At 40.4% G+C, this 121,896-nt stretch overlaps 3 protein-coding genes across 4 annotated transcripts; 1 reads left to right on the plus strand and 2 right to left on the minus strand.

The window, feature by feature from the left end:
* Positions 1–44,261: 44,261 nt before the first annotated feature.
* kcnj3a (potassium inwardly rectifying channel subfamily J member 3a) lies at positions 44,262–64,841 on the minus strand. Its single transcript, XM_041950391.1, has 3 exons — positions 64,164–64,841; positions 62,420–62,636; positions 44,262–44,857 (listed from the first exon to the last, which is right to left on the minus strand). Exons 1-3 carry the CDS (start codon positions 64,839–64,841, stop codon positions 44,262–44,264), a joined length of 1,491 nt encoding a protein of 496 aa, XP_041806325.1.
* An 11,917-nt stretch (positions 64,842–76,758) lies between these two features.
* Positions 76,759–113,873, minus strand: galnt13 (UDP-N-acetyl-alpha-D-galactosamine:polypeptide N-acetylgalactosaminyltransferase 13). 2 transcript variants are annotated; one of them, XM_041950915.1, is made up of 12 exons: positions 113,732–113,873; positions 103,793–103,961; positions 100,771–100,937; positions 99,751–99,958; positions 97,322–97,492; positions 96,506–96,623; positions 95,511–95,691; positions 93,615–93,754; positions 89,782–89,880; positions 88,951–89,085; positions 84,205–84,415; positions 76,840–76,950 (listed from the first exon to the last, which is right to left on the minus strand). In XM_041950915.1, the coding sequence occupies exons 1-11, from the start codon at positions 113,871–113,873 to the stop codon at positions 84,230–84,232; spliced, it is 1,716 nt and encodes a 571-aa protein (XP_041806849.1). In that variant the 3' UTR covers positions 76,840–76,950; positions 84,205–84,229. The 2 variants fall into 2 exon arrangements, with proteins under 2 accessions (XP_041806850.1, XP_041806849.1); XM_041950916.1 differs by lacking the exon at positions 84,205–84,415 and having other exon boundaries at positions 76,759–76,950.
* Positions 113,874–120,560: 6,687 nt separating this feature from the next.
* Positions 120,561–121,664, plus strand: rprma (reprimo, TP53 dependent G2 arrest mediator candidate a). The gene has a single exon (XM_041951369.1). It carries the CDS (start codon positions 120,792–120,794, stop codon positions 121,098–121,100), a length of 309 nt encoding a protein of 102 aa, XP_041807303.1. The 5' UTR covers positions 120,561–120,791; the 3' UTR covers positions 121,101–121,664.
* The last annotated feature ends 232 nt before the right edge of the window (positions 121,665–121,896 follow it).

Genomic DNA, 121,896 nt, shown 5'->3' on the forward strand with positions numbered 1-121,896 from the left:
AATACTTTAAAGACATGACATAGCCACTAATGAACTACTTAAATGGCTCTCTGGAGTGCAAAACAATTGCAGTGTTTACTCAAAGCAAAGAGTGAAAACAGTTTTATTACACTGCAAAGTTGTAAAGTTTGACTTTAACAGATACACTGTCACTGACCACTCTTCATGATATGCAAATCTGCAAGCACTAACATCACGGTCAATATTATTGCTTGTTCTCTTGAAGCAGAAAGTTCAAACATTTTTCCGTAACATCTCTGGCAGAGTTTATTGCAGACAAGCAACATTTGGCTGTGAGTAAGAGTATAATTAGTTGCATGATATGCTTGTATTTAACTTTCCATTGCCACACCTTTAGTTGAGAAAAAAGCCTTGGTACAACTATGGCAATGTGACAATTGTACTGGTTCTCCTATGAAGCCACTGTCCCCAAGTGCTCCATAACAACTGCTTTCTGTTTGAAGTTTGAGCAACTACATGCGTAGGCTACCCTATATGATTACTGTGACTGTGGGAACATGGACTATGATATGGAAGCATCGTATTTCAACAATTGGCTATGTTTTGTCACTATCGAACTTTACTACCATCTACTGGGTTTTAAGATGTATGGCATTTATTCCCCCAGGGCCAACTTCTGTATCTTGCGATGTTAACCAAAGTGAAAAATAATTTGTGTATTGTAAAATTTTATGACTTTGACCTTGATCCATGCCACTACATTCTGTCAGGTTTCATGACAATCAAGCCTGTAGTTTTTCAGCAATACTGCTGTCAAACAGACAAACAAACTAACAAACCAGGTCGAAAACGTAACCTCCTTGACGAAGGAAACAATTAATGCAAAAATATTATGACACCTGGTATTAAATTGTTATACGAATCCACATATTGAGTGACCTGAAAGTGATAGGCCCACAACCTGATAGGACAAAAAAGGTGGGATTAGTTCGTGGGCTGCTCTGGTAGAGTGGATTAGACTGTAAAAGTGTACCTAATAAACTGATAACTCAGTGAATTATCCAAAAAATAAACAATGTAATTCCCTAAAATAGTCCAGTACAGTTATCTGTTGTAAATTAAGAGGCCCTTGTTCATTCTCCCTCTAACAAAGTGACAAATTAGCCTAACAATAGTGTTTGAATTCTTATTAAAGTTGATTAATTCATATCATTAGTTGATCGCATAACAGCTCATAAAATATACTAAATTAATTTCTTTACTGTGATTAATACATGAAACACTTGAATTAACACCAATAAATCAATTTGTGAATCAATTACATTATCATGTTTAAATACAGAGCTAATAGTGTACATTAACTAGCAGTGTAGAAGCGATCATATATCATTTGGCATTCCAAAGAGGAAGAGCACAGGACCATCCTAAAATGATCAACGATGAAAGAGCTCCAACTCTGACCTTAATAGGTCCCAATACATTTTGCAAGATGTTGTTACCGCGAGGGTAAGTTATCTACCACAAGGATTCAATGCAAGCCATGCTTCCTTTAATGTCAGATTTATTATATAGGACTGATTACACTGTTCCTATCAAATAAGTTACAATTAGCTGCTGAAACATGGAAGTGATGTGAACTATGACAGCAAAGCCTTTGCAAATGACTTATGTCAAATACAATGCAATGTCAAATAGAATCCTTATATGGCAGGATTTAGGTCAGATTATTATTTTATTTGAATTGTTCACAGAAAATTGACACATAACGGGTTTTCCTATATACTACATTTTAATGTAAAATGAACTTGTTTTTTTTCCATATATGTTAAGTATACTGTAAGTGAAGTGAAGACACTTCATCCAATTTAGCACTAGGAACTGCCTTGTATAAGTGACAGCCTGCCCCAGTGTGAGCAAGCCAGCTATGAAAAGCATGTCAAGACTTCTTTCTGGTTGCACTGCAGAGCGCTACAGACATCGCTGTTCCCTTACAGGGCTGCTGCAGGTGTGAGAGGTCCTCTCAACCAGCTGTTGTGTGGATCAGTCAATAGAGTTAACGTGACACACTTTGTAGAGAATTACACCTCTACCACAGTGAGCTTTGGGCCTATATGTCTCGCTAATAAACCTGGACCTTGTAATGGCTGTCTGATCACTCAAACGTAGGAGCAGCAGCAACGGGAGGACAAGGAAATGTCATCCAACATGGATAGAAAATGTACCTCCACCTTTGTTTAAGGTTCATGTGGGCTGAGTTGGATTGGTTTCTGTGTTTGTGCCAGAGACTGGCGTGTTACATCTTATCTGTTTTTTTTAAACTGCTTAGGAACCTGGCTCTCTTATACAGATTGAGTTTATGAATGAAGGTATACTAAACCTTAAGAGGCTGCACTGTACCCGAGCTGAGCACAAGAATAGTACACGGAGTTGCACAGGACTGACTCATAATAACTCAATAGCGTGCAACAACATTTAAGTTCATTGCTGTAATGCAAAAAATACAGACAAAAATGGATCAAAAGTTTAACTTGAAGGCAGGTGATATGTTTTTGTCGTTATAAACAAATCTCATGAAGCAACCAAAAGCAATACTGCATTAGTCCATCGCTCAATACTTTATCTAGCCTTTCCGTGACAATCAGACCCAAGCGTACTCCCTACTGAAGACGTGAATCTTCAAAACCTGATTACAAATGTATACACTTTCATTTATGAAATAGGCTATGTAATCTAAAACAATTGCAACAAGTATTTTTTTTTTTTTTTAGCAAACGTTAAAGAGGAGTAAATTAAGTATTTGTCTGGGACTATTTTCAATCAAGGATTTGGTGTGCTAATGAATATTTATGCCACCAGGACAGTGTATGTAGGATGAACTCAAAATAAACTACAATGAAGGATCATGTCAGCCGGTGCAACAGTGTGGCTCATTCATGATGCATTTTTAATTATCTGGACAACAATGGACCTTATGGCATATATTTCAGGCTTTGGCTACACAGGCAATACTTGTTATTAGGATAAATACATTGTTGGATTTGGTCTTCTCATAGGATTTGTTGACAGAAAGATAAATACTGAACATCACCAGATTTATCCTTTAAATGGCCTCATGGTTAGTCTGTGGTTAGTACACGTGATTTGGAGCATGATATCGTGTACTGGTCACGTATATATGACAGTGAGACGCACCATCATGACGTATGATCAATAATGTAACAGTCTATTATTTGCACATTACTAGAATAAGTTACACATGTCAATTAATGCTAATTTTAGGCAATGATGTGTCTAAATGTTCCTTTCTGTTTAGGTGGACTCTTAAGATCATCTAATAATAAGCATCTTAAAATCTCCAGGGCCAATTCAAATGCTACTTAATAAAAGGACTGTCTTTGCTACAGACGTAACTGCCAGTGGCCTCCTCTATCTTCTTCCATAGCTATTCTCATGGACTCCACTGATGTATCTTATTATATTATTATCAAGACATACTTACAAATGCATAGCTGAATCAAAATGCTTACCAGCTTGAAACAATCCATTATTATAGAGGAGGCTGAATTAATTCCATCTCTTGCACCAAGAATTGCTGGATGCCTCAGAAGATAATTTGCCATGTAATTCTTTTCACCTACACAGATGCACCGACATACAGTACATGCCTTTTTTTTTCCAACTCTGACAACTACCGTTAATTCATCAAGAGTAAATAAAATGTTTAGTTGGGAAGGGACATTAATTATCACATTCATCTGCTTGCTGTTTCCAAACTAGGCTATAATGAAATGTGCTGTAATAGAGATTGCTCTTGGGGAGGCAAGCCGTTTATGAATCGCTAGAGGTGCAGCAGCTGCCTTCCCCCTTGAGAGATAGAAATTTATGCCGTATACCCCGCTGATTGTTGAGAAGGTAAAGAACCAATAGCAGCATGTTCAGAGGTTTAATTTAAAGTGTGTTTCTCACTAGGCTGCTCACAACACTTAATTAAACTCTGCTGTTTTGGCAATGACAAATGCTGTGGTGCAGGAGGAAGCTGGGCTGCTGTGACTGAGAGGCTTTTGTAATTTCTTTCATGTGCAGCGATGGCCAGATCCAGGTCAGAAACTGTAGAATTAAAGAACTAAACAAGATTTAGACATGGGGAATGGGAGGGCAAGGGGGTGGGCGGTTACAGTCATTTCTTTCACAGGAATACATCTATTTTTCTCTTTTTTTGTATGTCCTCTTTCTCATTTTTGGAAAGTTTTGTCATAGATTTATGAGGGTTGAGGGTTGTGCCTGGCTTTCTGTGCTTATTGCCTTTCACACTCCAGTTTCCTAAGGCTTGTGTCTGCTTGATGGAGACTTCAACATTTTACTGAAAGGTATGACGAATAAAATGAATAGTAGGTTCCTGCCCAGCACATTGTTCCTATTATTTCATAACGCGCTGATCTTTCTTAGCAGTCTCTTAGCATGACTCTTGATTTGCCAAACCATTTTTTCACCTAAAGAAGCATTAAGTTTAAAATATGCAAGTAAGTGTGAAATAACTTCAGAGGTCTAGCACACAAAAACGTCAAAGTCCAAGCAGTCAACAAACTGACAGGGAGTGACTAATAGCTTTTTTCTGGGTAGAAATCCAATTCATGCCAAACAGAAATCTTATTTTGTTTCTATAATGGTATGACTGTATTACTGTGCATTTCATGAGATCCATTTAAAAGGTGGAGCCAGTCTAGCACATAGCCACTGCAAAGCCCTGCTTGCTGCTGTGTTATGAAGTCGCAGAACTCTGCCTATACTACCAGGAAATAACCACAAAGATGCCTGCGAGGCACAAACAGGAGCTGGAGCATTTCATTCAATAATGTAATCCATACTCTTAAGTAAAAGACCTCAATTCTTATGTCCTTTTTATTACTTGAGTGAAAGGTACGACACATTATTTTTTTCTGTCACATGCCAATCTTTTTGCAGAGCTTTGTCACAACTGTATAAATAAGTAGCTGTTTTACTGGATGTGTGGCCAAGAAAATACAAAGTCACTGTGTTTAGCTTGAAAAGGTGTTTGCCACAACACAATGAGTGACACCATTTAAACATATTTTAAGGCTGATGTACATTTGATTTTATTTAATGTTGACCAAATAAAAACACCTACTATTAAACTTTCATAAGCTACATATCAACAAATCTGTATCTTATTAACAAATCCACTTCCTATCATAGGATTGTGCTATTTGTAACTTAATGAAAGGGGGCACAGCTGGTTGTTTGTGCTAAGCCAAACTGTCAACACTGACCAGTGCAATATATTAATATACATGGACAGACAATTACAACGGTCTTCATTGTCATGTAAAAATTATATTCACCAGTTCATTTTGAAATCTAGTCATTCTATTAGAGGTGAAAGATGTTTTGGCTAATCCAGAGCATTATATAACAAAAAAACAGGAGTATATGCACATATAATAAAAACATAGTATTTATCCTGTTTTATATAGGGGATGCAAACAGCTTCATATGTATTTTGGTGTTCTGTAAATGCCAGGGAGACACAGCAGCATCCGTTGGAGTTAACGGTGCAGCACTTTTGTGTTCAGTAGCACAAATCATTAATCATGAGGCCGGCCATATTCTTGTAGTGCCTGTGCTTTCATTACTGGGCCTAATTAAACAGTTCTGTGAACTGGAATCTCAGATTCCTCTGTTACAGATTATCATTAATTATGGTGAAAGTGCTCAGAGATGTTGGACTCAATTATATTCTGCTCAACCCTGGCAGCGGGGTGATTCATTGTTCTGAGCACTCCACAGCCGTACTGTCTCTGCTTATCACCAACCTCCACTTTTGTAAATTGGGCTCTGCCAGCCAACAAACTAAGAATTATGTGCTGCTTTTTCATTACAAACATGTTGGAGGAGCACAGACCAATTAAGGGTGGGATATTTTGTGTGGAGTGATGAGGCAGGCATTGGTGCAGGGAGATGGGGGTTGGATGGGGGGTACTATGGGAATGAGCTCACCATGCTGAAGTTGTGGCTTTATTACCATGTGTGGTGCTGCCCTCCACCAGTTCTACTGACTGATAATGCTCAGCACATTTCCTCAATATCTCAAAGCCATCAGGAATGTAACAGTAAAATTAGAATTTGGACTGAATATTATATTGATATTTCTGTGCAAGTACTGTATATACACACTGATTTCCATTGTCCTGGAGGAGGGTTTAAATGGAGATTTCTACTGGCAGCAGTGTGTCTAGCTTGGAGGGAAGTGTTAACTTTTCATAATATTTGTGTATGACATACAACTTTTTATGCAGCTGAACAATGTCAATATTACTTCTACAGTCTTATGTTGCGTACGTGGGGGTCTATGATGGAAACAGCGTATGAATGAGATTATTGGCCACCTTTTTTGGGGGTCAGAGATTCGAGGGGAAAATCTGAATCAAAGAGAAGCAGAAGTTTCAATGGTAAGCTTAGGCCTTAGCGGTTTGCACAATTTCATATGCCACAGTAGGTAGTGATTTTAATATATATGAAAATCAGCTGGAGCTGTGTGCATGTGTATCTTATAATATCACCGGTGGGAGATTTTCACTGCCTTACAAAGCAGCACGGTTTTTCCCTCACTACAGTGTTCTCCCAGTACAACTCACAATAACATATCTGACTATGTTCCATTGCTTTCAAGAATTAACGCAGTGATGCAGCTTGCAGTAAAAAGGATACATGTGAGAGGGAAGCAAAGCAAAATCTGAGATGTCAAAATTAAATTTTACAATAGCTTTGTTTCTCTCATAGTTCCTTAAACTGTGGTTGGTCTAATCCCATAATTCCCCTGGCAGAGGAGCAAGAAATAGGATTTTTCCTTCTAGTGACATAGCGGCAGCTCATTGAAAATGTAATACACTACTTCCAAGTCACAGGTCAGCTGGCAATCTGAATTTTAAAAGGACTGTGAATAATATTCTGTTTTATTTTGAAAATGAACTTTGTGGCCTCCATCATGAATCCAATATATGTCTTAATCTTCTAGGCTCTTGAAGCCCACAGCTCTGGAAGAAGGCCTTTGACTCCTGAACCTAATAAGGAAATCACTTGTTTTCTCATCCGTCTTCCCATTTTATAGAGGCCGACACAAAACAGTCCTTTATTTCAAAAGTAATTGATGAAGCATAAAATATATGTTATATAACATTAAGGCTTTTGCTCACCTTCTCTACATACATGAAATAATTGTGTTTTCAGGCAAGAGACCTGAAGCAATAACACAACAGAAACACACAAAAAACATTAGTATTATTACTATTAGCATCATTATTATTATTATTGTTATTATTAGAAATAGAATTTCTTCTATGTTAGTGTGCTCAGTGTATCCTAAAGATGAAAAGATGAACATCTGAGCATCTATTGTTATTCTGAACTGAACATGGCTGACAGTGGCAGTGAATTTAAGCGTTAATTACGCACTAACCTTTTCAGAATGGATATTTAGACACGCTGTGTCCTGCAACTCTGAATGTTCAGGAAATGAAAACATCCAACGACCAATCAGTATCTACTCACATTAGCATAGTCTTTTAAAGCCCAATGCCCCAAAACATGCCACGGAAATCCTCTCCTATTTATCTTAAAATAGCCACTTAACTTTGACTGACACTAATTCTTACTACACGAAACTGTACAAACCCCTTCATTTCCCCCTTCTGTCTCTGTCAGAAAATTACAAAAGACAGAGTTTGTGATGTCCCCAGTGTGCGAATCCCTTTATTCTGTCAGATTACAGCATTTGATATGACGTAGTGCGGCATTCTGGCCTCACATGCCTGCCAGAGAGAAGGGACCTGTCAGCAGCAGAGGAGAGTAGTGCAGATCATCACTTTGACTGATCCACAGACCCGGAGACTGTCATCTCCTCCGACTGTACAAGTCAACACAAATAAAAGTGAGGAAGCAAAAGCCATAATGGCTGGGAGAGATCCAGGCTCATTGTGGCCATTACTTTTATTCAAACCTTACAGATGACATGATGTGAAAAATGAGCCTGTGTCTAGTCGGGTGCCCATTAGTGAGTGAGCACATTATCTCCCCTTTTTCACATTGAATCTCCTCCCTGCATGCAGTGGCAGATGCTCCCGAGGAGTCACTCACTTTTATGGGCTTTTGACTGCCGTACTCTTTTAAATACAGGGGCCTGCACCAGGCAGAGATGACGTATGGCTGTCAGCGCTCTTTACCTCACTGACAGATGCCTTCAGTGGATCCCTCCTTAAACCTTCTGTCTAAAACTAAGGGGGACAGCTAACCTCTTCCCTCACAGAGCAGACAAGCATGCATCAGATTGATTATTTCAGCAAAGGGGGTGATTTTTAAAAATCTCTATTACCAGACAATTACAGGGCAATTTACTTAAGTACAGTCTAAAGGCAATCATGAAATACAATTCACCAAAATCCCTTAAAAGAGTGATACTACACATGACATAAAACTTCGTAAACACGAAAATGATACAGAGCATGTCCATATAAGCATAAGGTTGTCTATAGCATAAGGTTGTCAAAAGTATTGATACTTTTTTTGATACTGTGTATTTAAAATGATATGACCTAATTAAATATACATTCTGTAGTATCAAAAGTACCAAAGAGATCTATCTATAACAAATGTGTGCAGGTTGTTATTAAAAATAAGGAAAAAAATATATAAATAAATAAATATTATATTATAAATATTTTGTGTGCCTTGGAGTTTGTTTTTTTTTTTCCCTTTTTTGCTGTTGTATTGTGACATTACTACAATACACATGAGGAAAAGTTCATTTTTGGAAGATTTGACAAACATCAAGTCCAGGGCCCTTTTTCTTCACACTTAATAGTGGTTAAAACACCTCCCCCAGCTGATGAAAGAAAATCAATTACTTGGTCAAATCACTGTGTTCCTGTCACATTGTTGTGGCTGGAATTGACAAGACAAACAACTGCTTCTTCTGTCTAGACTGTGAGAAGTTCACGTCACGTAAAGTTTAAAAAAAAAAAAAAAAAAAAGATACACAAGATCTGCTTGTATGGAGGCATTTGAACATTCAGGCTTACTTCCTGACACGATCTCCAATGAATGAAGCAAAACTAACCACTTTAACTTAAGTTTGTCTTCGCTTTCTCTAAAACGTTTGCTGAGTGAATATCTGATATACATCATACATCTGATCTTTTCAATGGATGCTGGGATCATAGTTTGAAATCACAAAGATGACTGACTGGAAATTTGTGAAGTAAGAAAACATCTGAAGGAGTGGGAGATCAACACTGACATTAAAAAAAAAAAAAAAAACCCTAGAAAACTTGAGAGACATGTATATATAGCCTTTTATTTATTCCCAATGGACAGAAATCCACCGGTGTAGAGTGTGCCACAGTTGACAAATATTCAACAGTATGGAAACCGCCCCAAGGACGGTTGAGCCGATTTCAAAATAACATATTTTATTCTACAATGGGAAATAAATCTGGTTGCAGTAATACAGAGCAAAGCTCAGAGGTTGTGGTCAGTGACAGGGAGTCCTGGCTTCTCAGGCATGAGTATGAACCAGAGCCGCTTGGTTCAATCTAATCTCTGACAAGAAACAACAAGCCTTTGGGACACCCTTGCAGTCCACCTCTACACTGCACAACATCATAAGCAACTCAACTCAGGGGGTTAGATCTACTGTAGCTGTCAGGAGAGAAATACGTTTCCATTTTACAACTTCAGTGCCAGAGAAGACCATACAAATGCTCCTCCATTTCCCTCACTATTGCTCGCTTCTTTGAATCTCTCTCCTCTCTCTCCTGCTCCTGTCAGTTTTCCCTCAGTACACACATTCAAGGGGTTCCCTAGTGACTGCGTCCCATTACATCCTGAGACTTCTGCACAACAGAACTGCACCGCCAATGTCCCCCATGATACCACTCAGATTCCCACATTGCCAAGACAAGCAGTGTGCAAGGCAAACAGGATTTGCTACCAAGCACAGTTTTAACTCAATTCTCACTTTTGTTTATTAAAAAGAGACATGTACCATATGCACCATAAGTGACTGACTACTGGAAGGTTTGGCTTAGTTATTTTCAGTGGGCAGGTTCAACACTGGTCCTAGACCAGACATAGAGATAGTGATTCAACTAGAAAGCTTTCAATTCCTTAACGAAGCAAATTACTGGGGACAAAACACCCTCACAATTATGATTAAAAAGTCATACCAGTTTCATTTCAGCAGTAATTCCACAATGTTCTTGTAGAGCAAAGATTACTAAAATGCCAAGACATTTTTAAAAAAATCCAAATTACAGGTTAAGTATATTAAGTTATAAAAATGTCATAATTATATTTTTGACGCTGTTTGAGTTCCGTGGTTCAACAGCAGTTTCTGTATTTATCAGTTCAGCATACCCGAACATATAGGCAAGGGCAATGATAATATCACCTTATGAAGGGATTTGTCCTTACAGGCATGCTTACAGTATATGTCGACGACTAAGTAACAATAGACTGCAGGAGAAAAATATCAAAGATATGTTTGAGGTAATTCAGAGACAGTGTCTCCATTACATCTACCAGAGAGCATTGCAATTTTTCAACTGCTTTTCAAAGAATATCTGACTGCACCACAAGTTACTGTGATTCCACAAGGATCCCAGGCATGATTGTGCTAATCACCTGACACACCTGATTTCCCGATTCATTTTCTCCATTCATCCTGAGCAAATGTAGCAACAGCTTGCAATCTGTTTGTTTTGAGTTGTCAAAAATGAACCAAAGGCATGTATCAACATGGAATAAATGCTACTGCAAGATGTCACCAGCTGCACATGATATGATGAATTACAATCATATGTTAATCAGCCAGAGTTGCAGTAATGGGTTGTTTACATGGCGCTCCATCACAAACCTTCTTGAATGTTTTCTCATATACTGATATGGTTTCTTGAACAGACAGGAGTACAGTACCGTTTACAATACTAATGAACAGATTTAAGTTTTACTTTCCATTCTTTTCATTTTGTTTGTTTTCTAGCAGCATAGGAATAACTAAAAATGCATTTATGAAATAAAATGTGTCTTCAATTAAAAATTAACTGAGTTTGCTCATGCATTTATAATTACTTTGTTTAAATCTGCTTGCCTGATTTTGTTGTTGTTATGCATCTTATGTTAGACAACTGCTACCAGCCCTGCCCGACAATGGTGGAAACCCAATACTGTTTTCATCCATCATCACTGTGTTTCTCTCTGACATGCATGCAAAATCATAGTGTGTGTGTGTGTGTGTGTGTGTGTGTGTGTGTGTGTGTGTGTGTGTGTGTGTGTGTGTCTGTTGTGGAAGGCTGGCCACAGAGCAAACAGCAGTAGGTCCAGCAACAAGGTCAATACTAGCGTAAGTACCTTTTTATTTCCCTAGCCACCCATGGTGTTAGATCCGGCAGTTTGTCCAGCAAACTTACTAATGACTGGAAAAGCTTCACTGCTTCACTATTGTTTTCCTTATCCATAGGTGGGTGAATGAGGAGGATCTAGCAGGCATTTACAGTGATTAATTGACACTGATTTTTGAATTCACACAAGATATGAAGCCTATTATTTAGATAAAAGGGATTTAGATTTTTTTAAATCAATATTTAGGTTTAAAGAAACTTAAAAGCTGTGACATTTGCCTATCCCAGGCCTGGTCTTATTAATAAAAATTAAAGAATTAACTGTATTTCTTTCATTCAAGAAGTTCTCAGTTCTAAGGCATTAAAATCTTTGGAGAAAATGTTACTGGGGAGAAGTGCTGGTATCTTACAGTAGATTCATTAGATAATAATTAAATTACTTAAATTCTTTAAATACAAATGTGGATGGTGAATATTAATTACCAGCAAACACTTAGGAATGTACATTCACAATGACATGGATCTGGTAAATTGTACATCATGATATTAATACAAATATTAGAGATAGATATTAAGATCATGTAAATCAGTTGAACTGGTGCTGAATGACCTATGCTTCACTACTTGCATTCCTTCAGAAAAAAGCCTTTTGTTACGTTTTAATGGACAATTTGTCTGGAGTTAGTTTGAACAGAATTTAGTAAAAGATAACGTAATATAATCACACCATCATGACATAATTCGACGGAAAAACTATACGATAACACTGAAGTTTTGTCCAGACCAAAGGCAAATGTCCTGACAGCTTAAACAAAAACATTATCCATCCAGTCATATCCCAAAAAGTGGTTAAGTCTGTTGATTCAGAGTTCTCCACAAAAGAAACAACACACCACCTGAGGACACTGTTGGCGGTGCTTGTACAAAGCAACCTTCCTCAGTCATCTAAAAAATGAAGCATATTGAACATCAAGTATAATGGTAAAGGCAAAGTTAAGGTAAAGTTTTCAAGTCTTAGCTGACTAAGTGACTTTGAGGACTTGATCAACGCTGCTCAACAAAAATAGCCGTATTCTGATAGGGATTTTTAAAATAAGTGGAATTGCAAAAAAAGGTAATATTTTTAGGAAATTAGAAACAACAATATAACTAATAATTATTACAGTATATGAAATATGTGCAGGGAGGCTACTCTGTGTAAATAAATGAGAATGAAGAGTAAATAGAAACATCACAAGCACAGACACACTTATAAACTACGCTACAACTAAATTGCTTCCACACTCCACAGGCTCAATATGCGATTTAAAAGAGGCTGGCGGTGGCAATATTCCTCTGATATGGTGTTTAGTTTTAATAGGAACCCTCAGCTCAAATATGAGCTGACAAACACAGCAAGACAAACACAGTCTCTCTCCGGCAATGAAATATACACTATCAAATAGACCTGTACCTTTTTGAATCCACTGTGTGGGTGAAACTAAAGCGCAGAACAAACAGCATTCTGATATGGCTTTGAGGGTGATAACACGTCTGACAGGGTGGAGAGAGCAGGCTTTGGGCTCGGTGCGAAAACACAACCTGTGATTGACATGATTCCCTGGCCTTAGAGAAGTTTACCTTTTAATAAGAGCTCAGAGAGGCCCTCTCAAAAACCTGGTCCAGGATCTCACCGACAGCAGGTGATGGCTGGGGAGGTGCAAGTGCATGTATTTGTGTGTATGTGGGGGTTGTTTGTGTGTGTGTGCGTGCATGTCGGTGTGTGTGTGCGCATCGATGCACATGTGCAGATGTGCACGTGTATCTGTGCCCACTTGTAGAAGATTTCAATCAAGGATTTCAGCCATGCCCAAATATCTCTTCTCTTTTGGGCCTGGTTGTTTGAAGAAAATGAGTGGATTCAGGATCAAGAGCCTTTCTGGAGGAATTTAAGTCTGTTTGAGGATTACGACTTCTTCATCCTGTACAAAGCCTGCAGAGAGAGCTATATGCTAGCCCTTGGAGGCCTGGCTTACCAATGCATTCCAGATGGCGATATAGAGGTGATAAAACCCGGGAAAGACATCATAGTTTTGGGCAAAGATCTTCAAAATAAATAGGGGAGTTGAAAACTTTGCAGTTTTACTCTAGAAGAGCAATTCTTTTAAGGTGTAAGAATACATATGCATGATCAAAAAATATTCTGGATTTGCAGTAATGAGAGGTACATAAGACATGATGAAAAACGTCTTTCCTCCTACTCCCACATATTGCTTGTGAAAATGATGCCCTTAAACATAACTGCAAGCCTGCTTACTGCCTTTGTGGAATTCTGCAAAGCTTCCTCTGTACTTCCAACTCTTTACTGTTTCCGGTTCCTTCAAGGGCTTGTTTCTCTGAATTTAACAAACCGCTACAAAAGCCACACCTCTGTTCATCTGACTTATGAATTACAATTAGCAAACTAACACATCCCCTGTCAGCTCAGATCAGCATCTTCAGGTTTGAACCAGACTCTCTGCAGCATCGACAACATGCCTGGTCTGTTTCTGGGAGATGTCACCACTGACCTAGCCTTCACTGAAAGGCCGAAATGACTGTGATTGCCACTCTACAGAGCTTTCATTAGTCATACAGCTGATGAGTGAACTATGTCAGCAGCACAGCCAGCTAAGTGTGGATCATCTCTAAAGGGAGTTCTGATGAAATCTGTCATTATTTACCCTGTTTACAGCATAACCTGAAAGCAAAACAAGAAATCAATAGAAAATGGGGACAAATTACTGTAAGTGTCAATATTTCAGACAGCTGAGATAAAGGGCTCTCAGCCTATAATAGATCCCTTCCATTTACCTTAAGCTTATCGAGCAGAGGGTTCGTCAATTGCTGATAAGACCATTAGCTAGTTGCTGATAAAACAATTTAGTATCATTATAACACTAAACATAACAAATGAAGGTTGTTCAACAGATAAGATAAACATCCAGCAATTACACTGCCTGTTATTTCACAGTTATTTTTTCTTTCCTTCCTGTTGAGATAAACTTCAGTGTAATTCCTGAAGCTTACCATCAGAAAGATTTAAGCATTAATGGTGAATGATATACAGCCAAATCCACAATGTATGTGCATCTGTGAGCGCATCGTGCATGAAACAATCAGCCTTGAGACAGAACTTATCGAAGACCCTTAGTATAAGAGACTAAGAGCATTTAGCCTTTTCTTAACAAGTCTGAAATCTGATATCAACATCAACTTCATTATACTGTTAAGCCCATGAAAGTATTATTTAAATGACTAATGCCTATTCTGGGCTAAAGGGTTGTTATGCAACATGCGATGACACACATTTATTTAATTCAAACACTTTAAATAAGATGCATACATACTGATCCCAGCTAACTCCCAACAGTACGAGTATCAAGAGCACCGGCTTTGTTGAGAAGGTTAAAGGACTTTGTTTGACCCAAGAGCAGTGTAACTCTTGCAACTGTGGCCCCACTGTACTTCACACTTATATCTTTTGTTCTTGATCAAGTGCCCCCACTCCCATACAAAATGCAGCCAACGAGACTGAATGAAGCCATCGTCCCAGGCAAAGGAAGGCACGAATGAGCCGGAGAGAGGAAGTAGCATCTCCTACAGACAGTCTCAGCAGGGGATGGACTAACTATAGCCACATCAATGACTAACTCTCACAGCAAGGACACCTCCCTTCACTTTGAAAAGAAAATAAATTAAACAACAAAGGGGGACACTGACATTCACTGCCTTTCAGTTTATTGCACCAAATAACTGCTCGTCGTACGTCCAGCACAGGATCATTGTTGAGTGCTGAGGCCAGTGAGACAACAGTAAAATGAAAAATCATTTTAAGAACAAAGTTTCCTTCCCAGCAGGAATGATGATTGCTATATGGATTCGTAGATGAGGCAGAAAAAGTTCCCTCATCTCCTGGCCTAATATGGTCATTCCAACACAGGAGGAGACCCATCTTTGTACTTCTTCATGCATTACGTACACAATCAATAATGGAAAAATATACACTGCGAAAGGCCTTAGTCGCACTGCCTGCAAGCGGCATTGATAAATGATTTTGTGCCAGTTATGACAGCAAGGTGCATGCAGTGAAGAGAGTAGAAGGCCTTTTTAATAGTGCAAGGAGAGAATTAAATCAAACCCAGGAGGGCCTCCACTGGAAAGGAGAGATGCTGCATCTCTCTGCTCTAAATCACAGCTCTACTTAAGCCCAGCCCTCTCTTTCCCCATTTTTCTACATTATCAGAGGAAACCTGTCACTGCTGTCTATGGGTAAGTTTACAAATCATGATTTATCAGAGAGAGGATTTCTAAACACCTGTGTGAGAAAATAAGCATCCCCTGCATTATTATTTATAGGCCAAAAAGTTTTTTTATTCTACCTTTAAGTTAAGAAAGTATCTGAAACTGTGCATACATTTTTACAATGCATTTAGATTTTTTTTATCCAGTGCACACATTTGATGAATAACTTAAATGTAAGATTATAGAAAAAAATGTTGATGATGTGCAATATAATTGCCATTTTCACCATGGCCTCTGTGTACCTATGTAATTCATGTGCAAACAATGTACTTCTTTGAAGCCCTCAGTGTAAAAACCTTGTGAAACACAGCTCCTTATTATCCCAGGGTGGGAAAATATAAAAGGAGGCTCAAAAAGGAGTGAAAAGTTTCCAAAGGTCAAAAATTAATCAAACTCATTACCTGTGGAGGAGAAGGATCCTGGTTGCTGCTAACTCATTTAGCAGTTTTTTAACCTCTATTCTCTTTTCAAAAGGGGTGGAGATTCCCAAAGGAGCAGATGTCCATGATTTCCCATTTACAACTGGATAAGTGAATCACAATGATCCTCCCAGTCCTGCTTCTGGAGACACAAACATCACAGTTTTTAAGAACAGAAGCTGCCCACAGCTAAGTCAAACATATCTAAAGAAACATCATTTTATCATTCAGTTAAATACTGCATTGCTCAAAACAAGACTTAATGCCTCGAGAACTCTAAACCACAACCCAGAGTTTCGAGCCACTCTCTGCAGTACAAGCAGGCAAAGCCACACCAGCTGGGGAGAGAAAATCCTTCTTACTGGCCACCAAGGCCAGTTGCTACCACTTTATCCAGTAAATACTGCAGAAGAAAGCGACAGAGTGAAAGCCGTATGAGGGGAAGAAGTGAACCCAGGGTGGTGGGCACTCCAGACACCGCTGTCTCTGTTCCAAATGCTGAACTTTCTCCAGGCAGGAGCTTCTTATCGAGGAAACCCACAACGACAGACAGAAGCAGATGGTTGGATACGTAAGCCTGAATAAGCACAGAGCTTTTATGTATTGGAAATACATTGGGAAATCGCTACTACAAATATCTTAAATTTTTAGCTGTCAGTGGAGAGCAGTGTGTAAATACATGAGTGACTGATGGTCATATAATAAAACCAAGTACATAATTAATGTTAACTGTAAGAATATGTGATTGAACAAAAAGAGAAAATAGATGCACATGTTCAGTGAATGTGTATTAAACATTACCAAGGTTTAGCATGTTAACATAATTTGTGGGAAAATGCTCAATATTAATTCATTTTTATTATACATTTTTTCCTTATCACATTTCAGTTTCATATTTCACATTTCTGTACAAACTGTACTAATCTGAAATAGGAAGTTGAAATTAATTTATTCTAAAATCAGGATCAATGTAAATTGTTTTCTCACAGGGAAAAAGATACGAGACAGCATTTAGGGTAATTCCTCACGCATAAATAGCTATGAGCCTAATTTGAGTTGATTTGGGTTGTTAGGTTTATGGCCTAAACGTGCCGAATGTTTGATGGTAAAATTTGGACTGGCCACAGAAATGTAAAGACACCATTCAGTTGATAGAAGTCCCCATATGGCAACACTATGAACTGGTTTTGGATTTGATGAATCAATTAACCTCTTACTCCATCCCCCTCCCCATTATAAAGTACATGTTTTTATCATATGAATGTTTTTATCTAACAATTAGAATAAATCTTGTATGCAAAATTATTTGTTTTAACAGTTACAACAGTAAACTGCATTTTAACATTTTAGGCTTACACATAAAAAATAATTTGCATTAATTGTAGTAGTATTACAAAATGACTTTAACTTGAGTCTTATTTTACCCACAAGAGGGAAAAAAAAACAAGAAAACCGTTAACGCTCTAAGGGAAGTCCAGGCTGTAAATGTGCACAATATTCCACATTATATACATGTCATTTCAGAGTGCACTCCAAGTGACGCAGTGTCAAATCTGTGTGACAGATTTAGGTGAACGCTGGTGAAGGGAGCCCTGCGTGGGGAGAGCGGCTTAGGGCTGACTCAAGCAGCCAGTACAAGATCTCCAGCAGGCAGAAAGGAGCCTTGTTCACCGCGGAGCCGCTGCCTGTCCAGCCCACCAACACTGACAGCCAAGCAACAACCTGACACCATTGCCATCTTCTGACTACGGTCACACATGACTCTTTGTGTCATTTTCATAAACATGAACTTCAAATTAAGTTGGGAGGCATTTGCTAAGATATTGACAAGAACATGAAGCAAAGGCAAAATTTTAGAATGCTACACGGGCCAGGGTCAAATGTACTTCCCAAATTTAAAAAACATATTAGCATCTGCACACTGATTTGGCCTATAAACTTAATGGTATATGGAGTTTGAAGTGATGAGAACTGAGACACTGCATGAGACACAAACAGTATGTGGAGGTTTCATACGTGGAGCTAATGTTTTTCTTTATTCTTAATGTAATGTCTCCCTCTTTTGGTGGCTGCTGTAGATAGAAAGCAGGTGACAGCTACTCCTGGTGGCAAATAACAATCACCTTCACCTTGATCAGAAATTCGAAACAGGAAGATTTTGATCGTAGCGGCCCTTTAATAATTATAAGTAAGCAAATAAATTAAGTAAAGTAATTTGATTGAAATCCCTTCACCTGAGTTTTGTAACTCTCATCTATTTTTATGTATTATTCAAACTGTGCACAATGAAAATTGTATTTAAATATGCTATTGTTTCCTAAAATCATTGAGGCATGGGGCAGTTGAATTTAACACTAATGACATGGCATAGCTTTCTTTGGATGACGATATTGGGTTACAGTAAAGTTGAAAGGTATGATTCCACTGAGGGCTGAATGCTGGTAAATTCTTTCTCAAATCTGGGCGCTTTCTGACATCTAGTGGACAAAATATAGAATGCTTCAGGAGTAGCACAGGCCAGCTGCACTGCAAGTGTTTAAATGGCCACTGTGCAGTCTGGATAAATGCATGTTTGAATGGGATTCAAATAAAAAGTATTATGGTCTGCAACATCCAAAAAGTACCACTCATATACTTACTGTAGATTATGGATTTACTACTGTATATGAACAAACTTCTGGACCAGCCTTCAAACACAGAAAATTGTGCTTTGCTCTAAACAACCATAAGAGCCTTAAAGGCAAACATTATATCGTCATAGCATCATAGTATATCATTTGGGTAAAACATTACATAAGTAACAACACAGCTCTTTTGCAGGGTTGGGGGAACTGAACTGACTACTGGACTTGATCCAGTGTTGTGAACTTGTGTCCCCAAAGGTTCAATACCAACATGGGTACCTGTCTGTTTGGGTTCTGTGGTGCCACCAACTGACAAACCACTCCACATTAAAATAACACTAACAATTTACAGCATTGGTTTGTTGTTTCCAATGTTTACATCAAAAAACAGAGGAAAAAAAAGTGTTGACTTTGCTGTGTCATCCTTGAAATTGTGTAGCTCGTGCATGTGTATGTGTGAGTGTGTGTGTGTGCTTATGAGTGAGCTTTGTCCTTACCACAATGCCTAATAAACTATCCTAAACCAAACTAAATCAAGCTATAGCAAGCAATCACAAACATATCACTGAAACCTTACCACTGAGTTGACAGAAAATAAAATTTCACAATACATGTTGTACATACTGTACTGTTTTTACTGCTGAGATATTCAACTGAATTGGATTATATTTATATTGTGCAGATTTTGCCACTATTCTGTTCACATGCTTTGTTGACATAAGCGCCTTTAGGACAGTGCCAGAAAGTCCAAATCATTTTCCAATCTGTTTAGCAATATTCTCAGTCAACAATGTTGCATATAGTGTTAAAGCTAGTTCCAGCAGACCTAGAACTGAACATTTGCCAGAATCAATACAAGAGACTTTTGTAGGGACAAATTCAAGACTGGAAATTGTGAAACTAATTGAGGCCAATAAGTAGCTAAATAGAGATAGGTTTACACAGTATAAGCCAATAATTGTTAATTACGGAGACATCCAGGTTATAGGCTTAATAAATGTAGTTTTCACAACCTTTGGGAAATAAAAGGAAGAAAAGGGAGCAGCGCTGTCGGCTGCCAAGCAATTAAAAAAATATTTTTAAAGCTCAAAGGCAAAGTATCAAGACAATAGGTGAATGTCTTGACAACATTTAAGGAGTTTAAGTGTCATATTTACCTAACCAGTTCAAGTTGAACATTCAGGTGAAAAGCCTTTTTTATGCAATATGGAAATACTGATGACAAATTAAGACAGTCAAGTCAAACATGATTTATTATTGCAATCAGTGCAGAGGAAGTGGCAAATAAGGTGCCTCCATCTTATTGTTTTTCATCAGGAATACGATCAGATACTTTTCAAATGTATTTTAACACTCATGTGCCAATATGTACATGGATAGAGTTATTGATCATCATTCCTCCTGTTCTTACTGTCCATAAAGAGAACCCTTCCAAGCATTACTCCAGTGCAGGAAAAAGGACAAAATGCATAGGCCTTCTTTCATGCTAAAATGCATTCTTAAGGTCATCTGAAGTTAATTTGATGCATCAGCAGTCTGAATTAAACAAATCAAGAGGGGTATCCTCCAAAATTACAGTTACTTTAGTATGAAATTCCTTGTTTGTGTTTTTCTGGACAATGCTTTTCTTGTTGACAACCAGTGAAGGGATAGTAATACAGAAACAAATTTCTCTCTAAAAAGACTGTAAAAACCAACTTGATTTAAGTCAAGAAGTTCTAAAAATAGAAATTTGTCCACTATTCAGACAAGCTCCATCTGCTGAGGAAGATGGTGTGATGACTGAAAGCTCCACAACATCTACAACATGGATTGTTGTGGAGAGACTGTTGAAATACTGTTGTAAATGCAAAGTATAGTATACAGATATCATGGTATATCTGGAGTTATTTTTGCAATTAGAGTTTTGCTTCTTAATATGCTTTCTTTTCTTTCTTTTTTTTTTAAACAGCGTAGCACAGCATTTCTTCAGTGTGGTTTACCATACAAGAAAATATGTAAACCTTATCATTAGTTAAATCAATAATGTATACAATTGAATTTCTCTACACTGAAGCAAAGGTTGGTGTCCAGGATAAAATACAGAAATAGTGTTCTCACTGGTTTTCCATTTTTTAATAATATCTGATCAAATAAGGACATCTGCAGTGGTAATCCAAAGAAAACATAGAAATGCTCTATTAAAGTATTGGCCACCACACCCTTACTAGAGCTAATCCAATTCAAGATATGCCTTTGCTGTTGACAGGATTAGTTAACTTTATTAATCCCAGAGGGGAAACTGGTCGCTCATCCACAGAGAGAGTAACAAAAGAGACACAAATCAGACAGGCCACAGCAGACAACAAAAAAAGACACACGTACCAACACATATATTAAGAGGACACTGGTGTAGTCCAATAGCACACATAGCTACTGCATTAAAAAAAACAATGTATTTCATACAACCAATCAATAAACAAAAGGCCTGCCATAATTGATAAAAGCAGGACCAATAAAACAGGTAATAGTTGAGACGAAACATTAAAACACCAACAATTGCAAAAACAATACATATCAAACAAAATCCTCAAGATGCTCATCTGTGGAGCATCTTCTCATTCATAACAAGATATTTAACTCAGGCCACAGCAATTCATCAGTTAGTCGATCAACAGGAAATTGATTGGCATTTGATTTATAGATTTAGTCATTTCTTTTAACAAAAACATCAACATTCCATGCTTCCAGGTTTAAAAATGTGAGGATTACAGATCACCATCCATGATCATGCAAATGAGGCATTGCATTAAATATGCAATAATTTGCACAGATTTACAAAACATAAATCTGAACAATGGATAAAGCCAGGTTCAAAATTATTTTGTCTTTCTGATGACAATTTCGAGTAAAAGGTTTTTACAAAGGGGATGCTGAATATCTCTTTATCAGTCTGAAAATCTGAAAATACTGTTAATAGCCATAGGAAAAAAAAATACATTTTGTTTGTTAAATTTAGCTTTGCCATGTTTTTAGGAATAAAAAGTTATGTAAATCAGGCTATTAATGTCATATGAACAAACTGCTCTGTGAAACCCATCAGAATATAGATAGGTGTATAAGTGCCACTGAAGTGGAGCGTATGAGAAAATGGCCTTTAAAAGATATGCACTGAAAAAGTAGATACATGGTTAGAGAGAAAAATAAGACACTACAGGTGGACAGGATAAAATGTTGACTAACTTTCTCCCCCTCATCCAAAAGAAGACATGTTATGGAAGCAAAATTTCCCAAAATCTCAAGATTGACCAGTGCCTAACAAAAACTATGTTTTTATTTGTGGTTTCTCTCCTTAAGAGACTAAACAATTAATGTTAATGTTTATAATTGCTGATCGCAACCTTGATGTACACTCAGCACACCGTGACTGACCGTCAAACTTAAGCACAGTTTAAACTCTTCCCTGGCTCCTTTCGCCAAAACCTTTTCTAATGTATCAGGGGCAAACCAAATACAGAACCAGATGTTTCTGTAAGATACTGTATTACTGCCAATTCTCAAACACACAACTGCATAAAACAAGGCCACAAAAATGATCATAGGAAACGTCTAAAAGCTTCCTGCTGGTTTCAAATGACTTAGGTTTTCTGATGAAAACTGCACCATAACATCAACATTTTCTAAGTAGTTCAATTTTATTCACATTCTGAGAAAAATGCCAGATTTCCTAGAATGGAATATTGTACTGGACTGAACGGTTACAAAACTACTGGAAATACCAAATAGCCACCCAACTCCCCCTTCACCTAACTACCTAAGCTAACATTTGAATTCAGCTAACATAAAGCTAACATGTTAGCTAACTATAACTAACTGAAACGTTAGTCCGTCTTGAGACATTGAATTCGGTCACAAGAGTCCAACACAAAACCTCAGCTAACTTTGAAAAACAAAGCAACACTTACCGCTGTTTTTAACACACTCCAGCCTCCTCAGGTACTCTTCTGCTCTGCCCAGGTCTTGGCCAGGTGGGTAAAACTATTCCTAACATTGATTTTGACCGACTGTGACCCGTTGCGACCCATCCATTCAAATACAACAACTGGAAGTGACATACATCGTTGCTAATCTTGTGAAATGCGTCAACGAAATAGAAATTGAATTATCATGTTAATTTACGACATCATACTATAATCTTTTTCATTACATAACATGTTCATATTTTTCATGCATAATTGAATTCAGTGAAGATATCTCTTCCTGCTGCTATCTCCAAACATGTTTCTATAGAAATAGTATATACAGTTGTATGGGTTTGGGACACTTATTTGGAATTGGAATTTGCCACTTATCTTTGTTTTTGTTTTTTTTGTTTTTTTTGCTTGTTTGTTTCAGATATAAGAAACTTTGAATGTTGTGCAGGTTTAAAGTTGGCTCTACCTTAAACTGTGAGTATATAAGTAAGATTCTTTTATTTCAGAGCATTTTCAATTAAAGGAAAGAAATTTATCAGACTCTTTCTGTGTGTGTGTGTGTGTGTGTGTGCGTGTGTGTGTGTGTGTGTGTGTGCGTGTGCATGTGTGTGTGTTATATATTTTTTATTTACTAACTAAAATTGATTTATTGCAATAATTTGTGTGTCTGCTTTGCTTTGTGGCTTTTGAATTGTCACAGTTGGCGATGCAAATGACCTTCTCCGGTCCTTGTTAAGATAAGATAAGATAAGATAAGACAAGATAAGATAACACTAACTTGTTATCCAGCCGGGGAAATTTGGGTATTACAAGCAACAGGTAATGGCAGTTGGCGAAAAAAATAGCAACAGAAGTAGAGAAATACAAAACACAAAATAAAAGCTGACGATATATATGTACATTTTAAACAAAGGGCTATATAAGAGTAGAAATATGTAAATATGTATATATATATGGCTGCAAAGAACTATAAGAAAAATTACCATAAAAATATACTGCCAAAAATAATGTAGAATTTCACTTCACTTTTACTTACACAAATTGCACATGGTGGATAAAGTGACTACAGCATTAATGCTAGAAATAAATATGTATATGTCACAGTAGAATACTATAATGTACTGTGAGGGAGAGTACTCAATGAGAGTGGAAAAGAGCAGTATTGCAAGGTAATAGGTGTATGATAAGTCACACATCAGTGCAAAAAAGCAGTCTGAATATGGAAACCAGTGCTAAATTATGCAACGCTGGAGTTGAACACTCTGACAGCTGCTGGTATGAAGGACGTGCGGTAGCATTCCTTCTTACAGGGTAGATGCAGCAGTCTGCTACTGAAGGAGCTACTAAGGGCCCCCACTGTGTCATGTAGGGGGTCTTCAAAGTATCAGGGGAGGCATTCAACTGTCACAGAAACTGACACTTCAGCTGAAAATTCTCACCACTTTCACATTAACTGACCCCTCAACTACTTTCATGACTTATATTTCAAATGACATTTCACCAGCTTTCAGCATGCATTCAACATACACTTTAACTGCAGTCAGAGCTTCCACTTGAGCTGACAACTGGTTTAGCCACTTTTACTCTCATCTCTTTCTCTTGAACTGAGAGTTCAACTGCTTTAGCGCATAGAACTGACACGTCAACTGATCTTTACCCTTGGACTTGCAGTTTAACTACTTTCAGTTCCAACATTTACACTGACATTACAGCTTCTCTCAGTGCTTAAATAACAAATTAAAATTCAACTGCTTACAACCCTGTTTCCAAAAATGATGCTTTAAAATAAATAAAACAGATTGTGATCATTTGCTAATCCTATTTGACATATACTCAATTGAAAACTGTACAAAGAGCAGTTCAAGAGCAGTACAAAGTCCAGCACTTTCAGTTCACCACAAGTTTCAGCCTCTTTCACTACTAGATACTAGTCAAGTGATAATTCTATTGCTATTTCAGCTGACAGTTCAACTGCTTTCAGCACTTGCACTGCTGACATTTAAAACACTTTAAGCTCTTACTCCAACTACTAATTGGAGTTGGAGTTAAAGCTAGTAACTACTTGCAGCACTTACACATTGACAATTAAATCCATCCAGAGCTTACACTTGAAAATTAAATTCCAGATGCTTTCAGTGATTACACTTAAACTTATTACACTTAAACTGACACTTGGAACCCCTTCAGCGCTTCAACTTCAACTCACTCTTCAAAGTAAACACACTCAAGTTTTATTTAAAAATGCTTGCATTTTCTGTTTTATCTATTCATTTCAATTGGATAATAGTCCTGCAATTTTGATTTGCACTCCACATTGATGACATTTTCATTGGGGCTAAAACAGGCTCATTATTTATATTGTTATCACTTTTGAAATATGCCTAAAATGTCTGATATTGCCTATTTCATGTAGAAAAAATGGTTTTGAGGTTAAGGATTGGACCACACAGTACTATTTGGAAACCTGTGCAGTAGAGGGAGGGTATGGGTAGCATCAAAGTAAAAAGGTAACTGGTACTGAGACTTCAATAGCAATTGAGAATAGCATGACAAACCTTATAGCCAAAGTGTTAAATTTGCCGTTTGAATTTAGGTTGGCCCTAGACAGAAAATAACAGCGTGACCAATTACATCAGGTATGTTCAAACATACTGTACATGCATCTATACAAAATACAATACAATAATAAATATATACAAATGTGGATTTCACCCTGTTGGTGGCACTGCATTAAAGGCCTAACTTTCACCTACATCAAAAGGATTCTTAGAGCATGAATTTGTTCAGGAAGTTTCATGCAGTCTATTCTATTGGCATACGTTGTGTGAGGTTATCAAACCCAGTAGGATTCATTCGATGAGGACCATGACTATTCAGTGCAGTTTTATGGAAATCATGCGTTAACTTTTTCACTTCATCTTATCAGGAATCATCATATTGGAAAAACAGAAATTGTTACCACATGGTGGCACTAGAGGAACAGTCAGGGCATTTGAATTCATCAGTTGAAAAAAGGGTCCACACCACATGTCAACACAAAAGTATGATTGCATAATCCTCACTGCATGTAAAGTAAATGAATTTGTCGTGTTATAGTCACCACAATGCTGAGATATAGTCCAGTGGTAAACCAACTCTCCTCTGGATTCTCTTGCTCCCCACAGGCTGAGGTCTGAGTCAAACAAGGACTTTTCTTGCCTGTGTCTCTCTTACAGTAATTGCTTGGCTCAATTTGTCGTACAAAAATCACACAGTCCTATAAATACTGTCAGCTAACACACCAAATCCCATGGCAGTTTCAGTGGTGCCAAAACATCTGGATAAGCTATGTTATCAGACATCACGGTATAAGGATGCTGCTACAGCAAAGAGGGGAAGAATGATATGTATAAAGGGACAGGTTGCATACAGTATATATAGCCTACTCCTCAAATCAAGACAGGTGCCATGGCAGACAAATGAGCTGGGGCTGTGAACAGGAAAATAGGAGTCCAGAGTAAAACAAGTTGTACAGTAGGAGGATAATGCCTAAGACTGTGACTGTCACATACCACCTACTGGTTTATAAAAATGATTCAGGAGGGCCTACATGCTGATGACTGTTGTATGTCCAGTGAGCTGTCAGAGTAACACTTCAACAAGATAATGAAAAATGTAATGATTGTTAACAGCCTTAACGTACACAGCCCTGCTGATCTACAAAACAAAATTAGCATTTTAAAATCGTATCATTCGTGTTGCCTGTCTCTTTAAGCTGTACTAAAGTATGCTATCCTCTCAATATGGCAGAGTTCAACATTTCAGAAAAGTTGAGGCAAGTCCATTTTTTCTGAAAAACATTCTGAAGTTCTGCACTGCTATATATAGAGAACCTGACAACCTTTACGTGCACAGGGGAGTGCTGTCAGTCATACTACTGCCTATCTGGACTGATGGAGGCACATAATGAGGAGTGACATATGGTCTGAAGCTAACACGGACTGCATTCAGTCGACTACACCATCCCGCCTCGTCTTCAACATGAAAGTGGATGGGGAGAGTGAGATTTGAGGAGAGACTCTGGAGGACAGCAGGGAACATCATGCTGAGGTCATCAGCTGAGCATCTCCACCGGATATGCCTCAAGCCCAGAGGGAGATGAGAAAAGGCAGACAGATGCAAAAACAGGTGTGTCTGTTGACTGGTCTCTACTAATATTGCAATATATATACAGTATTGTCTATAATGAAATACATGGCAATTCAGACAGCAGGTAATGACACCACCAACTTACCAACAAAGAACCACATTGTAGATGTGGTAAAGAAAGAGAAGTGCTGCTGCCAGTAATGGTTATATCATTAATATTTCCTAGAAGAAACTGAAAAGAATAATACTTCAATACAGCTGTTCACTTTGACATGAGCAAAGATGTTGACAATTCTCTTCTGTTGCATTAGATGGCACTATTGTCCTTATAATGTGCTTGTTACCCTGAGCTCTAAACGTTCTTAAGTCAGCATTACTGAGACAAGCAACCAGCATAACTGATATCAACAGGTTGAGGATGGTTTCTATTTTCATCTAAAACATTCTGCATGCCCCGATGAGGAATGATATGGTTACAGTTTTGTTGTCTTAAATGCCAGTTTCAATAGTGATGGAGGATATAATGACTGCAGAGCGAGAGTGAAACGCTAACACCACAAGGAACCACTGAATACAGTTGGAACATGGTTGTCACAGATTGCTGCAAAAAAAAAATAGCATATGATTATTGCTCTAATTAAAACAGTAAAACCAAAATTATGTTGTTCATGGTCATAATTTACCCAGTGGCACCTACTGTAAGTTGCACAACGTAATATTTGGTGATGTATAGAATTTGAAGTGTCTTGAATATTCTTGTGATACCTCCTGACTCTGTTTGCTTGGTTGCCTGGTTGCTTCTTGTACCTGGAGTTAATATTGCACAACCCCCCATGTTGTCATTTTAAATGAAGATGCATGGTGCTAACAGGCTTACATCCTGCAGCCACTTTGCCTTCATGTGTTCCTGGTGTACTAAAGGATTACCTTGCATTCCCCATCTTATTATACATGCTATAGGTTTCCAGTTTTATGAAGAGTAGCAATCGTAAACACTCCGATTGTACTGATTGTGCGTGATTTGATATTATTTGATCACAGAGGAACAGACTTTGAAAAGACAGATTGTGGGAATCCTATTCCCTGTGTAGGTAAATGAGTGTCAAGACAGCCTCATTATAAATGATTCAGAAAGCAGGAGAAGATGTATTTTTATACAGAGTGCTGTAGGTATATGGTGTACAAAACAGAAACATACATTATACCTAACAGAAGCATAGAAACATATTAAATCTCTTTGATGTCCCTAATGATTTAAAGAAACGTTTATCATATTTTATTCAGTATTTCTTGTGAAGACATCCAGTTAGATTTCCAGTTGTATGTGGAATTTAAATTCTTTGCAATAATATTAAGCACATAGAAAACATTGACTTCAGTGCTGAGAATTTGTCCCTTTGCTTGGCTGATTGTAAACCTATATTTAGATTTGAACAATTTAGAATGGTTTTTCACTTGCATTGAAAACAGTGATAATATTTTATGTATTAGGTAACACTTCTGACCCAAGGTCCTAAATAATCTATGCCAAACACACTGCATTAAGTCTGTATACACACACACATAAACATAAGCCTGTCCAAAATGGCAAAAACATACGTTCTTCCTACAGGCTGTATAATTGCAATGCCTTCTGCTGTTGAGCCTACTGTATAAAGGTAAAAGGTTCTGAAAAGTCACAAATGCACAACATTGATGTCGTCTTGGGGCCACGCATTCTGAATTATTTCTCCACATATCTGTGATCAGTTCCAGGTGTACTGTATGAACAGCAGGGGGTATTGTGCAGGAGAGTGAAAAACGTTTTCTCACAACCCCTACAGAGCAAGGTGGCCTGCTCTCCACATCAAAATGAAAAATCTTCTACACCTGACAGAGCTTGTCTGACAGGAGAACTGTGTCTCATTATAGGTGACTCATTATCTGATTTTCTTGATGTGTGTGTGTGTGTGTGTGTCCGTGTGTGTGCGTGCGTGTGTGTGTGTGTGTGTGTGTGTTTTGTTTACCTGTGCATTAGCATGTGTGTGCTCATCTGTGTGATATGACATTTTCCCTTTGAGCATACTGTACACGACAATTACGATGGCACAATGTTTTATCCAAACACAGTGTGACCATTGAAGGGGAGAGAAGTTTTTTAAATTGGCCATAAAGTGGCAACAAAAGAGAATTGGAAGTCAGTGTTTTACTAAATGTGACAATTCTCTGACCTTTACTGCATGTTCATTGTTGTAACATCGTCACATTTTCTCTAAAAATGTGACAGCCTCTCTTTTTCTCTTCCCGTCTCTTCTATATGTTCAGGGGCGTATAACCCTATCAGCTCTAATCTGCCTCCCTGCAGAACCTGCTCGGAGCCCCCAGTATTCTGATTTAAATGGGTGGCGTGGGTATGTGAGCAAAATACCACGTTTTTCATTGGAGTGGCTGTAAGGATGATATTAATTAGCATAATTGCTATGACCATGTGGACTGAGATTATTGTGTGGCTGCTGGGCTGTCTGTTCTATTGTAGCTCCTCTTAGAGCCTGTGGATTGCTCATTGACTCACCCAGCAGTAGCGTTTCCTAGCAACGCCTCTTGAATGTACTGTACAGTACTTCCCCATCTCATGGGCGCCTTTAATAATCTGCTTTGCTATTTCCATGTAAGCTTTGTTAAATGATTTATGGCGCATTTGAAACTGTGCTGTTTTGCTGCTGTTCTTCTGGTGTATGGCAGTAAACCATGTATATTCCGAGGATAAAATGTAGTTTACAGCAGGGCTTTTCCATGCATGCCTCTCTATGACAAGAGAATTAGCATGATGCAAGAATGTGAGGACTCCAGTTCACACAATGAAGGGGAAAATGCTGACTAGTGTTCCTAGCTTTGAATGAATTGCCCCAGAATGATAGCAGTGTTCTCCAGAAGAATGGCTTTGACCTGGGCAATTTCATTAACTGTACAGCACTCCTGATAGACAGTTTTAATAAGTGAAGATAATTTCACTGAGGGGACCTCGTTGTCATGACAAAGATGGCTGAATGCATACATCATGTGCATGTTACACAATGCAGCCATGCTTTGGCCTCAATTAGGTATGTTCTGGTAGAGAAATGCTGCACATTTTAACTAATAATTAAATGTAATAGTCCAGGTTCACAGGTTCACAATTGCAGTCTATTAAAGGCAGGAGTGCATGTGAAAGCTGTGAGCTGAGGGCAGTAGGAACTGAGAAAGGTTATCTGTTTGCAGGTGATGAATCCTGGCATTACATGTATTGTTGTTTGCCTGAGTCTGGCTGTGAAATTTATGGCCCATATAAAGGCTCCTCATCATGTGGCTGACAGACAGTATATATTCTCCAGGACAGGAGATCATGACTCCTGACGCCTTGTGAAATTGTGACTGAGATCTCTCTCTGAATCACCACGCAGGGAATCTTTCTGCATGTGGGTTGGTATGTAGACTTCAAAGCTTTGGTCTTGGCGTGGAATTGCAATATGCATGCCCTTGTGTTTTTGTATTTTTATATTCCAACCTCTCACCTCCATCACCTCACCTTAATCCTGGGTGATATATCTGGAGTCCCACCACATTGATTCAGAATAGCCTGACCCGGCCCTCCGTACACAAACATATTTTTCAGGCTTTTGCCGAATCAGCAGCTACAGTCTCTAACTAACTTGACATGTATAAATATTAGGGTGTCAGCGTGCAGCAGGAAGCCTCTCAGGAGTGCATCATGTTTCCCCGCATCGTGTTCACCTCTTCACATTGTTTTGTTTTATTCATGTCTCACATTTGAAGTTCCTCTCCCGTCATCCATAGCTAACCTAGACCCGTGATTGCCGCTTGACTGCAGCATCCTACATCCTTGTGTCAGCCCCAGAGTTAGCTCCTCTAATTCTGTTTCAGTTCTTTCCCTCGTTCTCCCTCTCTCTTTCTCTTCACCTGTTTCCGTCCAGTGCTTTTCCCTGAGGTGAAGAAGATGTTGTCTCCCATCTGGCTGACTTCACAGCAGACTGACAGTCTGTTGCAGTCCTCTTGTGACTCCCTGCTGCATAGTGTTCAGCCCACTGCCAGAAGCCCCACTGAATTAATCCAGGCATATTTCTTTTAATGCAACCACAGACAGAGTCCTGGTAAAAATCTTATTTTGTTGTAAAAGAGAAAAAAATCCTTTTTATAGGTAACACACAGCACATTAATTGCTGTCTGTATGTGAATGGACCTTTTTATTAAGTGTCTGGGATAATAAAGGATGTTAACTGAGTGTGCAGTGCAGTTTTTTTCTCCTTTGAATCGACAGTCATCTTGCATGCTTAATCGCTCTTTAGCGTCAGTGACTGCGGGGAAAAAATGTGACACTGATATTACCCCACTGAGATAAGATTCTCTTCAAATCTGTGCCTATATTTAATTTGTTTAGCCCCCCTCGACATCACATTTGGAGCCACAGTTTTACAAGGGTTTCTGAAATCCTGTGACTAATGGCAGAGCATATGGCTTCAAGCATTAGTAAATGTTTTCCCTCAAATATTCTCAAAACACATTTTCTTTTTAATTCATGTTCAAAATGCAACAACTAGATGTTGTTTGTTGTGTTTTTGCCATGATCTGATTAAGAGAATTGTAAAATCAGATATTGTTTGTTTGAGGGTAGAATACGTTTCTCACATATAAACTGCTGTAACAGATCAAAGTGTTACTGTAGATGTGCAGCCTGACACTTGCACTGCAACCCAGCTGTATGTCTTTATTAAGCCATTAGGAGGCACATTTCCTGGACCTGGACATGTCTAGTGTTAATGAGCCACCTCAGCTGTCCATTGTGGTTACTTTCAAGGCCGTGTGGTTCTCTTTGGGCGAGGATAAAATGAAATGAGGAAGCGTGAGTCAGCAGCGAGAATTTGCAGCGAGGTGATTAAAGGTAGCAGTGAAGGCCCTTTCTGGGAGCAAAAGATTAAGACGATGCTACTTTCTCATCTTCCTCAAAGCCAGAGCCATTTGATGTGGCCTCTACAGGCTGCTCGTCCAGAGCCAACATTTCTCTGCAGCAGATCACAAATGAAAATCCTCATATTCAAATATGTTTTGATGAGAGTGGCTATCATTAGACGATAAATTGAAAGATTTGGCTTGGCACATCACAGAGTGCATTTGAAATTCCTCCTGCTGAGGAGCTGCCGACAGAGTAGACTTTACATGTCTGGAGCCAAACATTTGCAGATATATAAAGTACTATAACTCCTCTGACACTGTGTATCAGGTATATACATGCATTACTCCAAAAACAGCAGAAGAGATATAATTAGAGCTGAAACGATTAGTCAAAAAGTCAATTAGAAGACAGACAGAAAATTACTTAGCAACAATTTGGCTAATCAATCAATTAGGTCATTTAGCAAACAATAATAACATTCTTTCTGACTCTTAAATAAGAGGATTTTGTGTTTTAAGGACTTTTTTCATGCATTTTAGGCTTAATATTAGTTTTTTGTTTTGCAAAAGTTAATACGACTAACAGTGTCCTGTCAACATGATTCTTATACCCCGGGAGCATTGCCACTCCCTCTGTCCTTCATATACAGCTGCCCTTTGTTGAAAATCTGTGGACATACAAGCAGAGAACAGTGTTCAATTGTCCTGCAACACGACTGACATGCAAACTGATGGCATTTCAGATCAATCCAACTTATTCTGAAAATAACAATATGCGGGGCCGAGACATGAAGTGACCCTGCCAAAAGGCTGTTAATAAAGGATGTGAAAAAAAAAAAAAAGCTGAGGGTAATTAAGTGTAAGTAGAGACAGACAGGACAGGGGGTGACATGCAACAAAGGTCCATGGCAGGAGTTAAACCAGGGGCATTGCAATTACATGATATGTCTATTAGCCGCTTGGCCAACAAGACACGCCCACTTTTTTCTGTTTTATATCTTGTTTACTAAATGTCTTTGGTTAAACCACTGCTTGGACAATACAAGCAATTCTCAGACCTCTCAGCTCTGGAAACTTGTGCATTTTTCACTATTTTCTGTCATTTTATTGTCAAACAATAATGAATGATCAAAATAATCAGACGTTAAGGACTTATGATTCATAATCCTTCTGTTGAAAGCCTTTTCCCCCTACAGTATGGTCATAATTTGTACCTTATTAGAGCAAGGTCAGAGCCCGTTCAGAAACCTACACAAGCCGCTTCTTGAGACAGCTTGTTTGTGAAATTCTCTTCATCTTCTTCTCATCATAAAATGTGTATGTGAACATGTACTTTGTGTGTTCAGTGCAGTATGTGCGTGGGTGTATGTGTTGATGCGCATGTTTTATGTTGTATGAGCGTGAGCAAATGTGCCTGAAAGGCCTATTATATATTCCACTTCCATATGTCCCTCATATATTTCTCAGGGGGATAATCATATTAGAGTGAGTCACACTTGACCTCCCTTCCAGAGGATTTAAATAGATCATAAATACTGCTGCAGTGTGGTCACATTACTGATATGTTACTAATATGTACGTTTGATAATGTGCCATTTGGATGGCAAAGTGGTGAAACCATAATGGCCTTTAATCTACGTAATATATTTTGGAAGGGCGATTATTTGTGTCATTGTTGAGTTTAGAGGCAATGAAGCAAATGATTCAGATAAAAGGTTGTTTTGAAGGCATTCATACAACCAAGGTCTCCCTCCTTCACTGCTTTCACTGATTTCCTGATGTAGAGATGGCCATTGTACTGTACGTAGATGATGCCATTAGCACAGATACATTAAACATGAGCCATGAGCCGGGCGCTGGAATAAAATGGAACAGATGGTAAGCATATTTTGAGCTGAGCCAGAATGAATAATTCCCCAACTGATGACACAGCAACGCCAGCAACAGCTTTGAAAACTCCCAACTTGTTGTGAGCAAAGTTTTAGTTTGTGTATTCAAGTCATCTTTTTTTTGCCTCTGTGTCACAAACCTTGGAATAACACATTTTAATGGATGTTTTTTGACAGATCCCAGAATGCAAAAACATGTCAAAGTGTGAAAATGAAAAAAAGAAAAAAACTGCACAAATCACAACACCCACAAGCCCGTCCTTAAATTTAATCCCTTTAGTTTGCACTCCCCTCGCCGTGATGATCTTTGGTTTACCTTTGTAAACAAGCTGTTGCTGTGTGTGACATTCTGCTTTTACAGCAGCTTAGCTTTCCAGGTTCAGATGCTGGATGTTTGTCCTTGAGGGGACAGTTGCCCTCAGACCTACCTGTCAGTTTAAATAAGAGGTGGCAGAGCATTTTTGCGGTACATTTCCTAGAAGTGCTCCGGGTATAATCCATTGCAAAAAAACGGTACTATGCCTTAATAGAATTTTTTCCTGCAAAGTGAGGTTAATGTTTTCATGCAATTTTCACGTAAAACCCTTATATATTTTTAAACGAATGCTCTGACGAATCGCTTCCTCATGGAGTCTGTGACATGGTCAAGCACATTATGTGTTGGGTCCTATTTTTTCCACATCAGCTCACATGCTCAGGAAAGGCCCCGGTTTTTGTCACTCCACTGGCCACTGACAAATCAGGGGGTGACCTTGTACTGTCAGCCATTTGCTTTAAATATCCTCACCACTGTCCATAAATTACAGTTCAGTTCCTGGCGCTGACGAGCATCAACATTAACTCAGCCCATTGTTAAAGTCTTATTTTGTTTGGGTAGCTGACTGTTTACTTTTTTTTCTCTTTCTCAGTGATGATGGGCTTTGACATTTGATGATAAGGCAACCCCACCAAACCGCCATGGTCATTATTTCTCCAGCGTGGGAATATTTTTCACAGTAAAGTTTTGTTTGACTGCATTATGCATTACAGTTGCTGAATGATTTATTCCGTCTGACAAGTAGCCCATAATTGAATGTAGCCTTCAAACGCGATGCTGTGAAAGCTATCACACTCACCCACGTTCGACTTCATCGCCTCCAGGAAGCTACTCCCTATTCTACCCCAATTAAAATTGTTTCTCCGTGTTATTACTTTCAGTATAACTCTCTAATAATGAAATATGGTGAAGATGGGAAGAGGAAAGACGGGTCAAATGTGAGTTTGAGCAAACCAATTAGGTGGTGTTTTTCTACAGCAACTCTTCTTGTAATTTTTTTTGCTTTTAATAGGTGGGCAGGCCAGTCATTCAGTTGTCTTTAACAGATGAAGTGCTTGTTCCGCTTCTGTATGCATGGAGATTAGAAACAACTAGCTATTGATGTGCAGAAGTAATACATTGATGTTTAAAGTTAAATTAAAGCCCTTTGGTGAGGCAAGTTTCTCTTTGATATACCTCACACGTACAGAAACCTTGTGTCAAAAGTGACCTTCCTTCCCTCAGCTTATCTTCATTTTGATTGTCCTAGCGCCTGTCACCTATTGATCTCTCTGGTCCTTCAGAATAGCAGCAGGGGAAGAACATTAAGCTCTTTTGTGCTTACATGACCCCGACAAGAAAGTAAGACAGAGAGGGAAAGAAAACAGTGCTTCATTCTGCAACATTTAGTCCAATCAGCTCCCTGAGGCTGAACGCCGATGGGAGGCTTGGCTCCCGTGGTGAAGGAAAGTGGAGGCTGTAAGCTTGCTCTATTTTTCTATAGCATCAAAAATGTATGTGGGTGAAGTGCATTATGAATTACATGCAGGTCTACATTTAACGAGTCCATATAGCCTATAAGCACATCACACTCTACTGACTGACTGGAGTCTTCATCATGAAGCATCCAGCATGGATTATTAATGGTCTGAGGAGGCTGTTTTGAAAAGTTCAGCTGAAAAGAAACAAAAATCCGACTTTCATTGTCACATATATGTTTGGTTGCTCAAAGAAATTTCTGTACAAGCAGTGCAGATTCTTCAGTCGTGATTTTACATGGTTGTTATCTGTTCTGACTACTGTAATGACTGCACAGCAGGTGAAAGAAACGGGTAGAGGTGGCAATATTCTGTTGTAACTGCATATTAGCTAACAGCCAAGTGTTTGTGTGCAGTGAGTTTTTTGGCAGCATGTAAACACCTGACTACCTGGGGAAGAGTCCAACACTGTTTACAACCAAGGTACATTTACAAATGGAGCACAGCGCAGACTTCTGAAATATTCATCCCACTGCAACAGCAGCCAGTGAAACGGCAGTGGAGGAGACAATGATGAAGGGAATGACCAGCTGCGGGAGAGAGACTTTGCCCAGCCGAGTGAAACCAGCCTTGAATCTACTGTAGGTTTCACTCCCGCTGCTTGAAATACAGAAAGATGGCATGAATCACAACCTCCCTCCTGTACAAAACATGCAAGAGACAAAGTAGATCTACACTTAAATTAAAACATGTTGAGGCCTGACAACATGCAGATACAATGTATTCTGGTTGCAGTTGCTAGGTAACAAGTGCTTCAGGGGGAAACCCTCATTATGAAGTATTTTCAAAGCGTCATTAATTGCTAATTTGCAGATAGGAGTATTTGAATACTCATCTTAAATACTATTACCCACATCAGTAAGAGCTTGTGTGCATTTAAGTCGATCTCGTCACGTAGTTTGGATCTTTGTCTGCACAAGCATTGCTCGCGAATCGCCTCTGTGAACATTAGTCCTTTATTTCCCCATGTAGGATGTGCACAAATGGCTGGATGGGGCGCCGTATTGTACTGCAGCCAGATCAAAAACATTCATGGACTGTATGTCACACTTGCAGATGAACGGAGGCACACGGTTACGTACAATCTCTTCCACATAGCTCCACACTTATCACACAGTTGCCTCCACAGCCAGAGCTGAGGATGCATCCGAGAATCCACCACCCTCGTCTGAACAGGCTTATTTTTAGCAGGCATGGATTGTGAGAGAGCACTTGTTTTATTTCAGTCCTACTGGCTCTGCCTGAAGCACCACAATTATTTGGTGCCCTTCGAGTATGCAGAGTCATTTTCCTCAAGCGTACATCCACCACATGGATGAACAAAACGTGGTAGGATTTATGAAGGTTCACTGCAGCTCACAGACACGTTCCTCATGGCCGTGGATAAGACTGGTTTTTGCTCATTCTGTAGCATCCCTTCAGTGAGTTAATGATGGGGTAATTTGCCATAACGACAACTGAACTATTTCACAAATGCACATACATTAAAATCTTTTTTAATCCTGCTTTTTTAAAATGCACAAAGAAGCAAAAGGCACAAAATCAATACACACCAGACACAAACGAGAAAAGCATAAATCATTCTTCAGTGCCAAATTACGACACTAATGAGTTTCAAATCATTTTCTGCTGAGGATCACAACTGCATGACATGCAGTGGCAGGAAAAAAAAATAGATTCATCATGCTGCCCGTGCTCTCAAAGCAATATTTTTGGCAAAGGAGGGCGACAGTTGCTTACTGATCTTAAAGCAAACATGAAAAAGGGAGCAGATAAAGCGAGCATCAGGCAAAGAGACTCGGTTTTCTACAGAGAGAGTGGGCTCGGCGTGATGTGTCCTCCTCAGCTCCTTTTTCCATGCGCTGTTGGCGACTAAAGCAGAGATAGATTTTGACTCAGGTGCAAACTGAGCTGTTTTGCAGACGCCCACACCAGCCCGTTATCTTACAAATACAATACACCAGAGACAAGGCATCTGTTGTGGCTGTGTGTGTGTGTGTGGGTGTGGGTGTGAGGATGCAGAAGTATGCAGGGATGTGGTTGTGTTTCCGTGAGTATGTGGATGTTTAAACCGATGGAAGGCAAACAGATGACGTATTTTTCTAGCATCTCTTGTCCTTTCCACCTTTCTGTTACCACATATCCAAACTTCTGACAATCCACTGTGCAAAGATATATGTAAAAAGGGGCGGATTGATTGCTGTGCAAACGTCAGAGTGTGAAAACACAGCAGTGTGCTGTCTTGATAGCGGCCGCATTACGCTGTGGCAGCTGTTTCCACAGTGAATTATCAAACCTATTTGTATTGCCAGGATAGAAGCTAAGGGATAAAGAGGGAAAGTGTAAATGTAAAACAAGTCATGACAGAATCTGACAAGAGACAGAAATATCCTCTCTCCCCCTCTGGTGTTCTCTTTTACACTCTCTCAACCAGTTTAATCTCCCCCTTAATACCATCCCTTCCAGACTCAACTTTGATCACTGTCATTTCGCAAACTTACAGGATTGGAAGGATTGAGACAAATGCATTATTCATCCCACACACCAATTTGGGTCTCCTCTGCTGCCTGTAATGCACTTCTCTCATCTCCCTGTCAGTTTTGTCTTTTGTTCAGTTTGCTCTGTCGTAGGACGGCACTGATCTTTGGGGATCTGTCATGGACTGAGAAGTTTAAAGGAAAATATCAGAGAATCACACAATTTAAACACATTAGAAAGAATATAAGTAATAAATATATCACCATATTGTAATATTATACTGAAATGCATTGACATGCTAATTTTAAAGAGTACATCTGTTGCGTGTTACTGGTAAATACTTAATTTAGCAAATACGTCCATGCACACTGATAGTTTCTTCATTTCATTCCCAGAAGTAGTGCCCGTCTCTAGCAATGTGGCTTCAGTTGATGTTCAGTGCCAAAAGGCATGTTGAACAACAAACGGTTATACCACCCTCGTGTTTGTTTCATGGTGCAGATATTGTCTAACCAACATCCTGATCGCCTGGAGCTGGAGTGAGCACCAAGCTTCCCACCCCAACCTGCACCCAGTAAATCACACCCAGAGCTCATGAGTCAGGAGCCGCTGCCATAAAAATGAATTGGAAATCACTACAGAGGCCTTGAAAAGTTGATTCACCCTCTAGTCAGATGGACTAAAGACTAATCTGACGCTTGACGGATGTATGTAAAAGCACTTGTTACTTGTAAGTATGTGACGGTGACAAAATCTGACTGTCAGTCCAGCAAGGTTACATTTATACTCAAGAGCTGGGCTAGTGACAGATAATATCACTTGACTTCAATATGTGATAAAACACAATAACTAGAGTGTTCATATATATAGTCCCATACACCCACGGGTGATGTGGGAGGGGGAAGGGTTTTTAAAGGAAAAAAACAAGCCTTCATCCATGGGTAGGGTGTAGCATGTAGAAAACAAAAGAATAAACCAAAGCAAAACAACTCTGTTAGCTAAGTCCCACCACCCACTGTTGCTACGCCTGTTAATCTTTCCGTTCTCACATGGCATATACGAGTTAATAATGACGATGGGGGCAGCTTAGCTACTCTTACTAGATTTTGAAACAATGGGTCCTTGATTACAGGTGGAAGTAGACAAAAGCAGGCCAATGACCATCAATGGTCATTGGCCTGCTTCTCGTCAACTGAAATGACAGTTGTCGTTAGCAGACAGCTAGCTTGCTAATGAAGCTGGCGTTATCTTCATCTTCAAAATTTAATGCTGCTTGCTCATTCTTTATAAACCTTGTAACAAGATCTTAAACATGCTCTTGATATCATGATATTATGCTAAGAGGCTAAGTATGCTCGAAAATGGCCTAAGAGTTTCAGAAACCTCCTTCCCCCACACCTTTCAGACGTCAGCTAGCTTACACACTAAACTGCTTGACAAGCCAGTTCCCCGAACCCAGTAAAGCCGGGACAGAGCTGCTGACGTTAGATAGTCACGGGGATGGATAAAGAGAAGGAACCCACATCCAATCTCAATATATACAGGGTGTAGCTCTTACTACACCCCGATGAACACTGCTTGAATGCAGAATGTCGTGAGTCAACCAATAGATCCAAACACTGACTAGCTCCAGCGTTCCCAAGCACGCTAGCTGGCAAGATGGTGAAATTACTGCATTTTTTGCCATTCTAACACATTGTAACACTAATTTCTCATAAATCCAGTCAATAGTGGTATTTTAGGTAGCTAGTTTTAATTAATGTTTATTATATAAGACAATAGCTAGTTAGGTTCTAACTGCAGTTAGCTAGCATAAGCTACCATAAGCATATGTCAGTTGGCTTATAACTCAAATTAATTGCAGTTATTGGTGCACAGAGTAACCATGGATTGGGGAACAGACTGGACATGATGCTCGGCTGGGGGTTGAGGTTTAAATACCTCATCCATGACCACATATTAACCATGGTCTCGCTCCATAGCATAATACTATGTTCTATGAAAAGGGGACTTGCCGCAGCTGGAGGAAAAATATAATGACTATTTTAAACATGTGTTACCTTGTATGCATTTCCTCGTCTGCTTTCTGACATCTTTCTCTCCCTGTAGGAGGTCAAATTAGTTTCTTTGAAGACTGAACATTCAAGGAACAACATATCTACCCTCTCCCTCGACAATGTTGGTTATCTTGTATATTTTGTATATTTTTCTTGGCTTAAATTGAGCAGTTGCTGGCATTCACTCATATTTATTTGTCGTGCATGTTTATGTGAATGTCTGAACATAAGACAACATTAGGATGTGAGGTAAGAAAAAAACTGATTAATTCTGTCTCTCTGCCAATCCCCAGACAAACTGCTATTATACATATTAAATATTAGTGTAGACAACATAGTAATCAATGCAAATTATGCTCTAATATTTACGGAAATAACTGCAAATATAGTCTGTGTCTGTCCTGCTGGAAACCATTGAAGCAGGTTGAGACAGTATTTGTTTGGAACTGTTGACTGTGTCCCAATTCTCTTTGGGGTTTCCATACATAGTTATGGTTGCTATGATTGGACAATCACAAGTCAAGGGGAGGGGCTTAGCAGACAGTCATTTGGATAGAATTTAAAAAATTAAAAAGCTAAGAGATTAAAAATACACATCAAAGTGGAATTGGCATACTTGACTTACTCACAAGTGTAGCAGCACATATCTGGCTTCTTATTTGTTACCACTCACTGGAATTGGATTCTTCATGCAACTCCCTGCCCATGGAAGAAGACATTTTTTTCCTTTTTAAAATCACATGATGAGACACATTCACGTGTTGCATCTGAAATGGTAGAGCAGGCTTGTTACATTAAAAGAGAAACTCTGGAAACCACTGTGAAACAAGTGAACACACTTGTTTCACAGTGACTCATGCAGTGCAAAGTCACCAACAGTTCGGTCTTATGTTGCACCATTCTTCCGTTGTGATCCATCATGTATCATCCCGTCTCGAGAAGTGAGAGAAGCAAGTTCAAACAGCCAGTCAGCGTGCCATATTTAATTTTGAATGTTCAATGAAGTTTCACTCTAATTTCCTTTTTTTAACAGAACAGTAGAGTTATATTTGCAAATTTCTAACTTTCAACACTGTTCCTCTGGTGGAGGCACGTAAAATTGATTTGATTTGGCAGTATTGAGGGGAACCATTTGAATTCAATAGTTTTGAGGGGAAATAGAAAATCCTGCCATTTCAGTGCAAAATTGTGTTTCATTTGTCCTCAGCAAGCAGGGCCAGCTGTTTTCGTTGCCATAGACTGAGTCTGTGCCAGATATTTTTGTCAAGAAACCTGAAAATGGAAATGATCAAAACATCTCCCCAAAGAATTAAATTTTTTTCTGGAATGCTAACAAGATTTTAAACTCTGAATAACCCTTTTCTTGCCTCCTACTACAATCCTCCCACATTTTCCAGATTCACTTGAGCCAATTATTTTAGTATTGAAATGCTATTTCTGTGGAGAGGCATTAATGGCTCTGCTGGAGAGACTTCATATGATAAAAGACAAATAAACAAAAAAACAAAAAACAAAGTGACACCTAGAGCAAAGATCCCCTTGGTGATAAAGGGCAATAGTTTTCTGGCAGAGCAGGTGCTGATTTAAGGTGGTCTATAGGGATTTGCACCCCCTTTCCAAGGAGTCAGTGGATAATGCCATCAGCAGTTTTGCTATTCTGATCCATCCCATGGGTTTATTTAAAAGATTCAGAAGAAAGGTCTATCTCTGGATAAGGACAGAATTAACCCAGCTGTCTGTGATACCTACAGTTATGGCACTGACTTTATCTCCAGAAGTCATTTAAGGTATCTCTTGAAATACAGTTATTATTTACACAGCGTATATGACAGCAACAAAGAGTGTACTGTGAAATATGAACAGCAGCAGCGATTACACGGGGTATGATCAAAACAATGAAAGCACCAGAAGAAAAGACTTCTGGCAGTGACACTGGCTCTGTGTCGATGTGGGATCCTTTATCTGACACAGTTGTGGTCCAGATTTAGAAATAGATCACATCAATTTGCAGCCCCGCATGTGTTGTCAATAAGGCAAGATAAATGTGCAAAAATAGCACGGGCCATCCATTGTGAATGTTGCATCTTTGGTGTTTTCTGCAGACTGTACCACTGACTCTTAAAAGATACATGGTCTGCGTCTCTGCCCTTGATATTTTTGACAGGGTTTTGGTCCACTTATCTACTAAAGCACATGCTCAGTAGCAGTCGGTATAGAAATTTGGAGTAATCATCCAAGTATATAATTTTAATGGGGTTTGCTCATGAAATGTATACAAGCACATCTGGTTTGGGAAAAACAACAAAACAACAAAATTGTATCGGAGGAGATCTCATACCACTCTCACATCTGTACCGTAAACATTAAGCTACAGCCAGCAGCTGGTTAGCTTAGCTTAGCATAAACACTGGAAACAGGGGAAACAGCTACTTTGGATCTGTCCAAGGTAGCGAAATATGCATATCAGCATCCTTAAAGCTCACTAATTAACATGTCATATGTTATAAAATGTGCCTTTTTACATGGGGTTATGTGTTGCTTTTACACTTTATAGACAGTTTATAATCAAACAATAGAAATTGGTGAGCTTTAAAGGTACTGGTATGTGGACTTTTTTTTTTACATTTGGACAGAGCCAGGCTAGTGGCTGGCTCCAGCCTTTATGCTAAGCTAAGCTAACTGGCTGCTGGCTGTAGCTACATATTTTTCCCGTACAGACATGCAAGAAAATGAATATGTGTGTTTGCCACATGTCAAACTATTCCTTTAAGCTGAACAGTCAAAATCGTTATATGCACAGTGATTTGAATATGTTTAGCTTTGGGCAATGATTACACTTAGTCCTATTATCTGGTGGTAGATGCATCCCCACAGGCCAGCTCTTTGCAGTGACTACTGTTCGCCTTCCATCATTCTGACCACCCCCTGTAATAACTAAATAAATGACATTTTTTTGATTTGAATGGGTAAAGCATGCATTACATCTAATCAAAGTATCAAGATGTTAAACAGTTATGTTAGATCTTTATTCCTGAAGAGATTGGGTATCATACAATGTTTTTGATGCATTTAGAGAAAACCAGATTTCATGGCATGTATTCAGGAAACAGAATGAATATGGGGCTGTGGTAGACCCTGTGGCTATATAAAGATTATAGTCATTATAATATTATTGCTTTCATCACAGAGGAGGGAGATTATGGGCCCTTAAGACAAAGGTTATGGTTTCCTTACAGGCCCACCTCTAAATCTAACCAGTAACACCTAAGTTGAAACTCTAATGGAGTGTTTTGTATGACCACATAGGCCTAGATTAAGTTGATTTTGTTATATAATCAAAGTCATTGCACAGTACTGAACTACTGCTCTAAGCAGTTAATTAATGACAAAATGCCCATAAATGCTTCCTAATATCATTGGGTATTATATAATGATTGCATTGTGCTCATCAAGTACAAATATTGACTCTTTCAACTTAAGTGTTACCTTAATAAGCAAGTGAAAATTGTGTAACATTGTGCCCAGTTCAGACGGGTCATAAGAGGCCAGTGATGCATTTTCAAATGTAAAATGCACCCTCTAGCAACATGTTTTGTATTTGATAAACCAACAAATTCATAAAATCGCACATGGTAAAATAGTCTATATATGAAATACCAAAAATCCAGCTGTGAACAAACATGAAAATGGAAACAAGGTAATATAGTTAAGGCTAAACATCTTCGTCTATTACCTTTGTATAGCTAAGTCAATAAGAGGAGCATGCAATCAACATAACATTGCCACAATTTTACATTAAACAACAAAAGCAATCAACTCAAAACAAATGTATGTGCCTTTCGTCACCACAAATTAGAACCATGTAATGTAGGTTTTCCATGTGGTAAATCATATGGCTTTGTGCAATTTTTCACTGTCAGTAAATTCACTAATGAAATTGTGTTTGTAAAATAATATATCAATAAATGTCATGCCAGAAATTATTGAAATTCTGTTCTACATGCGCTGTTTCTTACATGCCAGATTGTGCTAATTGTACATCATCCTAAAAAAAAATATTCTTCCGTCATAGCATGTACACTTACACCCAGGAACAAATGTGCTCAATTCCATCACCCTACTTTATATAAGGTATTTGTGCACATATTCTACATTTCTTTAAATATAAGAATATTGTCCATTAATAAATTAGGAATAGTACAAGGACTTCGGGTAGGGAAATAAAGGTGGATGGCATAAGTTAAAATATGTTGCCTGCTTTATGTAAAGCGATCTGAATTCATCTTTCTGAGTTTGGGCGGCAGATGTCCGTCCATCCTGCCCCCTCCTCCCCCAGCCAGCCGCTGCAGCTTGGGAGGTAAGTCTGCCACTGACTTACTCATGGGCTCTGTGTTGATCTTGGAGGCCTTACCAGCCTGCTTATCATCAGAGACACCGGGAACAGAGCTGATTCGCTGCAGCTTCATGGGCAGGTCTCCAAAGCTGTAAGTCATCTCTGAAGTGGTGGAGCTCATCCTCAGTAGCTTCTTGGGCAGGCCGTCCCGCCCTGTGATCTTCTGGAGCTTGGTGGGCAGCTTGGTGGTGCTGTCATTGTCCTCCAGGGTCTCCAGGCAGTCCAACGAGCTGTTCTTCTCCCCGCTGTTGCACAGGGATGGAGCCATGAGGGGCGAGGAGAGGAGCAGGGCCTCCTCTTGCTCCTTCACGCTGTATGGAGGGGTGGGCACCTCGAATGTGGCGTGGAACTGAGAGTAGTCCACCTTAAAGAAGCCTTCCTCCAAGGATATAACCGGGAAGAAGCGGTGTCCCCACAGAACCTCGTCCTCGGTGTATGACGTCCTCGCTTGGCAGGTCATCCCTATCAAAGAGGGAAAACACACAGAAAAGACTGTCAGATTTGTTTCTGGGAACCAGTGTTGAGGCTTCACAAATTAGGGATGCCACAGCCCGACACAGCAGAGCCGAACATTTTGGGATGAAATGTTCCATGAGTCTAGTATCAAACAAACAGAGCCATGTTTTAATTATATGCTTGGCATTGTTCCATAAGAATCAATATGGTATTCACCAGGACTCCTGTCATTTTAAGATCACAAAGCTAACAACAAAAAGTGCCTCAATAAACAAGTACTGACTATATTACAGAGACAGCTGCCTAAATAAAAGCTTAATTGATTTTTCTGTTTCCAAATGTGATGTTTACAGGCAATTCCCTGGCTAACTTGAAAAATAATTAAACACACAGCCGAGTTATTTGCTGTTTGTGTTTTACAGGGGCTAATTATTTAGTTTTATACAACTGGTAACACACAAGCCTCCATACTTTCATTCAATTTTCACCGGCATGCAGCTAATCTCACATCTGAAAATGCACTAATGCAACCAAAACTCTTCATAAACATCTCAGGACCAACTCTTCTGCCAAAACATTTGCCTGCCAACAGTAACACTTTGTCACTGCTTACACAATGACCTGAAAATAACTGACAACAGGTAACATCACAGTATGTGTCACTATTGTCTTTGGAGTATCTTTTATTGGCTCATTTATGCATTTATCATAAACCAAGATTCAAATATAACAAAAAGTTCATTTTTCTGTGGATTGGGCTACCTCACAGCATACGTCACAAAAATTAATCAGAACTGCTGGAATATGCTTCAGTAGACTTTTTTTTTCCATTGTTGCAGAGAATAATTCCAGTTGCACGAAATGAAACTAGTAATTCCAGTAATACAATACAAAACTATATACATTTACTATATATACTGCGCATATGGAGGATAGCTACAGATATAGAAATAACAGTGCCAGTCAACCCTGTCTTTTGCATTTGCATTATGTCCTCTCCTGTAATCCACCTGGGAGAGAATCTAGCCTGATCCATCCCTGCTAATCTTCTGCAGATATGTCCAAACATCCAGTGTTCATTTCATCCAAAAGGGACATCTGATCATGCGGCTGACGCTCATGAACTTTCCACATGCATGAGGAGATGAGTGTCTCTGTGGGGTTGAGGGAGAGGGGAGAGTAAGGTGGAAGGAAAAGTGATCATCCTGGCATCGGCTGTAAACCGTTCACTGTTCATAATCTGATGTCAATATATACTGTATGTTTCTTCTGTATCATATTTAGTTATTTTCTGTTTTGTTTACCAGAGTCTCCACATCAGTGCATACAAAACAGGTTAAGGGTGACCAACATTCAATGCATTTAATGGAGGAGGAAGCGATGCTTGTTTCAGTTAGTAGAAAAAATAACACAGGTCTTCCCCACACCACCTCTTATGCTACTTAATAGTTCAGTCCACACCTTAAGCTTGGCTACTAGCTACAAAAGATACAGGATTAAGATAATCAAATTGCTGGAGAGGCAAAGCCACAGGAGTAACAGCTGCAGGCTGCAGGCTTCAGAAGGTCTAGCTCACACTAACATTTAGCTCTCTGTAATAAAGGGAATTGAGTTTAATCCAAACTAAAAAAAAAAAGTAACACGAAGAATCTGTTACATAACATTGTTCAGCTTGAGAAAAGCCTAAATGGGTGTGACAATTCAGTTAAAAGCATTTAATTCTGTCATTTGGAGATTACAAATTAAAACAAAATATCCTATTTCGCATGTTCTATGTTTGTGTGTGTACCCGTAACCGTGCTCGGCAAATTCGGCACCAGATAACAGATTATGATGCGCTTTGAATACATTTTCGCTCACAGGGGACTCTGAATTAAATCCCCGCTTAAAAATTCCCCTCACGTCCTCAGACACAAATTAATGCAATTAGCAAAATCATGAGGTTTGAATTAATGATCAACAATATTTTTTTTCATGCAAAGTTATTGGATGCTTATTAGTGATTACTCATCACCATTATTCAACAGCTGTTATCATGGCTGCCTGTATCTGTATCACTGCTTACACCAAAGCTCGATCCATCTTAGAATAGTTATCATTCTGCTGAAAAAACAACTTTCATTTCTTACTGAATGCGAGCAGAGAAAGTCTATAATTAGGTTTACATCTAAAACAAAACACAAAATTGTCCATATCAGTCCAGAAAGCCCTTATTTTAGCACAGAGGAATGGCTGGAGGCACTCATGTTCAAGCTTGTTGAAATCCATTAGGAAATCAGCGACTGCAGTAGGTTATTATCACATGTTTTAATTACCAGCTTAATATTGTTCTAGCAGCGACAGTTGGGTCCAAACTAAGACGAAGTGCTTATTCACAGGGAGACGCTGCTGCTGATTGCGAGGATGTGATCACTGAAACTGGAGGCATCTGTGATTCCGCCCGATTCCCAAGGTCATAAAATAATTCACTGATAACAGCTCTGTACACAATCGCAGATGTGCAAGAGACTGAACATCAAGTGCGTTTGGGGTATTCAAAACATTACTTCTGCACTATTGCTTCAGAGTCCCAGAGCCTTCAGGCATATGGAAGTGAGCTGCAGTGAATAAAGTGGGCAGAGCTAATGAGAACTTTAGGGCCAAAGCGATTGAGAGTTAAGTGTGAATGGAAATCTTATTGCAATGTGAGCCTTTTAAGCTGCCTCCGGTCAAAACATAGTCACCATTTGATCGAGCAGGCTTACGCATACTGAATGTGAGAAAACCGTGGTGTAAAATGCTTTCTCTTTTGGCCTAACAACCGCTAATCAGCACCAGAAGTCAGCTGTACCTGCATTATTGAATAGCACAGTCGATGCAGCTGCGTTAACTGGACACCCATACCGTAAATACAGGGCTAAAACATCAATAGCAACTTTATTGGTGCATGATAGAAAAAAAAAGGTTGGAACAAGTGAAATGAAATTGTGCCTGAGGCAAAAGGTTGCTACAGTAATACACAAGACCCAAATAGCTCCATCTTACATCTATTAATAATGCTCTGTTGTTCCTGCAGATGGTGTATGAGTTACTGTAAAACCTCTGTCTCTGTAAACCCATGAACCCTGCAGGCCTGGGGCTGAACCTGTTTCCCCTTGTCCAGAGCCACTCAACACACACACACACACACACACACACACAGACACTCACACACACACACACACACACACACAAGTCTCACTTATGTGGATAGTCTAATCAGCTGTACCCCTCTTCAAAACTAAACAACGCTATCTGTGCACTACACTTAATCACGGCCATTAATATACATTTAATTTCCATACATTATTCAAGGGTGGATGCCTGAGCCATGCATAATTATAGACACGGTTGCATCACACATGTACAATTGTGTTGCTACAGACCAGCTGTTCTGCGACACCCACATTCATATGGCACATGGTATTAACAGGCATCGCAATGGCAATGACCTGTGTGCCTCAACTGTGACTGAGGCCGTGACACAGTTTGAGTTATGACAGAAATGTACACATTATGTAGAGGAAGACGTTAGACAGAGACCTTAAGATGATCTGAACAGAGTCCAGTTAAACAGCTTAAAGTAGCACCAGTATGAAATAATAAAACCAGATTTTGACATTTTCTACAGTTATTGAAAATAATTTCTAAAAATAGGAAACCCAGTCATATGAGAGTACCCATGTCGGTGTGTATTTCGTATTGCTGGTAAAGGCTTATGTAACTCTAAAATACACGCCTGCCCGGGACTCAGTGTTTCTATGGAAACAAAACTGTAGGAATGTGTGCATGCGACAGCCATAAACCTTTTCACTGCTGAGTTTGGTCAAAAGTAACAGTGACAACACAAAAGTGTCTCTCTTGGATCACGACGGTAAAAAAAAGAAACATCCAAACTGCTCAAAATGGATTTTCCACTGAGGGCAGGTTCAAATCATCCATACGGCTCCAGAGTCAGAGCAAAATGGCTTTACTGTCACTGAAATGTGACCTTTTACAACACAAAACCCCAGCTCAGAGTGTCTTTGCTTTGGCGGAGTGGGTAAATCATATATTTTGGTGACTTCTCATCAGTGAAGGCCGGACCTCATCTTACAAATGTCATCTTTATAACAGCACAGAGCAATTTTCTCTTCCTCTATCATCTGTCACTCGTGTAGTACATTGCAGTGTTTTATATCCGTGGCACCACGTTCTGTATCATACGAGCGCTGTGTCATAAACACACACACTGCCGGGGATAAAAAAAACAAAAAAACCTTTACTATCTCTGCAACTGTTTGCTGCTGGGAAGATGCAGCTATCACATCACATCAGTGGGAAAGAAACACCTCAGATGTGTGGTGTGCAGTGTTGTCACAGGCATTTAGGGTGTTGGTACCATCAACGTACAGTATATTAAAAAGTGAAACCAAACAAGCTTAAACTCTGTAGTAGGTACATCTGTCTTCTTATTTTAACATGTTTTATGGGGCTTTTTCCTTTATTTGATATGATATAAAGAGGTGTCATGTGGCAAATGTTGCTAAATCTTACCAGGAGCATAGTGGTAACACTGTGTGCCTCTCGACCACCAGGATGCGCCACATCTAGTCTCTATCTACTACCAACAAAAACACTAATATACATGGCCTGAGTCAAAAACACAAAGAATGCATTTTTGCATTTTTAAAATGTGATATAATGGAGCAACACCTAAAAGATTTAGTCAGTTAATCGACAGTCATTTGAGATAAAATTCATCTGCAACCATTTTGAAAACTGCTTAAATGTTCTTTCAGCAAAAATGCTGAAAGATTTTCTGCTTTGCTTTGTGTTAACCTGAGCTCTGCATGTTAGTGGTGCCCATTTTTGTTTTTACAGAGAGAGTAAAATTGTCAGATTAGTCGATAAAATGATCTTTTGCTGCAGCCCTAACTACATAAAATCAGTAACATTAAAAACAAATCAACTTAGGCGTAATCAGATTCATTCAGTCTTCAACTCACAAACAAAAAAGCACACACACTAACTCTGCTGGAGCAAAGAGGGGGCAGAAGAAACCAGGAGGAACAAAGCATCACTGGAATCGATGAGGAGACAATTCCTCATTCAGCCCATGAGGAGAGAAATTTGTAACTCTGTGGATCCATTACACTTCTAATTTCTGTAAATAGCTATCTGTTCCCCTCTGTGACTCAGTATAAACCAAAACCAATGCACTTTAAATCCTGAGTGGAGTGGCCCTTCAAAATAACGTGCAGCGCGGTGAGAGATCCTGTACCACCCCGCCGGCAATATTACTTACGTTTCACATAAAGAGTCTGTGCATCGACTTGCAGGTTCTTATATTTCACACCAGGTGTACAATGAAAAAATCTTTGTGCAGATGATGATGTTGCAAATTACCAAATGACTACTCTGTCTCTTATCCCAGCAGTCTTATCAATATGTGAGGGTATTTGAAGGCTCAGTTCAAATTATGATCTGTGTTTCAAAATGATCAACGATCTTAAGTGGTGAAAGAAGGCAGCTCTTCCACCATGGATAAGTAAATACAGGTGGAAGTCTTGCATTCAAAATTGCTTAAAACTGCACTAACCAATAATCATATATTACAAATGACTAAAAATGTGTAATTGGGAAGGGGTCAAACAGCAGACGGACAAAGTTAGACCTTAACAGAGCTGAAAGGAGCGTGATCAGTGGATTCCCAGGTGGCCAGAAACATGACTTTGAATGACCGTTAATGTTCCTCTGTGTCTGCTGGAGGTATAATCAGCCAACTGTTTGCTAACACGTTTGCGATAACTTCATGAGGCATAAATATGCCACTGTTGTATTACCATCTCGTTCCGCTGCTCCCAAATAGTCCAAAACATCAATTAATATCTACATTAGGAAGGAAAACAAGTATAAGAGTAAAATGTACTTACATATCAAATACAAAACAATTAAAATCTATTGATGGATTGCTGTAACACGTAAGAAACATTTTGCACTTCTTACTTTTTCATTTGAGATTAAACTCTCTGTTTAAACAATTTTGGTGGATTTTCATGTTTTCAGATGGATTTCTTATTCAACATCATTTGTTTTGGATTGAATACAAATGAATGAAACCTAAAAGTCGAGGTATGAATTACAAATTATGCATAAATAACATACTGTTTGTAAAAAAGGAAATTATGCGACATCTTAAGACAAATGTCTTAAATGCAGCATAACACAGCTGTATATTCAAGTAGAAAATAAAATATGATTAGGCACATTGCAATTAATGGCAACTTGTTAGAGCCATTCCATGACATCTCCAACAATGAATACGGTATACAGGTTGTGGGATATATGATCTTTTCTGACTGGCCAATCCTACACAAGTGTGAAATCCCTTCAGAAGTCCCTCATCGCTTAAGTTCACCAGGCAGTTTACTGCTCTCATGCTGTATGCGATATCCATGTGACAGCATGAGCGGCATTAGAATAATCCTCTGCTGAATCCACAATTTCAAGACAGATATATGAAAAAAATGTATCTCATTAAAGGTGCATTTCGGAGGGGATAGAAGACACGTTTTTTCGCTTCGATGTGTGCAGGTGCATGTGTGCATCTCAGCAACAATTATGTTTTTTAAAACACGAAATCCCCGAGAATAATCCAATATGGAAATAGAATAGGAATTTTTTTTTAAAATGAAGTGGACTTTGGAAATGAGAACGCAGCACTGAGATGGGATGCCTGTCTGGAGATTATAGGTGCTGTATCTCCACTGTACAGTCTCTGCAATATTGCACACACTGCCATCTGATTCTATTATGGGCAGACAAAAAGCAAAGAGGCAGGAAGTGTTGAGAATAAACTTTGAGATTTCGATGCCCAAAAGCCATCTCAGCTTGAGACTCTAAACAAATGCACTTGTCCTTGATAACACAGAGCTGGTTGCTTCTCTGGTCTAACAAAGTGAAGCAGCCACAGACTCAGCGGAGTGACAGCACAGATAAAATGGGTTCTTTGGGGGCTGGAATAGAAAAGCACTGTAAACTCGGAGGCAGCCTGCCAGTGTTTCTTGATAGTAGCTGAGAAAAAAAAAAAAAAAACCTAAGTGGTATTCACAGACTGGCTCGTCTAAAAGAAGCTCATCCAGGTTGTAGGAGCTGGAGGATCATATCCGTTTGGTGCCGGGCTCAGTCAGATTCTCAGCTGCAGATCTGCACTTGACACTGTGAGGACAGAGCAAAGACCTGAGAGCAGAGGTCTATTTACTGCAGATCTGTCAAACCAGACAGAGCCTCAATCTAGAGGTTTGTTTTTGTTTCGGGGGGGCAGCACCATTATATGATTCAACAACCCACCGGCACCAAGCAAATGACACCCAAAATTGACTGCTATGAAAATGAAGATTTATTCAAATGACTTCCCTAGATGAACTCTAACAATGCGAGTCACTGAAAAAGGAAGGTGGGCGTCAAAGAGTTCTTCACAAACCTCCGATTTAGTGACAAAATCACAAATAACCCCCCTCTCTCACTCTCTCTCTTTATGTCTTTCCTTTTCACTCAAATGACCACACACACACACACACACACACATATAAACTCACTCACCAGTGCTGTGCTGTCAGCAAAGTCCCCTGACAGTCTATCACGGCTGTGGAAACAGCTCAAGTGTTATGTATGAGAAAAATGCTAGCAAAAACAAGCATGAGACTCTGGACACTGCATGCACAGAGCACCGCCACGCAACACCGGCCAAGATTCATCCTGATCTCATTGTCGGGCACTCGCCGCGGCCAAGGCTATCCACAAAATGCCTTTGTAACATCGCCGGATTGTGAGGAACAATAATTAATGCAATTAATTATCCGGTTCCTCTCTCTTCTTTTGCAAAACAGGAAGCAGAATTTCCCTTTGTCTTGTTTTTGGATCTGTGGTAAAACATACGAAGCTGCTGCGCTAAATGTGCTGGTGGAGAAGAAGAGGAGAATATAATGATGCAGGGCAGCGTGTTTGCTGAAGAGACGAAAGTTCAATTCACATGTCTGAATAATGTGGTTCTTAGTAGTTTGGCTTTTCACTAAGAAATGTTGCAAAGGATGGAACAAATTGTACCTATAAAAGAATTTAAAAAAAAAATCTCATTGTGATACAGACACTGCTATTGTGGCCACAAGTCCTGTCTGATCATCTGTTTCTATGGTGACCACCATCAAGTGGTAAAGTGTAGAAAAATGCACAAGCATTTAGTGACCTGTTTTCCACAGTTTGACTCTTCAAAGACAGAAATAAGTCCCCTTCCTCAGTTAAATACTGTTTTAGAAGGTAGGTTCCAGTTGTTTATTCCACCCATACAGCATCGGCTGAGCAATGAGAACAAGGAGGACACTGATGGAGGGAAAAGGCAGGAGAAGTGCACTGCTGTGGGGGAGGGGAGAGCCTGGATGCTGAGGCAATTGCTTGAGTGTGGAGGCTGTTGGAAAGGGAAGGAAGGAAAGGGAATAGGAGCAGGAGCTGCCAACCATCTCCACACAAGGTGGGGTGTCATGCAGGCGAGAGGAACATATGGCTGTAGGCCATTAACACAGCCAGGAGAGCGCATATTACCAAGTAAAGGCAATTCAGAATACTGCTGTAAAGGGAATCAGTTGAGCAAAACGGCGATTGATGGATTCCCCTCAGGGCAAACAACCACTGTTGGTCATATAGGAAAAATCACACTGGGGACGTGTCCAAACCAACCAGGGCTATGAATGATGTTCTCTTTATTATATATTGAGTGCAGAAATGATCAGAAAACCATTTTCCCTCCATAAAACAGAGTGAGTGAGAGCTGTAATCTCATATTGATCTCAGCTATTAAATCTACTTAAGACGTGAAGAGGAGTAACAGCTGAAAGCAGCGGGACAAAAGAGGAGTTTTTTAAGCTTTGAGAGATCTCAGACTTAGATGGTGCGGAAGAGCGGTAACTCACTGTTGAGACACTGTCCCGACTGTTTTTTTTTTTTTCGTCTGTCACTTGAGCTCGAGAGAAGAATATTCCAGTAAACTGGAGCATGTCTGAGTAAAAAAATAACATGAGCGACAACATGCATTGTGTTTAGGCCACAGAGCTGATTCACCTGCACCTCAGGGAATAAATGTTGCCGGGGACAGATGCTGCAAGTGCATCACAGCCATCCTCATAACCTCTTAAACAAGTGGAGCTACATCTCAATAATGGACCCATAACACTTGGCCCTGGGTGTCCATCCTCCATCTTGACAGGGGTTAATACTGAGGTCTACAGCTTGTGTTGTTAATTACTGAAAAAGTGACCTTCTCACAACAACATGGCACACACGTCTGCAATGACAAGACTGGGCAGCAATACTTCCAACTCTTTGTGGCATGACGAGAAGACGAAGGCACTGTGTGGGAATACAGCTCTGGTGCTTTCGGCGCACAAGTTCATCCCAGGTCTGCCGCCACACCTCCTCTACCAGTGATTTATTGCCATCCAACAGGGACTTGACAAATCCCTAAAGACACAATTACCGTGCTCCCCCTCGGGAAGCCTGCACAGTTCATCTAAAAGGGATAATGAATCCAGGATGACATAGCTGGTTCGCTGCAGTGCCCATTATGTGGGGTTCATCCCCAGTGCAATTATTGTATGTACAGTAGCCATAAGAGGTAAATCTCACTGAATCCTCTTGTTTGTTTATCTAAAATTAGTTAAGCTAATTTCAGTTATTTAATCCAACATGCAAGTTAAAGCAGGCTGCCTCCGTGCAGATCAGAATGGGTAGCTGTTCAGCAGATGCCAATATACAGGGGGTGGACAAAATATCACCGACGCCTTTATAATGTAATCAAATTACTTGCAACAAATATTTGTGAAGCTTTTATAGTTCGGTTAATTTTTAGACTGTGTGAGGTGTTGACTCATCTCTATGGTGATTTTGAGGGTGCAATTTTTCTTCTCATTGTAATGAACTGAATTAGAATGAATGTATTACTCCTATGTGCAGTATATGCAATACACGATATATTACAATCCAGTACGTACTCAAATCCTTTTCTCAAGTAAAAGTAGCAATATCACAACATAAAAATACTCCATTACAAGTAAAAGACCTGCATCCAGACTCTTACTTGAGTAGGAGCAGATGTATTTTCAGCAAAATGTACTTTAAGTTTAAAAAGTTAAAGTTAAAGAAAAGCTGAAGCTGAAGGTGAAGCTAACTGATGCATTATGTTTTGTTTTGTTTTTTTGTAATGAACACCAAAGTTACAGTCGCAGCAAAGTTTATTTACACTCCAGCACAAACAAAAACTTTGGAATTTAGTTGAATGTAATAAATCGGAATAAAATGCTGTGTTGAATGTTTGAATAAAGTGTATGATTATATCATTTCTTTGATATAAAAACTTGTACCACAACACCTCTTCATGACAAATGTAAACATTACCAATATTTGTCATGCTGAAATATTCAAGGCTGGAAAACGTCACTAAAGTCAAATGAACCTATAGAAAACATTTTAAGAGAGAGCTGTAAGGTATCCAAGCATGTGGCTTATCGCAGCTGGAGCTCAGCAGGGACCGCCACTCCTCTCCCGAGTCCTCACCCTGAGCACATTAGATTTAATTGGAAACTCCCGCTCTCGCCTGATCTGCAGCCTTAGCCTACCCACTGAAGCCACTTTAACCCTTTGACCCTGCAGGGCTGTGGCAGGGAGCGCGACACCAGGAAGAGAGGACTACGCTGTCAGCGTAATGATTCAGAATGAATTATGGTCAGTTTATCCGGAGGACGGCGCAGGCCCTCACAGCTGGCTCATATCCGGGGTTCACTTGCGCCAGCGTTTACCGAAGCTCTGAAGCGCCTGACGTCAGGCGACCCCAGACCTCCGGGGCTACGGCCTCTTGCTCATATGATTGAAACTATTAGGCCTCAGGCGCAAGAGAAAGCTCTCCACTTTCATTTCAATTACTGCTGGTGATGATAAAACACAGATCGGGCCATGACATTGGCTGCTTGGCTAATCAGTGGCAATAGATGTGTCCAGTTAATTATGCTGGCTGGCACTGCTGGACAGAGTCTGCATCAAAGTAATTATTACCCTTAGTTTCATTTTATAAATATACCCTTTATGTATATTTGTTGCACAACAGCAATAACTTAATTGAAGTTGTGATGATAGTATCATATAACAAAAAATCTTTTCACAGCACAGGTCAGGTATTTGACTTTTTATTTACCCACACAGAGGCAAGAGTGTGTTTAAAGCCTTTTCATTAAGAATTTGCTCATAAATATTAATTCTGCTTCTTTTCCTAAAACTTTAATACCACACAGGTCCAAACACGGACTTCATTTAAAAAAAAAAACAGTTGCACAATTTCAAATATTGAGCATACAGGTAGGTGATTCATTATTCAAAGCTGTTCCAGTCACATAATGCATTTATGCACACAAAAACACATGAATAAACATTACCAGTTGATCCAGTCTATATGCAACCAACCCCCTGCCACCCACACCCACTTTAAAACGAGCAGATAGCTGGGATATTCTATTTTTTATTCTATAGCAGTGAATCATAGGAAAGCCTTGTAGCAGCATGAAAAAGAGGGGGCTGACAGAGATCTCTGAAAACAATCAAAATCAAGGCACGACTTCATCGCAGAGATAACCAAACGTAACAAGATATGAAATGTGACGCTGTGTTTCACGTGCAACAAACACATCCAGCGGAGAATCATTAACAAACATGGAGATTATTAGTTAGTTATTAGAGAGTGCCTGCCTGCGCTGTTTGAGAGTGTCATAAAGTCTAACTGTAAAAATTAAAAGTACCAGTAGTACCAGCATCTAAATAAACACCAAGTTTATCATGACGCAAACATTATGTGTAAAAATCCTTAAAAAACACACTGCAGTTCTACTAAGAAACATGCTAAATATGACTTATTTTCAGCATTTGATCAATTGCAGTGATCACACGCCACACATCTGCATGAAAGTCACATCACTCTGCGAAGAAAAAAGGGTTTATGCTGAAGATACAGTTTATGAATCATTGCTTTTCATGGCTGATGAGTGAATTTAAAAACACGTTGCAGAGCTTGTGAGGATCCCAACGCTGTGTTTTGCCACCATGTCAGACCGCAAACACCACACAAAGTGTCATGGAGAGACTAATGTGCTGACAGGCTTCTTTCTCTTCAGTAGTGAAAACGAAATCATCAGCCCGATTTGCTTTGTCAGTTATTATTTCTCTAATCTGAAAAACTGCCTCGTCTTAAGTGACATAACTACACACCCTCATCATGCACGGATGCTGTGGTCTAACTGCATCCCGTCCGAATCCAACACTGGAAATCATAAAATGAATTTAGCTGCAATACACTGATTGGCTTCATGCTTGGAGGAACCTGAACGTCTGTTACTGGCAGCTACAGTTTATTTTGGGTTCTTAAGAATCAGCTCCACTAATGAACAGCTTGCCTCTGGCTTGGTATTTAAGCCTCTGTAATGTCGAACAGTGTTGCTGGTGTTAATGGGACACTTATCTAAACTTCTGATGTATTTTAAGACCGCGTGCAGTAGTTCTGAATCAGACGAGGAGCCAAAGCCAGGCCATCATCAGCTCTGGAGCGGTACGCTAAAAATGACCCTGCAATGCTAATAATGCTGTTTATCTTCACTTGTTCATACAGATTTCATATTTTTAGAAGACACCTGACATGTCACAGGTGTAAATAATGAAATTAATGATGGCTGAATTCCATTTAGCTGCTTCAGTTGCAGGGTCCTGCTGTGGCGCATGCTGGCTCACCGCGACATTAAGTACATTTCCATCCACCGGCGGAAACAAGACAACTAAAACAAACAACTTTTCACTCTCGGCTGAGGTGGAACAGTTGGCGTACGGATAAAAACAAAAAGCGACGTGTGACGGAAACAGACTAAGCAGATAACTCAAGACGTGCATGAAGTGTGTGACTTGAACATCCATCGCAGCTTCCAGCTTCTACTGAAGAGACAAGAAGTGGCAATAGAGTCTGCTGTGAAAATCACACAGGTGTTCTCAATCACTCCTTCTGATTAGACCACCAGACTGTCTGAAGCCAGGCGGAGCTTTGCTGGAAATCACCAATAAGAACGAGAACAGGATAAGTTGTCCCGCCCTAAACAGGAGAGTCCGGGAGCTGTCAGTCAAACACAGTCCTGAGATGACGTCTAATTCGGCAACGTGAGTTAACACCTGTGTGAAGGCCACACGTGTGTAAAAGCTTTTATAGGGTGACACTATTAGCTGATAGTAGATTATCACAGATCCACAATGTGTCCTCAAACAGTACATACAACTAATTTGTTTCTAGGGTAATGAGCACTGACGCTGGGGTGGATGGTGGGCGTACAGAGTGCAGGACTGTAACACCAGAGACCAGAGTTTCCTTGTGTGGTCATGGTGAGGCAACAAAAGCACTTTGATTAATGATGGGAAAAGGTTTGGCTTAAATTACATGTAAATAAAGTAAACATGTCATGTATTTCAATTCTTTTTTGGCTTTTATATTAAACCAAGATCAAGTGCTTTGAGTGCTTAAACATAACCATAAAATGTTTATTAATGCTGTAGCTGCTAAAACGGGATACTACACTGCAGGAGTGAATATTGTGAAGTAAACAAATGTGTTTACCAACAACAGTTTTACAAAGCGTTCCTGAGTCCATGTAGTAAACTCCTTTCTACAATCATGTGTTCTCAAAGTGTTGAGCCTCGCTCCATCCTCGCTTGTTAACAACTGAGCCTTTCCAGGATGCTCCTTTCATACCCAATCATGATGCTATCACCTGTTGCCAATGAGCCTGTTTACCTGTGGAATGATCCAAACAGGTGTTTTTGGAGCGTTCCACAACTTTCCCAGTCTTTTGTTGCTCCTGTCCCAACTTGTTTAAAATGTGTTGCTGCATCAAATTCAGAATAAGCAGATATTTACAAAAATCAATGAAGGTGATCAGGTGAAGCATTAAATACAGTATATTGTCTTTGTACTGTTTTCAGTTGAGTAGATGTCAAAAAGGATTAGCAAGTCATCACGTTCTGTTTTATTTATGTTGTGCACAACTTTTCTGTAATCAGGGTTGTAAGTAGCATATAAGCATTATTCAGATGTATGCCTGCCATATAATAATGAAAAGAAGTAATATTGAGATAACAACAGAAACTGGGATCAGCTTTTCCAGCAGACCATATCTGCAGATGTCACTGCACTGCGGACTGAGAATGAATACGCCGTAAAAATCGGATAAGTACATATTTTTGTCACAACATTTGACTTTCTTGTGTACTTGTACTTATTATTAATTGCTATTAGTGCTGCACACAAATGCCCAGTATGAGCTTGGCTGCAGTCATTTCTTGTTATTCACTCTAGCAGTGTTAGTCCTCTTTTCTTATCCAAACACCTGTCATCCCTGCAATGCACAAATAATGCAGAAGTAACTCAGCTCTGTGTTATTGTGCTGAGATTCACATCAACAAAGTAACAAGGGGGGGAATCGCTCACACACAGGGCCCGACATGCACATTTACTCTGCAGCCAATGACACTGTAGTGACTCTAAAGGCACTTGTTGGGGAGTGATGTGGATTGTGTTACTTGTATTGATTGTTAGACATTATATGCGTTAGTGCTGTTAGCTCAACCAAAACTTGCTACTAACAGCTTCTTGTTTGTGCCTTTTTTCTCCCCCTGCAGCTCACCTGTTTTTCTCAGAGCAAGCAGTCAGACAGCATGTACAGTGCATTAATTGCAACGTGATGTAATGCCAATTTATCCTCAGCAGCACAACATCTTACTGCAGCTGTGTTAGAAAGCCAACGCGATACCACAAAGCCACAACTGGCATTGCTCCAGAAGAAAATATGCTGCTACCAGACATCCTACATGTCTCATTTGGAACGTGCATCATACTGAGGTGGTGATCAAAAACCGCCTTGGGCTCCTATTCAAAAGGAGTGAGGAACAGCTCATACCTTTTTATACAATGTAGAGGTTGTCAGAGGTTACAGCACAATGGAACAATTCTGGGCTCCTACGTGCTCTACACTCCTTTTTTCTTTTCCTGTGCATTACTTCAGTCAGTCCAAAATATTTTTGTGTGATCTCGGGGAACAAAAGGTTACTATGTCAAAGAGGGTACACTGTTGTGTCTGTTATTATCTAGTAGGAAGGACAAAGAGCCAGTAATTGTGAAGCTTTAATGTGCAGCGGAGAGCAACTTGTGTTCCAGACAGTGGTTTTTCCACAACAAAAAAACAACACTGATCTGGGGAGTTGGGCAGCTTCCTCGCTAGTAAACAACAAGCCTCATAAATATTTCATCTTATTCTTTCTCTGCTGTATCACCTGTTCTGGCAGGCTTCATAGTACAGTAACGCCTCCGTGTGCTTTTTCATATTTCAAGAGAGATCCTCCTTAATACCAGATGATGTTGTCAACAAAGCAGCTTCATTTCATGTTCGGTATCACATGTTTGCCCGGTTTATTACTGAAACTGTGATTCCTATACCATAGGAATAAAAAACCTAAGTTTAGGTGCAGTGCTGCAATCCTGAATACTCAAGGAGAGGTTGCCATGGAAACAGAGTTACATTGGCCAGAAATGAAAGCGTCTGAGGATTTAGACTTTCACTGTACATAAATTTTTAACCATAGATTGTTTCTACATCAGCCTTTCCACCAACTTCACAGAACGACAACTGCTCCTCGATGCAGACGTGTCTGCGACGTAAAAAAAGGTGCAAAACAGTCCAGGCCACTTTAATCAAACCTGAGATTATAAATGAAGATGATATGATGCCATACACTTCTGTGAAAGTCACTGTAAATCCTGTAAATGTCTGCTAATATACCTGTGACAATTCAATCACATGGCTGCACTAAATTTTTACATACCTTAAAGCCAAAGCAGCCTGTACACAGCAGCAGGCTAGTTCAGGCTAATTAGCTGTACATTACAGTTACTCTCATAAGAAACTTGAGCTTTAGATTTTTACACCACATGTTTACTGTTTAGAACTGAATTACTTAATAAATCACAGAAGGCAAGAAGAAGCATAGCAAGAAAGGGTCACTGACGGAATCAGGAGACCAGATGCTGCAACACAAGGGATGATAACGATATGACGATAAAATCGCATCACGATATTGCTGCGATTATGATATTATTGACAATATGACAAAATATAATGTACAGCTTGCCAAAGATTCTGCAATGCTATGCTGAGCCAGTGTAGTCTGTCTGCTTGGTTTAGAGCACACAATGAGCTCTTTTCAGCTCCCCTGGTCCTCAACCGGGCGCTTCTGCTTGAGGTGGTGAAGTAAGTTTGTTCTATTGCCCCTTTTGTTCTTACAGTCTTCTCATACTTCTTACGTATTACTGCAGGTTGTCGTGCGTCTGATCTTTTGTAACCAAACATCTTCCACATAGAAGATAAGTAAATAGTGCTGTTACTTTCGCTTTCGGCCATGCCTGTTGTTGCTGCGCGTCAACAAGTATGTTGACAACGGAATGTTCTATCATCGTAGCACGAATTATTCAGCATATTAAAAATCATACCGGTATCATCTGAAATTATATATGGCCACTGCACCCAGACTGTGCTGATACTAAACATATAAACATCACGTGCATCATGTCACAAACTGAAGAATCAGACCTCAGCTGCAAAGAGACTTTAATACAACTGCACTAAATGACTATCAGAACTATCTAATAGCAACTGAATATCTCTGCTAATTGCTGTCTACAGTGTCAGCCTGTAAGCCTCACTGTCACATCTCCATATGCTGTTTTCTCTGAACCAACCTATTACAACTGTTACCTCTATAGCGCTGAAGGAGCTCTCCCCACACTATATCAGCTGTGTCAAATAAACGCTTGAATTTAAAATGACCACAGTGGAGGATTTTTACTCGGGGCATTACTCATCTTGTGGAAATGGAATTCCCTAATTCCAAAGGGACCTTAGAAAGCAAATTATCATCCCCTCCGAGAACAGCAGCCATGAGGTAGGTGCTGCACAGGCACAAAGGCGGAGTGGAATTTGTTTCAGATGAGAAAAAGAAAATGTATACAGCCTAACAGTGACCTGCCAGAGTTTGAAAGTGTTCAATGCATATATTTAGCTTGGAACTTGGCTCTACTTCCCCAAACCCAGAAGGCGTTTTAATGCATACATTAAAAAAAAATGTTGAACTTCATGCCCGCAACACAAAATCAGTCATCTCTGCTGTATAAATGCTAACCACTGCTATTACTAGCTTCTTTGCATCTTTGCCAAAGTAGCAAAAATCAGTAAAATGCAATTAAAAGCTCAGCAGTGAGTCCGTTTAGATGTCAGCTGTCAACACCAATAAAAGAGCTCAATACTGTTCATAAGATTTGAAGCAGAAAAAGACAACACAACATCCTCAGCCGGTGTACATTTAGCCTGCAGCCACAACACGCAGTAACACAGAGTCCAAGCTCTCGTTTTCAACAGCAGGCCTGTAAAAACGTGCGTGGTTACTCACCTGTAGTCTCTACTATTCCTTCTAGTATCACCACAATTTCAAACTGCTCTGTTTGCATGGACCTCTGGGAGAGGTCGTAGAAGGGGCTTTTGGTGTCAATCACATGGCAGATCGTGAGTGGTGAGACGAGAAAGAGCTGGTCTGCCCCGGTGCTGAAACCCACGTCCAACTCCAACTGATCCAGCGGAAGAAACTCGCCTTCGGGCGTCTGGCGAGACTGAGGAAGCGTACGGAAAGGGACAGAGACAGAGAGGTTTAGTGGGGGAAGGAAGGGGTAAAACAGACTTAATCTATTGATTATCCAGCGCCTTTGTGTGAGCTTTTCGTGTTTTATGTGCAATGAGAGCAACGAATGGCATCTAAAGAGCCATTTGTACTGCATGAATTTGACTTGCACCACTTAGTCCTACAATTGATCCTCTCTGAAGCAACTAAATCTAATCAACTGGTTTCCTAATATTACGGTCAAATGTGAGGATATTTTCTATGCAGAAAGTCCAGCACATTGTTTGTATGTTAAATATTTCTATGCATGTGTGCTCTTCTGAGAGTATAATGTATCTTTGGTGCTTCATTATATATATAGTGTGGTGTTCACTGATATTTTTAAGTGTAATTTAAGTATATTTAAGCACACAACTGAGATGCTAATGAAACTAAGGTTGTACTCTTGCAAATCTATTCAAAGTGAACTATTTTGACAAGCAAAAGTATCCAAGAACACATCAACAATATAAGTAAATCATATTTAAGCACATCTTGAATACAACTTTTAACACAAACTAAGTACAATATGAGTTGTTTAAAGTTCACACAGCTTTAGCGTGCCCTCTGGCTAAAAAAGAGGTGTATAAAGTGCTGTTTCAGAAAATATAACCACACTTTTTTTTTCTTGTTTTCTATTGTCTGCTCGGGCGTATGGGGGTGGAGGGAAGGGATGGGAAATATGAGGATACTCAGTGTACTCTTATGCTTGTATTTTCATCCATTGGCGCTAGTTATTGTACACTCTTCAGATATAAAAAAAAGATGTTGAAAAATATTTCTTAATATTGTTGCAGGACGTGGATGCTAGGTAGAACACTGCGGTGTGGCTGTGATAAAACTGAATTTATACCTTTTAATCGGCTCTGCTCTCACTGTACACCTAGACTGTATATTAATGATGATAACTGGTGGACATGCATTGCAGAGAGCATTGTTAGGCTTTTCATGGTTATAGACTTTTGTGAGCCAGGAGGCTGACAGCAGGGAAATCCATAGCTGATGCTCTCCTAATGAGGAACAGCAGCACATTTACACCAAGTTGTAACACACAACCACTTTGCCACAGTTTAATACAGAGCACAGGAACATGCTCTTCTCCTGGTCTGATGTAGTGACTCGCCGGTGTCGTGAAGACCTCTATGGCAAACATGATGGATTATTCTTCACTTCTATCAGATGTGCAAATTCTATAATTTGTGAAATAGATAAATGAGTGGGTCACTGATTGCTAACATTCGTATAGTCTATTTGTACTATTTGCGCCATCATAGTGCAGAATACTTGGAAACCAGAATGAAGCTTTGTCTGTGGAAGGCATCATGGCTTCATGCACAGTTAGGAGTAGGCTTAAATGTCAGTGTGTAGGCCTTTTCAGTGCCAGCTTCCTGAAAAAGAAAAACACGGACTGGGCCATGATAAACAATGGGCACAGACCTAAAACACTGGATGCCTCCCGTCTATAAGTAGCATCACTTACTTTCAGCAATTTGCAGCGGATCTGTGCAGAGACCATATGGCTGTTACGCAGGTTGCCGACCCTGAACATGAGAGTTAGTTTCCCATCGCGCATAGAAATCGCCGCATGTTCACTGAACATCAGAGTCTCGGCCCTTTTCTTGGGCTGAGACATCTTGATAAACATGCAGCCGATCAAGAAGGCATCGACGATCGATCCGAGGATCGACTGGAAAAGAAAGAGAATGATCCCCTCGGGGCATTTGTCTGTGATGTATCTGTAACCATATCCTATAGTGGCCTCGGTCTCTATGAAGAAGAGAAAGGCTGAGGGAAAGTTATAGACATTGGCCACACATGGAGTGTACTTGTCATTGTGGGCTTTGTTGAGGTCTCCTCTGATGTATGCGATGAACCACCACATAGAGGCCATGAAGAGCCAAGCGACTGTGTAGGTGAGGATGAAAATAAATAGATTCCAGCGCCATTTCAAATCTACGAGTGTTGTGAATAAGTCTGAGAGGTATCTGCTGGTTTCACCACCCAGGTTCCCATGCTGGACGTTACATCGCCCGTTCTTATCCACGAACCGCTGCCTCTTCTTCTTTTTCTCTGGGGGAGGCTGGTTGAATCCAGACCCGCTGGATGAGGTGGTCACTACCTGATAATCGTCCCCAAATTTCTTTCGAAGTGCAGACATACTACGATGACAGCAGCGAAAGAAATAACAAAGGATTCAATAATAAAAAAAAAAGTCTGGGTTGTAGTTGCTGCAGTCGTCAGTGCCCGTGCGCAATGTCTCCTGTTTGGAAATAAAGGCGATAAAAGTGCGCTGTGTTCGCCCCAGTTAGTCTTGCACCGTCCTCTTTCGCCACACACCACTGTTGCTACACTCTACAGCCATGAAATATCAATAATGCACGAGTAGTTTACAAACCCCGAAGATAGAAGCCATATGAAAAAAAAAAATAAAGAGACGCACAGGATAAGGTATCCAAACGCGCCAGTCGCAGTCCAGGTTTTTACAGGTTTGTCAGTTGCTGCGTCGTGGATTACTCATCGCCCGTGAAGGTTGGGGCTGTATCGACCTGTTCGAAAATGTACTCACAGAGTAAGTTTTCATGCGAAAGTTCAAAATCCTTCAGCGGCCCATAAAACACCAATATCTCTGCGTAATCAGTCGCTGGAAACGGTTTCCAGGATGAAACGTCCCTGTGCGCACTGTGTTGGAGATGATTCGGTTTCCAGTCCTTCCTTTGTGATCTGCAGACATGGGAGACGAATTGCATCCAAGCATATGACTGTAAAAAATGACGAGCTGGAGGAAGAAAATCACTGTCCCACTGTCGTCATTTCTGGCTGCGCGCATCGACGCTGATTGCCTGGCTCTTTTCGGGCACCTCTCCCCCTGTCTCAGGCAAATGTCGGCTGGATTCTCATGGTTCAGCGGTAGAGATCCACCAGACGCTCTTTTGGCTGCTTAGTTGCTTCTATCCCTTCGATTTCCCTGCGCGGCTCCTGCGCACTTCCACGTTTCCAGTGATGCACTCACTGTTGCCTAGTGGTACTACAAAGACAGACAATTTGGAGGAGGAGGGAAGAGGGTTTGCCTGATTTGACAGTTTTTTTTTTCAAGTGATCAAATATGTGAGGCAGCAGCCAAGATGTCATGATGACTTTCAAATAATTACATCGTACGCTGCAATTTAGCCTACAACAAGAGGCCTCTGGCTCTTTGTAACATTGCCACAGGGGTTAATGGAATGATACATTTTAGCTGTGATAAAAATAGGAGCTGAAAATAACAGTATTTTACACCTTTTATCTTTATTTCCACTGTTCACCTTAATTTTCTCCACAATATATCTGCAGTCCAAGGAAAAGCAGTGGACATTTACAAATGCACCTCGTTTGCTGCTTGTTTTTCTGGGTCGCCTGTGCTAAGAGCCACCGATGACCCCACTCCCATCCCATGGGTGACTGCCCCCACTTTATTCCGTGAATGCTGCACGTCTTAACAGAGTAACAAGTTCTGCAGGAAAGCCGCGGATGCTCGCAGCAAACTGTATCTCAGGGGGGACAAAGAGCTGCAACCAGCATGCGCTGCTCAGAATTCACTCATCATATTACCGAGATCACGGCCACAGAGGAATACACCCACACCATAGTTACCCAGGCTCACACACCGTCTCTCAAACACACACGAGGCAGGCTGAACAACACACCACCACCTCTCTCACACGTAGTTTACCTCGCTGCACCCCTCTCCCTTCTCTCTTTCCGTCTCCACTCAGTATCGTGATGTACTAAATCAGCGTGTTCTGGCAATATCCCCCCGAAAAAGAACTATTATCACTTAATCAAGAAATCACTGATGACTGCAGCTTTGAAAATCACCGCCAGTTTTAGCTGGAGGCAATGGTGTATCAACAACAAAGCAGTTTAGGGATCAATTCAATTTTGATCATTTTCACCCCAGAAAGAGTAAATATTAGTAGACAAATTAATGGGTAAGCCCTCCAATTGAACCTCCTTGTAAATGAGCTCATCAGTCATGCATGAAACAGTGTTATTTCCATATAGCATCGCTCACAATCTCCTGTGAATATGAAACAGATCTTTTTTTACACTCTGCTGCCATGTCATGCAGCATCTGTTGAGCTTTTATGTGCAAAACAGTACAGTAAAGGTCCACAGTAGCTGTTTTAAACCATTTTTGGATCCATTGTCTGGGCTCACAGGGATCAATATGTTGTCGAGTCAGTCTGGTTCAGGGCGAAATCTACCTCTGCTGTTATCCTGTAGCCCCCTGTGGTTCACGGCGTAATATTCCATGTCCAGTCTGAGCCCAGCATGTCCTACATGTAGCTTCTAAAAACAGCACGAAAGCCTGACATAATCGTTTCCAAATCAACGATTGCATGGCAGCTCGGTGCGATGTTGATGTGCCTCCCAGTGGCTCTTGATTCAGTCTTCTCGAGGAGGACAGACAGGAAAAGATTTGACCATCAGTCACCCGGCCATCATAATTGCCAGGTGAACATTAGCTACAGCGTCTGCAGGACTCTGCGCTTTTATAATGAGTGCAGGGGGACACGGGTCATCCACCGCACATTCTGGCCCTCATTAGGAGGAAAAGGCTAGTCACATATTTGCAGAGCAAAAATAAGGCTATTAGTTTGGACGGGCCAACAGCCAGACAGCCAGCAAAATGAGCTGGAGATTTTTTTAATTGCTGTATTTCATAGATACTAATTGAGACCAAAGTTTCTCCACAACTCTTGTCAAAGTGTCTGTCCTGCATGTACAGTTAGAAAAAGCAACTAACTTAACAATACAGTGGGCTGTTTGATGACGCAATCTGTCTGCATTACTATATATGTCCAGTGTTCCTGAGTATTAAAGTAACTTAAAATTAAAGTTTTTCTCTAAAACACTAAATATTCATGACTGAATATGCAGCAAGCAGCAAAAGCATCGTTAGGTGTTTTGCAGTCAAGATGTCAGCTCATTTCCCTCATCAGGGCTGTGCACATGTGGTTTGATTACATTTGATTGACAGCGACTAAAAAGTCCACCACCTGTCTTCAGATTCTGGTTCAAATGTTGCTGAATCCTGATTGGTGCACAGTAAGCTGGTGACATCACCTTTTTCTGACTAAGTTCCACCCACTTCAGTCCAGCGAGAAGAGCACAGAGACAAAAGGAAAAGCAGAAATCTCTTCTGAGAAATAACCGAAACTGGTTTAACTCTGGCAGAAAATTGTGTGTTCATGTAGGATCCCATAACTCATGGCGAGAAGATAAATAAGTAAATAATAAGTAAGTATTAAAAATTAACTACAATTATCAATACAGTTTGAATAAATGGCAGTTTGGAAGTTATGTCGAAGACATCTATGCATTGTGTTGCAGATATTTCTACTGATGTTAGTATGCTAACAGCTAGCTGCAGCCTGTCCTCTCTGGTAATACCACGTTTTGTCTTAAGGGGCGCTAGTCCGATGTAGTAGCTCAGGCTTCCATAGGTGGGTGGTGACTGACGCCCCACCTCTCCTGCGTCACACCACTAGCGTTCCCACCTGAATCCCTGGATCCCTGGAGTCAGGATCCCGGCTGGAGCCGCTGTAAATCACCTTGCCACTGTTATTCCTGTTGTGTTGCCCGCCAGATCGGCTCCGGTTCTGGCGCCCCTTCTGGCGCCGCTTCCCTGCCTGAGGCCTAAAGTCCTACTCTGCCGATATGCTGCCCCCTATTTGCTTGGAATTTGATGGGTGGCCATTTCTTACATGCTGCACCTTTAAATCATACAGCATAAAAACATGTATAACAAACCAGGTTACAGAAATTGATAATAGTCATATGCAGTTTGTGTTTCTCTTCAAAGATATTTTCACATGTTTCAAATAATAAGATCCAAATATATACATATATTCATTTCAGGATCAGTATTTTTCACAATGACAATTGCACAATATACCCTGTTGTGTAAAGAGAGTGTCTCCAGAATAACGAGCCATGAGGGAGTCTACAGAAACCCTTATTTGAACCGTCATTCAAACACTCACAACCCCACAGAAATGCAGTTTTAATTCTGCTCAACATGTACAGTAGGCTTTGTCACTGACAGCCAAATGCAAGACAGAGGTCTGGGCTTGTTCCTGTCACACACCAGGAGGCAGCTGATGTGTAACGCTGCACTAAATTGGAATATATGCAGATGAGTTCTTATCTAATAACAGCTGGTTTTTGCACATTTGCTTCCACAAAGTAATTTTTCTGCAACATCCCCAGAAAACGCTTGCTGCTTTTTCCACAATGAAGCACAATCTTCCACCATCGTCACGACCAGAGCGCTGCATGTGGTTGCCGCTTCTTTTAACAGGGCATTTCAGACCGTCGTTAGTCACTGATCAGAAATACTTTGCTGATCTTCTGTAACCCATTTCATAAAAATAACCCCGGCAAAACCTGATGGGCGGGTGGGGATGGGATTGATTTATTAATCTAATCAGCCCAATGTAGGACACAAGATGCATTTGTCCTCCTCTCTGAATCAGCTTGGATAGCACTTGAGGTCATTCTCCGAGAAGATCAGCCAATCACTTCAGACGATCTTCTCTAATTTTCCATCTTCCTTTATAATCTCTACAATCAGAGACAGAGCAGGGAAAACCGCCTCAGCTTTGATGTCGACTTTGATGGATTTGTTCCTCTATTTCCCTCCCACAAATTTTGACTTCCTCGCTAAAAAGTCCCTTTAATCTTATTTTGCTGCTCCAATATTGATTTTTTAATTTCAAACAAACAATCCTCTTCTCATGAAAGACATGCGCTATGATTTTCTCCCTGCGACGATTAGGTTTTAACATGATCCGAGGCATGCTCACTGGATTATGAAGCACTAACGGGCTCCCCTTCATGCTTGGCATGTAATGGTAAACCATGTGGTGGATCTTTAAACCAGTGATTCCATGGGGTACAGCAACTGGGTCAAAATATGGAGCCTCCAAGGGACATAAGAGACTGTCAGCATCTTGTGGTAATCAAAGGACATTGCAGCTGTTCATGAGTGACGGTGAAAGAAGCAGCAGCATTTAACCACATATCCTCAGTGGAGGTAAACCAAACTAGGTAGATGAGGAATTATTATAGACACAATCCTTAACAGGTGCACCTTAAAAGTAAACGGAAATATTATTCTGTCTGTTGGTCTTTTGTTCCCCAGCTGAGGCGAGACCTTATTAGATGTCGCTGTGGTCAAAAATAGCAACCGAACAGGAGTGTGTTGTGGAACAGCTCCTGGAGATTGATGATTGATTACTATACAATTACTGCTGAAAGCAGCAGGGCCCCTCCTTCTAATCACTGCTTTCGTCGCTAAAAGGAGATTATCACATAGGAGAAGCTTGTTAGAGCCACTTCCTCTGTGCAAATCAATAAAAATTACTCAAGAGATTGCAAGCGTACATCAGCAACGTCCCCGTTGCATTCCTAGGCTGGTTCTGCGCATTTAAAGACAGGTACTGTACATTATTCTGTGTATGTGTGTGGGTGTGTGCCTCCTGTGGCAGCAGATCTGACCCCCACTGAGATACTGGCCTCAAACCATGTCTAATTAAAGCTGCTTTTCAATGCAGGCGCTCTGGAACTTCAGGTCCCCTCAACAATTAAGTGCAGGATTTCTCCTCTGGTCTCGAGTGAGAAGAAAAGGCACATCCAGGGGGTTGATTATCCCCCCCCTTCTCTGCCTCTACACATTATTGGATTCACTCAGTTGATGGAACCCCATATATTGAGCGGGGAGAGACAGAAAGACAATCAAGCACACCGGAGACACCTGGAGAAATGGGACAGAAAACGTATAGCATCGTATTTTAAGTCGAGGCACGAAAGTGTTAAGAGCTTCTCGCCGCAATGGTCAAATGGAAAGAGGTTGGAGGGACAATCACATAACCAGAAGGTAAGAGGTTCAATTCCTGCTGCAGTGTCCTTGAAATGTGGCCTGGAAAAGAGCATCAGCGAATAAGGGTAAAATGTGAGCTTTTGTCGGAGGCATTCAGCAGCACGGTGAGAAAGAAAGAAAGTTTCAGTGTTTTCACATTGGCTGGGTTATTATGTAACGCAGATTCAACTTTAAATTAAAATATTATTGCTTGTAATTTGTTTAGAATACAGACTTTTATCAATGCAGAAATCAAACCTTACTGTCAACGTAGGCTCATTGTCTTTTTTATGTACTTGCATATTGTACCGTGACCCACAGGCTACTGTTGCACCTCAAGGACTGGCACTTACAAACGTAAATTAGTCAGCACAAATCACAGCAATTGTCTTGCGTTCATTACAGCATGGCTGTATGCCCGGCCTGCAGCGGTCCACGGTACCAGTGACCTCTGAGCTACCATTGTCGCACTCATGTCTCAGTTTCTTTTTTTAAACGATCAGACCAAACACTTGGCAGAGTAAATATCATCCTCATCGTTAGCTGCTTCTGGTTTGTCTTCATTTTCAGAATTTCTGTTCCCAAAATCCTCCGGTATCACCGAGTGGATGTGAACCTAACATATATATATATATATATATATATATATATATGATCAAATTTGAGGTTCTTGTACTTTATTTAATTACTTCCATTTTATGCTATGTTGTACTTCCACTACAACTCAGAGGGATACATTTATCTATAGCTATAGTAACTAGTTGAAGTGAAGACTGTACATAAAAAAAATGATATAAAATACAATTTAAAAAAAAAACACATAAGGTTTGAGATGCGTATACGTTTTTAGCAGTTCCACCAAAGGGCCATTTTTCCTCTAAACTTCTCAGATATATGTTGAAGGCTGACAGGGGTCAAATGATCCAATATCTCGCCACACACAATCGAGGCTGAACAAGAAAACAACATTACCTGCTCTGACATACCTCAGGTTTCTGAAGAGCATATCAATGTTTTGGAGGAAAAAAAAACAGCAGAAACACTTAAATTGTTCAGACAAATAGCTAGATGAATAACTTCAGGGATGAACTGAATAAAATGAGCAAATCAGACAGCATGTAATATGGTCCTTGACCCAAGGTATGCATTTAAAGGTTGAAGACACAGCTATCCATACATTTCCTGAGCTTAAATGAGCCAATGCTTTATATAATTGAGGTCTATACAGCCTCCGTGAGAAGCTCTGATCATGTAGCCGACTACCTTTGAAAGCCACAGTGAGCCACAGATAAGGCTTCCATTAGAGCTGTTATTTTAAAGCATCTCACCCGTTAATGGACTCCCCCTGGCCGAGCCACAGACCCACTATCTTATCCTCACAGGCCCAGTTAACCAACCGGGGTTTTGCTTACAACAGGTGTGAGACTGTCTGAGACCACAGTCGGGGCCCCCGCTGAGTGTGGTGTGCCGCTGATGTGTTGGCAGCTCCACAACAGCTACTATTAATACCTCTGCAATGGCTACCTTGGAGAGGTTTACAAAAATGTATCAAAAAAGCATTAGTGAGGGAAATTAAAATATATAGCATATATGCAGTAAGATTGTGACTCATTGAAAAGGGAATACTTTTCCTGTGCGCTGTAGAATGCAAACCTTTCTCTGTTTATTCATCTATGTGCCATAAACCACATAACTGCAGTTTTTCACTTTCAATATTTTTGTAATATTGTATTACACATTTAAAGTATATACATTTTGGAAAATGCACTTTTGCATCATGTCTGCATTTCAAAAATGAAGCTACAATAATCAGCTGGCTAGCTTAGCTTAGCATTTCATAAAGACTGGAGGCAGGGGGACGCAGTTACATTGCTGTTTTCACACTTCGGCTTTTGTACATAAAACAACCAAGATGCAATATGTAAATTAGTGAGCTTTAAAGGGTCTAGAAGGCCGATTCTTTATATCTTTCAACAGAGCATGCTAGCGGTTTCGCCTCATTTCTAGTCTTTATGCTAAGCTAGGCCAACTAGTTGCGGCTTGTAGCTTCATATTTAGCATTCAGACATGCCATGTGTTATGACAACCCATTATTTTAAATAGCAACAACTAACAAAATTGTAAGAAAAACGTCTGAAACAACCCGCCCTACGTCCCTCTGATTGGCTGGAGGTTGTTGCTGGGTTAGGGTAGGGTTAGATGATTGGTTAGATGTTAGAGTGGATATCAGAGTCAGGGCCAATGAGAGGCAGAGTAGGTGTGGTTCATTGCGAACTATAGGTGGGATACAAATAGCACAGGGAACAATGTGGAACAATGGCGTGATGTCAAACCATTCCTTTAATCAATCCATCGAGAGAAATCAATAATAAACAAGTCTGATGAATGATGGCAAATGGCCTCAAGCAAAAATGCCAAACATTTGCTGGTTCCAGATCCTCAAATGTCTCAGTTTGTTGTTTTTTTTCTGAATTATATCACTGTAAACTGAATATCTTTAGGTTTGGAGAGAAGTTGAGCTATGCTCTGAAACACCATGATGGGCATTTTCCCAATTTTCCTTGATAGAATAAATCATTCATCAACTGATCAAAATACTGCGAAATGAACTGGTAATGAAAGTAATCGTCAGTTTCAGCACTGTAATATTCACAGCTCTAATTGTCAGCTGGATATTCCCTGCTCTCCGTCTCCATTGCCCTCTATTGACCCTCCAGCTCTGCTTTTTTTTTTTTTACTGTGTCCCATTCAGGAAGACTCATTTTGCCTTTCAGATTTTAACAAAGCCAGAGTCACCTGAAAGGTCAAGCCTTCCTTGTACGGAATAATGAGCCGTGTCAGAGGTACCTTTCTCAGCTGAACTGCAATCAGCTGATGGCAGGCGCCTTTACAGATGCTGGAAAAAAGAGGACGTTAACATCCATCACCATGTAGTTCTTATGGCATCCTGCTGTATGCGTGCTCCACGGTCACCATGGAGGAGAGGCTGCAATTTACCACATTTAAAAGCCCACACACTGAAGCCTGGCAATGAGACGTACAGGGGTCTTAAAAGCTTCCAGAACAAGGTTTATTAAACAACTGATGTATTAGTGTGATGTGCTCGTGTTCACATTTTCATCAGTTGCCCGACACTGAAATTAATACTAAATCTATGTTCAGTCAAAGTTTGTTTTTTTCTACAAAAAAAAGGCAAAATGCACAAACAAGTAACATCACTTTGCAACCAGTACATTGAAACATTACATTCCTATTTTAACACCATGCACTTTAAGATAATGAAAAACAATAAATGTGTGTGCGTAACACGGAAGAGGTGATTGAATTTTATTCTGAATGCCAAGCAGGCACTTGGCAAGGATTCAGTATTCAAGCAGCATTGATAGTATTTCACCATTAGTTGCTCCCTCATGTATACTCGCCTAAGGTCCTTTAGGTAGTCTGAGAATTGGTTTCGTGGGGCTGAGGATGATTTCCAAAACACACTGCAATTGCAAAACCCAAGTTAAGCACTGGTTTTTATTACCACGATTCCAAATAAAACTGCAATACCTCATGATCTTTTTACCATTCAACGTCTTTTTCTCTGAGGAGTGTTCAAGTTTTACAGCATCTTAGAAAAATAATTGGTTCTGTATGTACAACAACAATGGTGATAGAAACATGTCAACAGCATTATGTACAATAGCATTTGTTGCCTGATCCTGATCGATGATGTAGTGAAAAGGAACTGTATTGATATACTGTAATATAGACTTAACTGTAACTAAACAGCTGATCAAGCATTAACATGACAGTGACATATTCATGAGATAAGACAATTATTTAACATCAATATGCAGCAGTTTTTTTGTTTTGTTTTGTTTTTTTACTTGAAATGAACAAAAGATCTAACATTCTCCTTTTCAACACCAAAATAAACCATCAACTAAAAACCAAAGAACCAAATACAAAACAACTTTCTAAAGGCACGCGTCACTATTCGGCTCCATCATGACTTCTCAGGATATTAAACGGAATTGGGCGACGTCTTGGTAGCGGGAATCTGATAAAAGTGATGTGTTTTTAGTAATGACACTCTCGGCTAGCCATAATAACACAGTGCGGTTAAAGTACTTCTGAATACTCTCATTATCATTACGGGAAAACGCTTACATTCCTGTAAAATCAATTACATCTACTCAGAGCAGAGTTTCAATTACTCACTACTTCCTCCCCCACAGCCACTTCTTTCATTTCTTGAAAGAGTCTGTTATGAATAAACCTCCGTACAGTACGTCGATCCACAGAGCTGCCTCACATTCTCATCTGCCCCAACATACTGTAAACCCTGCCTCACTAATATGGAACATTATGTGATCATTCAATCGTTTTTCTTGTCTTGTAGCCTATGGTTTGAAATCTTCAGCCTCTTTTTTCTTTTAAAACAGCTCAAGAAACCCAACTTAACAACTAGAGGCCAGCCAGTAAATCGGGCGATATGATCTTAGCACAGGTCTGCTATTATCTGCATGTCAACTAACAAGAAAGTGCAGTCAGAAATACCAAAGATATGTTTAAAGTGAAATAGTGTCTCCATTACACTGTGTGTCCACCAGAGGGCACTGATGAGTAAACCTGCTCGTTACATAGTTCACAATTCTTTAATAACCAAATTTCAGAGATTCTTATAAAACTGTTGTTAATGTAAATTAAAAACTTATATGTATACTTTGTGAATATTTTTACTGAATTGGTTTCTAATTACTAAAAACAATACATTATATTGTTGCTGTATCTTTATTGATTTTTCAACAATGATTTTGCCCCTACTGTACATTTTTTTTTTATCAGGATGGTGAAGGCATGACCTGCCCTCTGCCTCTGATTGGCTTACCCTAATATTCTCACCCTAACCCAAACCAATCTCACTCCTCATACATAACCAACCCAAACAATGAAGGCAACATCTACTAGCCAATCAGAGTCAGAGTAGGGTGGCTGATGACTTCCATCCTAGGAAATAAAATTTTTTGTATAATATCTGTGTGGCCACCAGGGCAGCTGACCAGCATGTGGACCAGCATTGTTAGCTGCTGCTTAGCCTCATCTGTGATTCCCAGGCTCTCTTTGTTAGTCCAGTCTGGCCATTTTTTTATCAACTGAACCACGCAAAAGAGACCGCTAATGCTAGCTGAACTTTGTATAATGTAGGAAGAACCCAGCACTGAGCATCTAGTGGGAATTAGTTCCAACATTAGAAAGCCAGGCTCACTAACTTTAACTTTCCAAGTGGAGCACAAACTTGTTGAATCTTGTAAAGGGACAGAAGATTTAAACCAGACTGACAGCCAAATTTATGTGGGCTTGTTAATAAGATAATGAATATATAATAAGATAATAAAAAAGATAGTATCAGTGTTTGTAGGATATAGAGTACAATGTTCCTCAGTCAGCAGTGAGACACCGATTCACCGAGTGTTTAATCCTCTTTTTTTTTTTAAATGTACTTTCATCATAGTTTGGATTTCCAGGTACTGAAAGGGATGATAATTCAGATTTCAGTTTGACTTTAAGACCAAATATCAGCGTATCCTGTATGAAGAAGAGACTCTTTCACTCTCAAATATCAAACTCAGTATAATCCTCACAAACCCAGTACTGGTTGGGCTCTATCAACATTGCATCCCTGTTTTTGATGCAACTCAGACACTAATATGGAAAGAGGATGAGCAGCAGTCATGACAACAGTCTTTCTGAGATTGTACCTAGAGTGGAAATCAATGCACTGCATGTACTGTACACAGCACAAGGAAGGTAATTTACAGAGCAGACCATCGCTGGCTTGCAATGTTCTTGTTACGGATGCTCTTCTGTGTGACTGTTTGTTCAGCAGCTAAGCAGCAGTCTGAGCAGCACGGTGGATGCAGGGCTAACAGCTGGCTGACTGGCGATCACTTCGAATTCAATGTTCACCATGCACAGACCTCACACATTGTTCTCCCTGCCTGGATACGACGAGGTCCCCAAAGCCTCACTCAAACCCGTGGCGAGCTGTAAAAGGAGACGCCTCCATAATGGAAGCTAAGCCGCTGCTGCCTGGATCTCTGCAATCGCTGGCCAGGCTGACACAGGGAGAGGCGTATGATGTGCGTGGTAAGAGCCACCTGGTGAGTGCGTGGAGAGCCAGGACTGGTTAGGACGAGGACAGAGCGGTTGGGGGGGTGGGGGGCGAGGTGAGGGATCAGACGCTCAGGGTCATGTTACGGAGCAGCCACTGTTGAGAGCGGCTGTTGTTGCAGTCTCTCAGGGTGGGCACCATCTTGTCCTCTTCAGACGGCATGTCCAAACACTGGTTGCTGTTCACATGCAGCAGGGTGAGTCGCTGGAGAAAGAAGGACAATCAATGCTTACTTATTAATGCACAAACGCATACAAACAAATCTGCACTTTCAATGTTTTGTCTGTTTAGAGTTGCGGCTAAAGTTTTTCAGTAACACCTTCCCTCGGCCGGCATCATCGACTGCACTTCAACTCCTCTGTGGAGAAAGCTGAATCCACCTGGATGACTAAGATGAACCTTCACAGACACACTTCAACTATTGATTTCCCGCATTTCACAAAAATACCTCTCGACCCTGTAAATGGCCCGAGCTTGTTACACTCAGTAGCTGGAGCTGGAGCAAGAAAAGACAATAGGAACATCAAGAGAGCAGGATGTTCTAGTCGAGAAAAAGTGAGAGTCGTGCCCCTTATACAACACAACATGCACCGAGGCTGCTCGGAGAACTGAGGCTCCTGTTGGTGTGGAGACTGCTGTCATTGTCTTTTACAGGAAGGATTTCTCTGTGACTTAGCATCAACAGCATCAAACTGTCAAAAAAGAGCCTAGAAAGAACTGATTTCTCTATTTGGACTAAAACTAAACATTTAATGTTTATGTTTACAGTCACATAAGTAATATTTTGGACATCCCGGATAATCAAATGAGTCATTGTGATGCGAAAGGGTTGCTAGTAGCGCCCGTACCACTGCTAATCAACTCTGCAGTCTGCGGCTCATAGCAGTTTTCTGTCGCTCTCATCTCAGTGTTTTGGTTTGCGAACCAATTTTATGCTCCCTGGTCCGCCTGAGAAAGACGAAATGAACAAGCGGTTGATGGGAAAGGTCGAGACGAAATATTTTTGGGAGTTGGGGTTGGAAGGATAAAAGGGGGGATAAAATGCCACTGGACATTTGACAAAGAGTTTGGTGGGACAGAACACGACAGTAGGAGGATGCGCTTGTTGCTATCCAACGTCCAACTAGCTTGAACGATTAGCCATAAGATCACATAGCTGCTGAAAAGACTGCACAGTTATATTAGACCAAGAATAAGATGACCAAAACATTGAGCTGAAAGAAGCTATAAATCTCCACAGAACTGGGAGGACCGCTGCATGTAGGCTACATGTTGTTAAGCTTTAGGTATTTATACGTTCTGATTATGAAAACAACCTTCTTCTCCTAAATAAACGTGTTGCCCTGCAGTTTGTAAAAATTACTTTGCATCCAGCCTGACTATGAAGGAATAGCAGGTTACTGTTTTTAAACATTTTTCAGCACTGTGTCCCCCATTTTCGTAGCTTCCTTGCGCTACATGCTGCAAACAGTCTGGACCACAACAAAATAAGAAGAAAATAAGAAAATACAGAAAATACACATTGTTTTTTTTAGGAGAATCCTGCATAGCGTAACTTTAAAAGTAAATGAAAGTGGTATAATTAGCACCATTAGTGCCTTTACTGATGCTGTGACTACTGTAATTATTACATCAATATGATTGCTCCTATACTAGTTTAAAAAGTTCCTATACATGTTCAACACGATGCAAGACACCTAAATGTTAATATTCATAAATATCAGAAATTATAGGAAGTTTCACCTAAATTAAAAGTTAAATGAGGTGTCAATCAGGCAATGACGAGCACCAGCTCACAATTAAAAATACCTGAACAGCTGCCACTGGTCCGGTTTTCCTTGAAAATTGACTTTTTTTTGGCAGCATATGGACGAGGAGAAGGAGAATAATTCTCATTTTAAATACACATTTCGATAATTTCTATATTTCAGCACCATCTAACAAACATAACTAAGACTGAAAGACAACCGATGACATTTTGACATGTCACAGTGGGAAAAGCAGAGTAAATAATAAAATGAATGACGGCTGAATTCCATTCAGCTGCTTCAGCTTCAGGGTCCTGGTATTGCGCATGCTGGCTCACTGTCACACTGTGCTGGCATCATTATCAGCAACACCTTCGGCTGATTGACACATCAATTCATCCCCTAATTGTTTCATCAATATCATTCATAATTAACAGATGTGGGATTACGGTGTCAGATCACTGAAGTGTTTTTCACTGGTGGATTTCGAAATAGTTCTCACCTCAAATGTACCTGTCATTTTTTAGGGACACGGGGCAACGTCCCGAGTCACTGGCTCCTACAGCTATGAAATAGCTGCAGGAGCCAGTGACTCGGGGCGTAGCCCCGAGTCACTTATTACTATCCCGCGCGTTTCTTCTTCTTCTTCTTATTATTATTTTTCATCTTCCTCCAAGTTTTCGTCCTCAAACTCGCCCCGCAGCTTTGAGAAAACCCTCGCAAATTATATATCAAAACGTGCGTATTGTTCGGGATCGGTGTGCTATTACTTTTCTCAAATTTATCGCAGTTTTTCGCGTCGTAAGACGCGAAAAACTGCGATAAATTTCCCATAAGAAATGAATGGGACCGGTGAAAAAAACAAGATTGAAATTGGAGTTTTTCAAACATCTGTAGCTCAGGCATACATTCACCGAGAGACTTCATTTCAACTTTAAAATGTAGACCCAAGTCTGGTCTATTGGTGTGTTCATCCACATTTTGATTGGTCCTATAGTTTTTGATCAGTCACTGTTCAATGACAGTGATCGTTTGGCGGGAAATTTTGAGATTATAATGGGTGTGTATTGCGCGGAATGTTCGTGCTAGAGTGCGTGCTAGAGTGGCACAGAGTCTAAAAACGATCTGAAAATCTTCTCTTTTTCTCGTCGCTACGGCCACAAATTACACTCTACACGCATAATTTTGGGCTCATTTTGTAGACAAACTTGTCCTCTTTCGTGTGATGTCCTCGAAAAAGCCGAGAGACTTACTGAATTTAAATAGTGAGACGTTTTGTGCAGCCAGCGCCCTCCTGTTCTCCCATTAAGTCCCATGTTAAAATTCAGAGCTGTTTTGTGAGCAAAGCAGAAATGCCTCCTGTCTTTAGATCGCCATAAAACGAAAAGTTGTTGTGTCAGGAATAAAACGAGGAGATGGCCGGACTCAGGAAGTTCTCGGGAGTCCGATGATCTATAGTACACTCTGATACGAGGTACGGTTCTCTCACCAGAGGATTTAGTTCAGGAGGTTCGCCGAACCCAAATCTCACTGCATACAATACAAACTCCTGTTCTCTGAGTCGCAGAGTCTTTTTAAGTCGACCATTTTGTCATTTTTCTAAAGAATATCTGGACATAAAACACACGTACATCTGGCCCAGACTTGTCCGCATCTCACAGTGTAATCGTTTTTTTGATAGCAGCTACGGTTTTGACACAATCGCAAGTTGTTCGGAAGAAACCGACAGCGAAAAAGCCGCTTTTCAAGGGAAGAGTTTAACAGGTGCAACTGTCATTTACACACACACCGGTCAATAACCCACGCACACACATCTGCAGGACAACAAGCCTGAGAATGATTATCTTAACGAGCTCAGTCAAAACAAGGGCATTGTTTGAAAACAATCTCCATCCAACAAACAGTTAAACTCAGCTTCACCAAGCGCTTTGCCAAAAAGGTTGAGACAGTAGTCACACAAACACACACACAAGCAGGGCTAACCAACAGCTAAAAAGTGATTAAAAACAAGCACGTCAAAACTGAACAGGAACAGGTAAAAAGTGGGAGAGGTAGAGAGGTAATTATCAGCAGGTGGGGCAGAAGTTACACACGCACACAAACAAACACACACACACACACACACACACATTCAGACACACATATACCAGACACATCTCCATGTAGGAGCTGGTTGGGCTGCTTGTGTAGTTCAAGCAGACACACACACACAAACAGACGAAGACACACACATACGCAGTCACACACAATGACAGATACACAAACACACACACACACAGACAAATGCATAATGAAAACCCCATCCCCCCGCCCCCTTGTTAACGCCGTTAGCTCTGTTAGCTCTGTTAGCACAGTTAGCTCTGTTAGCGCTAGCGCCGTTAGCTATATTCGCACCTTTAGCTGTTAGCTCAGTTAGTGTTAGCTCTGTTAGCTCTGTTAGCATTAGCTCCATTCATGTTTATTGATTCAGTTCATTAATTCATGTTAACAGAGACATGAAGCAGAGGAGAGAAGCAGACACAGACAGCTGAGGTGATCAACAGAGACAGACAAGGAGAAAGCCACAGAAACACAGCTGAGAGCAATTCATTAATCAGGGACTGACTACCTCTGATATCTGCCGTTTTCTCAAATTGCAGCCTTTTTCAATTGTCCGCTGCTTCGCCATAGTTTCTCCTAGAGACTTCATTCAAACTTTAAAACGTAGATAATTTTGTCAGCTCGAACGCACCCCGTGTCCCTTTCAAAATTTCCCAGGGGGAATTTTCTAGTTTTGTTTATTCTGCAGTATACATGTGTAAATATATCCTCACAACAAAATGAACTCAAATTCATCCTGCTCCCCTCCACCCACTGTCCCCTCTCCACCCATCAGTGCTGTCTGCTCTACTGTTCTATTACATAAACCAGAGGAACCAGAAGACAGAACAGGCGCTTTTAAAATGTCCAGACGGGAATAGCACACCTGTTGTGACGAGCTGAACTCAAGCACCACATGAGCATGTACCACAGAAATCCTCTGTGGCTCCGGAGCTCCAGAGATAACACCCCCCACTAACAACTGGAAGAGGGCTCTCAATGGCCTTGATTAACCATTTATGTTCATTCCCTCAGAAGTAACACGCTTCCGCTATTTCGTTCCTCACTTGACTTGCTTTTCTGGTCCTAATGATCGCATGCAGAGAAGTAGAGAGGCTGAAGTTGGTTTGTGAGGAGACGCTGAGCCTCTGCTGAGGAAAACAATGCCATGAGAGAAATTGGGAAAATGACGTTTGAAATAAATGTGTTTGTGTCTTGCAACATGTATGACAACTGATCACAAATGAGAGTTTCACTTCAGTTTCACCAGTCTGCGCCCGGTTATCTTGGGTCATTCTCAAATTAAAATGCACAGCACACATGAAAGAGAATACATGTGAACAAATACAAACCACAGGCTGCATGTGGCATTAGTACACGCACACTGGCATGATTTATCTTGTGGATGCAGCATAATTTTTCATTAAAACAAGATTGTGCTTCAACTGTTGACAGAAGATATTCAGACTAATGAGCACACACAGACACTCAGGCCATGTTTGATCTTAGGCTATAAAACACAAGGGCCTGACATGCTCTGCCTGGATACAAAGAAGTGCGCACACACACACACACACCCACACATGCACGCACACATTTCTTGAAGTAGACATCGCAGACCGCCCTACAGGCACATTTGTTCAAATAGAACAAGAACAAAGAGAGCAGGTGGCGTTCGACCTCACACACCTGTCAAAAAGCTAAAAAGAACAATAAAGTGGCTCTACATGAGAGACATTTTACTTTTCTTGCTGTATTAAAAAAATATTCATTTTTTAACAGCAGCTACAACTCAGACAGAAGTAGAATTCTCCCTACACAGGTTTAAAGATAAGTGAAGATAATCAAAAATGCCTCATTTTTTGTAGAATGTGCAAACGACAGGCAGTATAATCAACAGATACTTCTCTGCAAAGGCATGTTTGTACACAGAGCTACTCCTGGAGGTACATCCACACTGCATTATATTTATTTATAGATCTAATCTATAAATCATAAGAACCCGGCTCAGGCAATAGAGAGATAGTATTTTTTCTTTCATTCAAAAGATCCAGACCGACTCTCGCGGCAGAGATGACAGATGAGGAGTGTAATGGCAGAGGGTTGAAAAACCATTCCACATTTAATGAAAATACTAGAAATGTGGAGGTCCTGTCCTTTGCTCATAATTATTTCACGCCTCCTGTGGGGCAGAGAAAACTCCCATCTCAGCCTCCCAGCAAACCAACCGGTGTCTCCGGTGCAAGTTGCTGAGTGTGTGCACAGCTGAGGCTGGCTAATTAAATGAGGACGGTTTCTAACCGTAAGCCCCGGTCGAGGAACATTATCCTCTTTGTCACCGTGCAGTACGCTGGACTTGCCGAGAGGCACAAGAGCCCCTGCTTGATGTGATCTTGTGCTGACACTGGAAGGAGATCTCGAGGGCTGAGCTGCTTTTTGTGGGAAATACAAAAACAGCAGATTCCTTTTTGTCTCAAGGCAGAGTCAGGCAACAGTCTCATTTGCTCTAATGGTGCCCTGCTCCTGTGTACATGCTCTCCTCTTACGCCGGCTATGCCACGAGGACCTCTGAGTGTGAGCAACAAATCAGGCCATCTAACAGCAGGTCACTTTACTGCCGCAGCTCCGACACACACCAGCAGCCCTGGGAGCTCCTTACCCAATTTACCTTGCTTGGACACAAAAACTGTGGCATGCTACAGCGAAACTGCTCTCTAGCTTTTTGAAAAATACAATTCCACACTCTGAGGTGCAAACTCCATCTAACTCAGCAGAACAGAATTGGATACAGAGAAAATTAGGGAGAGAGTGGAAGCTGCAGGAAAATAACAACCCTGAAACAGACAGAAATGCTGAGCCAAAATAACATCCCTTATAAAAGTATGTAAATAAGCAGGCCGAGTGGTGAGAGGCACTGATTTGAATTGGGATTCATTGCATAGACAATATGTAGCACATGGCACACAGTGTACACAGCTGCTTCAGGCCAACAGGAGAGTGGCCTGAGAGGCCAGGGCCATGAAAGGCTGGTTTACAATGAAGGATCACTTCAAAAGAACTTGTCAACAATGGCAAGCCCATTTCAATCAGCCCTGCACGTAGATAATCAGCTAAAAATAAACATGTCCTCCTCCATCTCAGGCATCATTCACCAAACACTGGCAGTCCACGGGGCAGCCAATTTTCACATCAAAATAAAATATTTATGTTGGGAAATAAATGTCAAATGAGATCTAATTTAGCATGAAGACAGGCTAAAGGTCTTGCAGCTATCATCTTATACACGGAACCATCCTGATGGGACATCTGTCAGGTGTTTCGAGCTCCATTTTCATACGTCCCCTCTGAAAGGTCACCGGTAAAAGCTACTTAATGCTTCTTAAAACAATCTGCATGCACATTCATACAAGATCAACATCATAACAAGGAGCTCTGCGTTCATCCACTCTCACTGACAAAAACAAGGTGCAGAAAAAATACTCGGAGGCAACAAAGGTGCTTATTAAAGTCCAAACACGTCAATGAATCTACTTCACTTTCTAACAATGCTAATGAGAAACTACACCACTACACTGCAGCTAAAATGACCACCAGCTTCTACTCTAAGCCTAATTTGCACAAACCTGCTCACCTCAGGCCCTACAGCAGACGGGAGCTTAGAGAAAGTAATCAGTGGGACTGAAGTAGAGGCGTCTGGCGACCTCCAGACGTGTGTAGTTGTGGAGGATCCAGGCCTGTATGGGAGTGTTGTTACAGTACTCCACTGTGGGGCCGTAGGTGCCGTCCTCCAGACGGCTGATGGTCAGACATGATTGGGTGATGATGTGGAGGAAGGTGTGCTTCTGCGGCGAGCCGGGAATGAAAGGGACAGATGGTAGTGAAGGTAAGTCTGAGGGTCATCACTTACTGTTAAATGAATCCATCTGTTCTTCACAGCCAACTTTTCCCGCGTAATAAGAGGTGCTTTGTCAATGACAGTTAATACGAACAGAGAGGGTGTGTTGATTCTTTAAGGTGTTCAAAACCTGGACTTAACAGCTGACCTTTAAATAAAATGTGACAATTATGCTGCGTTATGATGAAATATTTCAAATAATCACAACCAAAGCCACAGGACGGAACAACCAATCAAAAAGGGGAAGCAAATATGAAAACAATCTGAAATTTCACATCAATAACTGATAGAAACATCCTTGAAATGAGGCGAATAATGTTGTTTAAACAGAGGTGAAAATAGTAAAAAGGAACATATTATTCTATACTATAAAAGATTAGAAGGGCAACACAAAGCAATTTTGCAACTGAAACTACTGATTTCAACAAGACAAACACAAACTTAATGTGTATGCGCAGTGGGAGATTTAAGGCAGGGTGCCATCCATGTTGTTAGCTAAATGACCAAAACGCATCTCCCTGGTTAACCTCCCATCCCCCCTCTCCATCCCCTGGTAGCAGAGAGAGTGCAGGGGCAGAGGGGTTGTTTATTTCAACATATTAGTCTACTCTGTCTGACTCATTGATCCTTTATCTGACTGAGGTTTGTGCAAGTTACAATCTGTGTGCCGCACCCTGGCTCTGAAATATCAGTAGAATAACTGTGCTGTATATTGATAAATCAATGGCACTGTCCGTGGTGCTGAAGTAGCGTACAGATTTGCAATTGCATCTTTTTCTCTTGGTATCACCCTTCAGTAAGTTTCATCTTGGATTTAAAATATACTCAATTCTCAACTCTACACAATATTGCAGTTTATATTGTCTATTAAACTCTATAGAGTAGTGTTACCTTCATAATCAAAGTGACAAGTAGCAACATGAAGTCAGAGAAGAGTGAGAGGATCATACAGACACACTGCTGCCTGTAGTATTCCTATATGATACAAATGTGTCAGCCATCTGATCTTTTGTAGAATAAAAATGTATTTCTGTCTTGTATGGATACTGACATACATTATTTGACTAATTTTTAGGATGTTTTGATCAATTATTGGAAATCTTCTCAGTAATTTGAAAAGGTTTGATATTTGGCTGATGTGTCTTTATGCAACGTTCATGTCATATAGGAGTTAGCGTATTTATGAGTATCCGACTTGCAAACAGTATTCGTGTCAACAAGCTGTAAATACAACCCTGATTCCAAAGAAGTTGGGACAAATGAGATCATTTGCTAATCCCTTTTGACATATACACAAGACAATATATTCAATGTTCTACCTCATCAACAATTTGTATAAATATCTGCTTATTCTGAATTTGATGCAGCAACACGTTTCAAACAACTTGGGACAGGAGCAACAAAACACCGGGAAAGTTGTGGAAAGCTCCAAAAACACCTGTTTGCAACATTCCAGAGGTAAACAGGTTGATTGGTAACAGGTGATAGTATTATGATTGGGTATGAAAGGAGCAAAGGCTCAGTTGTTAAAAAGCGAGGATGGATACATGATTGTATAAAGGACGTTACTACATGGACTCAGGAACACTTTGTAAAATTTAATTGCAAATGATTGTGTTTGACAGAGCATTCCACAACTTTTTTTGGAAACAAGGTTAATAACTGAGAAACTGAGGTTTAACAGCTCTGATATATCCAACTTGGCATTTAATCCTTCAGCAGTGCCTTAAAACAAAAGAAGAAGAATGTCACATCAACCAAAGTTCAATGTAATGAAACCTAAATTTAATGGACATGGTGTTATAAAGTCAAGGCACAGTGCTTTAATACTGACATGCCCGACTCTGTAATCAAGCCAGCATCTTGATGATGTGAAATGGGAATCTTTTATCTCTACCACCCATCCCACATGACATGAACACAATGTTAGCATAAAGATGTTGAAACTTCAGAATTCAACCTTTTCTTTCACATGAATCCATCTCCCAACGCACCTTTCCAGCAGGTGTGAATTAGATACCACTGAAGAACATAGTTTTAAATTTATCTTTATCAACTCTCATCTGGAAAACAACGGTAATGAAACTATTCACTAGTCTCTGCAACACTAACACAAACTTCACATGTATACCCAGTAGGCGATTTGAGGGAGGCTGCTGCCCCCTAGCAAATTGACTGAAATGCATCTCCCTGGTTAACCTCCCACCCCCCCTCTCCATCCCCAGGTAGCAGAGCGAGTGCAGGGGCAGAGGGGTTGTTTAGTTGAATATGTTAGTCTAGTCTGCCTGACTCATTGATCCTTTATCTGACTGAGGTTTGTGTAAGTTACAATCTTTGTCCCGCACCCTGGCACTGAAATATCAGTAGTCTAACTGTGCTATGTATTGAGAAATCAATGGCGCCCCCCCATGTCGGTTTCATCTTGGATCTATAATATTCTCTAAACTACATACTAGAATTACTCAATTATACACTACGTTGTAGCCTATGCACTCTATAGAGTAGCCTCACCTTCATGATTAAAGTGCCCAGTAGCAACGTGTAGTCGCAGAAGAGCGCGAGGATCATAGAGACACACTGCTGCCTGTAGTATTCCTATAATATTTCTATGATCATTCAGTAGCGCCTGTGCTGCTGAAAATACACCCCCAGACCAAACCACCTCTGTACAGTAACTGCTATATTAATAGTCAACACAGCTTATTTCTGGCTGAAACCGCAGAGCAGGTGAGACAGAAGGAAGGCTGTCTGTCACGGTTAGGGATGAATACAGCAGGAATATAGAAAAAGTCTGGTATTCCTGTGCAAGTGAAACTGATGACCAGATGAAATGTTAATGGCAATGTAGTCCAGGATTCAGCCCCTGTCTGTCACACATAGGCTAAAAATAACGTCGGCCACCGAGAACGGTGAAACCCCAACGCTGTTTACAACAGAGACCAGTCCTCTTTGTTTATGAATTATTCAATCTGTTCATATTAAGAATGCACCGAGAGAACAAAGAGTAATGAAAGGATTTCTCCTTGGGTTTGTTCACTGCTTGATGGAAAGGCCTCCAGGCTTCCTCACCTTGTCATATCTACATGTCAGCGATAGGACATCTCAATCACTGACAGTATGTATTCACTGCAGCCTTTTATAACCGTCTCATACTGCTTTTAAAAAAGAAATGAATATAAAAATAATATAAAAGATGCTTTGTGAGTTGTATAATCCATAATACTTTGAGTCCTGAGTCAACAGGGCTTGAGGAGAGTATTTTCGTTCTCCAGTGAGATTCAAAATGTCACTCTGTTTTCCTGCAACATCTGGTTCTGCGTTTGATTGAGCACTGAAATTGCAAGAATATCACAACCAGAATTATTGAGAAATGAGAGTCTGCTGTTTAACATGCAGTTTTTTTTTTTTTTTGCATATCATTTATCTAATCTTGCTTTTGATGCTACTACAAATGACTGAACTGTGACTCACTCACACATCTGTATGTTGTGTAAATTCAATGGTGTCTTCCCTGAGTGTATCTTACAGGCTATAGGCTCTGTAATGCACCACACAGCATAAAAACACAAAGAGATCAGGTTATTTGTTTTTCATCCTCTTCCACCATCACTGTTGCTTTGTTCTGATTTCTCAGACGCTCACTTTCAGCGACTGACTATCAGGTTTCAATCATGACCCGGCCGCTTGGTGTTTGATCGTTACGTGGCAGGTAGGGTAGATTAATGTTGGCTGTAAGCAACATTTTTTTCACCCCATTTATTTCAATGAGGGTAGATTTAGGAGCAAAAACACATCTCTGTATAATGCAATACAGTTCAACAGCACCACAAACTGCAGCCTCCGAAATGACCGTAAGGTTGAATCACCACTTCTCTAAAACTGTTTACAAAAGCTGAGCTTTGTAACCTTCATGAAAGGAGGATTTATTGCAGGACGGAGTGTATTTGCTTGGCTGAATTTTGTAAATAATTTATTTTTCAATGCATTAGTATCAAAATCCATTAAAGATTTGACTTCATTCCTCTACTAAAAAGGCTCCAGTTCACATTGAGATTAAAATGATCTATTCTAATAACTACTTACACTTCACAGTCAGGGTGTTACAGGATATCACAAAACTGCACAGGACTCAAACTACGGGGCAATTTTCTGGGAGCGGTGACTTGGAAAGCTTACCTCAAAATCATATTCCCACTTGCCAACATACTATGTGAAAGGAGAGAACATGAGAGGAGAGACACAGCTGCTGGCTGGAAAAAGCAACTCAGTTTCTACACTGCTCAAAAACTGACACACAGCGCCATCTGGTGGCAGCATGCAGACACTCAGTTTCCAGCCACATCCTCACTGTGTACCCACTGCTTAGCAAACTCCTCATGACGCAGACAATAACACAATCAGCACTTCATCAAAATCATTTAATGGCCTGTAATAACAGCCCGGTTACAATTATTGGGCTGCTTTGTGAAACACAGATCCTACCTCAGCATCGTACTCAAACATCTGATTGCCCTTCATGTGGTGACACTTGAGCATGACGACAGGTCCGTTGAGGCGGGAGACGTCCAGGCAGAGGTCGTCTGTCCTAATTTCTTTATCCGCTGTGTACGAGAACACCTGGAAACAAGATGTCTCGCTCAGAAAGGCCGACATTATTCATCATTTTGCATTCAAGAAATATAAACTGTGATTGTGTTTGGAAACGAAAGGATTCGTTTATTTTGATGGACAGACATTGTCTTCATGGTTTGTGTTGTGTTGTGAGCCAGATCCTGATAAGATACTTTCTACAGACAAAGTGTTTGATTCTTCTTTTTCATGTTTTGCCGTGACTACAGGTTTACACTGGGATTCTGGCTCATGTGTTGCAGTGACACACCACCCTAACTAGAGCTGTAGGCCAGAGGGAACAATAATCAGACTAAAACACGTTCAAATTAGTGCACAAACTGAACCTCAGCATGGAGCCAAATCAACAATGGACTTAGGAGCAAGAAAGAAAAGCTCTCTAACTTGAATTGTATTGAAAATCTGTGGATTGACTTGAAAGTTGGAAATTCACACACACTTTGCGCTCACCCTGACTGAACTGAGGCTTTCTAGCAAAGGCGAAATCCCAAAGCTCATGTATCCAAGATAAAGAAGAATCAAAGGCTCGGCCGCTTCAGTGTTAATCTGAAACAGCCTGATTCTGCATTCCATTTGCAGCCCTCAGAAAATACTTCTAAAAGTTCCCAGTTAGTGTTTTAAAGACAGAATCCAGACAACACATAATAAAAACGATATTTCAGTGTTTGCACGTCTTGCCCTCACCTGGTTTCCACCCATGCCGTGACAGTTGAAGAAGCCAACCTTCTCGTTCTCCTTTCTGCCCATGTTGTCCACACACTGGTTGGTCTCAACATTTCTGATCTACAGGCGGGAATTAAAAAGAATTACAAGTTACTTAAACTCTCATCTGAAATGATCCTTCAATGATCTTCACAACTCGGAACATGTGTTCTTGAATACAGTCGAATCTTCGCAAATCTGACGTGTTACATTGTCTTTCATTCAGTCAGGGTGTAATCCAAATAATGCATGTATTACTTTGCAGCCCTCCAGGTTGCATGTCCACACAGCAAAACAAATGTACTATTTTCAAAGCCAAACAGAAACCAGTCAGGTCCTGCTCAGGAGTTCTCATTAAATATTAATCGTCTTCTCTTCACCACTTCTTCCTGTAAGTGTTCCACTTCTTTATTTCTACTGTTTCAGTTTTATCCTGGGATCCTTTACCATTACGCAGATCTTTTATTATTATAGGATTCTTTTTTTTAATTTTGCTTTGCATGACACTGAAACAATTCACCTCTTAATGGACAGAAAATTATACTATTCTGAAAATCAATTTCTAGTATTTTTCATGTCTTTTCATTTATGAAAAGAAAAACAAATATCTTGGACAGTTTGTTGGCTAAAACAAGACATTTAAGGACATTACTTTGGACTCTGGGAAATTATAGAGCATTTTTGACTATTTTCTGACATTTTATAGGCAAAATTAGTTGACAGAATTTTGACCAGCAACTATTTTGATAACTGAATAATCATTTTAGTAGTAAACATTTGCAGGTTCCAGTTTCAAAAATATCCTTAATTTGTCATACATCATTGTAAACTGAATATATTTGGCTTTTGAGAAAAAAGAAGACCTTTAAAGATGCCCCCTGCAAACTGTAGTGGCCATTTTTCTCTGTTTTGAGAATTTTTACAGGCAAAATGATTATTCTGCAGATAAATTGATGATGAAAATACAAGTGAAGCTCTAAATATCTACAACAGATATTATTTGACCATGTTAATCTAAATCCTTGAAATGGAGAAACTTCCTGCTAGCAGAGCTTCCACTAACTTTACAGTCAACTCAGCTCTCTAATGAACCCATACGCTCACAGAGCTTAAGCTGAGCCGGCTCTATGTGTTGCCTAAGCAACTCAATATGCCTATCATGCAGGAACAGAACGTTCATAATTAAGTGATATAAGGCCTAATGGTTCCAGCTGTTAAAGAAAGGCTGACTGTGTGTTATGGAGGATGAGGATCCGTCAGGAGAAGGCTGGTTCGGAGGAAGATGGAGCTGAGGTGCTGCAGTGGCTAAAGAGAGAGAGAGAGAGCCAGCTTGTGCCGCAGCAGAGCAGCACGATGAAAAAAGTCCTTTCATCCTCAGCTGTGTGAATGTTGGAGGATTACAAGCTCATTTCACCATGAGTTCTTCAACTGACATTACTTCTAAATGGCCTCCGTCTATCGTGCAGACAGCACACTGCATGTCAGAGCTGACTTTACCCCAACGCTGCACTGCTGTCGACACGGAGCCACGGGCATCGAGAAGCGAATTCAGGTCACCTACAAAATAAATCTTTTTTTCTGTGCGAGACAGAACTAACTTATATAAGCAACTTGAATTTGTAAACTATTGTAAACGATGAATGATGAATATTCTCACGCTTTAGCTGCAAATGATCCCACAGTTCCTACAATCCCCTCTCTAATCTGTAAAGGAACCACTTTGTATGTTCTGCCTCTGCCTCTTAAAGTAAGCATCTGATGAAATATGTCTCCTGTTTTTTACAGATTTCTGCTGGCTAACAGTTTAAAACCCTGTCTGAGAGAGATTCTGACTGATATTTGCCCGTTTTCTGTGTTTTAAAATTAATTTTTGTAGACATGAGCCTTATCTCACCTACCCAGCATTCATAGTGTAACTGTGTAAACATATGCCTGGGATCAATACTGACTGCACCAACATTCCCTTGTTTGTTTATCATGCACGTTCAATACGAGCAGCTGAGGCTGTTTGTTTTTATCTCGTTTCGTTCAGCCTTTGCTGGATCCTGAGATTTTCTGATTTATCTCGCAGCAATATTGTCTTTCTGAAAACACGACCCAGGAGCTACAGCACAAGGACATATCTGCCTGAACGCAGAGCGAGGCAGAAATATGTCACTACAAACTGAATTTGAAGGCTTCATATTTGAATTTGACTTGCTCAACGTGAATAACTGCATTAAAAACTGCATCTGAGCAGCATAATTTCAACTTGAATTTATTAGTTTAAACTTAATTTATTTATCAAACTTGAATCTGAAAGGAATATTATGAAATTGAATTAATTTGCTCTGAAACTGGATTCGATCCTCACTCATCATCAGCTGTCTGTACATACGTCCACATTCAATTCTCACAATTTAATTTCAGCTCACTGAGACACACATCCGGTCTCATACCATGTACCAAAAAACACTTTTGTTTCCATTCCTTTATGGCTAACTGTAACTTGAAGAAGGTGATGAAGAAGAACAACAAGAACAAGAAGAAACTGTGAAATCTTCTGAGATGGTTTTACTGTGATAATCTCATACATTGTAGCGCTAATCTGGTCGTTGAGGAAGAGCAATCGAGTGCAGATTCACAGAACTCCTCCTTTTTCGGGGGGCAGCCGCGGCCTAGAGGTTGGAAAAGCGGCTTGTGATCGGAAGGCCAGACCGGCAAAAAAATTTGGGTGAGGTGGAGTATCCCCTCCCCCTCCATTAGCCAGCTGATGTGCCCTTGAGCAAGGCACTTAACCCCCAATATGCTCCTGAATGCAGCCCACTTCTCCTGTGTGTTTCACTGCATGTTGCATGTTGCATGTGTGTGTGTTTCAATCAGTGATGGGTTAAATGCAGAGAAGTAATTTCCCAGTTTGGGATTAATAAAGTAAATCAACTTAAACTTTTCCTTTATCTTTATTCAAGAGCGCGGTTTTTAAATCTGACAATGTGACTCAATGATTTCACTTTCCGATTTTGTAAAGCTTTTCCTCTAAACCCTGCATTCGCACTCACTTTACTTCTCAGAGCTTCCCTTAAGGGCAGTTACTCGTAATTCACTTCCACTCCTGCTCTCTATGCTCTAAAGTAAAGCGGTCGCCCCTACAACGAGGCAGGGATCATTTCATTGGTCAGCACTACACCCGGCATTCCATTGGCTGATTTTCACAGGGTCATTGCACAACAAACCTGAGAGCAGGTTTCTTGTGCAATGAATACAGCTTACAGAAGAAGCCTGAGTGTGAGGAGAAGGGTTGAAGCTCTGAGTGCAAGCATAGAGTCTGAGCAGAAGCAGAGCGAATCTAAGCACGAGCAGCGGCTATCTGAGGGCGGGGCAGGGCTTTTTTACAAAATCTGAATGTAGAATCAATAAGACAGAGACTCAAATTGAAAAGACAGCGCTCCCGCATAAAGATAGGAGAGAAGGAGTTCCGTGAATCTGCACTCGATTGCTCTTCCTCAGTGACCGGATGTGTGTCTGAGTGAGCTAAAATTTAATTGTGAGAACTGATATAGTGAGTTGAATTTTCGGCAAGGATCAAATACAGATTCAAAGAATTCATTTTTATAATACTACATTCAGTTTCAAGCTTATAGGAATCCACTTCCAAATTAGCAAAATCAATTACAAATTATGCCGTTCACACTCAGTTTTATAATGCAATTATTCAAATTGAGCAATTCAAATTGAAATATATATGACTCAAATTCAGTTTGTTGTGACGCTTATTTCTGCCTATAGCGGCGCATCTGCTGATATTATGTGAGATCAGAGTATGAGAAAGCTCATACTTCACCAAGTGAGTAGTATCTTCTTGGGATCTGGGAGTCTGGGTAGACGTTCTCTAGATACCAGGAAAACGGTTTGCACTGCAAGGCCTCGCGGAGGGCTTTACGGGAAGAAACGTCTCCGTAGTCCACCCGCATCACACCTGCACACAAAATGCCAAGACAAGGATTCAGCCATATGCATCACTGAACATCACTCAGTATTTACTTTTTTTGTTTGTTTTCTTGCACCACCTAGACTAAACACCAGAGGGACCCTTTATTAAAAGAAAAACACCTTATAATCCTACCTGGAAATATGGGCTATGTGGGTGGTCATGGAAGGATTTTCTATTTATTAATGCATGAATAACCTAATTCTGCAAGGAGGGCATGTGAGGAAACTAAGTCAAATCCCACTTATACACACATTTATACGTTAAAGGTAACGCATCTCCTTCAGAGATGCACAAATGCAACAATTGCTGGAATATTGTGTGCCATGATGTGTGTTATTTTAGCCAAATGGGAACTGCATCATGTATCAGCAGATGCAGATCGATGCAACTGAGGACTGAGGAAGGATTAGACAGCGACTGGGCACAGACACTTACAAACACATTAGGCAGATGGTTTCTCCCCAGAGCGCCTCGTAGCTTGCATGTAGATAGATCCATTGGGGTAGTTTATCATGAAAGCGCATGATTGCAATAAGGGAAAATAGAATACAATTTTCAAAAACCAGCCAACATGTAAGACTTACAGCACTAATTATCCATCAAACAGGAGCCAGACAATGCAAATAGCACGGTCTTATATGCCGGCGTCTTACGCTTGTGTGAAATAGAAATTTCAAGTTGGCAGATAAAAGCTGTGCCGCTGAAGGCCACTCTTCCTCCCCTGGCTCTCCATTTCCCCTTTCTCTCTCTGTAGGGTCTGAGCATCACATGTTGCAGATGATGAATAGCCTCTTTGATCTTGAAATCACCAGAGTGGAGGAGGGGACGAGGAGGGGAACGCACTTTTAATAGGATCACTAGATGCCACTCCCAAATTCAGCCTGAGCAACATACTGTGCTGCTTTGTGCCAATAAGTGAGGTCTGGCAGCAGCGTGGCCCAGATCATTCTCCCTAATGTCCTGGAGGAAGAGACGGTCTCTGTGGGGCCACAATGCGCAGAAAGGCTCATCCATCACAGCTCTGTCTGCACACCTGCCTCCACACAATCCTGCCTGACTGAGTGGAGGAGAAGGTCACAATTTGTGCCATAAGAAAGGCAGATTACGGATGATCCCTCATAGGTTGGCTGGCATCTAAAACACTTAACCAGAGATTTCCAAGACACTGCTGTCTACTAAAGGGTAATCACATTACTAAGTCGACAGATGGAGGGGTACTCATCTCTCAATCTGCACCGTCATATTGCTCCGGTTTGTCTGTGTGCGTTTTAACTCTGTTGGAGATCATCTTTGACAAATTTCTGAACCCAATTTTCGGAGGAGCACTAAAAATGTGTCGGCAAGTGGGAAATAATTAATCTCAGTTTGGAGATGACAAAAGCTGCATTAAATTTCAGCGCAAGACAGAGCAAAAGGAGAACGTCTTAAACGAGCAAAATAAAGTACCATGAAAGAGAATAAAGGAATAAAAGAGGGTAGACAAGTCTTCCCTTTTCACATCAATTTGCTAAATGTAATATCAGCGAGCACACAAGCAGCACGGACAGTTCGTGAGGACTGTTCATATCTGCTTTTGAACGGCGGCGCGTAATGAATAAAACATGTATTAAAATCCAGACTGAACTTTACATTCCCTGCAACTTTTAAAACATGCAGAATTCATGCCATTTTAGCATAGTCCTCAACATGTGATCCTGCTGTTCCAGCAGCGGAAACGTGCAGTCAGACAGTAGCTCTGTACCTGGTGATATGATATAGAAGAAATCTTTGAAGTCGTCCATCCACACTTCAGCCAGGCGCCTGTTGTTCTTGTTGATGACTTGGCCCGTTCCTCCAGGGAAGCTGTACGGGGTGGCCTTCCGGAAAACATGGCCCACGTGCGAACATGTTACGATTTCCAACGAGCCACCGCACTGCCAGATCTGCGGACACACGCAGACAATGTAGATTTATACAGCAAGTGGCATGACTGCAGGGAAATACAGTCAATACAAGCACAATTACCACCCCACCAGTCAAGCTGCATTTAAATCCATGTCTGTACGTCTCTATATTTATATATATACATATATATCTTTGAATCTGCATGACAGCAGCTTTATACCAGCAGACAGACAAACACAGTCATATCATTCACAGCGTCGCTTGCATGTTTTCTTATTCAACAACAGAGATTTACAACCTCTCATTTCCTTTTTGAACCTGAATCTCATCGTCCAGAAGAGCAGGAGGGCAATAAAAGCTGGACTTTATTTAGAACATTTCCCCTCCTCACTGCTGCCTGCTCCCTTTCAGCAATAAACACGTTTTATTGTCATTTCCATTCATGTGAAGCTGCAAATCAATCGCTGTGCGATGGGAAGCGCACTTTGATGTGAGAAATAATCACATCCTTTCCTTGTTTTACGCTGAAACAGTAGAAATAGATACAAGTATTTTCAAATGTTAGGAGGCATTCTAATCACAATGTGGATTACTAAATAAAGAATTTACAAGTGAATTATTGATAAACGTTGGGAGGCAACTACATCTCTTGTCACATGCTTCTCCAAGATTCCTCTTCCTTTTCATATTTTTCTTGAATGTCTGTCCTTGAATCTAAAGCGGAAGGCATTCAAGAAAAAGGTGGAGGCGAGGGTGATGTGGATGCAGTACGGGGAGGCTGCGTGTGACCACTGACATCAGCTGACATGATAGCATCATGACTGCATCCTCCCCTTCCGGTCTGTCACTCACTCTAAAAGACATTTCCAGGTTCTCTCCGCCCCAGATATCCATGCCTGGATCGTAGCTTCCTATTTCTTCAAAGTATGTTTTGTCTATAGAGAATAATCCTCCAGCCATGGTGGGAGTCCTGCAAGAGACACAAACAATTAAGACAAAAAAACAAAAAAAAAAATCCTTTTCTCCTAATGCTGTATTTATTAGTATCTTAGTGGAACTCTGAGGAACATTCAGAATTTAATAAAAGACCAATTTGTTTGACGATTTGAAACAAAGCCTTAGAGAGGTAATTACTTCTATCTTTTAATTCATTCTATGTTAAAGTCGGTCCTTAATTAAGGATATTGTTTGTTGCTGGGAGTGATTTGCATAGGGATGACAAATTGTGCCTAGTTTTGCGTAGCCAAAAGAAAAAGCAGACTTTCTATTTCTTTATTAAATGAGCTGCTTCATATTTAGACTTCAACAGAGCAAAACCGCACGATCAGGATGCTATTTAGGAAGCTGTTTGCATCAGAGGAAAAAGATCTATTATTATCTGTAGTTAAAAATGGCACTTTTCAGAAAGGAGGTCTTGTGAGGAATGTAACTATCCATTCATTCTTCTCTGTAACCTGCTGCCATCATGCAAAAACCCATTCTCAGCTTCGGTGAGAGACTGAGAATCTGTTACAACCTACCTAAAGTGTCCCTTCACCTGTTTTGTGCAATTTTATCTCCTCTCTGTTAATTCTGAATCAAAAGACATTACACATACAGTAGTGGAGCATCAGACGCACACTCGCCTGGAAGATCCAGATTTAGCTTCAGAATTTCAGCTTAGTGTACCTGACAGGAAGCGTCCTGTCCCCCTTGCGTCGATCCATCTCCCGCTGGGGGACGGGGTACCAGCGGAAGTTCAGCTTCCAGTTGAATCCACCATAGGTCATATCTGAGCCTGCCATGTATTCAAACGTCTCGTCGCTGATGACATCGATGATAGGGCACACCACAGCTGTCCTGAGAGACACCAAACATACAGTTTGATCGTCAATGCTAAAACACCTAAAATATATATGAGGGGAGGTGTGGAGACGTATTTTTTTCACAACCTACATGAACTACCAGGTCACTTATATTACTGATTAATGGGCACATTTAATGGAAAATCATAATGGAAAGAAAAACTGGAGGATTTGCAATCAGCTGAGTGTTCACTTTCTGATCAATAGTTAAGTCAATGACAAGTCAAAGAATAGATCATCATCAAATGTCTTGTTTGTCTGACAAACAGTCCAAAACCCCCAAATATTCAATGTACAATGACATATAACAGAGTAGAGCAGCAGGTCGTCACATTTCAGAGGCTGGAAGCAGAGAATATTACATATTTTGGTTGATTGATTAATCAATTATCAAAACTGCTGCTAATTCATCATCTGCTTGACTAATTGCTTAATTGACTACTTCATTCTTTGTAGACAACACCATATTGCATGATGAAGTTGAGATGCTCTTGCATCGATCAAAATAAAAAAAACACACTGCTACTAGAATAGTTATGACAATACTACTGGTTTTGTTTGTAAGCAAAATATTTTGCAGCAGGTTGTTATCTTAACCAAAACACAAATATATATGAGCAAAATGCATGTCTGTTCTTTTCCATGGTGCATGAGACCATGACAGAGGTCCAATAAGCATTTTTATTCACTTTTGCACCAGAAATATTTAAATATATTTTATTTACAGAATTTAAAGAGTAATTGTACAACCGTGGTTCCAGAAAAGTTCAGAAGAAAACAAAATGCAGTCATTTACAAACAAACTATGTTTACTGATAACAGTTTTACGAAGTGTTCCCGAGCCCATGTAGTAACATCCTTCATACAATCATGTGTTCACAAAGTGGTGAACCTCGCTCCATCCTCGCTTGTGAACCACTGAGCCTTTCCAGGATAATTCATACCAATCATGATACTATCACCTGTTACCAATCAACCTGTTTACCTGTGGGATGATCCAAACAGGTGTTTTTGGAGCGTTCCACAATTTTCCCAGTCTTTTGTTGTTTCTGTAACAACTTGTTTGAAATACGTTGCTGAATCAAATTCAGAATAAGCAGATATTTAAGGATTAGCAAATGATCACACTCAGTTTTATTTATGTTTTACACAGCGTCCCAACTTTTCTGTAATCGGGGTAATAATAATATCAAGAATCCTGTAATTACAACCTTGATAATGAGTTTTTTTTTTCAGATGAAATGCGCAGCAGTGGAACACGGTTAACTGCGGCGAACATCAGCTTGATGTTTTATACATGATTTTGAACACACTCTCCGTACAATCAACAGGGGACAGAATGTAAAAACCACCGTCCTGCTGTCGAGCAGCCCTCTCAGCCCTCCTGTAACAACCTGTATCATCAATCATGTGGACACAGTTTCCTGCACCATCTCATCAGTCTGCACCCATACTTAAAGACACCAATACATCTGCAGCAGCATTCAGTAAAAGTGTAATGGCTCCATAATATAATATTCTGAGTCATGTGATACTGATTTCTTCCTGGGGGAAAATGAATGTGTCTGACCTCAGATAAGAGATGGATCGCACGAGATCCATCATTATCAATCCATCCATCTGTTCATGTCACTCTCACAGAGGCAGATTCGTTTTCAAAGAGCAAGCTAAAGCATGAAACAATAGCGTAATGCCCCGATAAATAAAAGCAAGTGAAGAAACACCTTCTCACTTTAAATTAACACATTTGTCTCAATTGTACAAACACTAAGCTGAAGATCTGCTGTCACAACAAGGACAAGAAAACCCATCTCCTGCAGCCGGGCCACCAAACATGCATCTGGCCCCTGCCCACTTTAATCTCGACTTCGCCGGCGTCTGCGAACACCAGTTGTTGCAGAGTTAACACAAAAACAGAGCTACGGTAATTGGAGCTAGGTTTTCCTCTGAGGCAGCAGCAGAAGCAGACGATGCAAAATGATTATCCTCTCCTATCAGCAGCGTCAGGCTCGAGCAGTGGATTCATAACTGGGGGTTTGCTGTCCCATCAATATTCAGACAGAGCTTTGGCTCGAGCGCCCGGTGATGCAACGTCAGAGAAACATGATAATACCAGCATATTAGAGCGTGTTTCTGGACTGAAAAAGAGCCGCAATTAAAATGACTGACGGTGAGAAGCTCGTTAGCAGAGTCCATTCATTATTTAAAGATTACCATTTGAAGCATTCGGTGCGGTCGGTTTCATGCTCTTACCGGTCTTCTTTGATGCGTGCCAGCAGGGGCTCAAGCCAGCCGACAGTACACTCGCAGTGAGCGTCCAGGAAGGTGATGACCTGGCCTTTGGTGGCGGCGGCCCCCCTCAGCCTGGCTCTGATGAGACCTGAACGCTGCTCCATCCTCAGGATCCTCACTGGCACCTCCAAAGACCGCACATAGTTCTCCAGCTTCTTCTTCAGGAAGTCTGAAACCAAACAACAGACACATTTCAGCTGTGGGGTTTAACTCAAGAGACCTGAAAGAATTGGTCAAACAGAAAATGCATTCTTAATTCATTTTGAAAATCAATTAATTAATCAATTAATGTTGTGGCTCCAGCTTTTCAGGTGTGATCAGATATGATGAGTATTTGTTTTCTTAGTCTAAACTGAATATCTTTGGCTTTTTGGACTGTCAAAAGAAGAAATTTAAATACACTGAATTGAACATATTTCAGACCAAAAGATTAATCTGTTAATCAAGAATATAATTAGAAGATTAATGAACAAAAGCAATTGTTAGTTGCAGCCCTGCATCTCAATTTAGTTTGTGTATTTATTGTTCTCTCAGTTCATCCAGTTTAAAATACTTTATTGGTCTCTGAAGGGGCCGTTCAAGGCAAGCGGGTGTGCAAACAGAAGTGCCTGTAGACAATTAATTTACACACATAAAAAAACTAATCTAATAATACAAATTTAAAACACGCACACAAGGATGAGGATGAGGTCAAAGTGCAGGTTTGTCAGTCTATAAGTAAGGTAAACTGTTGTAAAGAGTAAATATTGACTCCCCAAATCCCAGCTACCATAATAAATAGCTGCATTGCATTAATTGTGTGCTGAGCCTGGTTCGGCCTGGTTGTGTCCCACATTGTTCACACCGATCATCATCCTACTAGAGTTCAATACGTACATCCTGTATCCTTGACTACAGAGTTAAAGCTGCCTCTCAGTCAGACACCGTGTCGGATACCTGGAATATCTAAGCTGCTTGTTACTTAGAGAGTAGACGACCAACCTCGCTCGCTGGCGTCGTCGACGAGCACGATCTCCACGAGCAGGTGTCTGGGCGAGCGGTTGATGACGCTGTGAACGGTCCGCAGCAGCGTGCTCCACGCCTCGTTGTGAAACACGATGACAATGCTGGTGTTCGGCAGGTCATCGGGGTACACCTTGGTCTTACAGCTGATGGAGCAATAAAGAAATCAGTAAAGCAGAACTTTCTATGATGCCCGTACTTTAAACATACTGACAACCTGCTAATTGCTATGAGGACTCATAAATATCTATATCAAATTATGAGGTATTTTAGAATTAATTATAAAGCCAAGTGTCATTTAAGGTAAAGCAGAAATTGTTTTATCAATAATTTGAGTCAACTGTGTCTTTAGAGTTTCTTGGGGAAAAAATGACATGAGTGAAATTCAAATGTCCTCAATTCATTGGCTGTTGTGAGCAACTAAGCAAATAAATAAAACAAATAAATTTTACAGTGTTTTGTGTGTTGTTCTTCTATAGATTTAATGCTATCTTTTCATGAAAATTACCACTTACAGTGACTTATAACAACTTGTATTATATCTACCTACACCTCAGGAATTTCATTACTTCACTTAAAGCACCCAGTGACCACTCAGAATAATTTCTGTTCACATTTTAATGCATTAAACAGTGGCTATTATGTGTCATAAAATTATTATAATGTATCCGACTGAGGAGAAACCTATGGACTCACTGACCTGAGCCAGCATACAGTACTCTATATTTAGTACATATATATTTTTAACTTCCACCGACCGTCAACATTTTACCTTAACGTTATCTCTTACTCCTGTTAGAATGCAGCATTTCACTGCATGAACTGTGTCTTTTTATGTGCATTTTGATGTTCTTACATGTACTGTATTGTATCTCCAATGAGCCACACATCAGTGAAAGACTTTCATTGTTGCCGCTGCTGCATTGCATTGTCATTGCTGGACCATAAAGTTTTTGAATCTTGAATTACAACTATGACAATACATCTTTACATCATCCCACTAATCTGATTGCTATAATAACTCTAACTGAAGTATAACAGTGTGTTTGTTGTTTTGTAAAAAGAATAAAATATTTGGTCACACAGAAATCCTTTTATCAGGTAGAATCACAAATATTTGCTGTGCTTCTCAAATGTTTAATAGTTTAATTGAACACTGATTTTATGGTCAATTGTCACTCTTGCTAAATTTCTAGACAAAATGCTCATTAATATTTAAAAAAAGTAAGTGATTAATTGAAAATCAAATCACTAGTAGCAGCTAAATGAAACTTAAATGGCTAAAACCTGAACATAATCATGTGCTATGTGCTTAAACCTAAACCTGAAACACACCCAGTCTAAATTTGGTCTAACACTACAGTGATGCTTTAAACTGCAGTCGCAGAGGTTCTCCACGCCTGCAGCCCATTACATTGCATGAGAGGAGAATCCGAGTGTGTCCTGTTGCTATCCAATGCTGCCGTCAGTGCAAAAACATTGTCATATGAGATTTACTGACAAATACCTCCAGAAAGAGAGCAGAAAAAGTAAAACCAGTGTTGACAGCCATGTCAGCGTGTCCTTGGCTTGACGGGACGTCTGTCACAGTCAAACAGGGAGAATGTGGCAAACTGTAGTGGATGATGTTGAATAAAGAATGAGCTGCGTGACAGAAGTGGAGGAGGTGGACGGCCGGGCCAGGAGGGGGGGTAGCGGGAGGTGACGGAGGGTGAAAGAAGCCATCGGAGCAGACAGCATTGCCGGTTCGGTCCTGTCTATTCAAAGTGACAGCGCTGACTGACACAACTAGGCCAAGAGGTTGCCTTCAAGACAAAATGTTATTGCCCTTCAGAGGCAGCGACTGACAATTTTGCGTGGCTCTGGGTAATTTTCACCACACGGTTGGTGAAATTCTGCAAGGCTAAGGTGTGTTCTGTAATAAAGCTGCTGCAATATTTATACTGAGAGAAGTATGGAGCCATAACGGACAGAAAACTGGAGGAGCTGCAATCAGCTGAATGTTCCCTTTTCCGAGTAATATAGGTCTTCTTTTGCACTACGCAGGCAAATTGATCTTTATAGTTGCATCTCCACACTGCAAAAAGTCTCGACTTGGCGTTTTCTCGCTATAGACATGAATAGCGTAAAAAGACTGTGGAACGTAGGTGTGAAGAGAAGACGTTCTCATGGCCTATTTCTCACAATCTATCCGACTGGCGGGGCCGTCGCCATCCACTTAATGAAAGTGCTGAGGAGAACTTGTGTTCAGCCGGAATATTTAAACATGAATCACTTAGATAATGTCTCCACGAGAGACGAATGCCGGCGCGTGTCAGCAGCCTGAGACGAATGTGCTCATGTTTCACACAAATTGCTCCTTGGATCTTCATTAAGTGCTCAAGTGGATCTTGAGTGACAGTAAACAAAACCCTACTCCCACTCAAATGTCAGGCCTAATGTACACACTTCAGGGATCTGATGGATTCTGCAGTGAAACAGTGGCCATGATTAGAGATGTCTTTTCACATTAGCTGCAGTTATTAATACCAATAAAATCCGATGGACTCAACAGTTTAAAAGTGATTTTAATCACCAGATTGACTTTGCTTTGATAGTTCAGAGCATTTCATCTGCAGAAACAGTCACTGTCTGACTGGCTCTTTGGACAAGAGAAAGAATCCCTGCTGCTTTGCTGACCCATCGAACACATTTGTCTCAATACTGGAACAGTTTCTAGCCAACCAGGCATGAAGGTCTGCAGACATTAAGGAGTGAAAAAAAAACAACAATAATGAAATACACAAGATGAAATGTCAGCTTTTTGATAAAGAACCCAGGGCACCTTGCAATGTGTGATGGGCATCAAAGGCAGGTTTGTAGTCAGCGGAGGAGCAAGGTGAGGACATGTGTTATGCTGTTCTGTTGCAAAGTGGATGTGTGTGTGTGTGTGTGTGTAGGTGTTAAAGGGTCAGTTGTGTGATTCACAGCATGCATCTGGAAGACACCCAAGCTTACGCACCCATCCAGCCTCACGTCCGGCAGACTCCTGTTGAGCGCAATCATGTCGCTGGCCATCAGATTGAACTGGTTAATCTTAAAGAGCTCCTTCATTTTCTCCTGGTCGTCCTTGGGGATGTTCACTGCCTTGCCCATCTCCCCCGGTCCCTCGTGGCTCCGAGATATCACCGCTGGAACATTACAGAGGCAAAACAAGGATATCTGATGAGAAATCAGACCCATTATTGGGGCTTTTCTCACAGTAAGTAAAAGAGAAATTAAGGTCAAAGTGCTGTAAAATGAATGACTTTGTATATACAGTCTAATCTTGATAAGGAAACAATATGAAAAGAACTACTACGATATAAAGGCCCACTAAATTACAAATGCTCCACATCTCCTCCATAAAAGGAACTGAGAGTAATGAGTACTGACTGACCTTGCTGACCCCCGTCTGTTGGCTGTGTGCCCTGTTCTAACCAGTGGGGGGAAAAAAAGAGTTGTGGTGGTTTTTCAAGAACTAACAGCGCAGAAGTTGAATGAATATATTTTAAATGTTATACTGGTTTGACTGAAAGTGAAGCTTCAGTGAAGTTGGGAAATTGTGTAAAGCATAAATGAAACCAGAATAAAACCATTTACAAACGAACTGTGTTCCCCAACAACAAAGTGCTCCTGAGCCCACGCAGTAATGAATCAACCTGTTTACCTGTAGAATGATCCAAACGGGTGTTTTTGGAGCGTTCCACAACTTTCCTAGTCTTTTGTTGCTCCTGTCCCAACTTGTTTAAAATGTGTTGCTGCATCAAATTCAGAATAAGGAGATATTTACAAAAATCAATGCAGCTGATGAGGTGAAGCATGAAGTGTATTATCTTTGTACTGTTTTCAATTGAGTGTATGTCAAAAAGAATTAGAAAATTATTATTAGCATCCAAACTTTTTTGGAGTCGAGGTTTGTTAGAAATCTACTTCTTTGATCATATCTATTAATACATAAGCTTCTGTTCTGAGAAAAAAAGTGTGTCTATAATTGTTTCTAATCTAAAAAGAGTCCATGACAAAAGGAATTAACAAACTATTGATTGTCTATTGAAAGCATTGGGCCATATACAAATTCTGTAGTGGACGTCACAGACGCAGGGTTTAATATCTGCCTCTTACAGCTGAGGAGAGCACAGCAAAGCGTGCTCGTTGCATCACTGTACACTCGGGAAAGTGTCATTTCTATACTGGCAAAAAGCAGCTCATGTACAGGCAGAAGGCATACAGGATGTGCAGGAATGAAGAGTGTGTCGTATTCCCCTTTATAACACTTAACAACACTGCACATACAGAGAATCTGGTCTCACTTGCACAGGCTGGGAAAAAATATGCTTCCTCACACATCGGTGAATGTGAAAAAGACGTTTAATACAGACGATGCTGGCGCTCTGCTTAAGCGCTCTCCTGGTTGCTGTGGCTCGGGCTGAGTGGGTATTAAGCACTGCACACTGGCAGCTATATTTAATTTTAATTTAATCTATTAGGAGGTTTTGAATTCAGAGATTTGGGAGAACGTTTTAATAGATGAAAAAGGAGCATGAAGGCAAAATCCTTTCTAGAATTACCACAGTCGTCTTTGCTGTGTGCTCCTACAATCAAATGCCTGCACAACAGCAGCACTGCTGTTGTTGGTGCTACACCGAGCCAGCTCCCTTCACCAAAAGGTAAATAACCTTCTATGGATTTATCACTGTCCTCTCTCTCTCACTCATAATAATCTCAGAGCAAAGGCAGTGATTTCCATGAAAGGGGGACACACAGTTCACATTAGCTGCAAGGCCTCAGGTTAAGAGGATTCCCTACGACCCCTCGTGGAGCCGGGCTGGTGTCTGCCGGATTGTTAACCTCAACTGATCCGGCTCTTTTCTATACGCCGCTGCTGACAGTCTCCATTTAGACACTGGCTTAAATCTGATGGAAACCGCTCGAGAGCTGAGCTGGATGATTGAACAAAATGTCCATCAAACACATGCTCAGCCTCGTCAATCCATCAGTTTATCGGCCTGGATAAACGCAGCTCATGACTTTTCAGGAAAAATCCAGCAAACCATTAACACCAGTCTGGGCTGCGTGGACTTGGTTTGCCTTCACCACAACAACTAATCATATAGATTATTGCAAAAATGAAAAATGATATTTATGTCAGCCTTACTGAATAATGAGTGGAACAGCACTTTCAGACGTGAACAACCACAGAGAGCAGAATACTTTGTGAATTCTGTAGGAGACAGTCCTCAGGCCTTGAAATAACAAGGCAAACTGTCAGTCCCTGTTCCCACTGCATTTCTGCTCTCTCTGTTGCAACGTGAATGTTACGAAATAATCCAACAAATTAATATTTTTCAAGCATGGATAAACCTATATGTGATACAATAGTGAAATGTTGCTGACTTCAGCAGAATAATATGGTGTAAATCGGCATGAATTTGCAAAAGTTAACGAGATGTTTTCCATTTGTGCCAAAGTACATCTGAGTCAAAACTGCAGACGAAACTGGAGCTTTTTCCAACCAATTCTCTTTATTTCTTCATTTTGCATACCTCTCAAACTCTTTATCTACGCTAACATTAGCTGCGTGGCTCTAGCGATTGCAACGTTGGTCCATCGGCCAGACTACCAGCCTGAAATATCTCAATGATTACATTTAACACCTAATTAGCCAATATTAGCATGCTAACACATTAAGTTAAGATGGTGAACATTATAAATAGCTTTTATTACTGTGAGCTTGTTAGCATTCTTACATTAGCATTTCGCTCCATGGCCAGAGATGCTAACATGGCTATAAAATCTTTTTCTAGTGTTTTGGGGTTTCAGGGTGTTGGTATAAATGGGGTAAATCAAGGATGTCCTACCTGCAAGGTTTTGTTTTCAAGCCTTTATCCTCATTATTGTTTATTTTACATAGTATTTGCAATCCAAATGTCAGCATATTTACGCTGTATTAAACAGCCAGTTATTGTTCTCATAAAAGCTTATTTTCACGTTTGAATTAATGTATGGCTTTTACGTGTTTGCCACATGCACAAGTTAACAACTTGGTTCCCTCAAGACTCTAAATGATCATTTTTCACCCCCTGCACTTTCAGAGTTCTCCGTCTATGAAATTATACGAACAGATCGAGTATTAAGTCTAAAAACATTGAGACACACAAATATGGCTTTGCTTAGCGACACACAGATCAGAGAAGCCTTTGGAAACAAACCCTCGGTGGTATTTTCAAGCCCTCCTGACACAGAGCACTCATTATAAAAGATGACCGCGATCATCTGGGAAGAAAACAGTGGCTCTGTGTGTCCTTGGGTCAATCAATCTAATTCAATGTCCCTGCCTGCAGCGTCAGCCCAAGCAATTACAGTGAAAAGGTTCCCTCACATTCACAGGTAATGAGTGTTCTGAGACACGATCACTCATATTTCAGTGCTGAATAAAAATAAACTGTCACATGTCTCACTGTCTACCTGTCCGTTATATGAATTACAACTCCAGCCTCTCTAATTCCACACGTCGTATATGCTAACCTTCTCTATGCTGTGCTCATTATTGGAATGTCTTGCGAGAGCTCAGCTGGACTCTTTGATGCCTGTTTGCAAGATTCCTCCAGTCAAGGACGCTAATCTACATGCAGATTGTCCTCCAGCTCTTTTCATTCTCATCTGCTTTGCAGGAAAAGGTCTGCGTGGTGGTGCACATTTGGAGGCTCTATCACGAGCTTGATGCATTCCTTTTCCTCCACAGTTTTACCTTCACCTCTTCTCTCTGTGGTTCCACTCTGCTTCCTGCCTGTCAGTCTGACCCAGCTGGTGCTGCATTAAACAGTGGCATGCAAACGTCTGGGCCAAAATTTCTGCTACTGTGAATAGTTAAGTGAGTGAGTGGAAGATGGATTAATCTCCAAAAAGGCATAAAGATGAAACATCAAAATTTTAAGCAAGACAAGTGTATTATTTTTGTTTTGTACAATTAGTGTTTTGGCACCCCAAGAGATTTGAGCTCTCAAAAAACTTTAACCAACTCGGACCTTAATTAGCTTGTTAGTGATATGGCTTTCAGAATCATCGTTAGGAAAGGCCAAGTGATGCAAATCTCACAGCTTTATAAATACTCTGAGTCCTCAAACCTTGCCCCAACAGTCAGCAGACATACCCTCCTTGAAGCAGCTGTACAGCACTCTGAAAATTATAACAGATGCCCACAAAGTAGGAGAGGCTATAAGAAGATAGCAAAGCATTTTCAGGTAGCCGTTCCCTCAGTTTGCAATGTAATTAAGAAATGGCATTTAACAGGAACAGTGGAGGTCAAGTTGAGCCCTGGAAGACCAAGAAAACTTTCAGAGAGAACTGCTTGTAGGATTGCCGTAGAGGCAAATCAAACCCCCGTTCGACTGCAAAAGAAATTCATTCAAGATTTAGCAGACTGCAGTGATGGTGCCCTGTTCTACTGTGCAGGGAAGCCTGCACTAATATGACTTTCACTGAAGAGTCATCACAAGAAAACCTTTCCTGTGTCCCCACCACAAAATCAGAAGCATCACAAGTTTGCAAAGGAACATCTATACGAGCCTGATGCATTTTACAAACAAGTCCTGTGGACTGATGAAGATAAAAAAAAATAACTTTTGGAAACAATGAGGAAAGTTATGTTTTGAGAAAAAAGGGTGCAGAATTTGGTGGAAAGAACACCTCTCCAACTGTCAAGCATGGGGGTGGACCGATCATGCTTTGGGCTTGTGTCACAGCCAGTGGCAGGGGGGAACATTTCACTGGTAGAGGGAGGAATGGATTCAGTTAAATACCAGCAGATTCTGGAAGCAAATATCACACCACCTGTAAAAAAGCTGAAGATGAGGAAGAGGATGGTCTCTACAACAGGATAATGATCCTAAACACACCTCAGAATCCACAATGGACTACATCAAAAGGCACAAGCTGAGGGTTTTGCCATGGCCCTCACAGTCCCCCGACCTAAACACCATCGAAAATCTGTGGGCGTACCTCAAAAGAGCAGTGCATGCAAGTAGAAGCCTTTCGCAAGGAAGAATGGGAAAAATCACCCAAACAAGAACTGAAAGACTCTTAGCTGGCTACAAAAAGTGTTTACAAGCTTTGATACTTGCCACAGGGGATGTTACTAAGCACTGACCATGCAAGGTGCCCAAACCTTTACTTCAGGCCTTTTTCCTTTTATGTTACTTTGAGAGTCTAAAAGATGGAAATAAAAAAAAGCAATCTGGCTTAAAATATTAAAGAAATGTGTCATCTTTAACTTTATGCTGTTTGGAAATCAGGTCATGCTGCTGTATATCAGAGAGATTAATTTGTCTAAGCATGAAAAATAAGTGAAATCCTGCTAGAAATGGTATACTTGATAAATCAAATAATTTCAAGCTGCAACGATTTGCCAATCAAAAGAAAACTAATTACTTAAATGTCAAACATTTGCTGGTTCCAGCTACTTAAAAGTAAGGATTTGCTGCTGTTCTTTGTCATTTATTTTGGACTGTTGGTTGGACAAAAGAAGCTATTTGAAGATGCCACCTTGGGCTCTGGGAAATAGTGATGAGCATTTTTCATAGTTTTGACAGTTTGAAGACTAAATGATTCATCGATTCATCGTGAAAATACTCAAAAGATTTACTGACTATGAAAATAATCGCTAGTTGCAACCCTAAAATAAATAGGTGTTTTTGGTTATCTCACCATTATCATGACATTCTCCAGGTTGTCATTGATTTTTGAATGTATAAGCTTCGACACCTACGGAGGAGCAAAACTGCCGCTGAAGCCTACCGAAGTCCAATGTAACATGTCCAGATTGTACAATAATGTATGTATATATGCAACACTAAACATAGATGCAGTGATTCACAGCAGAGGTGCATCACAATCCATAAGTGAAAGCGCCAACCGTCACTGAACTACATTATATTTTCAGACATATCATGTGTGCAACACAGCTTTGCTTTGCGATGCTCGGCCTTGAACTTGGTGGAAATCTCATTAAGGCTCACAGAGGCTGTTAACTGTCTCACACTAGGTCTCCACAAATCTCTGTCCAGTGATGGATGGTTCAGCCAGTTTAAAACATGCACTCTTGGATGGAGCACAAAGAACAAAAAGATCTCAATTCAGTCACCCACCAACTCCAAGAAGGAACAAAACAGAAAGTTTGGTTGATGAGTTTATCTAAAGCTGTGTCTCCACATGTGTAGAGAAAATAACAATGATGATGTGAAGATTTATCTCACATTTTTATACAAACTGTCTGCATGGGGTTTGAAACCCATTCAATGAAAATCACACATTAAGTAATGGGAAGTGTGTATTCCAGTGTTTTTGGGGCTTGACCAAAATAATAAGAAAATCAGCCATTTGTCTCTGCCAAGTCCTCCAACTTTATGGAAGTGCAATACCTAATTAGCTATAATGTGGTGCAGAGAAATGCACATATTCATGCTGTAGACAAGAACCTGTGGTTACAGGGGTCTATGAATCATCCTTTCCTTTATATATTAACAAACAGCACCACTCAAAATAGCTTTACCGTAGTTTGTCAAGCAAACGTACAAACATAACGGACAGGAGCTGAGGTGAGGGGTGGCTGCTCCTATCAGGACTTTAAAGCAGGTCATTATCAACCTGGAAATGAGCAGGGTGGGATCATCGCTGTCCAAAATGAAAGTAGAAACTGACTGTCATCATGCAGCTTTTATTTTATTACTGTTATTCAGTGGTTTTAGTTTCCATCTTGCATATTATATTGTCTTTATTTTCATCCTCATTCAACCTTATTTTTACTAGCACTATCAAGTGGGCTTTATTCTCCATCTTATTTACATTAATTTCTATCCTTATCATGTTAATTCTCTCTTTTCCATGTGAAGTACTTGGTCCATGCGATTTCCTTGTTGAAAAGCACAATTTCTGCCATCTTTAACTTTATTTTGTCTCTACTATTCAGTGGGTTTAAATGTCTCTCTTGTGTTATTAATACACCTTATAAAAGACTGTGGTGTGTGCTTTTATTGCCCACAGCACCACAACAGAGTGGTTCTTTCTGGGGCAGCTTCAGGCTGTGCCCGACACGGTTAATACCCGCAGTGAGGTTAAACCAGTGAGAAGATGCTCTGGGGTGGGCTGAAACAGGCTTATTTCAGTTAATCAAGATTGGTGCTGAATCTGTGTCCATCGGCAATTTGGGAGACTCTGTTATGCTTGTTTGCCGATTGGCAGAGTTTGCACATAAGACGAGTAACTTTTTGAGTGATTGTCTATTAAGTTTGTCCATCTAATTTTACATACATTTTCTATCCCTGTTTAATGGTCATTGTAAGTATTTTTTGTCATTGTAAAGCACTTTGAGCTGCAATTCTTGCATGAAAGATGGCATTATTATTATTATATTACTAAAAGTAATGAACAGTTTATTATTATTAATAGCAATCAAACAAACTGTCAGACAGGCAAACCTACAGAGTGCCAGCAAAGTTGAGATCAAATATTCAGCAGCTACAGCCCTGCATGTTTTTCTCAGGAGTTTGAGGAGCCAAAAACATGACTCAAAATAGACACATACACAGCTTGGCCAACATCATAATGTGTAGTGTCTGCACATCGGTCACATTATTTTATTTTTTTCCGAGTGACCAAAAACTGAACAACACTGGTTCGATTCACTTTCAACCTCCAGCAGACTGAATATTCTTCAATCTATTGTATAATATGTTGACCTTTTGACTACACAGCCATTACCTGAATGGTTTTAAATCACCTGAACGTCAGTAGTGCGACCTGACAGAAAAGCTTAAGCAATAACAAAATTGGGGTAAACTGATTCCATTCAAAAAGTGAACCTGTGAATCAGTGACGGATTAAGAGTGGGCTGAATGAACTGGATTACACTTAAAACCTAAAAACACCTGCAGTGTCGTGGAAAACTACTGAAAAATATTCTCAACATCCACTTCATATATGCAGCAAATCATCATATTTAAGCCATTTTATAGGCGAAGTAACTCCAATGTAACAGCGTACTTTTGTGTAGTAATTAGCCTCAGTAGCTGGCAGCTCTGCCTCATTCTAACCTTAAAAGCAGCTTAGCAAGCCTCTTAGAAACCTGCTTACTGCAGAGCGTGTGAGGAAATGAACTCTGCAGAAGAGGTGCTGTGGTTTAGGTTGAACTCAACATCTCTTACAAGTAGTAAGAGATGTTGTAAGAGTTTAAGTCTTACAGTCTCACTCTACATCAGTTTCATATCACAGACATCACACACATTAACAATCAATATGGTGTTTTTGCATTTTTGGAGATCAATAACCACCAATCATTCTTTTTTTTTTTTGCATTAGAGTCAACCTTTTATGTTTTTCTGACCTCTCAGGCAAAGGTTTTGCCCCTAAGTGAACTTCATCATGTTAATAGGATTTGTGACGGATGATGAAGATTGCGTTTAGCATCCCGGTGAAACGATGGGACATTTTAAGTCTGCGGCTTATGCTGACTGATGCCAAACAAAAAGTAGATTCAAAACACCTGAAATGCAGAGAACCACCCCCCCAAAAAGGGAATTATTTAATTGTCGCCTCATTTATAAACTGGAGTCATTCAATAATCTTACAAGTTCCAGAAGCTCTCTTCTAAAGATGTAATCTTAAAAATAGATGAGCACACACGGCTTGCTGCCTCCAGATCAAACACACTGTATGTTCCCTGATCCTGGTTGTTATTCATGTCGTGTGTGATATTTGTGTTGAAACCTGCTCTAATCCACATCAAAACAGCTGAAAGGAAAACTAAATCAAAGCTCCAGCTCATGTAATTCTAGTAATTCTAAATCGTTGAGTCTTTCTAAACACAGAGGTTGTGTCAGGAGAGAGGTCTCACTTCGCCTTCAGCAAACACGCTCCACACTCATCGTTTCAGACAGTTAACAATTATTGATAAGAATCCCTGATTTGTTTTAATTTGGGTGTAATTCTTGCATGAAAGAATGAATATTGAGTCTTTAAAGCTAAAACATATCCTCCACACCTCTTTCAAGAGCTCGAGCCTCTGTAAGCTCCTGGTTTCACTTCATTTCAGAACAATAAGAAAATTTATTGGTAGTAACATCATGTCTGTATCTATTTTTGTCAAAATTACTTTGAAATGCAGAAAAATCAATCTGTACTTACAGCTGCTTTACCACACAATGATATTATTAGTATTTTTCCTACCTTGCTCAGATCAATTACTTCTGTCTTTGACTTCAAGACTTCTTTGCTTGTGTACTTGTTCTTGTTTTTGATTGCATTTCTTTTTTTGGTTTACAGGCAGAGTCAGTGCTTTGAAACAATGTTATTTTGTCTGGCAGTGCTAATTCATTTGTATGATGTAATCTGGGATTGTGTGAGAGCCCTTATGTGCATGTTAGTATGATGATCATTACTATTATTTATGTATGTATTTTTTATTATAATATCTGTTAATTTCCATGTTTTTGTGATTTCGGATGTAAATTTATGTATGAGTATGGGCAGGAATGTAAAATGGTGTCTAGCGCAATAGCCAAAAACATGCAAAGACCACACCTGTTAATTTTATTTCAAGAATTCACATGTATATAGAACAAACACTCAAACGCATTTAATAAAGATATGATTATAATTTGATTCCATTTTAGAAATTAAACCAAAAAGGTTACTACATATTTAAAAAGCTAACTCCCTTCAGGATATCACAAATGGACTCCTCTTCTCCTCCCAATCATTCCCCTTAAACAAATGCTAAAGCTCTTGAAATCCAAAAATCAACATTAATTGTTTTATAATGAGCAAATCCTGAAAACGATTGTCAAAGCTTAAAGAGACAGATAGTCGGAAAGGGAGTGAAGTGCTGAATGGACCCCTGAGAACAGCAGCGGCGGAGCAGACTCACCTCGGAGGGCAGGGAGCAGCGAGCGGTCTTTCCTGTCATCACATTTGTTACACTCGCTGAAGTAGAGCAGCAAGAACACATCCACCAGCACCCACACTAAAGAGGTGGTCAACACCACCTTGCAGTAGACAAACCGTCGCATCACCTCCCCGTGATGTCAGCCGGGCCGCCAAACGGTGCTCAGGAGCGCTCGGTCTGCGGACGAACTCTGGAGACGGGGCGAGGAAACAGGGAGGAGACCGAGCAGGTTTGACTGAGAGGCGTCATCCTACGGGACAGAAAAAAATAAATAAATGAGAACGAGAATCATGACAATTATTTCAGTCGTCCTGCTGTGAATCAGATGCAAAATCAATCACGATGCTATGAAGATCAACTTATGATGAAACATGATGTCAGCAAAATCAGTGAGGAGCCACGTTTAAAGCAGCTCAATACTTGTCTCCTGTAAAAGTGATTAGCAATCATCTCCTCCAGACTTCACTTCATCTGAGGTTACACATCATTTTTCAATTTGTTTTAGTTTTCATACATTGGGATGTCACATTATGCAAAAGGTGGAATCAATTGGACCGACGTAAGTGCAACAAAATGGAGAAAAAGCACAACAAAAGCAACATCGTGAACACAACAAAGTGAGATTTGGTACAGGCGGACAGTTGAGCATGTTAATGGGAGAACTTTGCATTGGATTTGTACAAACATGAAGAAAAACAGGAGACGAAAAGAGGTAGAAAAGAGAAGGAAGTGAAAAGAAACAACATGTCGATACGTATGTGTATACATTGCCTGACTGAGGTGGAGGCCATACCGAATATCTGTGTCTGAGAGTGAGAACATCTGATAATGAGGTGCACCGGTGGCTCAGGGGTTAAAGGTTGAGAGTGGAGTTAGATTTAGCAGATCTGGTATCAGCCAGATGTGACATATCCACACTGGAAAATAGCTGCTTCAAATAAAATTCAGCGTTCCCACTATCAGTTACATTCATTAATCCATGGCAGGTGGCCAGCTCAGTTTTTAGTGCCACAGCAATATCTGGCATCGCGTTACCGCACATAAAAATGGTCCCAGTGAGTTCCTCTGCAGAGAGGTGAGCAGCTTTTCAACTCCGGGAAAAGAGAGCACCACTCTCATCTGAAACCAGTGCAGCAGAGGTATCAGAATCGTATCAGTAGGAGGAAACGCTGGGTCAGTAGGTACTGGGACAGTTTACAGCTGAAAAATAAACTTTCCAGTCCTCTCTGTTGGACAAACAACATGTATGTAATATATGTTGTATATGCCAGCCAGGAAGGGCGAGTGAGGTCCACTCCAGGTTTCTTTGCTTAAATAGATCTTTCTTATCTTTGCTCTAAAAGCAGGGTTTTACGGGCGTCGCTGCCTTCAGTCGCGCACAGACCTTCATGAGGCAGAGGGTCACAACCAACTACCCACATTGGACTGACCCCAGACCCTCCACATCTCTCCATTTGAAAGGCTGAATGAATGCTAATTTCCCCTTTACAGACTTCTCCCACTTCCTACACGAGCAGCGCTGCTAAGACCATCTGGGAAGCTTTCATACCACAGGCAATTTGTGGAGGTTAGATATCTCATTGGCATGAGATGTACGCCTCGTAACATTTCCGATGAAAAACAACATCATTTTCTGTCAAACGGGATTTCTACTTGATTTAAATTATCGTTTTTTTGTTGACTGAAAGGTTTATGAAAGTATAATCAGAATGGAAGTGGGATGATGAAAAAAATGCTTTCAAGCATAGAGAATCAAACAGACAAATACCCAGTAGTCTTTTAGACATTCATGAGATAAACATAGGCTGTTTCATACATCACATAGTAAAGATGCCGTTGCTCGTAAAAATCGGTTTGCGATGGGGCTGTAATCGAATTAATCGAAATATTATCGAAATCCCAATTAGCTGCAGACACCGCAATTTTTTGATGAAGGTAAAATGTGTCACAACATATCGTTATACACTGTGACTGTTGTGCTATAGAGAGGCCCCGGCCTACACATCATATTCTCCAGATGTGAGGGAGCATGCTGCTTTGGTACAGCAAAAATCACTCCTGCAACAATTTCCAAATCCGAAAATTACCATTTCCACTAAAACTATGACACACATCACAATATCTGTTAAAATAATCACAAGATGATTTTTTTTGCATATCGTTCAGCCAAAGTTTGTGCATATGATTGATTGCAGACACATGTATGTATAATAACTTACCCTTTACTTTTACTACTAGCAGAAAACGCCTGCAGCATCTCCTGTGGGGAATCCGACAGATTTCCTTATCTTTCACTTGCAGCATGGTAATGATTTTGCACTCCGCACACATACGCGCACATTGTCCTCTCCGCTCCCTGTCTAAATGTCCATCACAGGGTCTGACACTGCTGCCCTGGGCTAATTCTTATCTCATTCAAAAACAAGGCAGCCTCTGTCCAGCTGCATCAAGAGCTCCAGAGATTGCAGCGCAGTGGATGATCTCAGACAGACAGAATTCAAACACCATCCACTGACTTCTAACCTGAGTAGATGGATGCAATCTAGGCTTCCAAATAATTAGTGTAATCAAGAAAACGGTCTCAGTAAAACTCTGCTGAAATCCAAGTCTGTATGTAGGATATCACCTCCACTCACATCATGGACAGATCAATGATGATTCTGTCTGTTTGCATCTCAAACCATCTGCTTTGGTGAGTCAGTGGCAGAGACATGTTTGGGTTTGGTACCACCAACCGCGCTGCCGGCAGCTTGCCGGAGTGTCGTCCGGAGGAGCCTGAATCAATTAGCATAACCATCTGCACAGATGATTTCCTGTCTGCTGTACACAGTGCTAGAAACAGGTCCCTCCAGTATTTACAAGCCACTTTTTCCAGTCCTTTCGAGACAAGTGTAAACCACCGAACATTATTAGCTGCTCCATGAAGTGACAGTTGATGGTGCTGTTAGCAACACTCTTTGTTGTGAAATGTCTGGTGCAGCGTTGTGAGCTAATTTCCATATTCCTCATTCATTCAACAGGAGTGTGTCTAATGTATGCAATTGTCAGACTGCCAACTAATTGCTTTCCACAGTGATGCAACTCAGATCAACAACACTGGAACCATGAGAGCGACATGATGAGAAAGTGATCAGATCCTGCTCCTTGATCATAAATGTTCTCACATGTGGCCAACACGGTTTTCTGCTGTTGACAAATGAGGGACTGACTGGGACTGAAGTGCCTTGCTCGTGGGTACTTTACAGCAGAGAGCATTCACATGCTTGGATTGCGTGCATGGATTCAAACCAGCCATCATGCAAGTCCAAAACAAATTGTGTGTGTTGTGTCTGCGACATTAAGTGTTGAAAACTGACAAGACTTAAAAGTTGGTACTGAGTTGGTACTGGAATGAGTGGTTAACATGTATTATACAACACATAAATACTGGCATGTGATATTTATATATATATATATATATGTATATATATATATATAGTTGTTTGCCAATGTCTGTCAATCTAGACCCAGCCCTACTAGGAACAGGAGGTGATTACAGAGCTGATCTGTAGGATAAGCCCATTAGGCCAATGCCTGCAAGTTCTTTTATAACCCAAACAACAGAAAAAGATTAGACTCATCACTGCTGGTTTTAAAAGGTGTGCGCACACACACAGACTCTGCCCATCTTTCATCCAGATGCATACACATTATATATTGACTTTATTCTTTCCGTTGTGGGCTCTGACAGGAAGAAGATGGGAAAAAACACAGTGACAACAGCAATTAAGAGCAAATAAACACGGTACCTCGATTTAATGCAACATCAAATGATAAGCACCATAATTCTCATCATTAAATGTACTGACATGGTGTGTGGAGGAAAAACACCGCACAGTGTTTGCCTAATTGAAGGTGTGCACGCAGCATCCACCGAGGATACTCAGCTTACCTAAATTATGGATGGAGTGAACCAGTGACCTGTTCCAGCCTCGCTCTCAGGCAACGTGTTGAACGCAGAAAACATGACCCAGTACACAGCACAGCTGGCGGCTCGCCTCAAACTGGATAAAACGCTCCTGCAAACGCGCAACGCCTCGACGTGACACCTAAGTTATACAGTCCATCTCAATACAGCGCAGCGCACAATCCCGTGTGATACTGTCCATCCGGTAATGCCTCTCTCATGGTACCTGTCTGGACTCCTTGATATGATTTCCCCTCAGCTGAGCCGCAGTAAACCGGCGAACACGGACAGTCTCCATGAATTTCCCCCACTCGCCTGGACGCCGATGCGGTCAACGCGACACGCGTCCTGGCGCGCACCTGTTCTCCGACTGAATCTTATAACGGTGAGAGGGGACAGGCGAGATAACGTAGAGCGCAATCTAACATCAGCTCAGACCGACCTGCCAATGCCTCGCTCCTGCCCTCTGATTGGCTGGAAGCGACGTCACTCATCTAATCCTCTTGAAAGTGGAGCGTCACGTGCGTCTGGTATATGTAGGCGCGCGCACCACCACCAACGGGCAAAACACAGTGATCAGTGCTGCGATGTCACTGTAACACATGCAAACTAATGTATGTTACACTTCATTTTGTGTAAGATTTTATTCTTATTCTTCTTATTATAATATGTGCTTGTTTGTTTTTATTTGCGATTCCTATATGAAAAAGAGAATGTCCACCTCAAAACTCCCTTTCGATTGAATTTACAATTTATGTTTCAGTTTCTTGCTTTCAGGAAAGTTTGCTCTTGCTTTGAGTTTTTGTGTTTTTAATTGTATTGGATGAGATTAATTCAGAAATGTAAATGTATCTTAATGTTTTCCAGCTATATTTTGCACATCATTTGGCTGAAATCAACTATTAAGTAATAGCATCATATTCTGACCCCTCTGTCATCTCAATACTTAAATGACTAATTGGCCTCGCTCTTTCTGTCATGAAAATCATATTAGAGTGTTTTTTTTTTCCATTCATGGATTTGTCAGATTTGTACAAATAGTCTGCATTGTTTCCTACTTTTCATACCATGTATGTAATGTTAAAACAAACATCAACAGTGTGAAGACTTACACATCGTGATGGTAAAAGTAGAAACAGTAGAGTGATTTACAGCCACTGGTTAAATAAACACACTTAAATATCAGCATAAAGTACATACACTTTGATATGTCTGTGTGTATGTATTTGTGTGTGTGTGTGTGTGTGTGTGTGTGTGTGTGTGTGTGTGTGTGTACCGACCAATTAATTTAAATTGGCAGAATGACACTGCTGTCTGGATCACAGCTATTTTAGGAGAGGCCTTAGGTGAATCATGCTGAACAATGCTGCCATCTGCTGCTACCAGTGAGAGGGCTTAAGCGCTGCGCTGGCCTCCGGGCAATGATGTGGATCAAGTCTAAGCCCTTCATTAAATTCCCATTCAGCAATTCATGATCTGATGCGCTGTCAGCGGAGCGCTGTAACAGACTGGAAACTGTTTTTTTTTTAATTGACGAATTTATTGTTATTTCAGTGAGCTTGACTACAAGGCAACAGCTGACAAATGCACTGTTGTAGGTGGGCTGTGAGATAAATCTGACCTCCATTTATAATTGTATGGATAACAAACACTGCGTCTGCACCAAATTTGAAAACATCCACTAGATGTCAGTGCATGTCCTGGTTCCTCCTTGTTCCAGAGGGGGGGTAAGACTTCATGTGATGGCTTTGTGCAGCTGTGTGGAGAAGAAAAAACATTTGAGTGATGATCGTTGCACTTCCACTTGTTTTTATATGTGTAAGACACATGTACCACCAATATCTGAAGAATGTCTTCTTTTTGTTCAGCTTTTTGTGATGTGCAGTGCTTCCATAGGTCTTTTTCACTGAGCACATTTTTCACACCAAACAGTAAGAAAATTATAGCCAAGGCTGAGTTCTGTTTAGCTGCCTCGGCTTCAGGGTCCTGTATTGTTCATGCTGACTCATTGTTACACTGTCACGACTTCCTGAAAAGAACAGAGCCTCCTTTATGTCGAACTAACACTTTTGCTTTTCCAAGACAAGTTTATCGATCCATAAAATGTTCACAAAATAGACAAAAACTCTCTCGACCGTCACCGGTTTGCAGAGGTTAGCGTGTAATGTGCAGTCGCCATCTTTGTTTTGAGGAGTAAACATGCAAAATGTTTAGTAAAATTAATTTAGAGCACGAAAATGTGAGCTCATCACTGATGACCGTACGGGCAACTGACTTTTCTAAACTACAGTCAGGCTTTGTGTGTGTGTGTGTGTGTGTGTGTGTGTGTGTGTGTGTGTGTGTGCGTGTGTGTGTGCGTGCGTGCGTGTGTTTCAAAAGAGGTAATTTGCTACATAAGGGCTCAATAGATTTATTGAACCTGTTGAACTTTTTAGGTCTTTCCAGTCAGTGCTGTTGGCCCATACAAATTCTGATCAGAATATAAAATATATAAAAGCTAATTGATCACTAATCATTGATGACTTATGATCCACTTGAAACCACAAACACTTCAATTCCCAGTTGCATGATTTCTCTTGTACTGGGCTGCATAAAGTCAACACTGGTAAATCAGTGCACATGCATGTTTGTAGATATACACACAGCAGGCTGCATGCATACACACGCAGAAGACACACGCGGAACATGATGTACCGTGCGCATGCTTAATGATGCGCATGGACCCTCGTGGCGCGCGTGCAGTCCGGTCGTATGGTGGCGCTCTTGCCGCTTTTGTCCTGCCGCTCGAGCGGTTGAACGCAGGCAGGTACCGTCTGGCTATTTAACCGCGGGTTGGTGGATTCATTCCGCTCTGAAACTGGCGACTGAGCACATGAATCGTCCAGTAATGCGATGCCAAAGCAGCCTGTTAAACTCCAGAAGAGCGCTGTCTGATCTGACGGAACTTCTTCAATTCGCCGCCTTCACTTTCCACTTGATGATAATCTCTCTGGGGGTTGATCCAGGCGCGCCTTTCCCCTCTCTGCCTCTCGCGCATTAAAAGTTTTTGATTTTTATTATATATATATATATATTTTTTTTTTTTTTTAAGTGGAAATGAATAACACCGCTTTCAACCAAACGGAGGGCGGACTGCTCAACAAGACAGAGGAGTTCTTCTGCTGCAACTTTTCGTCCGTGGTGACTGATAACGGCTTCGTGGCCGCCGCTCCGGATGAGAGGAGCCTCTTCATCATGAGGGTGGTCCAGATAGCCGTCATGTGCGTTTTGTCCCTCACGGTGGTGTTCGGCATATTTTTCTTGGGTTGCAACCTTCTCATAAAGTCAGAGGGGATGATTAACTTTTTGGTGACGGACAGGAGACCGTCCAAGGAAACGGAGGCGGTGATTGTGGGAGCCTACTGACTGACGAGGACCTTTATGTTCTGATTTGAATCAGATCTGGAGACAGATGGGAGGCAATGCGATGATCAGCAGCCCCAAAACAAGCCCCTGTTTTCACATTGGTGTTCAGAAAAAAACCTCAGAAAAAGAGTCACCATTCTGCAGGTAACTAAGCTCTGCTGGTGGCTTCACCTTATTCCCTGAGGCTCTTTAATGCCAACAAAGACTCATTCATCTCCAAGAGGTACAGAGCGATTTAAGCCTCTTTGTTTCTAAAGTATTCAGTCAAGCACTGTTGTAGTTGGAGCACCGTTTGTCAAGCAGCATCTTTTGTCACATAAGTGGCAAAGTCTCTGTAGTTGCTGCTTAAAAATACCCTCTCATATTGCTAACGCGATGGAGAAGTTAATGTTTAACATGTACTGTATGTTGTATGTGTTTTTGCATACAATATGCAACATTACAATAAGTGTATTTCTCTGGATTTCCTGCTGATAACTGTATGAGTGACTGTGTGGGCGGCAGAGAGAGCCCAACATGCTGTGTATCTTGTTAATTGGAATAAATTCATTCTGTAATTAAAGATTTCCTCTTAATTAAGGTCTATTTTTCTACCATGAATTATTCCTCGCCACGCCCTGTGCCAGAGAAATTCAGATTTCAGACGCTAAAATGACATGCTTTGAAAATTTCCGAAGAGATTTAATTCAGATTTAGGGTTTATTGTGGTAATTATTAAAAAAATAGCAGGTTTGTACTATTACTACTTTAGAAAAGGAAAATATTCTGCTTTTATTCATTTGAATCGACATGAAGA

The sequence above is a fragment of the Chelmon rostratus genome, chromosome 13 (assembly GCF_017976325.1).
Source record: "Chelmon rostratus isolate fCheRos1 chromosome 13, fCheRos1.pri, whole genome shotgun sequence".
Taxonomy (NCBI): Eukaryota; Metazoa; Chordata; class Actinopteri; order Chaetodontiformes; family Chaetodontidae; genus Chelmon; species Chelmon rostratus.

Bases quoted from the DNA above. Each gene is read 5' to 3' on its own strand.
- kcnj3a (XM_041950391.1), bottom strand. From the start codon at position 64,841: ATGTCTGCACTTCGAAAGAAATTTGGGGACGATTATCAGGTAGTGACC. The intron at 62,637-64,163 runs GTAAGTGATGCT...ACGCTTCCTCAG, and splicing joins TCCGCTGCAAATTGCTGAAA to TCTCGCCAGACGCCCGAAGG. The intron at 44,858-62,419 runs GTGAGTAACCAC...CCTCTTTGATAG, and splicing joins AGGAATAGTAGAGACTACAG to GGATGACCTGCCAAGCGAGG.
- galnt13 (XM_041950915.1), bottom strand. From the start codon at position 113,873: ATGCGACGGTTTGTCTACTGCAAGGTGGTGTTGACCACCTCTTTAGTG. The intron at 103,962-113,731 runs GTGAGTCTGCTC...GTAATGTTCCAG, and splicing joins GCTGCTCCCTGCCCTCCGAG to CGGTGATATCTCGGAGCCAC. The intron at 96,624-97,321 runs GTACACTAAGCT...TGTCTCTTGCAG, and splicing joins GACAGGACGCTTCCTGTCAG to GACTCCCACCATGGCTGGAG.
- rprma (XM_041951369.1), top strand. From the start codon at position 120,792: ATGAATAACACCGCTTTCAACCAAACGGAGGGCGGACTGCTCAACAAG.